This window comes from Tachypleus tridentatus, chromosome 13 (genome assembly GCF_004210375.1).
Source record: "Tachypleus tridentatus isolate NWPU-2018 chromosome 13, ASM421037v1, whole genome shotgun sequence".
NCBI lineage: Eukaryota > Metazoa > Arthropoda > Merostomata > Xiphosura > Limulidae > Tachypleus > Tachypleus tridentatus.
In genome coordinates this window covers 137371600-137505869 of record NC_134837.1, presented here as the reverse complement: position 1 = coordinate 137505869, position 134270 = coordinate 137371600, and the positions used below count along the sequence as shown (strand labels likewise).

General features: G+C 32.1%; 1 protein-coding gene across 1 annotated transcript; it reads right to left on the bottom strand.

Moving 5' to 3' along the window:
* Nucleotides 1-28978: 28978 nt before the first annotated feature.
* On the bottom strand, nt 28979-119408 carry LOC143237654 (uncharacterized). Its single transcript, XM_076477145.1, has 5 exons — nt 118938-119408; nt 116563-116763; nt 74128-74179; nt 55698-55963; nt 28979-37865 (listed from the first exon to the last, which is right to left on the bottom strand). Exons 1-5 carry the CDS (start codon nt 119226-119228, stop codon nt 36714-36716), a joined length of 1962 nt encoding a protein of 653 aa, XP_076333260.1. The 5' UTR covers nt 119229-119408; the 3' UTR covers nt 28979-36713.
* Nucleotides 119409-134270: the final 14862 nt, after the last annotated feature.

The window sequence follows — 134270 nt, the reverse complement described above, 5'->3', positions numbered from 1 at the left end:
TTTCTTTTAATATTATATATTAAAACAAGTTAAAGATATAAAAAGTTTGCTGTACCACAAAACTTGTTGGTTAGCCAAATATGCACCTAGAATTTTAAATAATTGTCCGTTTTTCGTCAAAGTCCACACAGACTGGGATAATTTCTTTAAAACACAACTGAGAAGACAGTTTATTTCTTCTCAACTCAGTTAATACAAACAGTCCATGATAATTTTATTTTAGGAATTTCCATATATGTTCTATACGTAGGAATGAATTTCATAATCGCGTAGTCTATATCTATCTATCTATTTAACTATTTCGAACTTCATTTTTGACGCGTATTTATAGTCTGACAAAGGCCTAGAAGTTTCTGTATACTAAAAGATATTATATTATAAAGACAACATGAAAATATTCAAGGTTTTAGTATTATATAATTTTTGTACATCATTGTATTTGTATCTTCAAGTATTATCTGAAACGTATGCATAATATGCAACTTATATACATTATTCATAACTGTTCTTGAAGCATTATTTGGAACTTATGGGATATTATGTAACTATTATATGACATTTATACCTATTTTTCATATATTACCATGAACGTGTTCGATATTATGCAACTTATACAAAATATTTATCGTTTTTTCCAAGTATTATCTAAAACTTATGGAATATTAGGTAAATTGTATAAATCACTGAAACTTCTTCTTGAAGTATTAAATTAAACCTATGGCACATTATGAAAATTATATAAGCTATTGATACTTATTCTTCAAGTATTATCTGAGACTTATAGAATGTTATTTAAGTTATATAAGTTATCAATGCTTATCGTTCAAGTATTATGTAGAACTAAAACCATCTTAAGGTAGCCTAACACCTCATCACCTAACTAGTGACCTGAATGAATGGATTAACGAGATTATCACCATTCCTATCTAATATTTAGCAAAACGACGGCAAAGGGAACAGGCTCGTATAAATCAAGTTCTTCAAGTATTACCTTAAATTTATGAATATTATGTAACTTATATAAATTATTGATACTTATTCTTCAAGTATTAACTAGAACGTATCAGACATTATTTAACTCACATAAATCAATGACATTTGTTGTTCAATATATTATTTAGAACTTACGGGATATTATGCAACTTATAAAAGTTATTAATATTTGTTTCTCAACTATTATCTGAAAGTAAGAAAATATTACGCTATTTCTAGAAATTATTTATTCTGGTTTTTGAGGGATTATTTGAAAATTTGGGATATTATGTAATAGCTATACATATTTTATATTTATTCATCAAATATTATTTAAAAATATAAAATATTATGCAATGTATATAAATTATAGATATCTGTTCTTTATATTCTATCGATATTTTACGGGATATTAAGTAACATATATAAATTACTGCTACTTGTTCTTCAAACATTATCTGGAATTTATGAGATATTATGTACAGTACTTGTTCTTCAGTTCTTATCTGGAGCTTAAAGGATATTTAGAAATTTATGTACATTATTGATACTTCAGCTATTGTTTATAATTTATGGAATGTTACATCTTCGAGTATTAAGCACTGACACTTTATCTTTAAGTATCATATGGAAGCTATGGAATATTCTGTAATGAATAAGCTAATGATACTTGCTCTTTAAGTATTAATGGAAACTATGTAATATTATACAATTTATATAAATCGCTGATATTTGTTCTTTGAAACGTATTTGAATTTATTGGATATTATGTAATTTATATAAATCATTGAAACATTTTTTTAAACTATGGGATGTCAGGAAATATTTATAAATCACTGGTACTTGTTCCCCAAGAATTATTTGACAGTTATGGAATATATGGTAACTGACATAAATATGATACTTAATATTCAATACTATTTAAAATTTATGAGGTTTTTTGTAACTTATATAAATTATTTGTATTTGTTATGCAAGTAATATATGAAATTTCTGAAATAGTATGCAATATCTATCAATTATGATTACCTGTTATTTGGGTATTTTCTAAAACGTAAGGGATATCATACAGTTTTTATAAATCAGTCGTAATTCCTCTTTTAGTATTATTTGGAGCTTATACAATTTAATGTAATGTATGGTATAAATTATTGACACTTGTCTTTCATATATTACTCAGAACTTACAAGGTAATATGTAACTTATAAGGATGATTAATACTTGTTCTTCAAGTATTATCTGATATTCATAGGATTTTATATAATTTATATAAATTATTGATACTTAAAGGATAAATGTTTAAATATTCTGAACTATCATGTAAGTTATACAAAACATTGTTACTTGTTGTTGTAATATTGTTTAGACGTTATGCATTGATTATTGTTTATTAAACTGTAATGTAGAACTTACTGGATATTAGACAATGTATATAAATCATGATACTTGTTCTTCAAGTATTATTTGAAACTTATGGACTATAAGGTAATTTACCTAAGTTATTGATGCTTATACTTCAAGTATTATGTTGAATTTATGAGATATTATGTAACTTTATAAAATCTGCTAATTCTTATTATTGAAATGATATCTAGAGCTTATGGTATACCATGCAATTCACATAACATCGTACACTCTGAGTTGAAAAAGTGAAACTTTGTACATTTATACAATAAAGCTCAGTGAATATATCAATTCACTGATATATTTATTTCTGTTATTGGTGTACCCCGCTGGGACAGAGTGAAGTTTACGGATTTACAACACTAAAATCAGGGGCTCGATTCATCTTGCTGGAGAGAGCAGATAACCCGATGTGGTTTTGCTATAAGAAAACACACACACAAACACACACTCTTATTGGTCATCAGATGATGAAAGCAGTATTTAAAAAAACACGAAAAATCTTAACATTTTATAAGTAGTCAAAAACCGTCAAAAATATCGTTTTAATACTCCGAAACAAACGATACTATAAATTCGTTTGCTATACTTCAAATAGATGTGTCTGAATGTTGACATGAAACAAAGAATAATTCTTATGAAAATATTATGAAAGAAAATTTTTGGCTGAAATTAGATGCTCGTAACACTCAGAAAAACGAACAAACAAAACAACGTATGTCCCTTAAAAAAAAATCTACTCAGAACTACACTTAACCAGTTATGAAAGAAAAGTTATTGAATACTTCACCTAGCGATCCTTTACAGTACCACTTATGACTTACAAGTCATAGCAAAGAAAATTCATTTAAAACTTGACGAGTTATTTGTTGAACTAATTTTCGCCAGATTACAACCTGATATGAAATTCGATTCAATTTTTGTGTGGTGTAATCGTATCGAGCATTATATATTAAAACTGTAAGTGTTCTTGACGGATTGTGACGATTGAACAAACATTACATTAGTCCTTAGTTTTAACAACCTATATCTATTACTCACTATTCAACATGTAACAAAAAATGGTTACAAAAAATGGTAAAAAAAATCAGTTTAAACTACTAATATATCAATATTACGTCAAACCACGATATTGTGGCATACAGATAAAATACCTTTAGAAAAATGTTACGTGCAGAAAACAGGACAGTGGCCTCAGATAGAGGAGGGTGGATTATTTTTACTGTGAGAGAATAAGGGAATACTCTCACTAGCTCGAGTTCTTTCTTTTTTTCAATACGTTAATTCTGTAAATGTTTAAAGTTTATCATTACTCCTATTTGTCTGCTTATAATATTGATATTTCTTGCTCAGTTATTACCAATTATCTATCAAATAAAATAATTTATTGTAGAAATATCCACGGAAGTTTCTTCAACTGGGCTATTTTCCTTTATTTACTTTCTTCTTGTTGATTTGGTTCACATGCATTATCACAGTGGTAAAAATTTGCGCCCAGAATCAAATATCTTTGCACTTTAACATTCACAGTGTGTACATTTCTCTGAAAGCGAAAAGTTATTAATCCCTGTAACAAAACAATACATCTCTCACTAAATACACATGAACATAAACATGTTATTTCAAGTTCTCACTTATTACTAGCTTCAACAAGTAATCTTTAAAGATCATTGTTTTCTTAACTTCTTTTTAAATTTCGCGTAAAGCTACACGAGGGCTATCTGCGCTAATCGCCCCTGATTTAGCAATGTAAGACTAGAGAGGAGGTAGCTAGCCATCACCACCTACCACCCACTCTTGGGTCATTATTTTACCAATGAATAGTGGGATTGCTTGTCACATTATATAACGCCCCCACGGCTAAAAAGGCGAGCATGTTTGGTGTGACGGGGGTTCGAACCAGCGACCGTCAAATTACGAGTTGAGTGCCTTAACCACCTGACCATTCCGGGCCCATTTTCTTAGAATAAAGCTTTATACTAGTATGCAACGTAATCACTCGTTTCTTGAGTTATTATTTTATTATGATATTTCTTTTATTTTTAACATTATGTTTGCTAAAATATTCATGCGTTATATTTTATAGTTCTTCAAAATTTAAATGAAGAATAAAATATTGTTTGTTTGTTTTTATGGAGTGAGGGTGACAAAAATGTTTAGTAAATTTAGCGAAAATTCATAAACTGTTACCAAAGGTATCAGTTGATACCAATAAGTTTTGATACAAATTAAAAGATAAAACGGTCCTGCTTCGTTATAAAGTGAAGTTTATATTTTGTAAAGTAATGGTGTAGTCAATACCGAAAATCTGAGATTTCAAATAATCAAAACTAGCTGAACCTCACATGCACATGTTATAAATGTGGGCAAAAACATTGCATAATCCAATAAAAGATATACTTTAATTTGGTAATTTTTGGAGCAGTTCATCTCTTAACTAGGCCTAAATCCGGATCAACAAGTGAAAATATTAAAAAGCATTATTCACAATTTACGAGACACTGTGATAATGTGATTAAACCAAATTCTTCAACTTTTATCAACCTTGTTACCACAAATTCTGATAATTTTGAAAGAACTGTTTCGTATTTGTTAATTTTTTGTTAATAAATTACCGTGTTTCTCCGATAATAAGACCTACCCATAAAATAAGACCTAGTGGGATTTTTGGGGATAGTTTTAATATAAGCCCTACCCTTAAAATAAGCCCTAGTTAAGAGTGGCAGAAAGAGGAAAGAAATAAAAAAAACATTAATTTATTAATTAGTTTAATAGTTAGTTAATTAGTTTGTTTAAGTATTAATCAGTTAGTTTAATAGTTTATTTTAAATGGTTAGTTTAATAGTTTTACTTTGTAACTTCATTTTTTAATATATCAAAATAAGACATCCCCCGAAAATAAGCCCTAGTGTCATATTTTGGAGTGAAAATTAATATAAGCCCTGTCTTATTTTCGGAGAAACACGGTAAATAGTTTCTCAGTTAAAATCCAGTTTTTGGGCTGTCTCTGTATTTTAGCTTTGGAAATTAGTAAAATAAAGAAATTAACAGACTATTCTAACAGACAGGCCGGCATTTTATAATATTTTGTCCGTATTACCTATCAGGTTTATGTGGAGGAAAACAGCAAAGCTTCCCTGATTGAACTCACACATTTCCAGTATGTGATTTTAATGATTCTGGAGGAAGTCTGATTGTATCCGTTTTTGTAAAGAGTACAACACTCTGAACGTGACACGTGAAGTTATTGAAAAACGAGACATTGCGATCATGTGGTAATATTAGCTTATCTTCTTCAACGCTCTTGGACCGGCATGGCCAGGTGGCTAATGTACTCGACTCTAGAGTCTCAGGTTCGAATCCCTGTCACACCAAATATTCTCACCCTTTCAGCCGTGGGGGCGTTATAATGTGACGATAAATCCCACTATTCGTTGATAAAAGAGTAGCCCAAGAGTTAGCGGTGGGTGGTGATGACTAGCTGCCTTCCCTCTAGTCTTACACTGCTAAATTAGGAACGTGTAGCTGCGCGAAACTCAAAAACAAACAAATAATCAACGCCCTTATCAACAAATAAAACTTCGAAAACACGGTAATACGGAGAAGCATCTTCAATTACGAATGTTTCCGTACTTTAATCATCAGCGTTAAAATCTTACAAAAAGTTAGTTCATAATATTCGAACTACAAAAAACAACATTAGCTACTGGAAAGCTATTTTAAGGCAATAAACTCAACCTGTTTAATAGGAGACGTTTTTTTATGGGTTGAAGTTACACAAGGAAGACAATGCCACATTTTAAAATTTAGGCATTATTTGTCTTTGTTAAAACTAGAAAATGATTTAAAAATTATATAGATAGATTCAAACGGGGGAAAAGTAGCTTGAGGAACTGAATTTACGGATAAATAAACAAAAACTCAAACCTTCTGATAGAGCATTATTCACTCAATTTAATATAAAAGCTATTTATGTCACTAGATTTTCTTTGTTTTCTAAGCTTGACATTTGGTTGTGTTTAAGTTTCGCGATGATTTTCAAGTTCAGATTTTCAGTCACATTGGTGAAATGATAAACGTTCATCTACAAATTTTCTTTCTAAAGTAAGAACACACTTTCCTTCTACAATATCAGTATTATTACATATTTATTTGTGTGCTTTTTTCAGCTTTATTCAGTTTTCATTTTTTTACCAGTAGTTTTCTTTGACACTAACAATAAGCAGAAGAGCTTTGGAGGTTTTGATTAGTTGTCTTGAGGTTCAAGAATTTTGGAATAAGTTCGTCGTTTTCACATACTGTTAAAAACTGAACATCAATGGAGACCTCGAGAATTTTGGGATTAATCTTTTCAAAAGTACGAAACAAACGTAACATATTACATCCATACCGCCATGTTTGGATATTTGCAACTGATTTATCAGGTGGGTAACACTAAATAATATACTTATATTTAAGTCTTTCTCTACAATGGTTTCTCTTAAAATGTTATTTATGAAATACATATATGCCGCACATACATTTTATAGTACATTTCATTATAGTTTTAACGTTTAATTAAATCTGTTCTTTCTAAACTTCAGTTTGAAAACAAAACTCGCTGAGTAGCTAATGTTAGTTTTGTAGTTCGAATATTATGAACTAACTTTTTTGAGATTTTAAATAAAGATTTTAATCAAAGACGTATTTTTATTAACTTTTTTGATATTTATTACAAATAAAACGTAAATAGTATTTATCCGTAAGGAGGAACTCTAAAGACTACATTTATGTTTGTGCATGTATATGCAAGTGCCTTCAGATTGAGTTTGAAATTGAAATCACTCCCAATTTTTATTCCCCTTTTTCAATCTGCAACTAAAACAAGCTAAGACAACTGTCGCCTGGGTTCTACACGTTTTCTTTGTTGTTGCTATTATTTTTGTTGCTCATTTTAGAAACAATATATAACAGGAAAATTTTGCACAAGTCGTGATGAAAAAAGCTTGTGACTTATTCTTTAATCCTAATTTATCCTTCTGTCACATTAGTGAAACATTACCTAACAGTATTTTTTGCGCAAGTAAGGGCCTCAAGAACTTGCAACAACTACAGCTTGAAATAAATTGGCTACTTTTGTTATATTTTGAGTGTATGAGGTAAAGTTATAACTTGATGGTCCATCACCAAGATGATTCACTTTGTTTAATATGTCCCCTGCTGGTACGGATTTATATCACTAAAATCAGGGTTTCGTTTCCCTTCGATGGACTCAGTAGATAGCCCGAAAATGAAATAGTAAAAATTGTAATGGAATGCGACGAAGATGGTCAACACATACAAAAATTATGATTATAAGAAGCCTTATAGAAATCATAAAACAAAAACACTTGAGTTCAAACCTTGTTCATCGATCATAACATATATGTAGGGGAAACTTTACAGCTTCTTGAAAAGACGGAGAAAATGAGCCGTGTAATATCTCTGTAGAACACCTACAATACAACGTGTAATATCTCTGTAGAACACCTACAATACAACGTGTAATATCTCTGTAGAACACCTACAATACAATGATATTGCTCCTTTTCTATTCATAGTGATATCACATTCTTTCTTCATATAAGCCATTTCAGGCAAGAAGAAAGAAAGAAGTTTTACGGTTGTAAAAATAACTCATTCAACATTATGCAAGGAGCTCAATTCTTCTTATATTATTTTCTATTCTTCAATATATTAGAACTTGCTAACTACCTGACAAATTGTGTTTAAGGAACTTTTAAGAAAATTACAATATATGTGAAAACCATTATACAGTATAAAACGATTGTGCAACATGTTGTAACACATGCTAGAAAGAAAAACAAATTTTGAATATATCGGAGCTTAAACAGAAGACACAAAACAGATATGAAAAATAGGATATTATAGTCATGGGTAGTAGTGTGATGAATATAGTATTGAGATCCAACCTACAGGGAATATCTAAGATTATAATACTAGTGTATGTTCTGGGAACATGGACCAACTCATAACAAAAGAAACAACATTAACTGCATAGCAGACTCGTAAAGGCAGCACGAAACATTAACTGCACAAATAAATTAAAAAATGAAAAGATGTACAAAATATGGAAAGATACCGAGTAGGCCGAACAAAAAAAAAAAGACTTAGTTTTTCTGACCATTGCTTAAGAAGAAATGAGTAGGTCAAGAAACTTCTGTTGTGGAGACAATAACTAAAGAAAAATATAAAAGAAGACAAACAGTTACAATATCATCATAATTACTGTTTGTAAAGATAATCAACTGTAACTGAAAGAGATGGTTAACACCACGAGCAACAAACAGAGTTGATTCTTCGCTTTAGCAAAACAAGATCAAACATGTTTGCAGGCAGTTCAGGACAACTTCTTACGTTTTAACTCATTACTTATTTCACTTTTTTCAAATTAGTAAACATTAATCCCGAATCAGGCATCTATGAGTATGGAGTACGCTACTAGTTAAAGCCTTCTTAGTCCCTATATCTATTACTAAGGGTAGGTAGTATAGATAAATTAAAACAAACTTCTGTCATATTTATCTAATCATGGTTCATTGTAAACCTACGAATCTCAGCAGTAAAAGTTTTAAAGATAATGGGTCAAAAGTATGCTTCGCATGGATTTAGAAAAAGTTTTTAGCATCTTTGTTTTCCCATGGCATAATTTTGTGCGAAATTCTATATAAGTTAAAAATATATTGTATTACAAAATCCACGTACAGACAAATAATATCACCAGTAAGAAGTGTAAGTAACACACACACACACACATATATATATATATATATACATATATATAATTGTATAGAAAGCGATTTTAAAACGTATTACATATATGTGTGAACTGAAATTCTCCGATTTACAGTGTAAACAAAAGTTAAATATTTGTTATACTGGCATGGTAAAAACATATATTTGTATTTAACACCGGTGAGCACACACACACAGTGAAACTGGTGCAGTGTTTTCAAATCAATTTAAACATATAATTTATAGTTCTATAAAATAAAAACAAAATAAATGTAAGTTTTACAATGGTGTAGGAAGACATGAAACCTATAATTGAAATGTATAACGAATATAAATACTTTAATTGTTTCTTAAAAACATTTCATAATTACTTGATTTTGAACCTTCATGTTTTAATTCTTTCAACTATCACATATAGAAATAGTTTTTGTAGAAATAACATAATCTGTAAAATGTTATTCTGCATATTTCACCCAACACTTGTTTGTTGAGACAAGTAAGGTGCACATATGAATAAACCTAAAGTCGTTGGAAATCCTGATATATGTAACACACCTATTGTTAAAACCTCTTACTAATCTTTTTATAAAATATAGTCAAGCTACCGTGTTAAATAACATATCCAAAATGGATAACTTAAAAACTCCTAGCAAATAGAATTTTGATATCGAACTCTTATAATAAATAGTAGTAAAACTGTTTTCTCTAAGAATGTTATTAACTTCTTGTTTTATTAAACTTTGTCGATTGTATATCATATGTAAACGTAGCTTCTGTCACGCTTTCACTTACAAAGTTAGTTATCTTGTAGCAATACAAGATAGTTACTATTAAGGCAGACAATGTTAACACAATGGACCCTTTAAAACCAATACGTTTTTATTACATGCAGACACCATTATTATGAAGATATTACAGAAGCTCAATATATCAGGAATATTTGTAAACTTACATTTCTTAAAAGCTTATAGCTTTGTCTTTCTTAAATTTAAATAATTTTCTTGTCATATAATAAGATTTTTGTCAGGTTAAATGCTTCGTTAAAACCAGTATTTTAGACTGTAATTTGAAAAAAACAACAACATTATTTTTCTTCTCTAATAAACTTTCAGATTTTGTATGGTTTAATAAGTTATTAACTGACTGATTTATAAATTCCGAAAGATAAAAAAAGATAACTTATCATATACTATTTCACGCTCTGTGTTGTTTTTCAGCAAACTCGTAACATAGAGTTAGATCCAGCACAGCCATATTTAACAAGCAGGCTAGATATGTCCTAGGAAATGGGTTTCTTATCTATGCACCATGTCAAGTAGGAATAAAATGAGCCCGGAATGTCATTCAGGCATAATGATATTAGGATGCCTGAAGCAGAATCTTGGATCAAAATGTATGTTTCTTGCTCTCTTGTGATTCCAAAAGTGATTTTTGAAAATATTTATAATCTAACTCACAATCTAACAGATCTACGGGAGGAATCTTAACAGGGTTTCCTTTGAGGTACGCTTGGAGTAGCTGTAGTAGTAATTGGGTAATAACACCCCTGTGAATTATAAGATGGCACTTTGATTCGCTAGATGTTTTAAAGTAGTTTTATTCTTAGTAAGATATGAATAATTACCAAACACAATATGGAAAAAAGTTAGTTTCTTCTTTTCAAACTGTATGCCTCATTCCAGTTGACAATCATGAAATAATAGTTTCGTTCCACACTTACAGTGTTCAGCTCATGTATATTGTAATTTAGTTAGATCTTTAATATTTTAACCGATTTTGGTTTATTTCACTCTAGTCTAAGTGGATCAAATTTGAAAAACCTTATGCTTTTTATTTTTATGTTCGATTTTATTGAAAATGCACATTAAGGAACATATTTTAAAACAAACTTGTTTTTGACCTTTTACATTTTTTTTATATTTTGAACAAATTATTTACTAAGGAACAGCAAGCCGCTTTACTGCATAAAAACTGTATTTTCTCAATACGGATATTTATTAGGTTATGTTGCTCAAATACATTTTCCTTCTACAAACAAATAGTTTGTTTCTAGTATTTTTATTCCGTTATTTTGTCGAATCAAACTCTCCTGTAATAAATAGCAATTCTCAGTAACGATACTTATGGGGTTTTCCTGTTTGTACACACTCTACCACTATAACAAACTGTATATTTTTAGTTAGGATATATAATAGTTCATTATTTTGAAAAAAGAACTCCCCTCTATAATAAACTGTACATTTTGAATAAAGTTATATAATAGGTTATTGTGTATATTTTCAGTAAATTATATTTATTGTGTTGCATTGTTAAAGAACACTCTCTGCCTTTAATAATTTGAATATTTTTGTAACGATATTTTTGAGATTGGGTTGTTCAAACACACTTTCCTTCTACAAGATCTGTATTATTGCAGGATATTTATTAGTTTATACTCTTCTTTTACAAGAACAATCTGTGTATTTCCTGTCATTACATTTATTGGGTTATGCTGTTCAAGCACACTCTCGTGTACTTTTTCAGTAAGATTATTTATGATTTTATTTTGTTCAATCACATTTTTCTTTTTAATGAACTCTAAATTTTCAATAAGGATTTGTTTGATTTTAATTAAGCGCAAAACTTCACAAGGAACTACCTGTGCTATGCCCACCACAGGTTTTAAACCCAGTTTCTAGCAGTGTGAGTCTGCAGACATGCGGCTGTGCTGCTGAAGGAATTCGGTAAGGATAATAATTGCGTTTTGTAATTAAATAAAAACTTTTACTGTAAACTCTTTATGTTCTGCGGAAATAAATATACTGGGCTACGGTCTTTTCCTTCAACAAACTGTGTATTTTCGATAAAGGTTATTTATTGAGTTGTGTTGCTGAAACAAACTTTTCCCTGTAATGCATCCCATATTTTCAGTTAACATATTCATTGTTTTAGGTTATTCAAACTGAATCCTTCAATAATATACTGCAAATATTCAGTAAGGATATTTATTGGTTTGAGTGTTTAAACACATTTTTCTTATATACCAAACTACATATTTTCAGTTATAATATTTATTAAATTACGCTGCTCAAACAAATTTCCTCTAAAATAAAATATTAGAATTTTTGAAGCTTATACATTAAACTCTGTTCTCTAAAATTATTGAGTTTTCTGTCAGCAGTATAGTCTATGCAATAAGTAAGAAATTTGGTATCAAAATATGCTTGATTTTCTGAGGAATGAATTCTTATAAACAGTTTTAAGCTAACAACTAAAGTTGCTGAAAACAGCTACCGTTCTTTGTAACGTCCACAATGACGTGTTTGCAGACTTATATCGACAGGAACTGGGTTTCGAAGCCCGTCGTAGGCAAAGTAGAGATATCAATTTGTGCTTTCTAAAAGACAACAACAATTATTCACAACGTATTTAGTGTCGATAGAACTTTAGCATATGCTTTTACTGCTTAAACCATGAACGCCTGTTTCATAACCTGTATTTGCTAAACTGACAATCAGTTGAAGATAAACTGAGAAACAAATCGAGAAAAAGCCAAATATTTTTGTCTCGAATCTATATAAGAATATGAATTTGAAACTTTTATATTCGTAAAATGTGCGAGTTAAAGAAAAGTATCTAATCTTTACTTTGATGCTTCATTCTTTGATTCAAAATTTATTTACATGAATTATGCAAGGGAAGATCGAAATTCATGAAATGGAAAATAATAATTCAAATACATGAAAGTTAATAATCAAAATAAAAAAGAACTGAGATATAACAAAAACGTAGTTTGATTTTAAAAAACATTAAATATATTAACAAAACATAGAGTATTCTTCTTCCGTTATGCCTGTAATTTACGAAGATGAAATTAAAGCAAAACAAAATGTTTATTGCATGAATACTCGACAACTAAGGCAATGAATTAGAATATTTATCAAAAGTAGTAAAGAGAGAAATGAAGCAAAATCTTGAACGCAAATAATAATAAAAGTAGTAAGGTAATTATTATTTGTACAAAGTGGTCAGTGGTTTGTTAAGACAAGTGATGATAACTTAATTCTTTTACGCAGCAACGACAACAAACAATTGAAACCAGGTTCTTCTCAGTACAAACTCAAACACGGAGTAATACTGTAACATATTGTTTTATTGTTATGAAAGTGTAAAAATACTACACTGAAATGCATTTTGGAAAATTTCTGTTTAATTTCCAGACACAGCAAAATTAGATTCTTTGCTTTTGTATTTATTTACTTAAATTTTAACGTAAAGAAATGTCAGTAAAATTAAAAAAAAACACTACAGGTTTAAGCACATAGTACACAATTCTGTGCATTGAAAAAGAGAGAGAAAGAGACCAAGTTCCACCATCACGGCTTAAAAATTAGTTATTTAATGCCGGAAGAAGATTTTGAATTAATTAGAAAAAATAGGAGAAGACTTTTTAAAAAGTTAATTTTTCTGCTCTAGCAGAAGTAACGCGAAGCTTAAAATGAGAGAAGATTTGGGGAAGGGAAGAGGGAAGTTAGATGGTGAGATGAAGGAGGGGGGACTTGTCGATATCTTGAACTACTGATGCTACATTCACCGTAAGGAGAGCGTCAGGTGGAAGTTAAAGAATTTTAATTAAAAACACTTAAGCTGAACTGGTTAAGTAGTTAGAATGACTGAGGCCTTTCATCAATGCCACCGATGTGTGAGCAAAGTCTACGTATTATACGTTGTGAAGCAAGAAGGGTGATAGTGATTCAACACATCAGCCACAGTAATAAAGGTTTATACTAAGATCAGAAAATTAAATTAAGCAAAAAAAGTATGTGGCTCTTCTGTTTCCATGGTTTGAGAATGCTTAGTTTTAGAACGTTTCCAGTCACTTCAAAAAAGTTGTTTCACGAAAAATACTAAAAATAAGACTTTTTATGTAAAGCTAAAGGGATCATGATGGATCCTCCTTTCAAACAAAAATTTTAAAATAATCTTTAAGGAATATTATTTCCATAAAAACATGTTATTTTCATTTTAGTTATACTTAAACTCTCAAGACACAACTATGCTACTCAAGCTTTGCTTGGAATGCTGTTCCGCAGTGATAAGAAATAGTATGAAAGGAAGAAGATTTTGGGTTCATGTAGCGAGAGAATTGGTTTCATTCCTAGTCATTTAGTGCTTATACCGGGATTTGTGTTGAATGTGATATTCAATGCCACGATATACATTTCTGCGTGTATCTAAAGACATACTACAAAATGGAGATTCTAACTTATAAAGTTTTGCTGTTCTAAATGTGATCTTTTCTGTATTTGAAGTGGCATAGATTTTGTGGAGATTTAAAGAGACGGTAAGGTTGTGGAGAATAAATGCAAGATATCAACGACTGGTTTGACTCTGACGAATCAGTCTCACCGCAGACCCCTTCAGGCTTTCAAAACGCGTGTAGAGGTTTTTTTTATCGACGTAAAGTGTCCGTAAGAGTTTGTTTGTTTGGGAATTTCGCACAAAGCTACTCGAGGGCTATCTGTGCTAGCCGTCCCTAATTTAGCAGTGTAAGACTAGAGGGAAAGCAGCTAGTCATCACCACCCACCGCCAACTCTTGGGCTACTCTTTTACCAACGAATAGTGGGATTGACCGTCACATTATACACCACCACGGCTGGGAGGGCGAGCATGTTTAGCGCGACGCGGGCGCGAACCCGCGACCCTCGGATTACGAGTCGCACGCCTTACGCGTTAGGCCATGCCGGGCCTATCCGTAAGAGACTCGAAGAGTTTGTTTTGTGGTCATGGAAAGCCTATGAGATCCTGTTAAAGAAAAACTTTCGAGTCTGGGTTGAACCAAGACTGAATGTCAGTACTTTTATGAATTAGTCTAGGTCTTGATTTCACAGAACGCTGTTCCTTATTTCGCAAGACAAATAAGTGGGCATGACAATTAGGGTTTATCAGAGTTTGGGGCAGCGTAACTTCAATGACAAAAATGATCTCGAGTTCCAGAGTCGCTCTTTGAGAATTATAAGATAGAGGAATAACATCCTGCTTATTTACGTGAAATGATACAAAAGGTCATTGATGACGATATTTTCTTTCTCAGTTACAACGCCTGCTTATACAGCGCTTAGCTGTTGGGGAATTTCTAAGGAAAGAAACAATAATCTACATGGGAAAATCACTCTATCTCCAGACTTGAATCGAATCGAGCATGTCTAAAAATTCCTTTATGGGAGAATTAAACTACATCAATATCTATGGTCGTGTAAGAAATCTGCAGTTGTCAATGTCTCTGTTTGTTTCTCTATTTCTTATTTTCTGGCCAATTCATAAAAGCACTAAATATTCATAAAATACTCCATTTTGACGGGAGTATCATCCTTTACGTATAGCTGTGTTTGAGAACGTATAAACTAAATAAAATATGAAGCCGTCACTTCAGTACTAATCATTTATTATTTGCTATACATATTTTGAAAAGTTATCCCTTTGTGAGCTTCAGATGGTTTGATGGTTAAGGCGTTCAATTTTGCGCCATGAGAGGTATTCGAGAGCTCGAGTCCTCATCACCGAACATGATCACCAAATTATAAGAATAAATTACCTCGCTTAAAAGCAATAGTATTGCTAAATCTTGTGTTAATATAAATCAGTATGAAAATGTTAATAACTTAGAGTGTTTGCGAATATATCAGTCAATCTAAATTTTAAGAATATTTCGTCCAAACTAAAAATTTTAGTTACCTTACTATTTTGTTTTCGATAATCATGAATATGTCATGTCTGATTTTGAACTGGAGGGGGGTGGTAGCTACTCAACAGCATCCATCGCCAACTATTGAATTTCAATAATAGAATAGAAATACTTAGCTGACAAATTAACAATGAACTAATGGCCCCAAGGTATGGAACCTTATTTTTGCTGCAACAGAACGCCAACTAAGAACGCTCAAATGTATATTTTAGTATGTTGATCAATGTCCAACCTAAAAAGTTTAATAAACTACACTTAAAGACTATGTAACTATATAATCGAATCTAAATATTATGGACTCTCCAAGGGCCTCCTGCTAGTACAGTGGTAAGCCTACAGATTTACAACGCTAAAATCAGGGGTTTGATTCCCGTCGGTGGGTTCAGCCGATAGCCCGATATGGCTTTGCTATAAGGAAAAACACACTTCCCAAGACTTGAGAAAGTCTTAAATAATTTTATCAATACCAAATTTGAGTAATAAAACCAATGTAAAAATGCTAGTCAAGCGAAGTTTTAAACGTATATCATCGCTAGTAACACCAAGTTTCATAAGTACCTCATCCTAATCTAACTCAGGTAATACCAAATTAAAAAAAAAAAAAAACCAAAGAAGTTAAGTTTCAGGACTATTTCGTCTAACCTATTAGCAGTGGTACCAAAACGTTTTAGGAATATATTATCTAGTATAATGTACTGGTAACATGAGCTATGTTAAAATAATATCAAAAATCTAAGCTTTAAGAATATTTCGTCCAAACTAGAAACGCTGGTAAATTAAATTTAAATAATATACATGTACCTTCTACATAGCCTAAAAGTAGTCTTTAAACAAATTCTGGAGAACACACCATCTATCATTAAAGTGGTAGTTGCGTCAGCCTTTATGAATGCGTCAGCCAGTGAAAATATATTAATAATTCGAAAGTTTAAGCTATATTAGCTAGTCTAAATATCCTAAAAACACCCAAGTTTTGACTATATACAAACTGAGTATGGTTTAATGATTTATTTTCAAGTGCATTCTTCTACTGTCTTAAAAATGTAAAAAAATTGACTTTTTAGGAAGCATTTAAAGGTAAAATATTTATTATTAATTACAACTAATTAGTTCTAGTCACGTTATTATACCATAGTGATAGTCACTATATCGGTTTTTGTGTTTTTTTACTTTTAATTCAGGTTACTCTTAACAATCTTGATACATTACAGTTTAAGAAACTGTCACACAATCGGAAACATCTTGATGCAGCTTGTTTTCAAAATGTTAATATCAATCTAAAAGTGCTTTACTAAATCCACACAGAGTTCCTTATTTGCCAATGTGTAATTAGTTCATGACCTGAACTAATACAAAATGTAACGCATGCTTCGAAAAAATTTTACCTGACAAGCTCAGTGACGATAATATGTATCGGTAGAAACGATACCTATGTTTACCTATCGTGTACATGTATGACAGTTCTGTGTTAAAAATAAATATTTGTTAAGAATTTATTGTGAATGTGGGAATGGCCCACAAATAATTTATTTTACAATATTATTAGATATCCGACTCCCTTTCCCATGGCGCCATCTTCAGGCGAAGATTGTTGAAAGTTTGGAAAAACATGACTTTACAGGACTGCCTTAGTAATTATATAGGAAATTATAAAAACGACATAAAAGTTGGGAAAAAGATGAACGAAAAAATATATTTGTATTGAACTGCTCGTTGACATTCACGACAAATTATCTGTTTCTGAAGCATGTATAAATATTCTTATAAGAATTTTGTAATCAAACATTTTTCTCTGTTATCTGTACTAAAGAAATGTAAGTAAAGACCTATTACTCTGCTTATCCATATCTTACTGTTATGTACACAATCACTAATGTAACACACCCTAGTGGCACATACTTTTGCGGACTCACACCGCTAGAAACCGGGTTTCGATACAATAACATAACACTAATATAATAACCACTGTAGGAAGTATCCTATCGTTGGCATGATAAATATATTTCGTTAATATTAAATTTTGATATCGTTTTCAAAACCCTTACGATGGATGTTACCTTCTATCAAAATAATAAGACAGTTTCAACAAACACTATCAGAGATCAACATCGTCATATCAGCAAAGTCACCATGATATTTATCTTACTTCAATGATTCGAAGTAACTTTTATTTATTGATACTTGAAGTCGTACATACAATTTATATTTGAAACACCTATATTAAAACGTGAATAAGTACTATAAATCTACCTCACCTGTTTCATTCCGTTTTTGAACTGAACTTAAAAGAAACACTAAAACATATGGTAAGGATTAAATATTGAACCTTACAATGTGTAAGATGTCGATTATTAAAGAAAAATAGAATTCAAAATCGCTATAGAAAGACGTGGGTGAAAGACATAGCTAGGGATACAAATAAATATAGTATTCAATCTAATTTTTAAATATATAGACAGATAAAGGTTTCTGACAGATAGAAAAAGAAACAGACAAACAATTGCGTTCATGAAACTAAAGATTTTCATGAACAGAAAAGCAGGACATCATTGGCATCAAACAACTAACAACATAATGTTATCATTTTGCATGCAAATTCTTCAGAATGAATAACTAGTTAACTCGTTGGCAATCTAAAAGTTTAGTGAAACTAAGCAGCAGTAATGAAGATATGTGTTTTGTGAGAAGAAAGAAATTAAAACACCTGGAAGGAAACATAACTTATATAGACACAGACATCATCACAATACACAAAACTGTTACTTTTTCATGTTAAGTCAGGTATTACAAAAAGAAAAGCATGTTTTTCACTCATTAATTTCATTTTGATAAGGATATACCAAAAGCTCAATACCTTAGTTGGTTAAAACTGAACAGTAATATAAAATAAATATCATTCATACATATATAATCAACAAATACAGACATTACAGACATGTTTCCAAGAAATGGTTACAAATTAGTTTTTTGCTTTTAAACGTATCACTATCGATTGATCTTTAATTTTCCATCTTATGACTGAAAGTAGAAATAAAGTTTATATGATACAATTGTGTTCTTAAATTAGTATATCCTGTTAAAAATGACCTACTAAGTATAGGGTGGTATAATACATTAACATAAACGTAATTGTATTGAATTACATATAAAACTTTTATTTTTCTATGGAATACATATTTGTATCATTCTTAACTTTTTTGAATTATGCAGCTTAACGTGCTTAAAAATCACAGTTAACTGAAATGAAAATATTTTAGTGAAATATTACTCTAGAAAAAATGCACAAAGATTGAATAACGCACCATGTGTATCATGAACGTATCTCAAGTTTACAGAAATGTTTACAAATTACTTGTAATTGTCTCATATATATACCTTTACGACACAAATAACTATAGAAGCAAATTACTTCATTACACTTTGTGAGTAACTTATTTGGTTACTTTATGAGAGAAAATCTAACACGGACAAAGATTCTAAGGAAACTAAGTCACTGGCTGATAAGGATCAGGTTTTGTGATGAAAGCAGCTCACTTTATCAGATTTCAAGATGAAGATTAGTTATTTGGTCACTTTCTGAGAGAAGTGACTTAATTGGGAGAAATTTACTTGATTAAACATTTGGACGGAAATAGCTTTCAACGTTACAACACGGCAGAACTAGCTTGTAGGGTTACATTATATGAATTGAATTTATTTTTTTTTAAGTTATTTGTAACTTGATTAAAATATTCCCTCAGTTCTTTCATCAAACTTCGTAAAAAACTGAGATTATCTAAAACATTTCACACCTTTAAATCCAAAATTTATTTTTACGTTTTTGCCTCAACTTTTCAGAGAACTATTGGAGAAACTTATGTCCGAACAAATTGTATGAAATTGGTCTAATTTAAAATCAGATTTCGGATAAAAATGATGCAATTATTTTAACTTCTTCATATTTGGTGGACGATGTACAAATAATCTAATTATATTCATCACAACATGTATTTCATTTATTCTTCTCTCTATCATTGAATCATTTATATTTTTTCTTGTTGATCACTTAAAGAAAACCTACTTTTTTACAAACGATAGGGGGCTTTCTTTATTATTTTTCTGACATCTTCAATATACATTTTAAATCATTTATTCACACCTTTATTTTCTATATATATTTCGAAATTTTATTATATTATTTATTTTAATATTGCCTTGTCTTCTTTTCTTCTAACTTTCAATTACAACAATTCTCTTTCTCATCACTTAATTTGAAATGTGCAAATATCAGGGATTAATAGTGTGTTAAAACGTCTATTTTCAATCATACTTTTGTACATAATATTGACATTTTCATTACTTTATTTAAAAAAAAATGTACAATACCGCCTATCAGTTAGAGCTTTCAAATAGTTTTTGTTTACATTCTTTCGTTCTCATATAAATTTATTTCAAACATATAATTTGTCAGTTTTATGTTAACAATTTTTAAACATTCTTCCGTACACTTCTTCTTTTCACTCTCCCGCTAGTACAGCGATATGTCTACGGATTTACAACCCTAAAATTAGGGGTTCGATTTCCCTCGGTGGGCTCAGCAGATAGCCCAAGGTGGCTTTGCTATGAGAAAAACAGCCTCACACAAACACGCACTTCCTTTCACCACTTTATTTCTAATGTATAAATATTATTTCTCAATCTATGTTAAAACAGTCAATCATTTATGCGTACATTATCTTGCTATCATAAGTCAATTGTTCGTGCTAGCGCTTGTCCATTTTTGTTTTACTTTATCTCAGCATCGCTTTCTTCTTTATAGGTACATATTTCTTCACTTAAATCTGCATTTTTAATGTACTACATTCTAACATGACACTTCTTTTGTAACATAGTTAGTAAGTTCAACATTTTCATTTTATTTCAATATATATGTTTTAGTCTCTTCTGTTGTTTCTTTCACTCACACTTTTGTGCTTCGATCTTTTGTGTTTCAACATGCATTTCTAAAGTTTATAATTTTCCTCCAAACTTTGGAGCGAATTTGTATTATATATTATCTCAATATTGATGCCATTTAGACTAGAAAAATATTGCGCAGTCTCGTTTCATATGAATGGCGGGAAAATCCCACCAGATTAACCCAAAGATGGATAGAGAAAGAAATCTTAATGCGCTGATTGTTGAAGTTTGTATGTATCTACCTTATTTCATTGTGGAACACCCTTACAGTACATCACTTACTAGTGCACAGCTGACATCTAGCAACTGAGGAATCTAGTCGTGCACGAGCGTTCCAGCTATGCAGGCGATAACGGTGTTGTTTTCAGTGAACGTCTTGCTCCTACGGGATGTATGTAAGCTAGAATCACGGCCAAGCCTTCTATTCCCTGGTATAATTGATCACAAGCTTAATTACCAGTTTCATTAATGGGGATCGAAAAATCCCGGGCTGCAGCTGGAGCTGGGATGAGTAAATGCATGCAAGCGGCACGTTGTTCATGGAGGGCTTGCAGCGTGCACGGAGAAACAGAGCACACAGTGCTTGTGTTATCTTGTGCGCGAGCTCTTTCCCGCGGTACACCATGCAAATTTTTAACGATAAAAAAAATTAGAGAGGAGAAAGAAAACACATTGGGAAATTTACATATTAATGTGTACAAGCTGATTCTGTTGCTTTGGGCGCTATCTCAAAGGCTTAGTTTTATACTGTGTAATTTAATTCTGAGGGCTAAGCTCGCATTCTTCACATTATCAACATAAGTAGTTTGAATTTTACCAGAGGGGCTTCATTAAGCAGAAGCTCGAAATGAAAGCCTACGCACATTCAGATAGAAGCAAAACAAAGTTGAGTTTTAAAACACGTGGAAAGTTTTTAAAAAAGGTATAGCAAGGGAATTAGTGAAAGTAATATTGACGTTCGCGAAAGTAAAACCTAATTAAAGTGCGTTCAATACGTATGTACACATATAAGTAAACATCGTACAGAAATTACCAAGCTAAAATAAAGAAAACCTTATTTGATTACGCACGCAGAGATGCTTGTTGAGACAAAAATCCAGAAAAGAATTAAATAAACTTCTTCAGTTTGAATTCTAGAATACATAAATTTAGAAAAATGTTTTACAAGTCCATAATTGTCCGTTAAATGCATGTATATTTGGTGATTCAATAGAAAAATATGTTTCTGTATAGCTACCTATGATCCAGCTCTAAACTTTTAGTACTTAAGCATATATTCTCAGCAAAATACGCACTAGCTAATTAGAACTAAAAGCTCATATATAATTAATTAAAGTTCATTACAGACACGCAAGACACAGTGAAAAATACATAGTATAACACTACCGAATGTATTTTAATTGTGTATTAAGAAAAGGCAATGAGTGATTTATTTCAACAGTTCAAGGGTAGAAAATATATATTATGGAACGTTTATCAGCATGAAATGGCTGAATTATGGGCAACAAGATGATCAAAAGATAGAAAACAAAAAGTATTGTAAAAACTGTTTGTTTATAGTTAAGTTTAAGGCTACTCAATGGGTATAGAGAAGCGGTTTCTATCGTTAACAATTGTAAAAATAGAGTAACTAAGTAATGGACAAAAAACGTTAATGGTGGGAAAATAAAATTATGTAAGAATGAATTACCTGAGTTATGAACAACAAAAACAGTAGAAGGCAGGGATAACCACATATTATGATAATGAAATAGCTGAGAGATGTACAGCAAAAACAGCAAAATGCAAGGATAACTGTATGTTATAAGATTGAAACAGCTGAGAGATGAACAACAAAAACAGTAAAATACAGATATAACTGTATATTATAAGAATGAAACAGCTGAGAGATGAACAATAAAAACAGTAAAATGCAAGGATATCTATATATTATAAGAATGAAATAGCTGTTATGAACAACGAAAACAGTAGAAGGCAGGGATAATTATATATTATAAGAATGAAATAAGTGGGTTTTGAACAAAACAATCTATAAATGATAAACAAAATTACAATAAAAATTAACTGCCTGTTTTAAAATATGATAAGAATATATTTTAAGAATAAAGTAGCTGTGTTACAGGCAAATGAAGTAAAAGATAGAAAATGGAATTAATCTGAGATGCAAATTGTAATTAGGTTATAGACAACAAGACAGGTAAAAACAGAAAAGACAGAAAAACAAAATTGTTGTGAGAATGAAGCAGCTAGTAATGGATAACTCGACCAATAAAGTCTAATGTTTGCTACTGCTAAAAGGACAAGAAGATTTTATTATCATAATTTTTTAAAGTTAAAAGAATATTATTCCTGAATACTGGAATGATGAATTTAGTAAATATTTCATTTATGTAGTAAGGGTTAATTGGGTTACTTGCTTCATAAAAGTCGACTGAAACAAATAATAGGGTTAAGTGTTATAAATGAAACATAATTTTAAAATGTAGTAAATACACGACATTGATATGGTGGACAGACTCATCTTAAATTAGCCCTGATTATCACTGAAGAGACAGAAAAGTTAAAGACGCTCTGTTAAAACAATGTTTAACGTGATGATAAATTGCCAAAAATACTTTTTACTCGCATGATTGCACTGTAAGTTAGATAAGTGGTCAGAACTGAATAAATATTTATAATTAAAAGGAAAATGAAACCATAAGGTGGGACATGTTACCTTAAATATGTATTATTACATTTTAAAACCACTTACGAACAGTTTATATTGTGGAAAATAACGTTAAAATAAGCTTGAATGAGCAAACAAATCCTGATAATGTAAACAATGCAGTAATCTTTCTCTAACGTCTTGAAGAGCAGCATCTTAACATCTCACGCAGTGAAACATTAGCTGTTGTACCACTTTCGGTAAACACTACACACATAACCTTTGCTGACTTTATTATACTTAAAGAAATGTTAAGATCACGGAAGCCTAATATTTTAAGGTTACTGAATAATTTCTCTTCGCTGATAATAATATTAAAGCTTAAATAAGAAACAACAAACTTGAATGGAATGAAGAGAATAATTATTGGATATAAAGAAACCGAATTTTTGTATTGTTTATTATCTATAAGTATTCAAATACCACAGTTTCCTCTCTACTGATTTTGGATTTGGAATTGCAAAATTAGTAAGACTTCCTATTTTCAGTCAAATAGGCTCTGTTGTGACAAATATTCGAATTTCGTAAGGAGAAGTTGTACTCATTGAGAGAAAATCATGATTATTACAGAAAAGGTAATATGGGGTACTTTTTCAAGTTAAAATTTAAAGACAACATATAACTTTCAACACATTTAAATTGACTTATCGTGAAATATTTATTTTTTTCTCTAACTGATGAATAAATTTGTATATCAAATAATTAAATCCATAAGAATAGTAGTCATGCACATGTATAACGTAACCGTACAAACACTTCATTCGTATAACACTACGCACTAATTATGAATTAGTTTATGCTTCATATCACGGTATAAATTAATTAGAAATGTTTGAATAGAGCTTATACTCTAATGAACCCGTAAAATACGAAATGTCGATGAATAACTAATGTCTCAAACACTGAGGTTGTTTATATGTACATAAAGATTACCTATATTAATATTGAGAGAGTTTAAAGTTCCTCACATTTCCAAATTTAATGTGTAGCCTGTAATTTTATTACCATTTTGCTCCGCATCTTAACTCAAAATATCGTTTTTGTTATGAGGTTATTTGTCTGTATATAGGAGTTACATGAGTATACAGGATATTTATTAGACATATACGAATCAAGGGTTTCCAATTTTTAAATCGAGACGGTACACAACATGGCAAGTTATTCTAACTAAATATTTTCTAGGCTCCTTTCACTCTCGAATTTTATTCTGTTATGCTTTATGCAGATGGTTTGATTTGGCCTTACGTTCTATTTCATCCTGTTTTTATTACACACTTTGTACAACAATGAAAATTAAAGAAATTACCGGTTGCAAGAACTAATGTACCAACTGTTAAAAATACAGAATTCAAAATCCTTTTAGATTTGTCTCTTTAATCACTAAAGAGAAAGGAGTTGTCCTATAAATTTGATAAATACTTCTACCTCGATGGAAAAAGTTTAACAGAACTTTTTGAGTAAGGCTAGGTAGTCCCATCTCAAGGGAGGGAATTTAGCAAGTTTGTTTTTTATGAAAAGTTAAATACTCAAGAAAAAGACTTAACAAAATTGTTATTGAGAATCATCTGCTCTCACCACAGGGAGTTTAATAATTTGTTATGGAGGAGTGTTTTAAAATATTGGTGTTGAGGTAAAAGATATTATTTTAAATATCTGTTAAGAATGAAAGTAAAAAAGCACTATAAAAAAGTTATCCGTACCCCAAAATGTTTCAAACTTTTGCAGCAACCAGCCTAAAATATACATATCAAATGTTCTTCCCATCTTTATATCTTTTTTAGTCGAGTTTTGATGTTTTCTTTTCTTGTTTTTTTTTCCAAATCCTAGCTTGCTACAATTAAAACTAACGTGGTTGACCTTTAGTGTGACTTTGTGATACATTCCTTTGAATACTACAGGGTGTTCGGAAAGTCACTGTGCAGTTTTGAAAGCAGTGATAACAGCATTCATTCAGTCCATTTCAAGCCAGCAACTGATAGCGGTGTTTAGAAACAAAATAAGAAGGATCCAAGTCTGTATTAATGCCAACAGTGGTCACTTTCAACATTGTTTATAATTGTCATTCATATTTGCCTCCTGTATTCTATATTGAAACATGTCTGTTAATAAATATATAAGTACACAGTGACTTTCCGAACACCCTGTACTATATTTTGATCCAAATGTGATCAAAATCAAATGAAAATGTTTCGAGTTAAACTGCTCAAACGCAATACACATATAAAGAAGTGAAAACAACATATGGTCAAATACATATAATATCTAACATCTTTAAAATATGAAATATGCGATCTAATGCATTCGATTGGTAATTGTATATACATGCTTTCTAAATGGTTTATTATAATTCTGAAGGAAGGGTACTATTATAAATTAACTTATCTTTCTAGATAAGATATACACCCGAACCTCTTTAAGTGTTGGAAAACACAGCACGAAACTTTGTTGAAGAGACAGAAGATTTACCTCAACATCTTTAAAGCTATATCCCAAGCAGCATTTGTGTTAGAATCTGTAAGAGAAACTGTAGATAAATACTCAACACTGTGTAATCTGCCAAAAATTAAAAGGAGACGTGAAAGTCTCTAAACGTGTGTACATATAAATTTGTCGTTGTTCCATAATAATGAATCCAAACTGTTATAGAAACCTTTTATATATTCTTTGGTAGATTGTTTAGGTAAAGTATTTTTGAGGAAATTTAGTTAAATGAACGGCAACCGCCTGATGTAGAAACACAAGTATAACACTCTTCTGATGTAGAAACACAAGTATAACACTCTTTTGCCTTTCATTCTCAGGTGTTTCTGCAACAGGCAGTCGATGTCATTCAGCTAAATTTCACATTTTACATAATTCAAAATTTGCTTTTAATTACTCATTTATATAAAATGAGTAACTGAAAGAACATTTCTCCATGTAAAGAACTTGACCTAGACATAAAAGACCTATCCTTTTAAGTTTGCTTCACACATAGCAAGGAAGAGAGTCGTCATCGTATAAAACTAAATTGTTATGTAATTAACAACACTGAAAACCTTCTTAATGAGAGTCAAATATCACAACTTCATTGGTCGAATCCTGTCTCTCTAAACTGTATGGCTTTGCCCCTATTGATGAATTGTTACCAAATTTGTTATGAAGGTTTGTTTGGTTCATGAGGGGATACATGCAAATTTACGGTTTCACATTTTATGTTATGCTATTTTAAGATAACATTTCACTAATCATGGATTTACATAATTTCCATCTGGAATATTAGTATCCCAGCTAGTTTTATTAATCGACATTTAGGCTCAAATACTACACCGTTCGTTGATTATTTCGAATTAAGCACAAAGTTAATCAGTGGGCTATTTTATTCTAACGGTGTGTCAGCAGACGTACCGCTGTGTTACTGGGGGACCTACTGACAGCAAACGATGAACTGCACTTTGCTAAGGTAATTCACTATATACAAAAACGAACAAAGTAGAGAATACCAGATCATCAGTACAAAAATATATTTTTATGGAAATGGAAAAGTTTTGTAATATCCGTCCACACTAAACTTCTTAATTAGTAAAGATAAAATAGCCTACTTGAAAACCAATGCCTTCCTGTAAACTATGATATTTAAAGTGAGGATGTATACATTTACAAATAACTTATTTTTCCAAAATTGGGGCCAGAGTGTGGTCTAGTACTTTTCTTCTTAAACTAGTGATCAGAGATTCTAGGTTTCGAGTCGTGGTGCCACCACAAATACTTCGCACTTTGTATTTGGTTGGGCAGTCTTGAATATCTCTCTTTGGTTAATTAAGAGAAAGTACTGTAAACTGGTTTCTTTCTTTTGTGGATTTCAAAATTAAGGACATGGCATAATGTGTTGTTCAGATGAAAATGCAAACAATAATTCTAAGTATGAATTTCCCTTGCCAGTAACTAACTCTTGGCGGTAACTTTTTCACATTATATTCCTATTTTCTTTTATCAAATACTAATTCTTCTCAGTAATTTTTTTTTTACTTTGAATTCCTCCTTTCTCTTGTCGAAACTAAATGTTGTTAAGAGTTTGAATTGTTAATTATATCTTTTCAATGACAAGTCATCGAGAACAACTGTTCCATTTTGGATTTCTTATTCCTATAGTCCATAACTTATTTTTGCCCATAAATTTCTAATTCTGATTTTCGATTTTACTTCGCAGTATATATTTTACTTATCCACATTATTATTTTAAATTCCTTCTTTTTCCCAGGAGGACCCGATTTTTTTATCACTAATGCTACTTATTTACTGCTTCGAGTTGCTTAGCGGTAAGTTTGAGATCTTATAACATTACAATCATCTTTCGAGTCACCAGCGTGGGAGACGATTCAGTTAATAGGCTATTTATGCTTTTCGGCTGAACTTTTTAACGTACATATGATATTTTCTAATACGCTAACTTCTAGTGCTGCGTGCCAGTTCAAAATCTTTTCATGAATCAGCTGTAAGATACAGTCAATGGAATTTTCAAGTTTACTTCACACAATTTGGGATTTTTTTTTGAAAAATATAAATATTTACTTTATTTTCAGTGTCCCTAAAATAATTTTCTTTAGCAATTTATGTTTTTGCAGTAAATGTTTGTTTTCGGTTTTAGATATTTAATAAGTTAACCTTGAAGTGCATCTCATGATATAGTGACAGTTATCATGTTTATGTTTGTTAAACCAAGTGGTCGAAGAAAATCATTATTTGTAGTCTAAGTGTGTTTGATAGACAGATGAAGATTGCCGATATCATTATAGATATCAAATATTGAGCATCTGACAATTCTGGGCAGTTATGCGATATAGAGTGAAAACGGAAACCAAAAACATGTAATAAATATATACTTTTACGATAATCTTATTATTTACCTCACTGAACTGGGAGAAACAACAGTCAACATTAAATTGGTTTGTAAAGCAAATTTGAAATGATAACGTTATTGTAGTTTGTTTTTAATGTAGGAGAATGGATATTACTTTATACAACTACAGTAAAACAATGTATAGTTTGAAACGATTCCGTTAAAGATATAATGACATATTGTATCTTCAGAAGGTTGCAGGAGATCGCTATTATACTTTAACTTACACAATTTACATATTTTCTACATGTGACAAATAATCATTGACGAAATAATATAAACCAATAAAAATAAAAACTAATATCAATGTGAATATCCGTTACGTTAGCATTGCTTTAAAACAGGAACGTTTATAAGTTTGTTTTTAAATAAGATAATTATGAGTTTATAATAAACATTATTTTTAGTCATATGCTAAGGACATATTGACTTTTTTATTTTACAGAACAATAGTGTCTTTTGTTTATAAAATAATGTTACAAGTGAGTAGATAATTTTTTCTTTGTTTCATTTTGCATTATTTAAGTTTAATTCAACTATAAGAAAGTGTAACTAATCAAGCTATAACAGGTTTGGGTTTCCAAAACTTTATTTAAGCAACACAATGACAGTGTACACACAGGTTAAAACTACGTAACCCTCCAGAAATAAAACTACTCCTCAATTATTAATTTTGTAAGCGCACCCATGATAAATACAAACATTTTTAAATACAAATGTCACGTTGGCAATCTTTTAAAAAACAACAACTGTGTAATAGCTTCTAGAGAGACTTTATTCATAAGTTATTGATACAGATAAGCAAAATATTTATTTTTTCATTGAAGAATAAAATAATGGTTTCAATGTCGATAAATAATAATCACAGTTAAATGGCAAAACTGTAAAACAAAATTCAGATTTAATATTCAAAAAACGTAACTGGCTTTACGAAGACTGAAAAAATACATGACAAGATGCTAGTTAAATTTAAAATCTTATGTACAATGACATTACTTTTTCAAAGTTTATTTCTCATTTACTGAAGCAGTCATTTCGTTTTCAAACACTGCCGTTAAATTACATACAACTTTTCCTGATATGCAGTTTCTTTAAACGGTTTTCACAGTTTATTATACATCTCACTGTGACAATGGATATACAGCATATCAAATCCTAGGACTAAACAACAAGACTGCTTGCACGCTAACAAATGAACAATCGTAAATCTAAAATTCTACAGCTCTGCTTGACATCACTACTTCATGAAAAATATAACCTCTCACCATTTTTCAGCTTTTTTCTCTACATTCTATACTTTCCGTCAAATATCTATCACAGCGCATTAAATGCATATGCATACTCTTGCGTTCATTAGTCTTGCTTCCAAATTTGTTGATAATGTTCAGAAGAAAACATTTAAGAGAAAAACTTAACCTAAGATAAACAATGGGAAGTTCAAAAGTATCTTTCAGAGTTTTTAAAACCACCCCATATTTCAAATATTTGTACAGCATTTGAGAACACACTATATTTTATTAAAGTTTTCAATTTTTTCTCTATAAACACGATTTAAACCCTATTTACAAATGTTAAAAATGTTGCAGTTACGTTTCGTAGCAACTTCCTTCCATTTCAAGTCTACCGCGTTCAAAACGTCACGAAATACCTCTTTTGGCAAATGAGTATTTGTCTTTAATTTGCAAATAAAAAATATTAAACAAATTACTTAGGTTAGCTTAACTTACATCAGAGCAAGCATGGAAGCACAAAGAGCAGCAAACTATATCGATTTCTTGCTGACGTCACTTTTTAATTAGAAGATATGCATAAACGTGCGCTTTGGCACGCTGGTGCCGTCGTCATAACGACGCTGAATTAAGAAATGACAGCCACTCATAGACTGGACTAATCAGGTGTACGTCTATATCATCCTCCCTTTCTCAATCTACTGAATAAAATCCAAGAACAGATGAGATAAGAGGACAGAACATCCAAACTCCTAAAAATTGCTAAGCTTAGATCGTTAAGTTACAGCCAGCTAATTCAAATATTACCGCCTTACAAGTAAAATGGAGAGTACAACAGAGACACTACAATAAAAGCAGCAACCACTAAAAATATTGTTAAACCTACCGAATTCCTAGTAAACGTTTTGGAAATTTTAGTTGTAAAACTTAATCGGTCATAAAACTTTAATTAAGGAAGATAGAACAATAGCATTTTTTCTCAACTAAATAGAAAAAACTAAACTAAAAGCTAACGATAGCGACAATTTGTAATTCTAATGGGGTCTAAAGAGTAAATCGTGCGCAAGCGCAATAGTATGTCATACGCTCTTTTTGCAAAGAGAATCGAGAGATGAAAGTAGCTCATTTGGTTTCCCTAAATTAACATTCAATAAAAGGATAAACTTAATGGAATATATGCGTTTTAATGTTTTCGACCAACCACTAGTTGTTGTTTTTTGTGTCAAGTGTAAAAATAGCATCAAACCTGTTGTTCAGACAACAAAAATTTAATGGATGCTCTGTAATCAGGTATATTTAGAAGTTGTTAGTAAAACATATCGTAGTTAAGGAGGTATGATAAGTGTCATTTAACAGCTTAACAAGTTATCTAGTATATAAATATTATACATACATATTGAGTAAGAGAGTGTTCACAAATAGCTGAGTTTTATCAGTAATTGTTTGTCTGCTGTTAAGTGCAAAGCTAAATGATACCTTATCTGTGCTGTGCCCACTATGAGGTATCGAAATCCAGTCTTCTTTTTCATAGGAATTAGGTCCATATTTTGGATCACGAAGGGTCAGATTCAGCATTGAATTATTCATTCCTCTCAGGAATTGTTATTTGGTGGCACTGTTACTGAAACCTAGGTAATAACCCTTGTTACGTTGATGCATTATTTACAATATGTTTTGTCCATTGTTTGCACTTTTAATTAACAAACCATTTTTGTGCTATATCCAATTCATGGGGTAATATTAACTTCTATATTCTCACTTTAGTGTTATAAGCCTCCAGACGTACCCCTGACTCATTTTGGGATGGGGTATTTTCTCAAAGAACCCTCACGAGCTACCCAGATGGGTTAACAGTCACACGTTAGTGCTGCTATCGTATTTTCATGTAAAATAATAAAGTAAGTAATGTTTTGTTTGTTTGTTTTGAATTTCGCACAAAGCTACTCGAGGGCTATCTGTGCTAGCCGTCCCTAATTTAGCAGTGTAAGACTAGAGGGAAGGCAGCTAGTCATCACCACCCACCGCCAACTCTTGGGCTACTCTTTTACCAACGAATAGTGGGATTGACTGTCACATTATAACGCCCCCACGGCTGAAAGGGCGAGCATGTTTGGCGCGACGGGGATGCGAATCCGCGACCCTCAGATTACTAATCGCACGCCCTAACCCACCTGGCCATGCCGGGCCGGTAAGTAATGGTAACGATAAAATAAAAACGATCACCTAACATATGTTATTTAGTAATGTCCACACGGAAAAGAATGTCAGTAGGTTGCTATATACATCACAATTAATTCTAAGTTGTTAAAACAATGGATAACAATTACATTTGATGATTTGAGATATAAACGGGCTCGTAATCAGTAACGTAATAAGTTTCTCTTATAGAAAATTGAACTTACAAAACAGTATCTGTATATGTCAAATAATTTTGGAAATTCGGAACAAAGACACGCATAATTTACGTGGTGAACACTGTCAGGCTTGTGTATTGTTTTATATGGTAAACTCTGTCAGGCGTGTGTATTGTGTCAGTTAATATGGATATAGCATACCATCCACATGAAATTCTACATCAAGTCCTTATTCGGTCGTTCGTGTCGCTGCTCGTACTGGATGTAATTAAATTATTTGTATTGTAATAATCTTTCACAAAGCAACAATAAATAAATTTGGCAGCTACTTCTTGCCTATTTTGAAACGAGGATCTGGTATGAACAGGTCACAGCTCTTGGTCTATATGCTTTTAAATGCTTATATATGGATGTAGCTCATTAGAAAATATATAATTCCTTATTTATACATGTTCTATATCAGAAACAGATTCGGCCGGTAACATTTTGTTTTCTTTTAACATCGACATAAATGCTTTATATATTGGTTTAGTATTAAAGCTGTTATAGCAAGTATTTTATAAAAAAAGTGGTTATTTCTTTTGTTCGTGGTATCTATATATATATTTAACTACTTCAGATTCGTTTGATTATCATTATAAAATCATCATAAATATTAGTATTTTTACTGACCATTATGTTAAGTTCTGAAATTTGAAAAGCACCTAATACTTACATAAATAATTATAATATTTTGCTAGTTCGAGCGCGGGACCTAAAAATGCAGAATTATCACATTCGAGTACTATTGTTATTGATATACGTATTCTACTTTTCTGAATATATTATGCATATTGCATTCGTTATGCACTCAGTTTATAAAGAAAAGTCGGATGACCGCTTCTTAAACATACTCAGCATTTATGCTTTGTTTTACTAGTTAAGAACGAAAATGTCGATCTAAATAAAATCTGTCTCACGCAATATTGACAATGTATAGCCTGAAGGTAATTCTTAAGGCGCTTATTCAAATGTTTAGTTTTAACAGCTTATCAAAACCTTTCTTTTCGTGTACTTAACTGTGGCCATTTTGTAATATATATTGATACTGAGTCTATTATGTTTCCATTTATAAGGAAATAAACGCAAGATACTATTGCGTATGCGCAGTCTTTTTCTTTATGTCTTGTTTTCAACTATTGTAGCAATTCCAAATGTTCTTTGTCTGCTGCTGGACTGTTGATTTAAACGATGAGTTCCAGCATAGATAAAATAAGACTAAAAGTCTGGAAAGTAATAGCAAAAACCAGAGTTTGCTTTAGTAATAAGACAGGAGCCTTAAAACAGTAATATAAAGAGCTTCCATGCACCCATCATTTAATGCTAAATAGTTATACACTCTATCTTGATTGATGCTAAGAAGAACAATAATATCTAATTCCTCTCTCTTTCAATCAACATTAGTCACAATGAATATTTTATCTTCTATTACTACGCACAAACTAATCAATATACACAAATATACATGCTTTTGAGCCAGAATCACTTAACATATACAAATAACTTGTAAAAGACAAATCTCATTATCACAGTTCTCGTAACAGATTAAATGAAATAATAATAATAAAGGTGTCACATATCTAAAAAGAGTAAATTAAAATTTATTTATTACTGTAACTTTACATCAAACCTTCTACAAACGGAATGGGTAAAGATAAAATGACCAAACACGTCGAATACTTAGCCAGCTCATAAGAAAAGGAAACGAGAATCGTTTATGTTAGGAGTGTGATACATGCAACAGCTGTAAACTAGCGACATCTGACAAAAACTACAACTTCTCACAGCACTGACCAAGTGGTGACATCTGACGAAAAACTGCAACTTCTTACAGCACTAGCTAGGTGGCATGCTTGAGGAATAAACCTTTCTAGTGTTAAACACTTTATAAATTGAAACATTGTACTTGCTACATTCTTGCTGAATTTTCTAAAAGTTCAAACTAGTATTCTACAGAATTGGCAATAATGACTTTAAAACTGTATAACTTGACAAGCTATCGAGTAAACTGGACATTAAATGGCGTTTCGATATATATACTCGTTCATCTTACCCGGATCTAATCACCTGCTCACTAATCAAGTTGTTCTATTTCAAAACAACGTTTAAAATATAGCAGCTAACTAGATATTTCGAACAACGATTTCCAATTGTATTTTAAATTTATGAATTATTCAGAATCTTTCAATATACACAAACCTTCTAAATACAAGACAAACATGATAGTTCAGTTGTTTGATTATAACGGTTGAAGCAAATAATATTTGACACATTTTATACACAAGTAATTCACCATATACATTGTTTTTCAATTTATATTCATAAAATTTGTGCTACAATCAAATTGACTTCGCAATGGTTGAATAAAAATTTTGGATGCATTTCTTCAAACAAGCTATAATTATCAATGAAGGCAGTTTTATAAGTAAAAAATATTTTCAAGAAATTTGAGATTGCTTAGGGGTTTAAGAACACACTAGTAAAACCCCGTTTAAGATCATAAAGTACGTTCAAATTGTTTTACAATTTTCTGAGTTGAACCATTACAATGAATATAAATAGAGTATTTTAAGAAATTAATGATTGCTATAATCAAGTGTTTACACAAATATTTTTAACAATCTCGCAGGATTTAGATAAAATATAATGAATAAAAACATAAGATAACTAATTTTATGGAATACACTGATAGATTTTGTACTTTATATTTTCCATATCATTTAAGTTATTGTCTATATTTGTCAAAGTGATACAAAAACAACATAAACGACAAAGTCAAAAAGTTAATAAAGGCACTGAGCTACGTAACTCGACGATTATCTCAGGAGTCATGTCTAAAATTCACAAGTCAAAAAGTTGCAAAATATCGAAAATGAAAAGTTTGTCTAAAATGAACTAAAAATTACGTTTTTCTTAATATTTGTTTTCATAAACGATAAGTTCTTATCAACTCACATTTTTGGTTATATTAAAATATGATAACGATATATTCCTAACTTTGTATCAACCCTATATTAGCAGATGTCTTTTCTACTAAGATATATATATATGTATTCTTTTATTACACTTTCTCTGTCTTATATGCACAACGCTAGTTAAAGCATAGTTGCTTGAAATGATAAATAGATTACTTTACAAAAAATAGAAGGTGTCTTTGTAAGTCTAATAAGAAAACATGTTTAAGTCATAAAATGTAAAACATATATATACACATAAACGTGTGTGTGCTCTTTGTGTATGGTCACAAAATCTATATAACAATATTATTGTTCCATAAGTTACAGTGCAAATAATCTACCTCAATATCATGAAAACACGAAAAAATGTATCGTATCTCAATGAATTGGTAATAACACTTACACAAAATTTGTATCAGTTTTGAAAAATTTCCATGTTTAGGGGTCTAGCTGAGCATGTTTATAAAACACGCACTACAATAAGTCAGTTTTATATTACAAAAATTTAGACATAGTGTATTACTTCATATATAAGATGTAAGTTGTTGTTGTTATTTTATTATTATAAATACTGGAACACTTCACTAGAAAAAGATGCCTTTGGAAACATCTAATAAGCAGGTCTAGGATAACTGTACTAATATAAAGAGTTGTCACAATCCCCAACTGCAATTGCAGTAATGATTATATACAAACACAATCACTAACACGTGTGTCTATAAGAAAGAAATAATATCTTAACGAAGTAAAACCTCGAGATAGTATGACAAAAGATTCAAGTTGAGCTGGTGTCGAGTTGAGGCACCGGGTTTTGGAGTGTCATATTCCTTCAGAGAGAAGAACCTAAATATCGCCCATGGTAATTGAGCATTTACGTTATTGTGACATTATCCATAAACAAAATACCTTTAATTTAACCTAGTTTATAAATATTAGGTGAAGTCTGTCAGAAACTCTGACCAATTAGCGCACACAACTTCATACAGAGAAATACTGATCAGTGTTAATTATTTCTGTGACTATCTCTGGAACCTCAATAGTCAACACTAACTTAAACACTGTCGAAAAAAATCAAAAGGCACCAACTCCTACATCACCTACGCCCTTTTATTAAGGTGAAATTGAAAGTAGTATCTCACTGACTGACAGATATAATTTACTGCTCTGATATTGAGCCAATATTTCTAAACAGTGGAAGTATTATCTTCCTTTCTAATCACAGAAACAAATAAATATATATCTTTCATTTAAACCAAAATATTTTCGTAGCTAATAAAGAGATTCAGTTCAAGATGGAAGAAGTTCTGAAACTGTGTTGAGCAGTAGGATTGCATATTATTTCGCAGTAAAATACAAATAATTGAATCCTGTTGATGACCAAGATTAAGAAAAAAATTAACTTTTACTTGCTTTCCCGCTTGAAGCTATTCAATAAAATTTGTAAATAGCTATACTTTTAACAGTTCAAGTTATATTCTCATTTCACAACCGCAGAACTTTAAGAAGTACCGTTCAACTATAAAACGGGAAACTATAATATTATCTAGACATAAATTTTTATTCGTCTTTTGCACATTCATCAGTTTATTTACTCTTCCCAATCATTTAAAAAGCATGAAGAGTTAAGTTCCAAACATTTCTGATATTATTTACTTTTTAACTAGAACGTCATTGGTCCTTTTATCGGCTAAACTGCCTTATTTGGCAAGTTCATTAAACGGCTTTATAAAAATAATTAATGCTGGTGCTTGTCTTTCAGGGTAATGGGGTGGTCTCCTCCAGTTATAGAAGGCATGGAAGCATAGTTCCTGATCTGATTTAAAGCAATTAGCTGGTTCGGAAAACTGTTGTGACTTGACTTTGCCTCTACAGAGCCAGCGTGAGATGCAGTTTTAGGAAAGTTGACGTGTTCATAAGGAAAGTAAGATCGAGAAGATCCAACCATTGGCATTTGGGCTCCAGAAGAGATGGGCAACATTCCAGGTTGTATCGGGGAAAAAGCAGAAGTGGTCTTGGTAGCTGATATTGAAAGTGATCCACCATCATAACTCACCTGTGAGGATCCTACTTGACCACAATGGGTAACCTCAGGATTATTTCGAATATTAACATTGGAAGTATGGATGTTCCCAGAAGCTGCTCTAACCATCATCTGGTTGTGGTCAAGCTCCCTCGATCCAGTATGGAGACGGGGGTGGTTATTTGGAATTGGCTGAAGACGTGTCTCCGAAACATGAGGGTATACTGAGTGGTTAGTGATCATAGATGAGGAGTCGTTGTCGTGATTGGGTGGGATGTTCTTGGACCAAAAGTTGTCCATGTGTACACGGCCTAAAGGATTGACTGTTGTTGGCTGTGGACTGCTCGCAAGTGTCAAATGTATTTTTTTTTCCATGCGGTCGGAGTGTTTCTGCATATGTTTGGCTAAGTAGCTTTCTTGGGTGTAGGACTTACCGCAATATTGACAAATATGAATCTTTAGATGTTTGGATTCCTTGTGTTTAGGAATGTGCTCCAGAAGGCTGGTCTCGTCAGTGAAACACTTGTAGCAGCTGTTACACTTGTAGGGTTTATCGGTCTGGTGACAGCGAGAATGGGACTGGAGATTGGAGAGCTGACTGAAAGCCTTGTTGCAGCCTGGATGACGACACTTGTACGGCTTGTCCCCGGTGTGGGTTCGAATGTGTTGCTGCAGGTGAGACAGTTGGGTGAATTTCCGCTGGCAGATCTCGCAGCGGTATGGCTTTATCCCCAGGTGAATCCGCGTGTGCTGGGACAGGTAGGAAGAGTTGGCAAAGGCCTTGGAGCATTGAGAACACTTGTAGGGTTTGGCTTCACGCATATGAATCTGAGTGTGTAGCTGCAAGTCTGCCTTGGAACCAAAGATCTGCAAAAGCACAGAGGAGACGAGAAAACATGGTCAGTGAGGAGTACCTCTTCAGGACACTTTTATTCCTCCTTTTGAGCTTTAGAATGGCCTGGCCTACCACACCATTCAAACTTAACTTAGAAAGTCAAAATTAAGACACAGGGTCATTTAAGTTGATACTATACGCTTTTTTTTCTTAGTCAAAAAAAGGAGACACTTTAGAACTAGTTTTTTATAAACATTCAAAGTTTTAAAACCAATATTTTTCAGACCAATTCAGTGCCATGCCATGGCCCCAAAGCAGGCTATGAAGATGCAGCTAAACACCATAAAAATATCAATGCTGTGGCGCCATTATGGTGTGGCGGGCTTTGCGCTCATTATGGATTTAAAAGTGTTCTGGGTTTGTGGTGTGTACAACAATATACTGCAGCAAGAAAATGAATAAGTCTAGTGAGATTGTTTTGTTTCGGAAAATATTAAATACATTAGTAGCAACAGAATAAAATTAAGATAAATATCCGAACTAAAAAGTGGTTAAATAGAAAAATAAATATTATTAAATAAATTATGTTTCATGTCACATAGCTTTATATGAGTTATTTGTAATCATCTGTAAGTACAATAAATCAATTAACAAGCAAGCAAAAACAAAAATTAAAAATATTGAACAATAAAATTCTAAGTTTGAAAAATTAATACAAATAATGACACAAGCAACCACTAAACAGTTACCTCACAGGTCATCTATTTCAATGTAGTTAAACAAGAAAAAATACTAAAAAAGTACAATTTCTTATTTAATCTTTTATATTACACACCATCATTTACCAACTTAATGTAGGCAACACTTCTTTTTCTAGTCTAGAAATATTAAAACCTGTCTTGGATAATTATTTTATTTTGTTAAGGATTGTTTTACTAAAAGTCATATGACGCATTGGAAGTAAATGTTTGTAGCCATTAAAAAAATAATTCAAAATTTCATATTTTGTACATTTACATTGTAGAATTTCCACCTCTCATACAATTCAATGTGAAATTAAATGGAAAGTTTGAAAACTCGCAAAATATTACATTACCGTGGCCAAGTTTCTAGAAATTTTGACGAGAAATGATGAGCACACTTAGTATAATATAGAATGGGAAAATATAAAAGAAAATTGAATTTTTCTTCAGATGCTAGTACATGAATAAAGTAATATATCTATTTTACAAGGTGCGTAGCATGGAGTTTTCCATTTCTTTGATAATGTTTTGTTTGTTTCTTTTCAATTTCGCGCAAAACTACACCAGAGCTATCTGTTTCTTATTTAGCAGTGTAAGGTTAGATGGAAGGCAGCCAGGCTTTAGGCATTACCACCCACTGCCAACACATGGACTATCTTTTAACAACGAATAGTGGGAATCAACGTTACATTATAACGCAACTACGGCTGAAAGGTCGAGCATGTTTGGTGTGACAGCAATTTGAGTCCTCGACTGTCATATTACGAGTCGAACGCACTAACCACCTGGTCACGCCAGGTCTGCCTGATTGATTGGTAGACTGCTTATTTGGAATTCACTACAAAGCTATCCGTGCTACCCCAACCAAAGAGACCTTAATGACTTGATCAGATATCTTGGTCTAACTAAGTCGAATGCTGAGATTTTGAAATATAGACTCAAGGAGTTGGATTTGTTAGATAAAAGTGTGCAAGTCGCAAGTCAGAGAAAGCGTCACCGATGGGCTCTGCTTCTGTCACGGTGTATCTGGTCTGTGCGAGGCAAATGGAATTGCCTATAACCAGAAGGAGTGGCGCCTCTTTATTGATAGTTCATCCAGAAGCCTCAAAGCTGTGCTGCTCCATAACGGGAATAAGTATCCATCTCTTCCTCTGGCTCATTCGGTGCACCTCAAAGAGGAATGCAACAGCGTCAAGACCTTGCTAGAAGCCTTGAATTATGATCAATATGGCCAGAAAGTTATCAAAGACTTCAAAATGGTGACATTCCTGATGAGTCTCCAAGGTGGCTTTACCAGTTTCCCTGTTATCCTTGCATTTAAAACAGTAGGTATGCCGCAGCGTACTACAACAAGAAGCACTGGCCACAACAGACCGAGTTCTCTGTGGGGAGGTACAATGTCAAGTGTAAGCCACTAGTGGACCTCCAGAAAGTGTTTTTCCCATCATTGCACGTAAAATTAGGTCTTATGAAACAATCTGTCACAGCCTCTGATAATGAGTCTGCCTTCGTGACTTTTTCCTCAAGTTGTCTGAGGCAAATGTCAAAGCTAGTGTCTTTGCTGGACCATAAATAAAGATCCTAGAGTGAACAGAATTCCACAAGAAGGTCAGTAGGAAGGAAAAATACTTGGAGCAGCTTTGTCGCAGTGATTCGGGTTTCTTGGGCAATCACAAGGCCGAAATTTATGTGAAACAAGTTGAGGATCTGGTGAAGAACTTCAGCAAAATGGGCTGCAGGTTGTCCCCGAAAGTCCATGCCCTTGACGCTCATCTTGATAAATTCAAGAAGATCATGGGAGCATACTCAAAGGAGCAAGGCGAGAGCTTCCACCAAGATATACTTTGAACGCCGCTAACAAGGAGCGTATAACGTAAACATGATGGGAGACTATATTTGGGGGCTGATAAGTGAAAGTGATTTACTTTACAGTCGCACATCTCGTAAAACTACTCACTTCTAAACATTTTTGTATAGCTTTAGTGTAAATACATGTAAATCTTGATTCATGTGTTATGTTTTATATTTTTATAATACTTGTAAGCTCATTCGTTTAACATTTCACTTGATTGTCTCTGTACTTATTAAGGATAAAACTAGCACATTTAAAATATAGAAATGGAAAGGTTTTTTATATTTTTTATGTAGAACTTTCACAGGATTATATTTCAGTCTTATGGAAAAAAAATTCAAACAAGTAAACTTTTTTGCATTAGCGGTGTTCTATTGTAAGCCTTATATTATTTTCGTGTACTATTCATATATTCACAAAACTGATTTACCATTTCCTACATTTCGACAACCATTTTTCTCATAGTAGCGTATAAATAGGTTAGCTAATGTTGAGCTAATTTGGATCTCATTGCAATTCTATCAGTTTTATCGTAGATAACACTATCAGAATTGAACTGTGACTTCTAGGTGGTGAATTCCAATATCCGTTGAAAAACTGGATTCGGAAGTCTCATCATATTTTCATTTTCATAAATTGTATTTTGACTGCTTTTAACGTTTTCTTCTAAAGAATGTTTACAAATATATGTGTATATATATATATATAGAAAGAGAGAGAAAAAGAGAGAGAGAGATATAAAATTAATACTAATAGAGTTAAGTAAGTTAAATGAAAACAAAATGAAAAGGAAGGATTAAAAGATTTAATATTTGTTTTAAGTTCATTAATAGAACTGCTCTGTTATCCTTTTATAGAACTGGAAGAAAGAAAATTTAGCTCCGAAAACATAACAAATATATTAATTGTTTGTACTTACAATAATTATATATTTTTAATAACTAGGTTTATAAACAAGTAATAGAAATGTCAATGAGAATAACTACTCTACTTGTATAGCAAATTTATATCTTTCCTATTATTAGAATATATTTATTGAAAACTACGCAAATCCAGATATTTTTACTTTAACTTACAATTATATAGATGATTTAATTTGCATAAATAATTCTGAAATAAATAACATTATCAACACTATTTATCTAGTAGAATTAGAGACTGAAAATACTTCAATATCTAATACAGAAATACATTATTTAGATTTAGAAATTAAAATAATTGATAAGGATTTTTGATAAAAAAATATTTTTGGCCTTTTCAATTTATGATTTACTCTCTTTTAATAGTGATGTATTATACCTTTCTGTTATTAGTGTTATAAGTACGCAATTATTCATATGTTATAAATTTTATAATAAATTACAATATTTTCTTAGTAATGTTGAAATACTGATACAAAATTTAATAGTTAATGGGTTTAATAAAGAAACTTTAAATAAAATTTTTAACTATTTTGTAACAAATATAAGAATATATTAAATAAATATAAAGAGATTTTACTAAAACATCCTAATAACCATATTTCGTTACGAATAAGGTTATTTAACAACTTAGCAATATTTTATGTGGATGTAAACCCTACCTCATATAAAGGCTTGTTTCGAGCATCATAGTTGCAGTAAACTTAATGGGTGGAGGTTGGAAGCTACACTACGTAATTTAGAAAACTGAATGGGACCCTTCACACTACTTTATGCAATAATGAGGACTGGAGGTAACATATACTTACTTACTTACTCCCAGTGATAGTACCCTATTTTTCTTATTCTTATTTTTTTTTTTTTTTCTTCTTTATTTTGAACTGTCTTCCCACAACTGTCTGCAAGCAGTGAAGGGTGATAGAGATGTGAAACGTTGTGAGCTTGAGCCCACACATCGCGCTCTCCTTATTTATATTTCTTTATCTCCAATTATATTTTTTGTTATTATTATTATTTTTACTATATTTTATTTCTTTATGTAAGTGGGTGGGTGTTTTTCTTATAGCAAAGCCACATCAGGCTGTATGCTGAGTCCATACTGGGGAATCGAACCCCTGATTTTAGCGTTATAAATCCGTAAAATTACTGCTGCACCATCGGGGGACCTTTATGTGAGACTGGCGAATGAAGGTTAAGACTGACAGACACGATGTGGGTCTTACTTCTTAGTCATCTCCAAACCCTAGGGTAAATTTTATATCACACATTATAGCTTGTACCCTGGATCCATTAAATTAGTGCAGCGTTTTTGTTTTTATTTTAAACTATTTTAGTATTGATAATCAGTAATTATTCGTCATTTAATATACCTGACCCAAATGGAAAACCTTCTTCATCTTCATACAACACACCAGGATAACATTCAGAAAATTTTAAGATTTTTTTAGTAAGAAAAACAATTACATAATCTTTATCGTATACTCTTTCATCAAATATACACGATTGTTGTTTTCAAACCTGATAGATTAAATTTGTTTTTTCTAAATTTAAAAATAATATTTCTACACAAAAAACGCATATAACGCAGTTTATGAATTTACTTTTCCTAGTCTGATGCTAAGTACAAAAGGTCTATTGTTAGATGGCCAGAAATAAAAATGTCGGAACATATAAACTTACTCACTAGCATCAAATCTGCTATAAAAGAGCACAGCATGCGTAATATCAATGTAGATGTAAGGATGAGTACCTCAAGATTAAGGCCAAAAGTATCAACGAAAGCTACTTTATTACCATAGAAACTTTACTAATTAAGCGGCTGAGATCCTAGATTAATGAAGCTCAATTATCTATGATACCAGTATGAGACTGTGACTTATCCGTTTATAGTTATTTCTTGTACTGAAATCAAATGTGTATGTGCTATCTGAGGTAGCCGTTACTAATTTAACAGCGTAAGACTAAAAGAAGGTAACTAGTCATCACCACCCTCCGCCAACTCTTGAACTACTCTTTTATCAAGGAATAGTTGGATTAACCGTCACTTTACAACGCCCCTACGGCTGAAAGTGCAAACATATTTGGTGCGAGGGGGATTCGAACCCGCGACCTTCAGATTAGAAGGCAAGCGCTCAAACCACCTTGCCATGTGGGGTAGTCGAGAATACTCCGTCTACTTAGACCATTTGCATCAAATATAGGAACTTATAATCATGAATTAGTGAATCTCTTGATATAATTTTGTATCAAAGTACTTAGAACAAATCTACTATAAAAGATAGTTTTATATTTTTTTGTAAAGTGTAGGATATAAATATTGAGGGAAACATTGTGCTAATATTACAGCTGGTAAAAAATGTAGTTTATGAAAATGAAAAATTAAATGATATTTCGGAAGCCAGTTTCTCACTAACTATTGGAATTTGTGAGCATGAAGCCACATATGTTTCATTGTGACATCTGCAACTAAACTGATAGAGTTTCAACATATTTCAGATTAGTTTCATTGTTAACTAATGCACTTTTATGCTACCTTGAAAAACAATAGCTCAAGACGTGTCCGAAGAAATTCAGATCTGTGTATTAAGAAAAGTATGGTTTTGGTGCAGAATCATGCAACTCTACACGGTAACAACAATTCGAGTGTGAAAGAATGTGACATGCGTAGTTAAAATATAAAAGTAAATAATCCACGTTACAACAATACAACCCAATGTAACAATGTAGTTTTTATATGAAAGAAACTTTGTTAATTAAGCGGTTAATTCTACAAATTAATGAAGATGAGTCATTTACCAGATTGATATTAAGTTTAACAGCAATGAAGACGGTAGAATGTTTGACCTAATTCAAATATACTTACAATTACTTTGTAGTACAAGTTCTGAATACGTGAAAGTCTTGGCATAGCTTTGCTTTGAATAATGTAAGACAGATCAGACGACATCGAAAGGTTTGGTGCAGTTAAAGTATAACTAGTATGTACTTGTTAATACAATCCTGAAAACAAGGCTTGGCTCAGTATAATCATAACTAACACTTGACTATGACGATGACCAAAGAAGGTCGAAACGTTGTTCGCTCCTCTTCATAAAGCTTTCTCTACACATACCAGCTGTTTTAACATATATAAGGATTATTATATAGTTTAATAATGAAGAGATATACAAAAACAAAGCATAACTAATGAATATTCTGCAATAAAATCTTCAAGACATCCAAAGGTTTGATCCCAGACCAAGAACAACTAACGACTAACCTGTAGTGTAACCTTAAAAAAAAATCAAACCTAGACCAAACACAACTAACTGCTTCTCTGTAATGAGTTTGACACAGAACAAGTATAATTGACGACTGCTAAATTAGACCTGCTTTGTAATACAGTCCTGAAAAAGCACACTCCAAAGAAATATAGTTTGACCAAATCCATTCATAAGTAACGACTACTCTGCAAAACATTTCTGAAGACGTTCAGAGGTTTGATCTAGTGAAATAAAAAGTAACGGGTACTCTTCAACACGGTCATGAAGACATCAAAATATTTGGCACAGACAAGAATAACTAGCGTCTATTGTAATACAGTCCTCAATATATATAAAGATTTGACTCAAATCATATATAAAAATAATTCTGCATGATATTTCTGACGACATCAAAAGGTTTCACGAAATGTATCACGGGGTTTGATAGAAAGCTTTTGTAAGTTTAATTAACTGTGTCCCATTCAGTTGTAATTGAGAAAAATAATACATTAATATACAGCGATTAATGTAGAAATGGTTACAAAATAATTTTGTTATTAATATAAAACACGGGGAAAATATGCGGATGATTTATTATACAATACAGTATTGTATTATAAAAAATATGGACACAAAAATCAACTTCATGAAAAAAGCAGCATGTATATAAGCTTGATAATGAAGAAAAAAAAGCTTCCAACCCAAATTTTTTTTTTATTTATATATACCTCAGATAATGAAATTTCGTTATTTATATATCACAATACAAATTTAATACGATAACCTTCTAAGCAGTATAAGTCTTATAAAAAATATGTTTTGCTTACCAACTATTTTCTCCACTTTTGGATAAGTAAATTAGTTTTTGAACATTTATAGTATTCATATTTGCTCGCAATTTTTACTTAACATGAAGCGAGAGAAATTACCAGCAAAATATAACCCAAGTAATACTCGATATCTTTGTTATTGTATTTATTCGATTCATACACACCGAATGTTAGTAAATTATATTAATCGTCAACAAATATTTGTTTTTGTGCTTTGTTTATTTCTTAAGCACAATGCTGTATTATTGGCTATTTGAGCTACTGAAACCTACTGCAGAAATCAAACCGAAAATTATTTCAAAGTAAATTAATAATTATTAGTTTTTGAAACGTATAGCTTAACTGGTAATGCAGATTTTAGATTCACTATGCATAGTCAATTAATTAAATGCAACCACAATGTATTATTACGCTCACACATTAAAATAATAATGATAAATAATTATAATTTAAAAAAAAGTCTTTATACTCTAAAATACCTTCAATCCTAAAAAAATACTCATGATTGTTGCATCCATTACAGCATCTACACTTTTGGTAATACTTCCCTTAGAGACGATAACACGACAATAGCAGAACTATCTTTAAACCATATCTACTCCCATATGCTAAAAGACTGACATTTCTTGAATATCTGATGGAAGTATGTATTTATCTTAGTTTAATATCTGATGGAAGTATGTATTTATCTTAGTTTAATATCTGATGGAAGTATGTATTTATCTTAGTTTAATATCTGATGGAAGTATGTATTTATCTTAGTTTAATATCTGATGGAAGTCGGTATTTATCTTAGTTTAATATCTGATGGAAGTAGGTATTTATCTTAGTTTAATATCTGATGGAAGTAGGTATTTATCTTAGTTTAATATCTGATGGAAGTATGTATTTATCTTAGTTTTCTAAACTCATCGTTTTATGCTCTATCAGGCAAGCCCTCTCTAGAGACCACTAGAACTATTCTATTTTAAGGTCACTGAACAATTCTTGATTCTGGCGCTCTAAAGATTGAATTGTTCTTGTTATTCATGGTTCACATAATTATATAAATCAAACATTCATATTACGTTGTACATAATGTTATAAAATTGCCTTGATGAGAATTTGAAAAATGCTACACTAAAATGTAGATCTTCAGGGTGGTCTCGTATGGTGAAGATACAACACCAATTATTTCTTCATAAAACATAATCATACCTACCTCAGTCTGATCTTTTTTCAAACTACAGATCACCAGCTTCACAAAACAATGGTTTGAGATTTTCTCTTTTTGCATCTATATTTATTGCACAAGTCATAACTGATATCTCAGTAATCTTCTGTTAGCTCAAAGTGTTATCGTCTGTTAGCCCACAGTTTATTCCCGATTTAATTTCATATTCTTCCTATAAATATCAAGAACTCACAGAATTAAAGAGAAAAATATTTTAAGATGAGATTAGTAGATCTTTTCTCACTGTAAATATCATATCAGACCATAAAATTCGTTTCACAAATTTCACTCTTGCGAAGGGAGGATTCTTTCTTAAAGATAATTAAAAATCCTACACAAGTGATAAAAAGGAAATTCGAATGTTGTAACAGCTTCAACATATGCTTCAATTTTATTTCTACAATTCAATGAGATTATTTTTTTCAAAATCGTAACAACCTTTTTCTGTATTAATGATTCTATGAAACATTTTAATGCCTCTCAGATTAACATCCTAAAATGTTTTTTATAACACTCAGTACAATAAAAATCTTCATAAAATAGTTAAGAATCCTACATATATATATTATATATATATAATTATAAGTTCATTTGTAACTTATTCTTACAGTTTAAATAGTGTTTCTTTGGCATTATAATTAAAATAACTATATTTCCTGAAGTGGATTCCAACCTTTCAATGACAAAAGAAAACTACGTCTAAAATTACGTCTTTCCTTTGTTTAGTTTCAAAAGCACAGGTGGCCTAGAAGGTAAATTATGTCACTTACACACTATAGTCAATTTTTAAGTTGCTTATTCCTCCAAATCTACAGAATGTTGATGATTTCTTTAGTAATTTCATTTCACTAATAATTAACGTTATATTATATTCATTCAAATAAACAGCATTTTAATGAAAGAGTTTGGCACGAATTTGAAGTTTTCAATGTCAATAGTGATTTGAGTACACCTGGTTAAATATTTAAGCACACCTGAAAGCAACAAAATCGTAGGATTCAGGTAAAGCTTTCTTTAATTTTAAAGTACTGACCAAAAATAAAGCGGACAGTCAGCAATACTATCTACCACAGATTAAATAGTCGGGCTATAAACATTTAATATTAAAACATTTTAGGCACTGAACCTTTACCACAGTAACAATGAAGGTTATAAACCATTACTGTAGAAACTATAAGCCCTTAGCCTTTAGCATAGAATCAATCAAACCTATATTAATAGACTACGAAAAAGCGAAAGCACTAAATCTTTACCGCAGAAACAACCTAGGCTGTTGGAGTCTACAGCAGTAACAATCGGAGCTTAAGAACACTGCAGAAACAGCCCAAGCTACAGGTGTTTACAGTAGTAACAACCGGAACTTACAGATACTACAGAAACAGCCTAAGCTACAGGTGTCTATCACAGTAACAACAGGGACTTAAGGACTCTAAAACTTACGCGAAGCTGCACGAGGGCTATCTGCGCTAGTCGTCTCTAATTTAGCGGTGTAAGACTAGAGGGAAGGCACCACCCTCCGCCAACTCTTGAACTACTCTTCTACCAACGAATAATGGGATTGACCGTCATCGGGTAAATTACTGTCGATCTGGTTCCTCCTCTCAAGAAAGATTCAAAATAGACAAATCCAAGTTTTTGTATGTCGCTGTCGCATGAAGGTTTTAATTTGTGCTTATTTCCATCTTGATTAGTGTAAATTTAACCACATAAGAGCCTAAAATATACATTTTGTGGTTGATTGACATTTGCTTTCATAAAATTATTTCAAATGTCTAAATCAATTTTTTCAATGTCAATCGGCCAAGAAATGGAGGAATGGGAATCCACTGAACAGTGTTTGGGAAAAAATAATGGAAGCACAGTATATCTCTGCACAGACGTAATTAACACATCAGTGACGTTTAAGTATATACAACTACTGTTTTCATCTAAAAAATATCAAAAAGTTACAAAGGAATATGATTGTGTATTCTTTCTTTACGTAATAAACTATTATCGTACGTCATGCAGAGTCACTTCTCCGAAATTATATGGGCAATACTGAAATATTTCGCATCGCAAAGGTTTTATCGGACAAAATGTAAATAGGTATGTATTAGATGGTTATCAGTTTGACTATATAGTTAAACAATACAAACAGCAAACGATGTAAACCTGCTTTGTGGATATTATAATATTGCTTTCATTAATTTCTATCAGGCCAGGTGGTCAAAGCACTCGACTCGTAATCTTAGGGTTCGAATCTACGTTATACCAAATGTGTTCGCCCTTTCAACTGTGGTGGTGTTATAAAGTGAGGGCCAATCCCACTATTCGTTGGTAAAAGAGTTAGCGGGGTTGGTGATGACTAAGTGCCTTCCTTTTAGTCTTACACTGCAAAATTAGGGACGGCTAGCCAAGATAGCCCTCGTCTATCTTTGCGTGAAATTCAAACCAAACAAATTTCTATTAACCGTTATATTTTCATAGACGTGTTGAGAAAAGAAGAACTGAAAATGATTGAATTATTTTATTCCGTAAAGTTAAACGCGCTTCTGTCGCAGAAGTCTCTGTTATGTGAACAAAGTAAAATATATCTGTGTCGCATTAGTGTATTATGTAAAACCAGTTTTACTTCGTTTTACTTCGAGTTAAAAGTGAGACATTTTGAATAACGTATATCCATGCCGCATTAGTTTGTAAGAAAATAAGATATTTTTGGGTCACAGTAATCTAAACAAAATAACAGATTGAGTTAAAAAATAAGATATTTTTGGTAAGATATGTTTGTATTGCAGCAGTCTATAATGTGATAAAAGGTTCAGTTTGAGTAAGATATGTTTATCTCGCAAGAGTCTCTAAAAAAGTAATTTATGTTGTGTCGCTGCATCGTGTAATATAAGGACAAAGCCGGGATAAGAAGTGATCACTGAAAGATATTTTTTCGCAGTAGTCTGTATTCTGGGAACAACTCCAGATTTATTAAAAAATTAACAAATATTAAGTTACATATATCGGCATCACAGTAATTTGTAATGTGAAAACATTACACTTTTTTAGTAATATAAAAGTTCATTTAGTTTTATTACAGTTTTTTAATATAGTGAACTCAATTATATTAGTATATAAAAATTTGATACGGTAAGATTTATATGCAGTTTCGGTGAAGAAAATTACTAAATAACATATTTTCTTAGATATGTTCCCTCCAAACAATATTACTGCCAGTGACATTTAACGTGTGCCACTATTAAATTACTTCAAGTACAGGGTGTTCGGAAAGTTACTGTGCGCTTATATATTTATTAACAGACAAAACTGCACAGTGATTTTCCGAACACCCTGTATATCTTACGATACTTTAAGCAATTTGCTTGCAAAACATAAAATTAATAATTTGAAAAGTAACATTACTCATAGTAGGCTTCCTGGAATGAAAATATCCTTGATGTTTCTTGAAAAATCACTTAGTCGAAATTAATCGAAACTACCTTCTTATTGCTGTTCATTTACTCTATGATGCCTTAATAAAGTTTTTCAAAAGGTAAAGAAAAAATTAAATAGCTTTTATATCAAACTTAATTTTAAAATGGAATAACATAGAATGTATTACTTAGTATCTTAACGATCCGAAAGCTATATCGTCTCTAAGCAACAAGAACTTGATAAGCTGGACAAAATGTCTTTTAGTAATTTAGTGATTGAAAGAAGGCATAGCATCAACATAATATAAAAATAAAATATGTAAACTATCATGGTAATATAAAAGGACCAAATAATTCTTTTCAACCTCACTTATCGTTTCCCCAAGGGTTGTTGTAAAATCCAATAATTAGCCATTTTTTGTTCCATGAAGAAAGTTGTTCATCCATAAACTAATATTCAAAAAATATTATTTGTAAAAACAATTAAAAATCAAGCTAGAGCCTGTCCTCAAGGAATGCTAATTCCACTTTCTCTCGTTGGATGAGATCTCGTTCAAAATCTAAGAAGAGTTCAAATGTATTTAAGCACCAACTTGAAAAGTGGTTCTAACAAAACACTTTCGAATCCGCTTTTTTATCATAAAGAAACTACCATAAAATTAACAGGCTACTAAAAGCTATTAAAATCCCTTTATCTCACAATGAACAGTCTAAGAAAACGTTTAAAAACACTATATCCTTTAATACACATAGCCTTCTCAAACTAACAGATCTGTTGAAAATAACAGTGATTTTAAAAAACGTACACATGAAGACTTCCCACATGTCTCTAACATTGTTCATCTTTCAGACAATCCTTGAAGCAGAACTCAGTCTCTTTAGTAAACATTTTAACTTCTGCTCAGATAATACTATATTAAGGTGCCCGAATTTAATATCTGACCTTCATGAATCCTCTAGAAAACTAAATTTTTGCGATTTGGTTTTCATAACAAACTCTTTCCTACCGAAAATCAACATACACCGAACTTTAGAGAAATGTTTTTAGGCACTTCCGCTGAACAGAGAACCAAATTTAAAGAGTTATATAAAAGCAGTAGACAATAATATAATATAGACCTTAAAATCTTCCAAGCAACGTCCTAATGCTATTAACCAAAAAAGAAAAAGAAGTGCTTTGAACAATCTGAAATTCGACAACAATATCATAATAAAGGCAGTGGAGCTATTGTTATTCATAACCAAGATAACTATATCACGGAAGCTAAACGACAATTAGGCGACACTAATTTCTATAAAAGAAACTCTCACATGATTTTACAACTCACTTTATTAAGACCATAACTGATAAGCTTAAATATCTCCTCCAAAACAATAAAATTAATAAAGAGACCTTTCAGTATTTCGTACCCTGACAAACTCTTCCTCTTACCCAAAATACACAAACCTAACAATCCTGGCCGTTAAAACAGATTAATGGCTATTGAAAAACTGTCCGTTTTTTTGACCAATACATAAAATGTATTTCCTTTACTTTCCCTTCTTATATAAAGGGTACTACCAACTTTCTTAACATCATAGAAGGTATTGATACTGATGGACACTTACCATCTAACAGTCTTCTTTGTACATCAATATTCCACATGATAAAGAACTATAAATCCTAAAATCTGCATTAAACCTTTCTAACTCATAAGAATCTCAAACAGTAACTGATCTTGCCAGATTGGTTTTAACTTCAGATTTACAACGAGCATTACATTCAGGTTAACAATACTGTAATGAGTGCCAAAATGGTTCCAAATTATGCCAATATTTTTATGGGTCACATTGAAAACCAGCTTTTACAACTAAGCTCTGCAAAAGCTTATACGTGGAAACATTACATAAATGACATATTTTTCATTTACACAGCCAGTCTTAAATCACTTAAAGAATTTTCCTCACATACAAATTCCTTTCACAAAACAATCAGTTTTACGTACCCACGTACACTGTTTTTTCTAAAAGGTGGAATTTTAAACAATAAACTGTACAAAAACTTTCAGACAGACCACAATAGTTTCACTATAAAAGCTGTCACCCTTCCTACACTAAACTACAAATTATCTGCAGTCACGCTCTGACAATAAAGAAAATATGCTCAGGTGAAACAGGCTAAAGAAAACACACTTAGGATCTAAAATAAACCATGTTACAAAGAGAATATAAAAACACTGAAATTGACAGACAAATTAAAAAGTCTGACAACACTCAGCACAAAACATCCTTCATCAGAGCAATACTAACTTTCACAAAAAATCACTTTAAACTCAAACACTTCACGAATTCCGAGAAAAAACATTTTCTATCCGAAAAAGTAAAACTCTTAAATACGAAAGGCGGAAGACATTTGAAACGTCGTCCTCCACACTTGTGTCTCCACAACAGGAAGTTGCCGTCCATTCTACAAAGTTTCATCATGAATATTCTGCCTAAACAATCTATACATGACTACAATTGCAAGTTGACATAGACAAATAATAGGAACAGTTGTCAACAAACAGGACAACAGATTAACTAGCCTAACAATCAGAACGGAACTAGTCACACCTTTCACAGCAAATATGATGATACCAATAGTCGTGCCAAAGCTAATGCTTAAATGAAACTGAATGTAATAGCAATTCATAGTTTACACAAACAAGAGAGCAAAACAAAAGACAAGCGGATAGGTACATAAAGATGTCGAGAAATCAAAACAGTATGTTGTGAGAAACAACACGAGGCGACAAACAAAACGAAGAAGACAGAACAGTTAATTATACTCGAAAAGAATTTTATGTTTTGTCATAACATTATATTTCATGTGTATAAATAAAATATATTTAGTATTTTAAAGCACCTATAGTTATGTTTAAACAAATCGGCTTCATGTAAGGATATCATTTAAATATATAAACTTATATCTAGTTTTAAGCTTAGAATTAAATTTCTAACCAGTCCGAGAAGAAATGTCAAAAAGAGTTTGCTGTAATTAAGGCTAGGTAAAGTAACATGAAAAAAAAAATTCAACAATGGACATAACATCTACGGAATAAAATGTGTAAAAAAATACGTGTAAAGAAACTAAAATATCAAAGGTAATATTCTGATACCTTTTATTTAGAAATAGGCTATACAATAAATGTTTCTCAGCATAAGCATAGCACGATGCTACGAACGCTCGTGTTCTACTACCGTATGAAACAATCCAAATACCAAACAAATAGTTTTAAGGTCAATTGTATAACATGTATGTATTTACCAAAGCAGCTAACAGATACATCAAAACTTTGATTAAATTCTTTATTTTGGATTGTGGGTGGAAGAGGACAAATACGTATCAGTCGTTACTTAATTTTATAATTTAATCACTTTTAGTATTAATCATAAACAAGTCTTTTCTTCCTTTGATACTTTTTGAAAAAAGTATGGTAAAATACTTTTTAGCATCATTCAAAAAGTGATTTTCAGCGCACACATTCTTTTAGCTTAGCTTTGTATTGAATGCTAGTTCTTTAATTTACGGATGTATTTATTACTGTATAGATTATATTATGTATATACATACAAAATTGGCCCAAATTACACTCAGTGCTAATTGAAATAAATAGTTGTTTGTTTTTTTTGAAAGAAAGAGAAAATGATTAATTGTAAATTGGCATGTTATTTAAAACTCTTTCTTCACTTTGTTGTAAGTAGTAATGAAACAAGCCAGCTAACACTAAGATACATTAAACACACAACTAGAGTTAGCCCTCTTACTAACAGCCTTATGCCGTTTGTATTTCCGTTCAGCTTACTTATACGTGAGAGAAGTGTATCGTTTTTTTAGACAGTTGATAAGCAAATTTTTTTTCAATATGTCTTCTTTTTTGAAAGAATTGAAAAAGTGAACGACAGGTCAATGGAGTAAGCTTTTTTCTCTAGACAATATTGTGTCCGTATATTACATGTAGCCCGGCGCGGCCAGGTGGTTAAGGCACTCGACTCGTAATCTGAGGGTTGCGGGTTAGAATCCCTGTTACACTAAACATGTTCGCCATTTAAGCCGTGGAGGCATTATAAGGTGACGGTCAACCTCACTATTCATTGGTGAAAGAGTGGCTTTGCACGAAATTCAAAACAGACCAAATCAAACAATTTTTACATACACAGTGTAAAAAATGCTTATCAGTACGAAGTTGCTTATCAGTATATTAGTTGAAATTTGGTAACACTTTTCGTTTACAATTAATGATATATAGCTAATCTATACTGCGATACATTATCTTCATCAAAGGCGTGCTTTACGGAACTTCACGGTTAAAGAAAGAATAACCGGTGTTACATTGCTCTAGCTTAGTGAAATTTTAACTACAGCTAACTGGTTTGATACAGTAATTTAAACTTTAGCTCTACCGTGTTTCTCCGAAAATAAGACAGGGCTTATATTAATTTTCACTCCAAAATATGACACTAGGGCTTATTTTCGGGGGATGTCTTATTTTGATATATTAAAAAAATGAAGTTACAAAGTAAAACTATTAAACTAACCATTTAAAATAAACTATTATTAAACTATTAAACTAACTGATTAATATTTAAACAAACTAATTAACTAACTATTAAACTAATTAATAAATTATTTTTTTTAATTTCTTTCCTCTTCCTGCCACTCTTAACTACGGCTTATTTTAAGGGTAGGGCTTATATTAAAACTATCCCCAAAAATCACACTAGGTCTTATTTTATGGGTAGGTCTTATTATCGGAGAAACACGGTAGTTAGATGGTTCAATATTGTTTATCCAAACTTAAAAGCTATCCAAGTCATTTAACACAGTTCAGTCGAACTTCATACCCAGCTGGTGGTTTAATATTATTCAGTTTGGTTTATGTTGAACTTCGAGAAAAAGCTACATAAGGGCTATCTGTGCAATAAGAGACGAGAGAGCAGGCACCTATTCATCACCACCCACCGCCAACTCTTGATCTATACTTTTGCTAACAAATATTGGGATTGATTGTCGAATTACGACGGTTTAAAGGTGAGCGTGTTTGGTGGGACAGGAATTGGAACCTATGACCCGAAGATTGCGAGTTGAATACCTTAACCATGTGACAATGCCAGGTCACACCTGCCAAATCTTATCTCCAGCTAACTGGTTTAATGCAGCTCAGTAGGACGTTAATTTTAGCACAACTGCAGGAGCCATACACAAATATATCGATATTTCAAAAAACCAATTCATTAGCAAGGACGGTTACAAATACACGAAAGTTTCTTCATTAATATTATGATCACTAAATTCGGGGAAGGATTAAAGAATTTTTCAAAATGTATGCACACACTCACAATCCTACATATTGTACAGCTTTATATGTATATGTGGTATAATTGTACAGCTTTATATGTATATGTGGTATAATTGTACTGCTTTATATGTATATATTATACCATTAGAACTTGACAGCAAAAAAAAAAATATCCCTTGGTATATCAACTTAAACGAAAACTATGTGCACATTACGTGCAGAAGGAAACTGATAACAAAAAGCTAAATTAATACGACAGCATAAGATAAGTAACTGGCCTATGTATTAGCTTAGTCATTTTATAATTGTTTATTCATATTTGTATCGTATATATTTCCTCACCTGCGGACACATTTTACACTGATACTTCCGCCCCGTACCATTGGTGGCACCATTAGCTGTATTCAGGCCTGGTGGACTCTTGCCTATAGCATTCATGGGTTGAGGAACCACTAACATAGGGTTGGAGGGCGTATGTGTGGAAATTGGTGGACTGCCACTGTTACTGTTGCTGTTGTTTCGGTGACCATGACTACCATACATGTTTTGCAGCTGATGAGGGGATTCCATTGTAGGTGATCTGGCCTCGTCCATTGCATTACCAGGGCCTGTGCATGTAAATATAAATATCATATTAATACTGGAGAAACATTAATAAAGTGATACAACCTTTTCTATGATTATGAAAAAAAAAAACACCAAAACATTTATTGTCACCTGCTTTTATACAAGCTCAGAAATTAAGTTCTATCAATGTTGCAATTATGAAGGTACAGGTTCTAAGAAGTGCGTTTTATGTTTCACTCGTTGCTGCAATGACGCAACGTGGAAAGAAGTAACAAAAAATAGTTTGTTGTGCAGGTTTGAAGTGTGTGTGAGTGTTCTATTTGACTTGTTGCTGTAATGTCACATATCAAGAAAACAAGAAACATACGAACTTTGTGAGGCGCGATTCAGTATGTGTTCTTATTTGTTGCCAAGCTATTCCATATGAAAAAATAAAAAAACGTGTTGTCTGATGTTTTGTAATACAGGTTTAGAAATTTGTATTTTCATTTGGATTTAAAAAATGTTGTTTGTTTATGGATATTGTGAAGTACGGGTTCTGCAATGTGTGTTCTGAATTTTTCTCAAAAAGGATGTATAAGCTAAATTCAATTTGTTGTTGAATATCGTGAAGTAGAAGCTTTAAGTTGTGCAGCTTAACTTTTCCCACACAGAACAAACAAGTTTCACGAATTATACCTGTCATCCATACAGTATATACATTTCTTCATTTTAGGTTTATTACCTATATATTTCATTGATGAAACTGCGAGATATACTTGTAAATTTTAATTGCGAGTGTGTGCTTTCTTATAGCAAAGCCACATCGAGCTATCTGCTGAGTCCACCGAGAGGAATCAAACCCCTTATTTTAGGATTGTAAATCCGAAGACTTACCGCTTTACCAGCGGAGGACTTTAATTATGATCACCTTGTATATAAATCACAGTATTATTCATGTTTGATATCTATACAAAGTGAAATGAAAATGTGGTTGTCACATACGTATGCGTAGGGTAGGTTTCATACTTGAGAAGGTAAATATAGGACAAAGTGATAAATGTTCAGTTTATTACCAGGTAGGTCTATGCTTAAGATTTTTTATTTAACTCTGTGTATAACTTAATTACTTAATTAATTAATATACTTGAATTTGTGTTGGAATATTAAAAGTTCAGGATTTCAATCCAATATCATGACACATGTAATAAACCAAATGTTACTACTGTATATGTGAAGAGTTTGCATCTTGTGCGAGATAATATGAATTACCTACGATAATATGAATTACCTAAGCATTTTACATATTTTGGATTTACAATATTTTAACACTCTCTTCTTCATCAAACATGTAGATTACAAAAGTAATTCACACATAGAAGTTTGACATTTAACGTGTTTGTCCTTAAAGTTATGCGGAAAGCAGATTTAAAACGCATAGCTGAATATCGCATACGCGCATGTGGTACATAAATTAATCAGCAAAACAATTTACAATTTAAAACTCTTAACAGGAAACGATATAAGATGTAAACCTAATACTATTATTAAAAATCTATAAAGCGTATATTCGTCCTTTATAGAATACTGAGCTCAACTCACTTACACATGTCAGAAAAAATATCTCCAGTAAAACATAGTTCTAAAATTAGCCCTGAGACTACAAAAATTTACATCTATCAATTACGTGCACAAAGCTTGCAACATCCCATTACCCAAAGACAGACTAACAACACTAGTATAGCAGAAACAAGAAGGATCTTAACTGCCAAGCTACACACCTTGATTAGTGCTCTAAAGAAAACAATGTCTCCATACAACATATACATGGCCTCCAAAACACCCTAAACCAGCCTCTGATAAAAAGTTAATTTTATGTACAAGCAAATCATTTCTTGTGTTCTTTATTTCAGCACTGAACACAAGATAGATAGAATGTTCGACGCCTATCTTATAAAAGTGGATTATCTCGGGGTACTCTCGTTTTCCTCGCACCGCAAATTCAAAGACATTTGGACTTATTGATATCAGCCGTGGCATTAGATTTACTGATGCTAGCTACCCCACGATCATGTGGCATTAGATTTACTGATGCTAGCTACCCCACGATTATGTGGCATTAGATTTACTGATGCTAGCTACCCCACGATCATGTGGCATTAGATTTACTGATGCTAGCTACCCAACGATCATGTAAAATTTGTGTTTTTTCTTTACGAAGTCACTTCATCGTCTTCGATCGTCTTTTTTTTTTTTTTTTTGCCTTGAAACCAGCCTGACGTTTCTCTTCATTTTGTCTGCCTCACTCACTCCTACAAAACTCTATTAGTTTAAGGTAGGCTTCCTCAATATAATTTAAAAACAAATGTGTATAACAATTAAAATTACTGTGAGCAAGTTTAAGGGGAATATTAATATCCCTGATCACCCCAGTTAAAGAAAATCTACTTTCCTTTAAAAACTAAATTCATGCCATGATTTTTCTTCTTTTTTTTTTGCCAAGTCCAAATCGGTGAAATACCTCAAAATATTTCCACTGTGACTGACCTTTCTCTGATAGGTAATATATAATTGTGGTAGATAACCTTTGTGACTTTGTCATAAATATAAATACCTACATATGTATTTTTCCAACACTTTGATCTAATGTGAAATAGTAACATCCTGTGATATAATTCTGTAGAACATATTTCTGGTCGAAAAATATATGTGTCTGGATTCAAAATGTTGTGAGTATATACTTCTCACCTTCTTAAAGTGTATTCCGGATACCGTCTTCTAAATGTCTATCTAACGTATTCAAAATGTTGTGAGTATATACTTCTCACCTTCTTAAAGTGTATTCCGGATACCGTCTTCTAAATGTCTATCTAACGTATTCAAAATGTTGTGAGTATATACTTCTCACCTTCTTAAAGTGTATTCCGGATACCGTCTTCTAAATGTCTATCTAACGTACACGTGATATACTGTTATTCTATAACTTGAAAAATTATGTAATTTTCCGACCAGCAACAAATAGAAAGTTACATAAAGTAGTTAAAAACAACAATTTCTTAATTAAGTTTCTGGAATACCCAAAAGATACTCTACCAATTCTGAAACAGTTAACTGTTGAATTGTGAATTGTTTTGGGAAACGAACAATCCAGTAATTCCTTATTGGTAACTTTGGAACTTAGAGGTTGAGTGTTCTATTTACTTAATTAACAAAGATCCCTCTAGATCCTTCAGCTAGTACTATTTGTTTAGGATACATGGAAGATATAATTTCCTTCTGCTTGTGCGTTCATATCTCACTGGAGAAAATAGTGTGATTACACATAAAGAACACAAGAACAAAGATTTGCTGACACGTGCACATAACAAAGTAAAGGGGAAAGGTCGAGAGATTAAAATTAGTGGTACAAACCTTGCAATACAGATACAGGTTGTTGAACTAATCTTTACAACTTGCGACTTTACAAAATAGTTTGTTCTACTAGTTGTTGAGCATTCAAATTATTTTTGAGCTCTCTTTGAAATAATAAATATACTGTAGTGTGAAGGATATAACGAATTTAAAGTATATTTATATCGCAAACAACCATAAATATTTTTTCTTTTTAGTTAACTGTGCAAATTAAATTTGAAGACTACAGAAACGTTTATCTATAGTCATTACTATCAATATTCAGATAAATTTTAAATGGATAAAACAATTCATAATCAGTTTCTGTTACATACAGAGAGCACATTCAGTGATGTCATTTTATTGTGTGTTTTAAATGAAAAATATTTATTCCTTATGAAAAACACCGCTAATTGTTTCCTTTTAAAATACAGTTTCCTTATTAATTGTCCCACGCTGGTACAGCAGTAAGTCTACGGATTTACAACACTAAAATAAAGGATTCATTTCCCCTCGCTGGAGTCAGCAAGTAGCTGTAGTTTTGTGTTTTCTTATAGCAGCGTCAAACCTTACTTTTAATATTTCATTTTTATTTATAATTTTGTAGCGTGTAAATTATAAATTCTACATAATTAATAAGGTTTAATACTGACAGTGATTAACATTATGACTTTTATGTTTTTTTAATAATTCATAAAAGGAAATTTCATATGACGCTTATCTATAGACAATTTTATTCCAAAAGAAATGGTGTAACGTATTTCACATATCATTTTACTCACAATTTTAGTTATTTTCATATACATACAAATAAAGATAAAAATTGAAATAACCAGTTTTATCGAATGAAGTGACATATGTCAGACACACGAATGATTCCTGTAGGTACAAATATACGTTCTTGGAAGTTTCAGGAAAGTGTTCCTTTTCTTATACCTTTGCAACCTGTTACGAGGAAATTCTACTAACTTAATCATTGATACAATAATTTGCCAGCATTGTATAAACCAAATTTCATTCCCTAAATCAGGCCCGGCATGGCCAAGTGTGTTAAGGCGTTCGACTCGTAATCCGAGGGTCGCGCGTTCAAATCCTAGTCGCACCAAACATGCCCGCCCTTTCAGGCGTGAGGGCATTATAAGGTGACGGCAAAAGAGTAGCCCAAGAGCTGGCGGTGGGTGGTGATGACTCCCTGCCTTCCCTCTAGTCTTACACTGCTAAATTAGGGATGGCTAGCGCAGATAGCTCTCCAGTAACTTTGTGTGAAATTCAAAACAAACAAACATTACCTAAATCAACTCTTTTGTTATTTCTATTACAGAGATCTTTACGAAGAGCACTCATAAAGACACAAATACAAATATACATGATTCACGAACTTTTATCGAAGGAGGTAAATAGTTTGATTAATGAAAATTATGAATAAACAGAAAAACTTGAAGTTCTGCAAAGTGGATAGTTTGTGCAAACAACTAACCTTGTCCAATAGTGAGACAGAGGTAATATTAAGAATTCACAATGCCAAAATTTGGGGTTCCATTCTTCGTAGTAGACACAGCAGATAGCTTAACAAACAAACTATCAATATTTTAAAACTCATCTAAACTAACATATATATATATTACATATAATTTGTTATTTTAACTCAAAAACAAGCCAAAATAAAAACAAATTAAACAAAATACGCTGAATCAACTGAAAAGATTCCAGGGTACAAGCTACAATGTGGGATTATAAAATGTACCCAAGGTTTTGGAGGTGGCTGCAGAAGTGGGACCCACATAGACGGTATATTCCTTACCATCCTACATTATCCAACCACAACGAATATTCAGTCTAATTAATGTATTATACAATAAAGCTGATAAAGTAACATTAAAACGACGTCCTCCGTCTACTGCTACTACTGTCTACATAATACAACGAAAGTGTTTATTCATGGTACTGAATGTCGTATTTCTGAGAAATGGTAAACTAATATTAAAATCACATACTTCCTTTACAGCCATTACTGCTTAACTAGTACAACGAAACTGTTTATTCAGCCTACTGCTTGTCTTACATCTAAGAACTGGTTGCCTAATATTAAAATCACGTCTTTCCTTTACAGCCATTATTGTATAAGCATTACAACAAAAATGTTTATCAGCATGCTAAATGTCTTAGAGCATAGAATAGGTAAGTTAATATTAAAAGTACCCGTCTTTTTTATCACAACAAAAATTGTACATTTCCTTCTTTGGCTTTTCCCTTTTCTGTGGTTTCTTAAAATTATTTTTCCTTGTGGTACACGATTTTTGTAAATACTCCACTGTCAAAGCAGTTGTGTAGTTATATTTCAGTGCAATATACTCGTTTTTTTTGTTAACTGATCTAGTCTTTTTCTTTCGTGAGAACAAACACTTACATCTACATTAACAATGATGCTTTTTTGATGTGCAGAAAATAGTTAAATTTAGGTAAGAATAATAAATAACTAAAAGATCAGTGTTTGGCTTTTGAATAAGTACGTGATGAATGCTTGTGGAGAGAATATTCATTGACCTGATGTTTGAACAAAAATGAAGCGATCTGAAATCTTATCACTTTCTAGTGTTTTATGCACATCGTAAATTGAAAAAATGTGAGGAGAAAGAAGTACCCAGTGAAAACGCATAATTATTGAAGAAATGAAAAAGGGGCGGTACATATTTCTCATTCTATATGTTTTATATGTAACTATGTGTTTTCTGTATATTATTCCCAACTAGTCATTGCACCATTTCTTATTCTACCTACCTTTATATGTAGGTAAGTCTTGTCTACAGGTAATTCCAAACTAATTATCGAACTATTTCTCTTTCTATTTTAAATGAAGCCTTGTCTTGTCAATATAAGACTGGTTCTCATTATATCTCTTTCATATGTATCTACATCTTGTCTTTATGTTTTTCCAAACTAACCATAGAACTAACTCTCATTCTATATATTGTTAACGTAGCTATATTTTATGTATATGTCTTACCAAACATTTGAACTATTTTTCATTCTGTCTATTTGAAATGTAGCTTTACCTATTTGTTTTTGCATCCTTTAAATTATTTCTCTTTCTTGAAACATTATAAATTTCTATCGACCATAAATTAAGATAAAAATTCAGTTTGATTGCTATCATTATTGGTTTTCCATAACAAACCCCTTGATATGAGTCATTGGACTTAAAGATAGAAACGCACGTGACAAGGAGAGTCTCGTATCGTATTTAGTTGCCAAACTGCAGGACCAGGTTAATACGGAGAAAATAAAGACAACATTTATAGATTTTTCTCAAGGGAGAAAAAAAAAATTCCTGTCTAAGAATAATAAACTTTCATCGTGATTACATAAATAATTTGTCTACTACACATTCTATTACAATACGCTACTCGCATTAGTTCGCAAATAAATACCAACTTTATATCAATTGTGAAAAACATCAGACAAATCTGTAAAATAGTCAAATATTCACCGTGTACAAACATTTCCCTAATCTTTCTACGACAATATTTCATATTGTGATGTCGTTTCTTTCAGAATAAACTATTATCCTTACATTTTTCTCCTGTCAAATAGATTGTTCTGATATTGATTTTGTCTTCTTTCAACAAGCAACTGTTTCAGTTGTTCAGTATACTGACAGTAAACGTTTCGAAGAAGATCAAAGCATAAAAGAAAAGATGCGTATATCTAGTTAAGTGAAGTTTCACACTCAATAAACAAGAATAAATATAGAATAATTGCTCTAACCTTCTCTTATAAAATCTAAAACATTGTGGAATGTAAAACGGCTAATTTGGGTTGAGAAAATTTTTTATATAGAGGAACAACGTTTCGACCTCCACATAAAAACTTTCTCAACCCAAACCAGCTGTTTTTACATATATATTTTTCTCTACAAGTGGGTTTTCTCGCCATCACTTATTATGGTATGTCATTAATATTATACATGTAGTTTCATAATGTTTGTTTCACATTGATATGCATGTTCATTTCGAGCAAGACAAATAATTGATCTTAACTTCCTATTACAGTAATCTAGGAACTTAGAGTGAAGCTAGAAAACCAACCCGGCCATAAGTATAACTAATTAACTACGTTAATCTTACGTTATTACTTATAAAGATTAGAGTGTCTTATATGTAAAAACGGTTCGTTTGGGTAGAGAAATTTTTTTACTTAGAGGAGCGAACAACTTTTCGACGGTCATCGTCAGGTTCACAAAGAAGTAAAGAGGTTACTGACCGAAAGCTGACCACATGTTTGAAAGGGGTTGTGTAACTGAGTGTCGGAATGTAGAGGGCGTGCATAGATGTTTGAATATATAATTATATACGGCATCCCCAAACCTCATAAACAAGATTGTCCATTACGACCAATAATGTCCCCATATCAATCCTTTAATTACAATCTAGGTAAATACATAGCATAGGCATTCTCCAAATATGTAACATCAGCCCGTTCATTTATCAAAGACTCTTTTAATTTCAAGCCTAATCTTAATCAATTTAATCATAAAGCCTTAATGGCCAGTTTCGATGTTATATCCCTCTTTACAGAAGTTCCAACCGCTGAAGCCTGCAAGATAGCCTTAGAACTCTATATCCGAGATCCTAACCTATCTATAGACATTCCCAGCAACCAATTAATAACCCTCATAGGCTTCACCACGATGAAGACAAACTTCATGTTCAACAACCACAACTATATACAAACAAATGGCCTAAGCATGGGCAACCCAGTATCACCAGTTCTAGCCAATATTTTTATGACACAAGTTGAAACACAAGCAATTAACACAGCATTACATCCACCACTATACTGGTACAGGTATGTAGATGACACGGTTGCGGGATTCAAATCTACAGAACACATACTTAATTTTTTCAATCACATTAACTCTATACATCCCAACATTAACTTCACATGTGAACAGAAAGAAAGCAATCAAATACTATTTCTTAACTTCAAAATTACAACAACAGATACACAATTTAAAAGAGAAATCTACCGAAAAATCACCCATACTGGAGTATACATTCCTTGGGACTCAAAACATGAAACAAATAAAACACTCAACATACTAAGAAACCAAATAAACACAGCCATAAAACTATGCTCATCAGATAAAATTAACGATGAATTAGACAAAATAAAACAATACTTCATCAACATCAATAAGTTTCCTCCACAAACCGTAGAAAACATTATACGCATACACTTAGACAGAAAGCAAAATTAACCAACAAAAGTAAATATATCTCACGAATCAAAAAAATAACGAAACCATATACTGCTGCATACCATATATTCCCGACATCAGCAAAAAAATAACCAACATTTAGCAAAAACTAGTAACAAAATATGACATTCCAGTTAATACCAAATTTATTCAAAAACCAGGCACAAAACTGAGGTCTATACTATGTAAAAACTACACTGACAAACACCACACCAACATTATTTATAAAATACAATGTGATAACTGCCACGACTTCTATATTGGAGAAACAAGTAGAAAAATGGAAACCAGATTCAAAGAACATAAAAAGTCACCTTCACATGTTTTTGAACACTGCAAGTAAAATAAACACAACACAACCATAGAAAACACTCAAATACTAAATAAAGAAACAAACTTAAACAAACGCAAAATTAAATAAGCCTTACTTATACAACAACTCAAGCCCAAAATAAACCAATATAAAGGAACACCTTTATACCTATATTAAAAAATTGTTTGTTTGTTTTTGAATTTCGCACTCGAGGGCTATCTGTGCTAGCCGAGCCTAATTTAGCAGTGTAAGACTAGAGGGAATGCAGCTAGTCATTACCACTTACCGCCAACTCTTGGGCTACTCTTTTACAAACGAATAGTGGGATTGACCGTCACATTATAACGCCCCACGGCTGAAAGGGCGAGCATGTTTGGCGCGACCGGGATGCGAACCCGTGACCCTCAGATTACGAGTCGCACGCCTTAACACGCTTGGCAATGCCGGGCATCCTATATTAAAAATAATATACTAAATAATAATAATAAAATAAATAATATAAAATTATATATTCAAACATCTAAGTACGCCCTCTACATTCCGACACTCAGTTACACAACCCCTTTCAAACATGTGGTCAGCTTCCGGTCAGTTACCTCTCTCTTTCTTTGTGAATCTGACGATGACCGAAGAAGGTCGTTGTTCGCTCCTCTACGTAAAAAAATTTTCTCAACCTACACTAGCTGTTTTTACAAATATATTTTTGTCTACAAGTGGGTTTTCTCGACATCACTGATTAGAGTGTCTTGTTTCATCAGATGGGTGCCATGGTTGTTAACGATATTTTCGTAAAAAATACTTATTACAAAATAGATGTGACAACTTTTATGTTGTATGATATTAAGCGTAGTGTCATGTATTTTTTTCATAACATAAGGAAAATTTTAAACTTATGTTCAAGATTGCACTATAAAATTACTTCAAACAACATCTCAAAGCTTACGTTACACATTATCATACATTTATTTCGAATGAGATAAATTGTATTTACAATTATTTTTCCCATTACCATACATATTATTTTCGACTAACACAAAATATTTTAACTTATGTTTAATATTATCACAAAATTCCACTTCGACTAAAACAAACAGAATATTAGAGGTTATCACACGTAGTCATTTCGAATGATACGGATTTTATTTCACAAATTATATTCCAGGTTATCCGACATACTCTCTTCGAATATATTCCAGGTAATTAATTATATATAATAACTTCCCAAATGACATCAGTAATGTTTCTCAGTTTTACAAAAAGTAAACCACACATTATGTCACTGTGTTTAGTTTTCGTTCTTTTCATGTGAACAAAATCCCGTATGCACCTTTTCATGTACTAAGGAAAGCTTTGACTTTATTATAAATTTTATGAGCTCAAAACGATATATGCGCCCAAAGGCAAACTATGTCTTAGACATATTATTTTTGTCAATAATTTATATAATAATAAAAATACCGAACACAAAACAACAAGAGGAGCTTTATCTTTTAATGATAATTTATATATATGACAAAAATGTTGGACACAAAACACCAAGGGGGCTTTACCCGTGAATGACAATTTATGTATGAAGGAAGTAACGGACACAGAACAGAAAGAGGGGCTATATTCGTGAATAAAAAATTATACATAAACAAAATATCGGACATCGATGAATTAAATTTCGAGGAGTAAACAACACAAATGTGCTTGTACTCACCATGAGCGGGATGGGATGTGTAACGGGACTGTAAGATCAAGCTCCTCAACTTGAAGAGCGATATAACTGGGGTAGCGCAAGCAAGGCCAGGCGGCCGTTGTCGAATGTCCATCTCCTCCTAACACGTGAAAGTTTAGATTACTTCCTGTCCAGAATTTCATGGCGCACGGACACGAGAAACACGTCTGCAGAGTTGCATAGTTCTCATCCAGTGTTGAATGACAAAATATCCTGAAGAGTTGTGAGTGGTAAATCGATTATCCCCCCACCGTATCTTATCTACTTGAAGCAGCAGCCGCCGATCTGCAGCTGTCCACACCAGCCTCTCACTCTACAACACAGTGCTCCAGTGATTCCCAGTCTCTGCACATCTAACTAGCTGGTATAACCCTTTCATGCACGCTTCGTTGTGTCGTACCACGCCACTAGAGAGAAAGACTCGTACACGACACGTACCATGAGCCACTGTTTCTAACAGCAGTTATAGTACTTCCTCACAACACCATATTGCTGGTACTTCCGATGTATTTATATAGTAGAGACGATCGAAATCTGAAGTTAACAATGACGAATATATCTCTCAATGTATATAAATACACACACACCCTTGCATTCGTTATATATACGTATGTATTAACAACATACGTTTATTCATGTACAATATGTGAACTTCGACTCTCAAAATCAGAAAGAGGTAACATACACTTGTCAAGAATAGCGTGTGAGAAACGTTTTAGCTTACTGTTAATATTTGTAGTACACACAAATATAGTTTTAAAATACGACATAAACATCAGTGAGAAGTTTACGTAACAGGAATAATTATAAACCACCACTGTACACACCCTTACTTTACATGACTAACAAACCACCATTTTAGCTTTGGTTGGAACTTACTCTGATTTCTAAAATTTATACAAGTAATCACGACCTAAGTGATAATACCGTGGTTCCTCCAACTTGTTCTTTTAAATATATTACAAGATGATTTTAAAATTTTACACAAAAGTTCTAAAAGAAAAGCATTTTAAGTCTAAGTATTCAGTACCCATTCTCTTGTGTATGTGTACAGCTGTTCAGATGATCCTATATAATAATTTGTATTGACATACATTATTTACGCATTCACGCTTAAGCTGAATCAAGATTAAGGACAGAGTTCCCCGCTGGTAAGTCTACAGATTCACAATGGGATTCGATTCCCTTCAGTGGACACAGCAGATAGCACAATGTAGCTTTACTATAAAAAAAACACAAACACTAGTTTGCCAATCACTGACCTTTATTTATATAAATTAAAGAAACACATATTTTGATGCATTAAATAATATATGTCTCATCCTCCAGGAACAACAAAAGTAATGAACAGAAGATTGGTTCATGTAACTTAAGTAATGTAACAAAAAGTAATCGAAACAATTATAATTAACAGCAGTACAATTAAAAACTTCCTTTACTGGAAACAGTATTCGTAAACAAGCATAAACAGAGGATTTTTTTATCTTTTTGAATCTTAATTTATCACAATAAATTAACGACTTGAATTATAATAATTATTATACTATTATAATAATAATTATATTATTATGTTATTATAATAACAAATCTTCATTCCTTAAGTATATTTAATTTCGAACTAAAATAATAAACAATCATTGTTAATTAGAGCTCAGTATCGTATTTAATTATTTCGTTGCAAAACAAACAATATCAAAAACATGTGATTGATTCTTATAACATGAGTTATACTAACATATATAGCTTGGCATGATCAGATGGCGCTCGACTCGTAATCCTACGGTCGCGGGTTCGAATCCTCGCCATATCAAACATGCTCACCATGGGGGCATTATACTGTGGCGGTCCCTCCCACTGTTTGTTGGTAAAAGAATAGCCCAAGAGTTAGCACCTAACCTCTAGTCTTACACTGCTAGACCCTCAGCGGCTCAGCGGTATGTCTGTGGACTTACAACGCTAAAATCAGCGGTTCGATTCCCCTCGGTGGGCTCAGCAGATAGCCTGATGTGACTTTGCTCTAAAAAAAATCAAAATAACAACAAACACACTCCTAAATTAGAGAGGGATGGATAGAAAAATTTTAAATAAACCCAACTAACATGTAACGTTAGTAAGAAATGGTAGAATATTAATCATGAACATTTGTAAACTATTCAGTAGAAATAATTTAAGTAGCCTTTTTTTTTTCTTTCTTCTTATTCTATTATTTATTTAAGTTTCTGTCCTTATTTTCACGGAAAACTACTCGAGGACTATCTATGTTAGCTGTCTCTCATTTTGAAGTCATAAAATAGAGGGAAGGCAATACCATCCACTTTAGTATTTTGGTTATTACTTACCAGCAAATAGGATTCATTGTCATATTATAGCACTCTCTACGGCAGCGAGCATGTTCAAGGACGAGATTCGAAGTCGTGACATTCAAATTGCTTAAAAAATGTTTAGACCAGATTTTACTTTTTTATTTTTATGGGGCAGCACATCGTTTGATATTAACAAAGTAGCAATCCAATATCTTAACAAAGAATGAGGTTGTTTTCGATTCTATGCCAAGTTATCATACCCACTGATTCAGCAGTAAGCCTAAGAGCGAAAAATCACAAATAGTCCATTGTGTACCTTTGTGCTTAACAACAAACAACTGTTAAAACTTTGGACGTGTATGTTAATTATTTTGTGATATTTCCAGGACTTCAATACTGTATTGTTAATCACCCAATTGTGTCATATCTAAAACGTTCAAGTTATGATACTGATTTTTAGCGTTCGATAAAGGACTTAGTCACTTTCGAATTTACAGAAGCAATTTTTCTAGTCGCATGCAATTTGTTAATTGCGCTTTTTTAATATTTATTTTCTGTAGATAACTTGATACAAACTGTAAACTGAGCGACATAAAAAGCTTGTTACACGTTCATTAGTTTCAGTCCAAAATACGTTATTGCCGTTTCTTCTCTCTCTCTCTCTTAAAAAGTTTAAATGCTGAATCAAACATGTACCAGTCGATGGTCATACCTTATAGGTGAGCTTCCCAAACAATTATATATTCTGTGAGTGAGATGTTTGTGTGTGTGTAAATAAAATAGATATATAACGATATATTGAAATATTCATGAGAAACTAATGAAACTAAATCAAATCTAGGATAAATAATTGTGCATAAGCAGAAGAGACTGATTTACTTCTAGGATAAATAATTGTGAAACTAAACATTTTTCGCTGAAACTAGGGACAAGTAAACAATAATAAAGCTTTAAAATCAAAACTGTTTTATGCTATGCTCTGACATTTGTTCGGTAAACGTGCAGTTTAATTAGAGGCGGCCATGATGGTTGATAAGAGATCGTGCACAAACCAGGCAACAATCGTGCGTGCGTGTATTCGCTATTAATTAAGCACAAGTTTTCTTTTGTACTCCCCACCATATACACACAACAGCATTCCAGCGTTTTCTCTTCTAATGATAAGCAAAATATGAAACCTAAGGATACGTGCTTATCTACTTAAGTTTACGAAGTGTTACGTAAATAGTGCAAACATTCATATGTAAACTTTTGGCAGATCATAAGGTATCAAAAGGGTTGGCGTTAACTCAGCCAGTGAATAAGATAGTTTGCTGTCTAAATGTCAAGCAGCACAGTGTACTATCTTCTGACCCCTAGTAGTAACTTAAAAGCAAGGAAGAATAACTTGAGAATTGAAGAGAGACATTTTATCTTGTCTTAAAATTAATCGTAGCGTTCTTACTGATGAGCCAAGAGAAGCAACCATGACGTAATATTAACACCAACCACAATATTAATACTAACAGGTAAGGGCTTCCATTTTTATTCGATAGTCGGTTTTGTGTAAGAAACTGGTAAACCCATTTCGCTGGAACGGTTACGTGATAATGTTTCTTAAGGTAATCAATGTGTTATACCAGGCAGTGCGAACATACAATACTTCGTTAAGTTTAAAATATTAAAAAGTACGTTGAAATTCCTACAGCTGACTAGCCGTTCATTGGTATAACTATAAAATTATGCAAATGTTAGTGAACTAAGCAAAATTTAGTTGTGGTTTGTTTTTTTGTTTTGTTTTGTTTGGTATATTTAGATATATATATATTTATATAAAATACTAAGCACAAGACCAGAAAGCGCTTGGAAAGTCAGCAGAGGAAAACAGATGTAATTGTTTATAAAATGTTGACTTCGTAAAAAGAAAATTAATGTTAATGAGAACAGACAAACTTGGATGTGAGTTTTCATAAAATGTCTAATCCACAAAAAAAAGGATGGAACGACAGTAAACAAACTCAGCTGTGATTTTTAAAAATAAAATATCGAGTGCCTAACTAGAAAGCAGTTGAAATATTAGTATAAAAATATAAAAATGCTGGATTGACCTTCCATTAACCATCAAGTTCGTAACCAGAAAAATGGTTAAGATTAGAGTAGATGAACTAACATGTGATTTTTTATGAGACGTCAAATCCATTACTAGAAAATGGTTGAACTGTATGTAAGAAAATTTGGTTGCGGTTTTTTAGTGTCAGTGTGTAAACTATTTTATTTTTGTTTTGTTTTTTGCTATTAAATCCATAACTAGAACATGGTTTAAATGTCATTACACAAACTATGGCGTAATATGTTTCACAAAAGATTGCAGACAATCTTAACTTTCATTATTTTATATAGTTTTTAAGAGATCTTTATTTCATAGATAAATGTACACAGATAACTCAATTCGTCATCAGAAAACTCAGGCATGATTTTTTTAAAACAAACTTTCGAGTCATTAACCAGAGAATGGTTGAACTTTTAGAAGACACATTCCGTTTTTGTTGGTTTTTTTATAAATAATCGAATTCACAAGAACAATAAGAACACAAATGCAGAAGTGAAGACAAGCTTAATTCTTGTTACTGTTTAATGAAATATTGAGTTCATAACTAAATTGAATTACCAGTATACAAACATGAGTGTAACTGTTAATTTATAAACTAATAAGTAACTAGAAAATGTTCGTAATATCAAAATATCAGTTGCCATTGTTTATAAAGTATTGAATTCATAACTAGAAAACAGTCTAACTGTCAGAAAACAAACTCAATTGTGATTTGTTTATGAAATACAACGTCTCTAAGTGGAAAATGATCGTAATGTTAGAAGCCAAATTCTATTATCAGTTTTAGAAAATATTGAATCTAAAACTATAAAATGGTTGAAATATCAGCAAATAAATAAGTTTTGTTCTTGTATAAAATATTGATTCTGTAATTAGATAATTCATGAATAGCTAGTAGACAAATTTAACTCATAACTATAAAATAGTTGAAATATCAGTAAACCAACTCAACTCTGATATGTTTCATAAAATATTAAGTTCATTCTAGAAAACGACTATCAATAGACAAACTATGTTTTGGATGTCTGTGAAGTGTTTACTATGACTAGAAAATAATTTAAATGTCAGTAGCGAAACTCAGCTCTGATTTTTTAATGTTCGTGGATAAAACTCGTTGCTATTGCCTGCACAATATCAAATCCATAACTAGTAAATAGTTAAAAGTCAGTACAAAAACTTAACTGTCATGCATTAGAAAATATCTGCTTAATTAATAGAAAACAGATTAAATTTTAATGGACAAACTCGGATGTGATTATTACTTAATTATAAAATATGAAACAGTTAAAATGTTAATGGACAAAGTAACCTAGATTAGTTCAGGTGTGATTGTTAATATTATTTTATAAAATATCGAGTCCGTAACTAAGAAACTAGGAATCCATCGTTGTAATGTTTTTCATCATGACGTTTAACATTGAGAAAACACAACAATGTCTATAAAACTCAAGAAATATGAATGAGTTTTTCTTATCTATGTATAATCAACCACATTCTACCAAAACCTTTGTTTATTTTGTTTCACGTAAAGCTACTCTAGAGATATCAGTTGTAACCGTCTCTAATTTGGCAGTGATGGACTAGAAAGAACACAACTAGTCAATACCACCCACCCTAACTCATAGATTGTCATTTATCAACAAAAAAGTAGAATTGACTATAGCATCATAACACCCCCACGGCTGAAATAGCAAGCAGATTTGATGACGGGTATTTGAGCCTTAAATCAACAGGTTACGAATCGTGACCTCCAATCACCTCATCTTTACCAGAACTGCTACGAAAAGATCCTAACTTTAATATATGTGTGTTAAATGACTTTTACATTTTCGCACGACAAGAGATTTGATCACACATTTCTTGGGAATTTTAAAATTTGTATTTTTTGTCAAAAATCAAAGACCATTTCAAGAATCTCTCTCTCACACACTCATATACAAACATACACATACACACATATTAAAAAGTTCGTTGACGATAAACAAATATTCACCATGATCTATTGTTAATTATCATCATTCAGTTGTAATATACGTTAATGAACAAAAGAGCAACAACTTGGTTTTAATTATTCTTCGGTGTGATGACATGATCAATTTAATGTGCTTATTATCATCATACTAATATCGTGGTCAGTGCACTAAGGTCATTTATTATTATAATAACGTCATGGTCGAAGTTTGGTTCTGCTAGTTGGCGAGTGCAGGTATGAATAGTTTTAAGCATAGCGCACCTGGTTCCCAAGGAAAGGAAAGCCACGAACACCAAATATGATGCTAGACACGGGCACAGCGACACTGAAATCTGTCATACATTGATTGCTTACTCTATCTGCCAAGAAAACTTCAAAACTGTCAAAAACGTTCATGAACAAACAAATACACATATACGTTCTCATGAAACATGAATTCATACAGAATGAGGATCTTGATCATTATAATAGTACAGCCATTAGTTGGCAATAAAATTAAGAAAGTAATGTTATTTTCATGATGATATATATAATGGAAAACATATTAGTGACAGAATAAGGTATAAACATACCATATAGTAGGTTCTCTTTCATGTGAATATGCAGTATGTTTTTAGCTTTATTTCTATTTTAATCACTTTGGTCAGAGTTTTCTTGTGTTATACATTTCACGTTTCTTATTAATGCCCTTAATGTTTTTGACACATTATATCTATTATTTTATAGATCTTGAGTTGTTATAATACTAAGTTTTTGACACATTGTATCTATTACTTCATAGATCTTGAGTTCGTGTCGTTTTGAGAAGACATATACGATGAATCACGTGTCAAACACATTCTTCCCAATTTCGTCACATGGATGTTCCTGCTCAGTTAGTTGCATCTGTACGAAGAAGTTCAAAAACAGCTGCTACAGCTTCATTATAGGAAAGTAAATCGATAACATCGAATGTATAAATAAAGTAAAGTACCAGAGGAGCCGGGAATTACAAAAGTCGTAGTGACAATTGGAAATTTTGTTTGATAAGAAAAAGTTGTGTTATAACATAAAATGTATAAATTGTCTTGTAATTCACTACTATTTGTAATTCACTACTATGTGCTAAAAGTCAATAGAAAAATTTGGGAATATGAAATTCGCTTGAACAATTATAGTCAAAAGTTATGGAGGTCAACTTACCTTTATGGTCCAGTGGAGAGCTGTGCTGATTCGAAGGGTGCATTATTTTGTGCTGAAGGGAAAAAAATAGATTTTTTTTTAAATAATGAAATTTACATTACTGTTTCACAAGTAAGCAAATGGAAATTTCATGTAAAAAACAAGCTGGGCAGATAGATTCATAAACTTATCTTGTTTTTAGTATAGTTTTCCTTATATAGAATGATACAACTTTTAACTTCTAATAGAGATTAAACACCAACTTTTTATACACGTACAAGTTTAGATTTGTTGTTTGGATAATCTAAGAAAACAATTTTGTATTAAGAAAAGTTATGATTTTTGGTTGTTTCTTATAGGGGGAAAAAAAAACATCAATTCTCCAGTTCCGGCGAGATTTATTTGTTTCCATGTAGAAATTGTTTGATTTCACCTAAGAGTTGGCAGGTATAGAAAGAAACAGAAGTAAATGGAAATTGTTTGGTCCTCTGATGTTACAGTTTAACACATCACAATCCATTTCAGTTCTAAATGTCGTGAATTAAAACCTTGAGGTATGCGGAACGTTTTTGTTGTTTTGAGTATAAAAAATATAAATGAAACATAAAGAGTTAATAGATTAATAACAATGCAGAAAAGATCGACCTGTTACTGTTTTGTTAAAAATTGAAAAAATATTGTTTTATAATAATTCTTCAAAAATATTTAATATATCACGCAAAAAATAATGAAGAGGTAACGGTTATTGAAATAAAAAAGGTTTGTTTATCTGCAAGAAGAGGTAATTATTTTAGATTATTACAAATTTGTATAAAAGGTCTTCATCCGGATCACATAAGCTAAGCAATGACAGAATGAGTAAAATGATAGCTATTTCTAAACGTTTAAAATAAATATAATACAGTCCTAAAAAATAAAGACCTTGCATCGTCACTTATTGCTGACGGTTAAATGCTGTAGAAAAATTCAGGTTTTGTTTCTTTGAAAATATCTTACATAAATGATTGAGTACACTTGTTTTGTGCAAATGGTATAGAGACATTCTACACTACACTTTATAATGTTATCAAAAGAGTATTGTTATTTAATTTCTGTATTGCATACTGGTGTAGAGAAGACAATTTGAGATTATAGGGTCCTTTATTTCAAATATTAAGAAGTATTGCTTTCGCAATTTTATATATTTTGTTGTTATTTCGCTAATAATTAATAGGAAACGATAGGCTAAAAAGGGTTAATACATTTTTTCTCCTTGTTTATTTTTGCCACATATACTTGTGAATATAGGAGATGAGATCTAAATAAGCTATTCAAACATAACTACGATACGCTAGAGTACAGACCAGACTTAACACTTCATGTGAGCTGTCAATTAAAATATTTTAAGTGAATAGAAGGTCGATAAACAATGTTTAAACATACCTTCTTTATCTCTTAGAAAGCTCTCAAAAAACAGTTTGTATATCATATGGCTGAGGTAATTAGATTTATAAAGGATTGACAACATTCTTAAACTGAAAATATGGTGTACTAATTTCAGATTTCTCTTTCTTTCTCAGAAAAAAAGTTATTGTTTAATATCGAGTTGAACAGAGAAAGCAGAAAGTTAAAACATCTATTGAATATTGTGCTGCAACTAAATTAAAGTTGAAGACAGACTGATTTCACACTCAAATATTCCGAGAAAAGATAACATGTTTCAGAAATTCGAGCACAATTTGAAATAAGAAAATTAATTGTTAACTCTACGAGAGATAGATGGCGACACAATCATTGAATAATGATGCATTGGAATTTTACGTTGTACAATCAGCCTACTGTGAAATCATTTCAGTCACTTATGATAATTATGTTTGAAAACATCGTAAAAACAAAGCTGTGTTATAGATCTTAATAAACGCTTCAGTTCAGGAGTCTATTGTCGTTGTATTTTGGTCACAGCAGTCTAAGAGTTCTTATGATTATTTAAGAAGCTACTTTTTTCGTCCCATAAAAAAAGTCATTGGATTTTTTTTTTCAAGATGATTAGAACGATTTGTTTGTTGTGAAGTACAAAGTTACACAATGAGATATTTTTTCCTCTGCTCATTCTGAGTATCAAAACCTGATTTTTAGTATAATAAGTCCATTTAGTTACTGATGAGAGGAAAGAAGGGAGATGAGTGGAGCGAAAAACAATCATTTTAACTACGTTTTATCCATACAAAGAAAGTTTGAAATTTAACATCAATCAATGTAACATCTAACGAAAAGTAAATCAAAGTCCATTAAAAGCCTAAACAACCTTAAAATAAAAACCTTATTCTACATATTTTAGCTTACTAGTTTGTAAGCCAATGAAAAGGCATAAGTCGAAATATGTGGAGTGAATTATGACATTTAATTCTAAGAACCTGTGTGTAAAAGCAAAGATAGTATGTTAAAACATGACATCACTCTAAATCTGCTATATCCAATATGAATGAGGCCTCTTACCCAAATCGAAGGCTCATCAGGCCAGCTGAAAAACGACAGATATCACCAATTTTCATGAACAATAACTTTTCTGGAGTGAACCAGATCAGGCAAACGAGTTTCTATTATTATCAGTTTTATTTCAGCAATTTATAAATCGCATTATTAGCATAAGAGTTAATAACATATCAGTAATTATTTAATATAATTTTTTTAAATACCGATTGGTTATTTATTTAAATTATTGTCATCTTATTTTTTAATTAACTTTACAAAGATAAAGTGAACCACCAATCTATTTTTTTTCTTTGTTTTAGAGAGGGACAAATAACTGTAGCATTATGGGAGAAAAAATACATTAATAATTCTAAGAGCACACGAATAATAGAAAATAAAATATAAATGTTCAGATTGAATGATTGGACAACTTACTGAAATAGCCTTTTATAAGGAAAAGTAATTTCCACGAATTATTAAAAAAGTATGTTTCCACAGGGGCTCCTATAGGATATTTATTTATTTATCCATTTGATCTATTAACACTCTGTGGTTAACCTTCAGCTCTAGAATATTACTTAATGAATATGAAAATTGGTAAGTCTTGTAGTTAGCATTAAGCCATAATATGCCATTTCTGTAATACTGAGTGTGGCAAGACTAAAACTTTAGTGTGTTACCTAATTAATTGTCCGTGTGTTAAGTCTTAAGTTTTAGTATTTTTAGTCAGTGTGGTATGTCATAAGTTTTAGTATTTTTAGTCAGTGTGGTATGTCTTAAGTTTTAGTATTTTTAGTCAGTGTGGTATGTCTTAAGTTTTAGTATTTTTAGTCAGTGTGGTATGTCATAAGTTTTAGTATTTTTAGTCAGTGTGGTATGTCTTAAGTTTTAGTATTTTTAGTCAGTGTGGTATGTCTTAAGTTTTAGTATTTTTAGTCAGTGTGGTATGTCTTAAGTTTTAGTATTTTTAGTCAGTGTGGTATGTCTTAAGTTTTAGTACTTTTAGTCAGTGTGATATGTCTACGTCTTAAGTTCCGATACATTGTTTGTTTAATTGATTTTTAATTGATCAATACTTAGTGTAGTAAACCTTGAAGCCTAATATATTATTTAATGAGTGCTCAGTATTTTTTTAAATGAATAATCTAAGTAGCAAACTCTCCGACTTAGTATGTAATTTGGTAAATACTCAGTTTATTAAACTTTGAACCTTGATAATATATGTAATATATAGCAAAAAATCTTAGAATATAATTTGATAAATTCTCAACGTGATAAACTTTCTATACTTGGTAAGGGGAAATGTATTAAATATTCTTTGCATCTTAAAATTATATGTTTGAAAAATTTATACCAAATTATGTCCGTTTTTAACTGTTTGCACGAAGTTTATGAAAAGAGCATTAAATGAGCCTCGGATGTCAATTTTGTGAAAAAAAAATCTTTAAAAAGCCTTGCAATTGTCTCTTGCTAAACATTTGAGACACCACAATCACCTTGGTTCCGACAGACGTCTTTGAAGCGTACTTAAAAAGTGTATATGTATATATAGCTGCAACTGAGCATAAATTTCCTAACGATTATGAGTATAATAGAAAGCGTCTTAAATCAATGCGTACAGTTGCAACACTAAAGGCAGAACATTATTTCCTTATTGATAAACGGTTGATTAGAAGAGGGATAGAAATGAATAACTAGCTGTAGAAATTACAAAATGTTTTAGAAGTATCATAATAGTTTTTTTTTGTTAAAGGTAAAGCAACACAATGGAATATTTGTTCTCTTTTCACCACGGATATTGAAACCCTATTTTTAGTATTATAAGCCCTCAAATTTGATGCTAAGCCATCGATATCGTTATAACTAGTTTGAACAAATGTTATAATGATAAAACTTGCTGAGAAGTTAAGAACCATAACAACAAAAGAAACTAATAAAGAAAAATAATTATTTATACAGTCGGTCTTTCTCACCCTGTTTTCCGACCTGTCTGGTTGTCTGTAAGCGAGATTATTTGCTAGATCTTTTTGTTGGAATTTAGTCTATATAAATAATCAATGCTTTGGAAGTTAAAACATACATAAAAGGCATACTACGAAATACTAACAAGGAAATTGAAATAATAGTACTGAACAATTATGAAATATTACACATAGACTGATATATCTCTTCAGAAATGTATAAATGGAAATTAACTTTCCAACTACGTTATCCTAGTGACAGTTCAACGTACCCTCTAATTTCTTCTCGTGAGAATGTAACATTTCCACTACTTTATCCTACTGACAATGTAACAGTTGTACTACTTTATCATAATGACAGCATGATATTTTCAATTTTTTTTTTGGTAACACTTTTATATTTCACTGCTTTATTTTAATTACAGTGATTGTCAACAGTAGCTTATATGAATGACAATGTAATCGTTAGAAAAAGGAAAAGCAGCCTAGAAGTGGAGGGGGAACTAGCACTGTTTATTAACTACTGTTGTTAGAAACATAAGGTATAAAACTCAGTATAAAACTCCATATAAGACATTCAGTTATATAAAGAAACAATCTGCTTACTGATGTTTTAACGATTTTTAGACAGGGGACCTTTCTAAGGCACAAGATATGAGCAATATCATGTTACCTCATAGTACTTGAGCATTAAGACTAGATTAACATGAAGTCTACTTTTCAAAAGGTTTACTTTTAATACAACTCTGTTTTGAAACATGCTAAAGATGACAAAAATCTTAAGATAGATGTATTTTTATGGTAAAATTTGTTTTCACAACGTCAACATTTTGTGTACATTCAATGTAATGTATAATCTTCTTGTTCTTCCTCTACAAGTGTGCATTTTCTGTGCACGTTCTTTAAGAAAACTTAATAGTAACAAAATTTCAACTCAACTCAAATAAAACTTTTTAATCTGCTTTGAGTTCATTGCTTTTAGAATTTATTTATTTGTTGCTCAGCACAAAGTTACACAATAGGCTATCCGTACTGGGCCCATCATAAATATGGAAACCTTGTCTTTAGCTTTCAGACTTATTACTGAGCCACTGAGTGGCAGAGTTTAGAAAGTGTTATAAAACTGACTTCACATGGGATGTATCTGAAAAGATTCTTACCTTGAACTACAAGTAGACTACAAAATTTTCCGTAATGTAAAAAGGTCTTAAAATGGTTCCATCAAATTAACATGTAGTACAATACTGTGTAACTCGACTTAGAATGTTGCATATTACAACACTTGCGCCTTCCCTGATATAATCCCATGTTCAATAAAATGATGGCTAATAGCACTTACGTGTCCCTTGCTGTACTTCTCTTGATGTCACTCCGTTGGGTGACGGTTGGCATCACTGCTATTTGAACTAACAATCTCTAATTTAGAAGTTATAGACTAGAGGAAAGATAGTTAGTTATCACTGCAAATTCTTGGGCTACTCTTTAAACAACAAATAGTTCCATTGACCGTCTTATTATAAAACCCAGAAGCTGAAAGAGCGAACATGTTTTGTGACAGGGATTCGAATCCCGCGACGCTTTTATTGCGAGTGGAGTGCCCTAACCACCAAGTCATTTGAGGCTACTTTAAGAACAGATAAATTACAGGTGCCATTGAATTAGAGTTTGACCATCTGATATTGATACTAAACCTCTGAAACAATCACTTTAGTTCAAATAAAATGACGGGTAGGTATAAGAAAAAAATATATAGTTTTATAGTAAGAGAAAACCTTAGAAGTTTCAATGCAAAATTTCTGTGACAACTGGGATGAAACCTGCGCGCAACTTACTGTGAAATTAAAGAAAATAAACACAATATCTCTTTCTCTTTAGTATGGTTTTTCATTTTGTAATTCTTTGTGTATGATTTTCAAATAACTAACTCGATTATCTAATATGTCAATAATGCATCTATATCGTTGAACAATATTCTTATTCATATATACAGTTTCATAGCTTCAGGATTTAAAGTGGACAGACACATATGTAAAAGCAATAAAACATAAATTTTATTATTACAATTACTTTTATAAGGCAAAGCATTGTTGCCAAATAAAATCAACCACTGAGCTTCCCATTTTGTTTACTTTTATGCAAATCAATCATCTGATGATCTATGATATGATCTGACGTTAAATGAATTATTATATAATAATGAAATCCAAATTAATACATTTGTACGTCTTGCACATACAGAGAACTGTCAACGAATAAAACCGGAAAAGCATACTAAACTGTCGTAACTTGATTATATATTCCTCGTAGTGCCGTTAGCATAAGGTATAAACCACTTTTTGACCATGGTGTAATTACCAAGACACCGACACAATCACTTACAACTCCAATAGATGACAACTGCCAGATGATTTGTGCCTTGCAGTCGAAACTTAATCATATTTGCAGGACATACTGTTAAAAACAGACTAAAAGGAGGTAACCACCTCATGAAGAACGTTATACAGACAACATAAAACAAAATACAACTCATCTGTAACTGTTCCAAGAAGCTATTTTATTTTTGTAAAATATTCGTAGGAATTTGTCCTCAAACAATTGAAAAGATCTGTATAAATCTCATAGAGTATATTCAGTTTTTTATCTTCAATATAAATAGATAAAACCTCGTGGTTAATACTTCTACAGTTGCAGAATTATCATTAGATAAACTCACCATGTAGATAAATTTTTGTTTCTCGACTTCAAGTATTCATTAATGTAGAATAAACAAAGAACTCACCCAGTTGTAAGGGATTCAATACGATGCTGTTAATAAGAAAATGTTTTACACAAACACATTGAAACTGTCTCAACCCTGAAGCTGAGCGAATGGATTGATACGTTATTTATCAATTATGTTAGTGAACTATTGATAGTTGAATAAATTTATATGCTATTGTTTGTATGTAGTGTAATTATTCAAATTTTTCTTTACGCGTTTCAACGCTGACTGTGTAATTACAACTTTTATATTAGGTTTAGACGAAAACCATTTTATTTTTGCACAGTGTTTATATAAAACTTGTCCTTAAACAAAATCAATAAATTTATACAAATTTCGTACATTATATTAAATTTTCGTCCTGAGTTTTTATACATTTATTGATCAATATTTTCATCTACTAGAATCATGTGAAATGTGAACATTTTCATGTGCTATTAAACATTCTTAAGTTTTTATCAATCTTTCGCAGAATCTAAAATGACAAATTGATTTCGATAAATGAAACAGGTAAACAAACAAGTTGCTAGTATGAATCACTCTCTCAATTACTTCTATTGTTTACAGGTTTGAGCTTACTCGTTACAATAATATAACTCAAGAATAATGAAAGCATAACAAATTTTAATATACTTACGTTCCTAGACTGGTTACGAATAGCTAGTGTCGACGAACATGAAATTCAGTATTTATAAATCACAATCTCTGCCTCTCCTTACTCTGTCATATCTCATCGTCACACGTCCAAATAATTTTAAATGAACTTAAATTAAAAAAAAAAAAACTCAAATTTTGCAAAAATTTATTAGTGTTTTTTTATTAATACTTGAACTTGAGCTTAAAATTATAGTGTTTCTGTTATGCTTAGCACTTGTACTGGGTCTGAAGACGAGTTTACAAACGTCAGTTTTTTATTTGTAAGTAATTTATGATAATTTGCAGCATTCTCTGAAACAAAATCCATGCAATGCTGGTCAAAATAACCTACTTTTTTAGTATCACAGTTTAAACTATTTCATCATTGAAGGTTTTGGTCACATAAATGTTTTTTATATACATAAATTTCAGCCAAAATGTAGTTAGTTTTTATCTACTTTAGCAAAATAAAATTCATTTTTAATATATCATATTGTTGTCATATCATTTGCAAAAGTTAATTCAGCTTGTTATTAAAATGATTTAGCATAACCACCACGTAACGAATAACAGATATTGTTTACCTAATAACCGGCCCATCGTACTATTTACAATGGATGGCCGAGGCTGCTAGTCTAATAATCGTCGATATGTTACTATTTATTAACGGGAAGCCTAGGCTGTTCATTTAAAAACCGTTGTTACGTTATTATGTATAACGGACACCGAGGCTGCTCATCAATAGCTGGCGTTATGTTACTACTTATAACAGACGGCCGAGGCTGTTCGTTTATTAACCAGTGATATGTTACTACTTACATAACAGGCGGTGATGCTACCTATCTAATAACCGCCTATAGATCTGTATATAAAATTAGGCGCAGTGATTGTTGAAAGCGTAAAACAGGAGTATTGCCCGAAATGTTTCATCAAAAAAGTTTATATTAAATAAATATATGTTGCCTTCAGTAGTAGATACTTCTAGTACCCATGTTTGCTGTGTGTTCTTCGTTTTATAAATGTAGCAGTTACTCTGTGTGTCTATAAAGATAACAGACATTTCTCTTTGTTTCAAATATTGCCTAGTAACAACTACTGACACTTCTGTTTCTTAACATAGTAAATACTACATGTATATGCTTGTGTCCGTAATAATAACCGTCACTTCTGTTTTTCAAACTTAGCAAATACTGAGTTACTCTATGGTAATAGCTGTCATTTCTCTGTTTACAAAACATAGGATGAACCTTGTTTGTGCGTCAATTGTTAATAAATATTAATAATAACTGATAATTCTCTGTTTTGTAAACATGTATGTCATATGATAGCCGATATTATTTCTATGTTTAATAAACACTGAAGATTCAACGTACGCCGAAGATAATCACTATTATTTATTTGTTTTCTAACGATAGTAGGTAATTTAATGAAGGGAAAACACAACCAGTATCCATTGAAAATTCTTGATTTCCTTAACATTTCACCTTATGGCTTTAATTAATAAGAAGTAACCGTCGAACGCAACACTAGTTTTGAATTCCTACAATATCACAAACTATTTATCGCAGATTAACTTGTGTGTGCGCGCTATAAGAGTGACAGTATGTGGTAGAGTACTGCAAACTGGGTGCCTTCCTCTAAGACACTAGCTGAAATTAAGGATGTCAGCAGATAGAGTTAATAGTTTTAACGTAAAAGCAAATTGCAAATAGAATGTAAATCAAATAGATGGAAACATTACGTTATATGACGGCCTGTTTTTAACACGTGTATGTTGTGCCTTTTAAATAATGTGAAAAGTATTACATTCTATGAGCCCATTTACAAGGCAAAAGGAGTATATACCGAGTTCAAACCAGAACTCATCAGTATGACTGGTAAAAAAAATAGCATCCATGTGTCTTCTCTGATACCTGTCATAAAGGATATAAAAGGCTTCAAGTTCACCTGTTGGTAAATAAATAATTTCTAAATAAAAGTAATATATCAAGCTAGTAACTCAGCTACAGCCACAACGTGATTAATAAAAATAATATATCAAGCTAGTAACTCAGCTACAGCCACAACGTGATTAATAAAAGTGATATATCAAGCTAGTAACTCAGCTACAGCCACAACGTGATTAATAAAAGTAATATATCAAGCTAGTAACTCAGCTACAGCCACAACGTGGTTAATAAAAATAATATATCAAGCTAGTAACTCAGCTACAGCCACAACGTGATTAATAAAAGTAATATATCAAGCTAGTAACTCAGCTACAGCCACAACGTGATTAATAAAAGTAATATATCAAGCTAGTAACTCAGCTACAGCCACAACGTGATTAATAAAAGTAATATATCAAGCTAGTAACTCAGCTACAGCCACAACGTGATTAATAAAAATAATATATCAAGCTAGTAACTCAGCTACAGCCACAACGTGATTAATAAAAGTAATATATCAAGCTAGTAACTCAGCTACAGCCACAACGTGATTAATAAAAGTAATATATCAAGCTAGTAACTCAGCTACAGCCACAACGTGGTTAATAAAAATAATATATCAAGCTAGTAACTCAGCTACAGCCACAACGTGATTAATAAAAGTAATATATCAAGCTAGTAACTCAGCTACAGCCACAACGTGATTAATAAAAATAATATATCAAGCTAGTAACTCAGCTACAGCCACAACGTGATTAATAAAAGTAATATATCAAGCTAGTAACTCAGCTACAGCCACAACGTGATTAATAAAAGTAATATATCAAGCTAGTAACTCAGCTACAGCCACAACGTGGTTAATAAAAATAATATATCAAGCTAGTAACTCAGCTACAGCCACAACGTGATTAATAAAAGTAATATATCAAGCTAGTAACTCAGCTACAGCCACAACGTGATTAATAAAAGTAATATATCAAGCTAGTAACTCAGCTACAGCCACAACGTGATTAATAAAAGTAATATATCAAGCTAGTAACTCAGCTACAGCCACAACGTGATTAATAAAAGTAATATATCAAGCTAGTAACTCAGCTACAGCCACAACGTGATTAATAAAAGTAATATATCAAGCTAGTAACTCAGCTACAGCCACAACGTGATTAATAAAAGTAATATATCAAGCTAGTAACTCAGCTACAGCCACAACGTGATTAATAAAAATAATATATCAAGCTAGTAACTCAGCTACAGCCACAACGTGATTAATAAAAGTAATATATCAAGCTAGTAACTCAGCTACAGCCACAACGTGATTAATAAAAGTAATATATCAAGCTAGTAACTCAGCTACAGCCACAACGTGGTTAATAAAAATAATATATCAAGCTAGTAACTCAGCTACAGCCACAACGTGATTAATAAAAGTAATATATCAAGCTAGTAACTCAGCTACAGCCACAACGTGATTAATAAAAATAATATATCAAGCTAGTAACTCAGCTACAGCCACAACGTGATTAATAAAAGTAATATATCAAGCTAGTAACTCAGCTACAGCCACAACGTGATTAATAAAAGTAATATATCAAGCTAGTAACTCAGCTACAGCCACAACGTGGTTAATAAAAATAATATATCAAGCTAGTAACTCAGCTACAGCCACAATGTGATTAATAAAAGTAATATATCAAGCTAGTAACTCAGCTACAGCCACAACGTGATTAATAAAAGTAATATATCAAGCTAGTAACTCAGCTACAGCCACAACGTGATTAATAAAAGTAATATATCAAGCTAGTAACTCAGCTACAGCCACAACGTGATTAATAAAAGTAATATATCAAGCTAGTAACTCAGCTACAGCCACAACGTGATTAATAAAAGTAATATATCAAGCTAGTAATTCAGCTACAGCCACAACGTGATTAATAAAAGTAATATATCAAGCTAGTAACTCAGCTACAGCCACAACGTGATTAATAAAAGTAATATATCAAGCTAGTAACTCAGCTACAGCCACAACGTGATTAATAAAAGTAATATATCAAGCTAGTAATTCAGCTACAGCCACAACGTGATTAATAAAAGTAATATATCAAGCTAGTAACTCAGCTACAGCCACAACGTGATTAATAAAAGTGATATATCAAGCTAGTAACTCAGCTACAGCCACAACGTGATTAATAAAAGTAATATATCAAGCTAGCAATTCAGCTACAGCCACAACGTGATTAATAAAAGTAATATATCAAGCTAGTAACTCAGCTGCAGCCACAACGTGATTAATAAAAGTAATATATCAAGCTAGTAACTCAGCTACAGCCACAACGTGATTAATAAAAGTAATATATCAAGCTAGTAACTCAGCTACAGCCACAACGTGATTAATAAAAGTAATATATCAAGCTAGTAACTCAGCTACAGCCACAACGTGATTAATAAAAGTAATATATCAAGCTAGTAACTCAGCTACAGCCACAACGTGATTAATAAAAGTAATATATCAAGCTAGTAACTCAGCTACAGCCACAACGTGATTAATAAAAGTAATATATCAAGCTAGTAACTCAGCTACAGCCACAACGTGATTAATAAAAGTAATATATCAAGCTAGTAACTCAGCTACAGCCACAACGTGATTAATAAAAGTAATATATCAAGCTAGTAACTCAGCTACAGCCACAATGTGATTTATTTCTATTATTTGAACAATTTTATTTTCACTTCCATATTCTATACTAATTTCAAAAGCAAAAATTACTTAACTGATAAAATCCACATTAACTTGTCTTCCTTGTGTTTGAACTACTTAACTCAACTTTATATTTAATCCATATAAAAATAAATATAATTATAAATAAATGTTAAAAATTACAATTTTTATTTACTGATTATGATGACTACAATATCCAGTAATGAAATTTTGTCTGTGTGTGTGTTTTACTCTTTTAGATGTTTTAACTGGCTATCAAATACTCACCTATTAATTTTTGTGTATATCTTCGTATTTTTTATTGCGGCTGTTTGACCTGGTACAAGGTATCTCAACAGTTTTTGAGTATATGTTCGAACTGTGTTTCTTCTAATTGGCTCACCTGATATATCTCACACAAAAACAGGTTAAGTTTGTTTATATATATATATGTGTGTGTATGTTACTCTTTGGTTGATCTGATACAATAGTTTACAACAATAACGCTAGGCATTGTTCTGCGTATCATGATTTTAGTTACTTAAACTGATGCAGTATGTAATGTTAAAATTATTTAGATATTGTGATGTTTTTCTCCCTGTTGTTGTCGTGATAAAGTATTTAGCAATAAAACTGGTCAAGTTTGTATGTACATATTTGTATGTTTTCACTGTTTAACTTGATATATTATATGGCACTAAAGTTAGTTACGTTTGCAGTTATGCGCTTCTATAATTCTCGTTGATTTACTTCACTTGGTATCTAGTGATAAGATTGAAATAAGTTTGTGTGAAATGGTGTATCATTATCATTGGTTTACCTAATACACCACTTTAGATTTCCCGTGTATGGGTTTTTAGTTCTGGATTTGGTTGGTTGACGTGATGCTTTGTCTAATGTAAAACTAGTTTTTGTGTATTTTTTTTAGTGGGTGAGTTTCATAAGATATCTAATGCTAAAGCTAGCTGGGCTATGGGTATGTGTTGTATTCTTTTTGTTTTGGATTATTAGCATGGTGCAATACCTAGTGCTTAAACTATTGAGATTTAAATGTATGAGTGTGTATTTTTCTCGTTCGTTGATCTGATACAGTATCTACTTCTAAATCTATTCACGTTTGTATGTATATGAATGATCTTTTTCCTTTGATTAATATAACTTAAAATCAACTACTAAAGATAGTTAAATTTAATTTTTGTGTGTATTTTGTGTTCATGAGCTAATTAATTACTTAACGCTAAAACTAGTTAATCATTGTCTAATACTAAAATAATCATGGGCTTATTTATGTGTTCGTTTGTTTTTTTCTATTGATTGGCTGATCTGATACAAAATCTAGCATAAGAACAAGATGGGTTTGTCTGTTTATGTTTTTCACTGGTTTATATGATACAGTATCTTTCACTAGAACTAGCTAGGTTTGTATGTGTGTGTATTTTTAATTAGATCTGATACAATATCCAGTATAAAATTAGTTACTTTTTTGTGTTTCCTTTATTGATTGATTAATCTAATAAAGAATTAGATTCTAAAGCTAGTTATGTTTGTGAGTATTTGTCTGAATTTTATTTTCGTTGATTGACCCGATACGGTATCTGCAATATATTAAAACTAGTTAGGTTTGTATATTTTGTTGTTGTTTACAATACGATACATTATCAAAAACTAAAACTATTAAAGTTTGTATGTCTTCTCAAGGGATGAATTGATACAGGAAAAAGCATTAAAGTTTGTCAGGCTTGTGTGTATGTTTTTGTACTTTTAGCTGTCGTTGGTTGAAATCATACAATATCTGACACTATAACAAGTTAACTTGTATGTGTACGTTTCTCTTCGATTTACCTAATACACTGAAAAGCACCGATGCTTTTCTTTGATTTACCTGATACAGTAAATTGCAAAAAGGTTTCTCTTCAATGCAGTAAAGGCTTTCCTTTGGCTCACCCAATACAGTAAACAGCACAAAGGTTTGTTTGCTTGAGTTTCTCTTTTTGTGTAGAAAGCTGACCTGATACACTATTTAGCATTGAAACTAATTAGATTTGTTTCTGTAACTTTCTTTTTGTATGTTGATTGTTTGACCTCACTGAGTATAAACTAATCAGATTTGTACTTTTTGTTTTGGTTAATGCTATATATATATATATAGCATTAAAATAAGTTATGTTTTTGTACACGTGTCTATAAGTTTCTGGAAGGACTTCGCACACTACCTAAGGCCAAAACCTATGATTGAGTCACACACTACCTAAGGCCAAAACCTATGATTGAGTCACACACTACCTAAGGCCAAAACCTATGATTGAGTGTACTTTTCTCTTTGGTTGAAATGATACAGTATCTAGTAATAATAGTTTTATTTTTGTGTTTGTGATTTATTTATACTTGGTAAGATGAACAAACTATACTATCTTATATTTAAACGTGTTTAGTTTGTATTTATATGCGTTTGGGTTTGTTTCTTTTTATTGGACTTACTTCACTATCACTAGAGTTAACACTAATTTTTGGTCAGTATGTGCAGTGTATGCGTATATGTATTGTTAAATACCACAAAAATTGTATTTGTTTTCCTACTTTGATCGGCTGAACTGTCAGCTTTATCTTGTGATATACCTAAACGTTATTGACTTGTGTATACGTATTTTTTACTTTTGATTGATTGAATTAATTAAGTAATAAGTAAGACTTTTCATGTCAGAGTTTGTCTAAAAATATTACAGTAACAAGTGTTAGAAGTAATTTTTATTTTAGTGTTTATATTCTCTCTTTTTTTTGGTTGTTTCACTGAATAAAATATCTGGTGTCAAAACTAACTTGTTATGGATATGTGTTTCTTAGCATTTGTATCATATCTCTTGGTTTATGTCTGAATACGCTAGAAATACTATAGTGTCAAACTGTTGTCACGTATTATAATTTTTTTGGACGTCTTCGATTTATTATTATGTATACTATTTATTAAGATTTCAAATAGGTGGAAATTTTAATTTTAACTTAGAAGTTAATTGAATTTCGATATGTATCAAATTTATGATACTTGCAAAGAAAATTGATACACACAGTTTCTTTTCTCAACACAAATATATTTTAATATACACGTAAAAATAAAATTTATAATAACGGTTATTACATATAGTTAATACAAATAAATATTTATGCACACGCATTTCACAAATTCATAAACAATATTCAGTCTTCCATCTCCTCTGGAACTTAATACTTTATCGACGGTCCAAGTCCATGAGGCGCAACTTATTTTTGTGTTGATACACATATGGTTCACTTGATGGAAATGCTAGCTAGCTCTGTTGTTCTTCGGTCTAACGCGGTTCACAAGCTTACTTCTCAGAGAAGAAAATAGATATTGTAACAGATTTACCATTTTGCATTTATTTTAAAGCCTAATTTCTGTATAGATTTCTTTCTTGACTGTGTATTACGCAAGTCCTGCCTGTTATTGAAATTTGTAGAACGCTCTTGTATGTATTAATCAACAATGTATTAGGTGTATATAATACTAGTGATTAACAGTATTGTTGCACTCGAAATTTGGGGAATGTTCTAGAGTCTCGCGTGATTTATATATAAAAACTGACTCGTCGACAGGCAAAGTAATATTGATGGTCAGCTTCAGTCAGTGTGCTATAACTCTAGAAAAATTTAATTGTGATTAACCCCTGTTAATCGGAAAAATACAGAACTTGACCAGGAAGGTTTATAGATTTTGAACATTACAAACCATTCAATTTCAATGAATTACTTCGGACATGGAATTTCTACGAGGACATTAAAGATCCTCGCCGGTAAAAGTCAACCTAATGAGACCAATCAAACTAACCAGTTTCAGCGAGGTATGATAATATTATTCAGAATTAATTTTCTCGTCATAGATCTAAATCGTTAATAAAATATAAAATTCTAAACTAGGTATAAGATTCAGCATTGTCTGTAGGTTTGTAAAACTCTTTTAATGTAAACTATCATTGTTATTATAAAGTGAATTATATTTTGTTTGTATATTAAAATATATGTGCATTTAAGAAAATTCTGTGTATTAATCTTGTTGCCATATTTACAGTTAATTATTTTCTAATTTCGAATACATATTTTCGGTTATTTGAGACAGTAATACGATAACATACGTAACGTAATAGGAGAGTCGTCTGAAATATAGTAAAATACGTAACATAATAATGTGGGAGCTCGCCCGGTACCTGAATCGAAACAAAATCTGATATAAACTAGAATTAAAACTTAACTTGATTTGCATTTATTAGTACCAACAAGATTTGACCAATCTCATTATCAAGGTTTCTTTTAATCACCCTCCGTCTAACAACTAGAAAAATATAATAAAATTAAATTGCTTAAAACTTCCAAAATGAGAAAAAATGAACTAAAAACTGTATTGCTGAAGTATTAGTTGATGACAATTTACTCTATGTAAAATCTGTATCTATTTAACCAGATAAAGAATACTTTAGTGTCTCCTTTAGCTATTCAGAGTCGAGTGAAAAAGATAAGTTAGGAACTCAATTAATTGAAACAAATCAAGCTTGAACGAGCTCATATCGAAGCCAAGAAAAATTAGGCTGAAAAAAATGGGAATTAGAATAAACTTCGATCGAACAAGGCAAAATGACAACTTTGAACTCAATCGATGTATTAAAGTACCACCATTTAATGAAAATGAAGTTGATAAGTATTTCAAACATTTTGAGATAGTTGTCCAAATCATAGGATGACCCACTGATAAACTGTCATTATTATTGCAGCGTGTTTTAACTGTTAAAGCAAGAAAGGCTTATGCTTCTCTCCCTCGAGAAGATGGCACAAATTATGATCAGGTTAAACAGCTGTTCTCAAAGCATACGAGTTAGTACTGGAGATTTGTCTCTAAAAGTTTCGAGGTTATTGCGACCAAGAAACTAAAGTTATATGGTATTCTCCCAAGAAAAGGAAGTTAATTTTATTAAATGAGGGTAACTGTATGAATACTGCAACAGTCTCGACAAATTAAGACCATTAAGTTTAATTGAGGAATTTAAACGCTGTACAAGTGACAACCTCAAACTTATTTGGATGAAAAGAATATTTAATCATTACAGGAAGCAGCTGCTCTTTCAGATTATTACACTTTAACTATAAAACCACTTTTCATATAAAGAAATTCTTGCCACCTCAGCCTAACTCTGTACTTGTTAATCAACTAAAGTTGAGGATTCTTTTAAAAAATCTAGCTTCTATAATTAGAAATCTTCAGACAGTCAGGATAAAACTTTATCAAACCCATCCTAGTTTGTCTGTTATTTATGTTCGATTGTTAAAGTTTCAAAAGGAAAAAGGAAAAGGAGGTAATACCTAGTGCGTTCATGTCCACATATGGACATAATTTAACCAGATCTCTGATGCTGTTGATTTAGCCACTGATAAAAAGGCTGACATAGTTAGGGAGAAATTTAGAACTATGCGTCTGTTGGTTCTGTGACTCTGACAAATGACATTGTTAATTCCTTACATATACGTATCTTACATGATACTGGGCTGGCTCAGTCAATGTTCTTAGCAGAAGTATTGCTCTTAAATTCGAGACTTGTCACTGATGAGTCTGTTATTTATTTGACATCAAACCTAGTTTTGGGACCAGTTGTGGTTGAAATAAGACCTACTTTGCCAGTTAACGGTGTATGTATCACAATTGTTGGGAAACGATTTGACCGGAGAAAAGTTGTTGAAAAACTCAAAACGGTTAGCAAGCAGATCGCTGTTTTATCTAAGGATAATGTTATTGTTGAAGAGAATTCAGAAGTGCTTCCTTTGTGTGCTGTGAAGCTAACTCAGGCAAAGAAATTAAGCTAAAAAGAAACGATAAACACATGATCAGAGAACGACATTATAGATTTATCACAGACATAGATCTTGTGAATAATTGTCCTACTGACAAGTCTTTAGTGAGTGGCAATGATGGACCAATTACATAAGTTCCGTTTGCTAAACAGCCTGACCCGTGAGCAAGAAAGAGATCCATAGATCTCTTCACTATTTAAATATGCTATCCTCAAAGATGAACATAAGCATAAGTGTTGGAAATATTGAAAGTTGCCTACGAACGTCCCATGGGAGGTCATTTAAGCGTGAAGAGGACATATGACGAAATTATAAGACATTTCTTTTGAACAAAAAATAGACAAGATGTTTCTCACTTTTGTATAAGTTGTTATACGTAAGTTGGATAAAACCAAGAAAATCTCCGTTACTCCTTTAAAACCTATGTCACCAATCAAAGAACATCTCAGTTATGTAAATATTGATTGCGTTAAGCTAAAAATTTTATTATCATAAGCTTATTTGTCATAATTTTTGACAGTTGTTTCAATGTGTATATATGTATGTATGTAATATATTAGTTAAAAATTGTCTAACGCCAATTTTTAATTCTGTAAGGAGAGAGGTGCAACGGATCTATCGTTATACATTTATTTTAGTGTCTATACTTGTTTCTGTATAGTTTTCTCTTTTTGCACATGACGTATTTTCTTAACTGTGTATTGTGCAAGTCTCGCCTGTTGTCGAAATTTGTAGTACGTTCTTGTGTGTAAGAATCGACAATGTGCTAGATGTATATATAATACTAGTTATTGACAGTATTGTTGCAAGCGAACTTTAGTGAGTGTTCAAGTCTCGTGTGATTGATATATAAAAACCGACGCGCCGAGAGGCAAAGAACAATGTCGGTCTGTTACAGCCCACTGACTATTGGCCTAAAAAGATATAATTGTGATTAATAAAATGAGGAAAATATAGAATTTGACCAGAAACGTTTATAGATTTTGAACATTACAAACTGTTAAACTTCAGTGAAGTACTTCGAACGTTAGAATTTCCACGAAGACATCTTTGTCAGCTTTGTGAGGCCAATCAAATTAGCTAGTTTCAGCGAGATGTGACAATATCAACTCAGAACTAATTTGCTCATCGTGGACCTGGATCGTCGATAAAATATTTAATTCGAGACCAGATATAAGATTCAGTATTGTCTGTAGTTAGTTCATGTTTTCGTTTGAATTTCGAGCAAAGCTACCCAACTCTTGGACTATTCTTTTACTAACGAATAGTGGAATTGACCGTCACATTACAACAATCCCACTGCTGAAAGGGCGAGTATGTTTGGTGTGATGGGGATGTGAACCCATGACCCTCGGATTACGAGTCTAGTGCCTTAACCACCTGGTCATGCTGGGCCGTGTAGGTCTTGTATGTAAACAATCATTTGTAATAACCATTATTAAAAGACGTTATTATAAACTTTATTGTTTTTGTGTATGTACACTAAAATATATTTGTGTTAAAAACGAAAATTGTGTATATCAATCTTGTTGGCAAATACCATAAATTTGATATATATTAATAGTTAATTAACTTTTAAATTCATATTCAAATTTCTGGCTATTTGATATAGTAATACGTTAACATACCTAGAGTAATAAGTCGGAGATTCATCCAAAATAAAGTGTAATATGAAACAATATCTAATGTCCTAGATAAGCCTAGAAATTAAAAAAATCAATCTTTCAAATTTAAAGACTACATTTTAAAAGTGTGTTGTTGTTTTTTTACAAAAGTAACTGCTGTCTTTGCTAAAAAAATCTTGTAAAATTACATATTCGCTTCACGCTATGATGTGGTGATAATAACACTTGACACTATTTAAGACCAACTAATTACATTCGGCACAGAAGCTCGGAACAAATATCAATCTACTTCAGTACTTGGCAAATGTATTTTATTAACTCAATTACTGAGAATGAATCACGAGCCTATAACTCTGTTATTTTTCAAAGTTATAGTTGAGTTAATAAGTATTCAATAAAAGTGGGCGAATATAAAATACATAAAGGTACTTTACAGCGTGAAACTGATACACTTGATTCGTTGCAAGATGTGTATGATCAAAGCACTATCGGTTGTCGTATATTTGAAAATAGCAAAGAGTTGTAAATAGTAACAAAAATAGACGAATGTATTTGGATGAGGTCCAGATCTTGTCATGGTTACCTACCTGTCATTTTTACTTTTTCATTTAATATCGTACTTCAAGTTGTATAGTATCTCTCAAACCGTTACTAAAATATCTTCTGCAGAAACATAATTTTTATATCCATCAATATTGTTCCTAATTCAAATTTAGTTACACACCTCAAAAATAAAGTACTATTTTAACACATTTTCTATCACAGGTATTATAGGATATTTGTTTACCGCATTTTTAAATAATTCCATCGGACCACACGTATAAACACTCAGATTACAGAATTCAACTCCCACCGCAGCTTCTACTATCCCCTACTTCCACTAACCTAGCTCTTTAACCTTTCTTACTAACTCAAACAAAACTCTGCCACATTATCACACATATAGTTTTAGAAGTACTATACATCTACAAAAACTTAATCTACCAGTATATTACAAACTTAGACTTACCATACATCCACAAATACTTAAGTCACCGATATACTACACACCTGGAACCTACCATACACCTACAAATACTTAAGTTACCCACATACTACAAACCTGGATCCTACCAAACACTTTTAAACACTTAATCTACTAGTATACTACAAACTTTGGACATAAAATACGATTGAAGTGTTCAATCATTTATCAGCATAACACAAAGCTTCAACAGACCATCTACCTACAAACAATTAATTTTGCAGTATAATACAAGTCTTGGACCGATCATGCATCTACAAATTACAAACCATGCATTAAATAAACATTTACAAAAACTTAACTAAAAAAAATTGGACCTACCAGTATATTTACCAGTATAATAAAAACACTGAATCTGTTATACAACCACTTAATCTACTAATATACTACAAATCCTTCATCTACTCTTCATCTACAAACAAGTAATCTACAAGCGTTGGGCCTACAATAAATTTACACTTTACTATATATATATATATATACACACAAGTGTTTGTTTTTGAATTTCGCACAAAGCTACTCGAGGGCTATCTGTGCTAGCCGTCAATAATTTAGCAGTGTAAGACTTGAGGGAAGGCAGCTAGTCATCACCACCCACCGCCAACTCTTGGGCTACTCTTTTACCAACAAATAGTGGGATTAACCGTACCTTTATAACGTTCCCACGGCTGAAAGGGCGAGCATGTTCGTCGCGACGGGGATGCGAACCCGCGACCCTCAGATTAGGAGTCGCAAGCCGTAACACGCTTGGCCATGCCGGGCCATATACCAGTGTCTTTATCAACTGAATCTTGCCTAACAATTACAAAATGTATCAATTAAAACAGGTGGAGAGACAGTATATTGTCAGTGGTATGCTACAGTTGGTAAAGTACAAAACTTGGAAACTATAATAGTGTTTATCGCTTATCCGGAAACTACAGATTTTTGACCAGGAAAGTTTATAGATTTCGAGCATTACAAACCGTTTAACTTCAATGAATCAACTTCGGACGCTAGTGTTTCTACGAGGACATAACATACCTTCATAGGTAAAAACCTCATGTGTACTCATTTAAGAAGCTTTCTAATTTCCCGTTAAGTGTACTGTACTGATATCAACTCGAAATTAATCCGCTCATCGTGAACCGTCCAGAAAGAACCCTTATTATTTTTTGCGAGTTCGTAAAACATTTGTATATGAACCTTTATTTGTTACAACTATTTGTGATACTCGTTATTGTAACTTGTATTACTGCTTGCATATGAAAATATAATTGTGTTAAGAAAGGAAATTGTGTGTATCAGTTGTTTTGGCAAGTATCATAAATTTTATAAATATCGACATTCAATTAACTTCTAAATTGAAATAAATATTTCAAACTATTTGGCGGCTTGTCAATAAATTATGATACATAACACTACAATCATTTAATATACCTGTACATTACAAACTCAAAACCTCCCAAACACTTACAAGGAGCTAATGTACCTGTATACTACAAAACTGGGCCTACCACTTAATCTACCAATAATTTACAAATCTTGATTATATGATATGCATTTACACACTTAATCTACCAGTATTCTAGAAAATTTGAACTTACGATTCTTATAATAACACCTAATCTACAGTATACTACAAACCTTATTTCTATAATTTACTCACAAATCTTTAATCTATCAGTAGACTTCAAGCCTTAGCTATACAATTCCTTAATCTATCAAATACTATAAACCTCGAGTCTGTTACTCCACTATAAAAAACAGTAATTCACAACACACCATAGACAACTATATTTCTAGAAATGTATCAAACCTTTTCAAACTCTGAATATACCATACTTCTCAAACCTTTAAGGTATCACTGCACTTTAACCTATAGTTGTAGTAAAAGTATCTGTTTTGCGAAACTGCAACAAATCTTAAATCTATCAAATGCCTGAATCAATCTCTCGGTCTACCATACGTCTACAAACCCTGCTTCTACCAATGTACTGTAAACCTTGTACCTACCATTTGGTGACGAATCGTGAATGATCAACGCGTAATCTAGCTTATTCCAACGAAATCTTAACCTACCATTGTACTACAAACCCTATAACTTATCATACTACTACAAACCTTTAGTCTACCAACTACTACAAACCTTTAGTCTACCAACTACTACAAACCTTTAGTCTACCAACTACTACGAACCTTGGACTTATACACGTACAAAACCAGTGTACTACAAATGTTGGATACATGCCAAAAGTTCTAATGAGTTTTCACAACCTTTCCTTTGTTTAATAGTGATATCTGTCTAATTGTTACAATATTTCAAATATACATTTTATACTGCACTCTTTTTAACTCATTTCCAAAACTTTTACATCAAATTTTAGTTGATTTCTAATAACTCAATTTTCCTATTTTTATCATTCCGTAACTCTCATAGGTTTTTACTGAACTTCAAATATGCAGTGTTTTCTAATCATAGGTTTAAGAATACATCAGTGATACCAGTTTACCACATACTTGTAGAAACCAGTATCTAATTACACTACCAAGGCTAACAAGTACCTCAGTTCTATTAAACTAAGAAGAAGCATATACATACAAAAATGTATGAAATAAATACAAAGAAAATAAAATCAGAGAAATTCTAATAAAACTTATTAAAAGTTTTAGTTAAAAATATGGTCATCCAAGACTTAGCACTACTTTATGCGGTTTAAAGTAGTACTTTAAACCACATATAAAAGCACGACAGTCACAGTAAACTATCACTTTGCTGATGTCGTGTTAATTAGCGCCTCTACCATATTGGGGCAGGAATGCTAACTTCAAGAAGTGAGTTTTATCTTACTTACACCTAAATGGTAATACCTTATTTTCATTTTTATTTATTTATTTTTAACTCATGTTTATCTTTTTCTTATTGTAGTTTGGGAGATCAGTCACCTTCCCACAACTGTCTGTAGACAGTGAAGGGTGATATAGATGTAGGATGTTGTGGGCTTGAGCACCCACATCTCGCTTTACTAGTTTCTAATTTTCTTATGTGAGACTAGAGAATTGGAGTTTAAGACTGATAGACGATGTTTAACCACCGTAATGTGGGTCTTACTTCCGTAGTCACCTCCAAAACGTAGAATACATTTTGTAATCCCACGTTGTAGATTGTATCCTTGGATTCCTTAATTTTTTAATGTGCAGCGTATTTAAAAAAATACATTTTAATATGTTTTGGTTTGTGACTTCAATATTTTATGGTTATATATCGAACTTTGCTGAACTCCTGTACCTCATTCTAAACAATTATAATTTATTTTTTCTATCGCACTGGTATCATTCAAATTTGCACCCACTTACACCAGTATATTTTCTGCTGCATCTTTAACAGCTCAGTCCTTAATTTTTATTCTATTAACCAAATTGTACCATTCTCTGTAATATATTCATATTAATCTCTCATTACTCACACTTCTAAGATTCCATCCAAGTCTTAACTTGTTACAGTCTAGCCTGTACCAACTCTAATTTCTAATTTCTAGCAGTCTATCTCCATCACATTCCAGCTAAACATGCACCACAATCTCAGAAAACGAATTCATACAGCATTCTAACAATATATTTCTATTATATATTTACCAAAGTAGCGTGCACTCCTAGCACCATATGTTGTATCACACTACAACCCCTTAATCTATAACATTTTATCAAAAATGTATCTCTACCAACCCAAGCTGTATCTCACTCCTAACATTTTGTGTTCTACCACTCTTCTACCTGCCTCATCTGTACCATGGTTTTAGATATTTATCTTCTGTTACACTTTCACCAGCTTGCCTTTATAAAATTTCTAGCAATATGCACTCTGCGTATGCTGCTACATTTTTACAAATCTAAATTAGAAATCTAGCATCCTATATTTGCCACACTCATATCAACTATACCTTTATGTTGCTCCTTTTCATATTTGTTATTTTTTACTTAATTTATATTTCTACTGTTTAAACCTCGATGCTAATATCTTCTATGCTACCATATTACACAACACCAACTACATTTGCAAAATGTACAAAACAACTATGAACTATTATTAACAAAATATATTCTTCACTGGAATATAAAATAACCAATATATCCGTAGCTTCATGGGGTTTAACAAAACAATGCATTTTGCAGTGTTCAATCTCAATAATTACTAAAGTATAATATTGAAACTCAAGTAAAAAGTAAATAGTTAAGACTTAAAAATGAGAAAATGAAAGAAATGTTATGATAAATGTTCAATTTAATGTTACATATCTCAAGTAAAGATAAAGAGCATAAGAGTAGTTCACTTACTTCATGCTCCATTGAATAAAAAAGCATACAAGATATTGACTGCTGCTTGTGAATTTTTCATATTGAAGTTGTTTTAGTTTGTGCTACTCTTAAAATGTGCTTATTAACAAAACAAATCATGCCTGAAACATACTGCTTTTAACCTGTTCCTGAACGCTTGAGAAACTCAAAAAATCCAGCCTGAAAGATTTAGATTTAAACTGATTTTCAGTAAAGCACAATTAATAATTATTTGAGAGATTGTTTTTCGAAACGTCGTCCTCTACGCTTGTGTCTCCACAACAGGCAGTTGCCGTTCATTCTGCAAAGATTCATAATTAATAGTGTATTGACAGAGTGGCTTTTAAAACAATATCTTGACTCTTAGTGAACTCCTATAGATTATTCTGCACTTCTGTGAATTAAAATGTAAAGTACAAAACAGTCTGATAATTCCATGTTAAGAACTACGATAGAAAAATACATTAATACCTATCTATCTATTTATCCATCAGACCTTTATCTAATAACCTTTAGCTACTTATCTACCAAGTGATGTAAATACTTTTCGTAGTTGTCTGTCTATCAGTATCTGACAGCCTGAGGCGTAGGGGTAAAGCTATATGATGCGCGTCTTAAATCCAAGTGTAATAAACACGTGTAAATCAAAGCGATGGAAAAGGGAAATGTGAGTGGGTGGATGTGGTGGAGCGACAACTGGTTCAGAGTGTTTATAAATGAAGTAACATCAGCAGCATATCAGGCATGACACACATGGTGGAAAGAATTAAACGATCATTGTTCAGCCTCTGTATCAGTCAATGTTAAAAGAATGTTGTTTTATTTTATCATCCACTCTTTCTGTGTCTTTGTCATGTTACCTTCCTTTTGGATGTAAGGTATCGTCAAAGTATTTTGCATAATGTAAGTAAAAATGAAATTTCATCTGTAATCATGTTTCTAATTTTCTATTACATACACATTGAGGATACACACTGCTATTATACATTTAATACAAACATTCTGTCTTGTGAATTTTAAAGGAAACGTTTTCAGTATACAACAATTGCTTTTCTGAGCAGAAACATTAGTTATGCTAGGACTTACGAATTCGTCAAGACAATTATATACAGTGGTACCTCGGTTCTCGAACTTAATCCGTTCCAGAAAGCTGTCCATAAACCGAATCAATTTTTCCCATAAGAAATACTGTAAATTAAATTAATCCGTTACATACCTCCAAAAATTACGCATTATGAAGCATTTTAAGTAAAATATTACTTATTTATACCTGTATAATAATACTTACATGCATAAAGTCAACCACAAAAACTATAAACACAATAAAAAACAATAAATGAAAATTTAACTGCACTTTACCTGTGCTGAGGAGAGCTGATGGCGTAAGTGAAAGGTGGTGAGAAACGTGGAGAGTTATTATTGTTTGAAAGGGGAGTCACCTTCCATTAAAACATCAGGTAACTCTCCTTCTGGGGTTCTTTCTCTTTTCTGTCTCTTTACACCGCTACAACCTGCTTGAGACTCACTGGACCTATTTGTCACTAAAAACATGTCTAATGAGGTTTGTTTCTTCCCGCATTTTAAAATGTTTCTGAAGTAAGACATGACATTGTCATTGAAAAGGTTTATGCTGTGGTTTGCTACAGCTTTGTCAAGGTGAAATTTTTCCACAAAACTTTGTAACTCTCCCCATTTTCCATACATTTTTTTGATTAGTTAACTAGGAACATTCTTCCTTTCCTCCTCCTCATCTGAAGACACTTCCTCAGTTGCCTTCTGTTGCTGCTCCTTCTGAAGGTCTTGGAGTTCTTCTGTGGTGAGCTCAGTGTTGTGGTCTTCCACCAACTCTTCCACATCATCACCACTCACATTCAAGCCCATACACTTGCCTAGTGAGACAATATCCTCGACAACAAGCTCAGCCTTAAAGCCTTCAAAGTCTCTATCTGCTACTGAGTCTGGCCACAATTTTTTCCAAGCTGAGTTCATGGTCCTCAAAGACACTTCGATCCAGGCTTTGTCTATGATTCTCCATTGCTTGAGGACACAGAAGTCACTTCAAAGCACCTTTGAAACAGTGCTTTGGTGTACAGTTTATTAAAGTTCGATATGACCTGCTGGTCCATGGGCTAAATGAGAGGAGTCGTGTTAGGGGGCAAAAGCTTCACCGTAATGAAACAGTACTCCTCCACCAACACGTCCTCCAAGCCTGGTGGGTGAGCAGGTACATTGTCCATCACAAAAAGAGCCTTGAGTGGCAACTGTTTTTCCGTGAGGTAATTCTTTACACTTGGGGCAAACACTTCATGGACCCACTCCATAAAAAATTGCCTGGTTACCCATGCTTTACTATTAGCCCTCCACATGACATTTAGTTTACTTTTCAAGACATTGTTTTTCTTAAAAACCCTCGGGTTCTCAGAAAGGTACACAAGCAAAGGCTTAAGTTTTAAGCCCCCACTTGCATTACTACATAACAATAGAGTTAGCCTGTGTTTCATTGGCTTGTGTCCTAGCAGTGACTTCTCTTCCTTGGTGATGCAGGTTCTCTTTAGCATTTTCCTCCAAAAGACTACCATACACCTACAAATACTTAAGTTACCCACATACTACAAACCTGGATCCTACCAAACACTTTTAAACACTTAATCTACTAGTATACTACAAACTTTGGACATAAAATACGATTGAAGTGTTCAATCATTTATCAGCATAACACAAAGCTTCAACAGACCATCTACCTACAAACAATTAATTTTGCAGTATAATACAAGTCTTGGACCGATCATGCATCTACAAATTACAAACCATGCATTAAATAAACATTTACAAAAACTTAACTAAAAAAAATTGGACCTACCAGTATATTTACCAGTATAATAAAAACACTGAATCTGTTATACAACCACTTAATCTACTAATATACTACAAATCCTTCATCTACTCTTCATCTACAAACAAGTAATCTACAAGCGTTGGGCCTACAATAAATTTACACTTTACTATATATATATATATATACACACAAGTGTTTGTTTTTGAATTTCGCACAAAGCTACTCGAGGGCTATCTGTGCTAGCCGTCAATAATTTAGCAGTGTAAGACTTGAGGGAAGGCAGCTAGTCATCACCACCCACCGCCAACTCTTGGGCTACTCTTTTACCAACAAATAGTGGGATTAACCGTACCTTTATAACGTTCCCACGGCTGAAAGGGCGAGCATGTTCGTCGCGACGGGGATGCGAACCCGCGACCCTCAGATTAGGAGTCGCAAGCCGTAACACGCTTGGCCATGCCGGGCCATATACCAGTGTCTTTATCAACTGAATCTTGCCTAACAATTACAAAATGTATCAATTAAAACAGGTGGAGAGACAGTATATTGTCAGTGGTATGCTACAGTTGGTAAAGTACAAAACTCGGAAACTATAATAGTGTTTATCGCTTATCCGGAAACTACAGATTTTTGACCAGGAAAGTTTATAGATTTCGAGCATTACAAACCGTTTAACTTCAATGAATCAACTTCGGACGCTAGTGTTTCTACGAGGACATAACATACCTTCATAGGTAAAAACCTCATGTGTACTCATTTAAGAAGCTTTCTAATTTCCCGTTAAGTGTACTGTACTGATATCAACTCGAAATTAATCCGCTCATCGTGAACCGTCCAGAAAGAACCCTTATTATTTTTTGCGAGTTCGTAAAACATTTGTATATGAACCTTTATTTGTTACAACTATTTGTGATACTCGTTATTGTAACTTGTATTACTGCTTGCATATGAAAATATAATTGTGTTAAGAAAGGAAATTGTGTGTATCAGTTGTTTTGGCAAGTATCATAAATTTTATAAATATCGACATTCAATTAACTTCTAAATTGAAATAAATATTTCAAACTATTTGGCGGCTTGTCAATAAATTATGATACATAACACTACAATCATTTAATATACCTGTACATTACAAACTCAAAACCTCCCAAACACTTACAAGGAGCTAATGTACCTGTATACTACAAAAACTGGGCCTACCACTTAATCTACCAATAATTTACAAATCTTGATTATATGATATGCATTTACACACTTAATCTACCAGTATTCTAGAAAATTTGAACTTACGATTCTTATAATAACACCTAATCTACAGTATACTACAAACCTTATTTCTATAATTTACTCACAAATCTTTAATCTATCAGTAGACTTCAAGCCTTAGCTATACAATTCCTTAATCTATCAAATACTATAAACCTCGAGTCTGTTACTCCACTATAAAAACAGTAATTCACAACACACCATAGACAACTATATTTCTAGAAATGTATCAAACCTTTTCAAACTCTGAATATACCATACTTCTCAAACCTTTAAGGTATCACTGCACTTTAACCTATAGTTGTAGTAAAAGTATCTGTTTTGCGAAACTGCAACAAATCTTAAATCTATCAAATGCCTGAATCAATCTCTCGGTCTACCATACGTCTACAAACCCTGCTTCTACCAATGTACTGTAAACCTTGTACCTACCATTTGGTGACGAATCGTGAATGATCAACGCGTAATCTAGCTTATTCCAACGAAATCTTAACCTACCATTGTACTACAAACCCTATAACTTATCATACTACTACAAACCTTTAGTCTACCAACTACTACAAACCTTTAGTCTACCAACTACTACAAACCTTTAGTCTACCAACTACTACGAACCTTGGACTTATACACGTACAAAACCAGTGTACTACAAATGTTGGATACATGCCAAAAGTTCTAATGAGTTTTCACAACCTTTCCTTTGTTTAATAGTGATATCTGTCTAATTGTTACAATATTTCAAATATACATTTTATACTGCACTCTTTTTAACTCATTTCCAAAACTTTTACATCAAATTTTAGTTGATTTCTAATAACTCAATTTTCCTATTTTTATCATTCCGTAACTCTCATAGGTTTTTACTGAACTTCAAATATGCAGTGTTTTCTAATCATAGGTTTAAGAATACATCAGTGATACCAGTTTACCACATACTTGTAGAAACCAGTATCTAATTACACTACCAAGGCTAACAAGTACCTCAGTTCTATTAAACTAAGAAGAAGCATATACATACAAAAATGTATGAAATAAATACAAAGAAAATAAAATCAGAGAAATTCTAATAAAACTTATTAAAAGTTTTAGTTAAAAATATGGTCATCCAAGACTTAGCACTACTTTTATGCGGTTTAAAGTAGTACTTTAAACCACATATAAAAGCACGACAGTCACAGTAAACTATCACTTTGCTGATGTCGTGTTAATTAGCGCCTCTACCATATTGGGGCAGGAATGCTAACTTCAAGAAGTGAGTTTTATCTTACTTACACCTAAATGGTAATACCTTATTTTCATTTTTATTTATTTATTTTTAACTCATGTTTATCTTTTCTTATTGTAGTTTGGGAGATCAGTCACCTTCCCACAACTGTCTGTAGACAGTGAAGGGTGATATAGATGTAGGATGTTGTGGGCTTGAGCACCCACATCTCGCTTTACTAGTTTCTAATTTTCTTATGTGAGACTAGAGAATTGGAGTTTAAGACTGATAGACGATGTATAACCACCGTAATGTGGGTCTTACTTCCGTAGTCACCTCCAAAACGTAGAATACATTTTGTAATCCCACGTTGTAGATTGTATCCTTGGATTCCTTAATTTTTAATGTGCAGCGTATTTAAAAAAATACATTTTAATATGTTTTGGTTTGTGACTTCAATATTTTATGGTTATATATCGAACTTTGCTGAACTCCTGTACCTCATTCTAAACAATTATAATTTATTTTTTCTATCGCACTGGTATCATTCAAATTTGCACCCACTTACACCAGTATATTTTCTGCTGCATCTTTAACAGCTCAGTCCTTAATTTTTATTCTATTAACCAAATTGTACCATTCTCTGTAATATATTCATATTAATCTCTCATTACTCACACTTCTAAGATTCCATCCAAGTCTTAACTTGTTACAGTCTAGCCTGTACCAACTCTAATTTCTAATTTCTAGCAGTCTATCTCCATCACATTCCAGCTAAACATGCACCACAATCTCAGAAAACGAATTCATACAGCATTCTAACAATATATTTCTATTATATATTTACCAAAGTAGCGTGCACTCCTAGCACCATATGTTGTATCACACTACAACCCCTTAATCTATAACATTTTATCAAAAATGTATCTCTACCAACCCAAGCTGTATCTCACTCCTAACATTTTGTGTTCTACCACTCTTCTACCTGCCTCATCTGTACCATGGTTTTAGATATTTATCTTCTGTTACACTTTCACCAGCTTGCCTTTATAAAATTTCTAGCAATATGCACTCTGCGTATGCTGCTACATTTTTACAAATCTAAATTAGAAATCTAGCATCCTATATTTGCCACACTCATATCAACTATACCTTTATGTTGCTCCTTTTCATATTTGTTATTTTTACTTAATTTATATTTCTACTGTTTAAACCTCGATGCTAATATCTTCTATGCTACCATATTACACAACACCAACTACATTTGCAAAATGTACAAAACAACTATGAACTATTATTAACAAAATATATTCTTCACTGGAATATAAAATAACCAATATATCCGTAGCTTCATGGGGTTTAACAAAACAATGCATTTTGCAGTGTTCAATCTCAATAATTACTAAAGTATAATATTGAAACTCAAGTAAAAAGTAAATAGTTAAGACTTAAAAATGAGAAAATGAAAGAAATGTTATGATAAATGTTCAATTTAATGTTACATATCTCAAGTAAAGATAAAGAGCATAAGAGTAGTTCACTTACTTCATGCTCCATTGAATAAAAAAGCATACAAGATATTGACTGCTGCTTGTGAATTTTTCATATTGAAGTTGTTTTAGTTTGTGCTACTCTTAAAATGTGCTTATTAACAAAACAAATCATGCCTGAAACATACTGCTTTTAACCTGTTCCTGAACGCTTGAGAAACTCAAAAAATCCAGCCTGAAAGATTTAGATTTAAACTGATTTTCAGTAAAGCACAATTAATAATTATTTGAGAGATTGTTTTTCGAAACGTCGTCCTCTACGCTTGTGTCTCCACAACAGGCAGTTGCCGTTCATTCTGCAAAGATTCATAATTAATAGTGTATTGACAGAGTGGCTTTTAAAACAATATCTTGACTCTTAGTGAACTCCTATAGATTATTCTGCACTTCTGTGAATTAAAATGTAAAGTACAAAAACAGTCTGATAATTCCATGTTAAGAACTACGATAGAAAAAATACATTAATACCTATCTATCTATTTATCCATCAGACCTTTATCTAATAACCTTTAGCTACTTATCTACCAAGTGATGTAAATACTTTTCGTAGTTGTCTGTCTATCAGTATCTGACAGCCTGAGGCGTAGGGGTAAAGCTATATGATGCGCGTCTTAAATCCAAGTGTAATAAACACGTGTAAATCAAAGCGATGGAAAAGGGAAATGTGAGTGGGTGGATGTGGTGGAGCGACAACTGGTTCAGAGTGTTTATAAATGAAGTAACATCAGCAGCATATCAGGCATGACACACATGGTGGAAAGAATTAAACGATCATTGTTCAGCCTCTGTATCAGTCAATGTTAAAAGAATGTTGTTTTATTTTATCATCCACTCTTTCTGTGTCTTTGTCATGTTACCTTCCTTTTGGATGTAAGGTATCGTCAAAGTATTTTGCATAATGTAAGTAAAAATGAAATTTCATCTGTAATCATGTTTCTAATTTTCTATTACATACACATTGAGGATACACACTGCTATTATACATTTAATACAAACATTCTGTCTTGTGAATTTTAAAGGAAACGTTTTCAGTATACAACAATTGCTTTTCTGAGCAGAAACATTAGTTATGCTAGGACTTACGAATTCGTCAAGACAATTATATACAGTGGTACCTCGGTTCTCGAACTTAATCCGTTCCAGAAAGCTGTCCATAAACCGAATCAATTTTTCCCATAAGAAATACTGTAAATTAAATTAATCCGTTACATACCTCCAAAAATTACGCATTATGAAGCATTTTAAGTAAAAATATTACTTATTTATACCTGTATAATAATACTTACATGCATAAAGTCAACCACAAAAACTATAAACACAATAAAAAACAATAAATGAAAATTTAACTGCACTTTACCTGTGCTGAGGAGAGCTGATGGCGTAAGTGAAAGGTGGTGAGAAACGTGGAGAGTTATTATTGTTTGAAAGGGGAGTCACCTTCCATTAAAACATCAGGTAACTCTCCTTCTGGGGTTCTTTCTCTTTCTGTCTCTTTACACCGCTACAACCTGCTTGAGACTCACTGGACCTATTTGTCACTAAAAACATGTCTAATGAGGTTTGTTTCTTCCCGCATTTTAAAATGTTTCTGAAGTAAGACATGACATTGTCATTGAAAAGGTTTATGCTGTGGTTTGCTACAGCTTTGTCAAGGTGAAATTTTTCCACAAAACTTTGTAACTCTCCCCATTTTCCATACATTTTTTTGATTAGTTAACTAGGAACATTCTTCCTTTCCTCCTCCTCATCTGAAGACACTTCCTCAGTTGCCTCTGTTGCTGCTCCTTCTGAAGGTCTTGGAGTTCTTCTGTGGTGAGCTCAGTGTTGTGGTCTTCCACCAACTCTTCCACATCATCACCACTCACATTCAAGCCCATACACTTGCCTAGTGAGACAATATCCTCGACAACAAGCTCAGCCTTAAAGCCTTCAAAGTCTCTATCTGCTACTGAGTCTGGCCACAATTTTTTTCCAAGCTGAGTTCATGGTCCTCAAAGACACTTCGATCCAGGCTTTGTCTATGATTCTCCATTGCTTGAGGACACAGAAGTCACTTCAAAGCACCTTTGAAACAGTGCTTTGGTGTACAGTTTATTAAAGTTCGATATGACCTGCTGGTCCATGGGCTAAATGAGAGGAGTCGTGTTAGGGGGCAAAAGCTTCACCGTAATGAAACAGTACTCCTCCACCAACACGTCCTCCAAGCCTGGTGGGTGAGCAGGTACATTGTCCATCACAAAAAGAGCCTTGAGTGGCAACTGTTTTTCCGTGAGGTAATTCTTTACACTTGGGGCAAACACTTCATGGACCCACTCCATAAAAAATTGCCTGGTTACCCATGCTTTACTATTAGCCCTCCACATGACATTTAGTTTACTTTTCAAGACATTGTTTTTCTTAAAAACCCTCGGGTTCTCAGAAAGGTACACAAGCAAAGGCTTAAGTTTTAAGCCCCCCACTTGCATTACTACATAACAATAGAGTTAGCCTGTGTTTCATTGGCTTGTGTCCTAGCAGTGACTTCTCTTCCTTGGTGATGCAGGTTCTCTTTAGCATTTTCCTCCAAAAGAGGCCTGTCTCATCACAGTTGAACACTTGTTGGGGAATAAAACCCTCATCTTCTACATATTCCTTAAATTTCCTAACAAATTTATCAGCAGCGTCTTTGTTAGAACTGGCACCCTCCCCATGTCTCATCACACTATGTATGCCACTTCTCTTACTAAAGTTTTCAAATCATCCCCTACTAGCCTTAAAGGCATCACTTGTATCAGCACTCGTTCCAGGGGTGTTTTGCAGGAGGTCAGCATGCAACTGCTTTGCTTTCTCACAAATGATGGTCTCAGAAATGCTATCACAAGCTAACTGTTTTTCGTTTACCCAAATCAACAACAGTTTTTCTACCGCTTCCATTTTTGTAATCTTTGTTTCGTAAGAGCTGTCACTCCTGTTGCAACATCAACTCCTTTGATGACCTCTTTATTTTTCACTATGGTGCAGACTGTAGACTTTGCCATACCAAACTGTGTAGAAAGGTCAGACACGCAAGCACCACTCTCATACTTCGCTATGAGATCTTTTGTCACCTCTATTGTGGCTCTAACAACTTTTCTTTTTGGTTTGCTGCTTTCATTATTTTTCTTTGACCCCATGGTGGCTTATTTAATCAGAATATTTATAAAAACAAGAAAAAGAAAAACGAGAACGTTCACAGCAGATTTTAGCGGGAGTGTGGACTGAGCGACAGGTGCGGGTAAAATGTTTTGGGCAAGCTTGACGTGGGCCGAAAGTGGTTGAATTGTCGTTCGGGTCATCAGTCGGTTTATTTCGGGGGTTTGGGCCACGACAGCTTGGTTCGGGAACCAAGTTTATATTCGACAACCAAGACATTTTTTTTTCTCAAACAATATGTTCGAAAACCGAATTGTTCGAGAAGGGAGTCGTTCGAGAACCGAGGTACCACTGTATTTAAAAAACGGCTGGTATGGGTAGAGAACATTGTTCGCTCCTTTATTAGTGCTTTCACTATCCATACCAGTCGTTTTTAAATATATAACATTTTCTACAAGTGGGTTTTTTCGTCATCACGGATTATTAATTCGTCAAGAAAGCTCACGAACTTTTTCTTGTTTAGAGGAATTATTGTTACTAAATTTACAACAAAAAAGGAATGAGAACTTTCTTATCTTAAAAAGTTTTATTCTGAAACATATTTTCTTTATTTTAAAAGTGCAGAAACTGAGAAACTCTTGATGCATTTTGGCAATTCAGTGTGGAGTTTATTGGATGTTTGAATATTAATAAATATTTGTGCCCGAAGAAAGATAAGATGGGTAATAACTTAGGAATGGAGAACTCCAGAAAAATAGTAATCATTTTATGAGAAAGGTGCAACTAGATAAGCTGACTAGATAAGAAGTTACATGTACCGCACTATTCTATGACAATACGTTTCACCTCTGCAACAGCACGTAGAATAGAAAAATGGAAATATTACTGCACTTTTCTCACAATTTACCGATCGTGTACCAATTATTCTAATAAATACAATAAATGCTACTCCATTCAGCCTTGAACATTTTACTTATTATCGCAGCTATTCAATATGAGATATTAGACAAATACAGTATTAAAAGCAAATCTATCCAACACTGACCATTTTACCGATTCTAGAAGCTATTAAGTCTGACGTAATATGCAAATAAAGGACTACTCTATTTATTCCTGAACATTTTACCGATTCTCGTAGCTATTAAATTTGGCACTTAAATAGAAACAGTAGGAATCGAAACTCTATTCAGACACATTAAACATTTATAGGCCAAATGCCCATGGTAACTTCAATGTGAACGAAGGATTTTTTCTCAGTCGTCGTAGAGATAATTTTTTAGTTTTACTAAAAATCAGTATTTTAAAATACAAATTAAAGATAACTAAAAGTAAATCAAAATATCATCTAACGTTTTGAATAATGCAGTATTTGATAAAAAAAAAAGTATTTTGTGGCATGTAGACGGTTGTGCAGTTTCCACCTTCATTACTCTCCACACTAGACGAACAAAAACTACCATGTTGCTAATGGTAACAGATAGTTAGCAACTAGTACATAGTTTAGCTTGTAAGCCACACCAAGTCGAAGAAGAATCGATAAAATTCCTCTTGTCATCTTCCGTTAACGGTAGAAAACAGCAAAGAGACAGCATGGCGGGAATAATCACGAGGCTACAACCGCTACTATTGTTAAATCTGCTTTAAACAACCCACAAATGTGATAACTGTTTAATTTAGCTATCTTTTTTACATGAATAAAAAACACATAATCTGTTTATGTACTGTTTAAAGCAGTTATATTCCATCTCCACTACCACAAGTTGAAATTTAGCGTCTATATTATGTTCTTTTCACTGACGTTATTACGAACGGCGTGATAGTTAATAAAACTTCTTTTATTGCCATTTAAGATACTACTAAAAAGTGTTTCAACCAGTACTTGCTTGACATAAATACATAGCAAAACACCAATTAGGCATTTAGTGTTATAACACCTAAGAAATCTTAACCAAATATTGTATCACGACTTGTCATGGTTTATTTATTTTCAAAATAATTAACCAGACATGAGTGAAGTCTGTTATGACATTAACTATTTTAATAACTAATATCTCTATATACACATAAAAAATCGTCTTTTGGCTATTTTCTCGGATTTTATCAACACATTTTAACTTGATATAGAAATAATCGTAATAGTTTCTCATAAATGTCAATTTTTTTTTACTTTGAGGATAAAACCAAAAGCGGTATTCGAGCTATTTTTTTCTCACAATGGTTACGTGAGAAAATTTAGTGATTTGTACTGTTTTAACTAAACTAATAAACTGGATGAAAAGACGAAAAAAAACTTTTCATCTTTGAGAAGGACGATTTTTTCGACTTTCATGTCTCAATAATGAGCAGATTAATTATGTCCGTCATCCATCTAATTTTTACCACATTTCTCGTTGTCTTTTTAATTGTTAGAACTAAAATTATACTCATAAACAGAACAGATCAGTTAAATCTTTTACATATCTTTTTTACACCTAAAAAATCTCACTACTTTCTTCAAAATTAACAAACTTGTTCACATATTTAATTGTAGAAGCCCAGTGATTTCCACATTTTTTATTATTAATAAATTAATAAGGTACTAACAAATTCTCAACAAGAAAAGTTTACATAATTTGTTTTTCTTGTGTAGGTATTCATACTATAAAAATCGTTAATCTATTTTACCTAGAGAAACTATATTAGATATTTGCATTTTATTTATAACTATCAAGGTTATATTAATTGTCAAGTACAGTAGACTAATTAAATTATCAAATTGCTGCACGAGGTGTAAGAATATTTTATAACGTTGAACAATATAAGAGGTGTCAGAGTATTTTATTGTTTTATAATGACCAAATGTACAAGACGTGTTAGAGTATCAGATTGAATCTTGAGCGTATTTTATAACAACAAAGAGTACAAGATATATCAAAATACACTACAATTACGAAGTCTACACGAACTGAGAGAGCATCTCATAACGAATTTTTATAAATAAAAAACTTGGTATAATCTACATCGAAAATATCAAGCGTAAAACGTTTATTACTAAAATTATCAAAAATGGTACTTCAGAACAATAACAGTTCAATGTAACACTATGGTAGATCAATTATATGATTAAGCGTGCTGACGAAATGGACACACGTACATGCTTCTAAAGCAACTGAAATACTTAATGTAATGGTTAATAGTAATGATATTTTGAAAGGAGTGTTTTTCATTGATGATCTGAATAATCAATTTTGTCAAATTAATAGTTATTGACAACTTAGAAGTAAAATAAATAATTCTAATTAAGTCTTTGGAAAATATGCACAGGATGATTTTAAGCGGATCGTCTACTTTCGTGTTAGTATTTCTTCATTAGTCTGTCAACGTCAAGTAACTGAGGAAAAAAACAGTACCTAGTCATGTTAATTTCTTAGTTTCTGTATTTCCGACATCAGATAGTGCAGAAAACTACATACAAAATCATGATAATATTTTGTTAATCTTATTTGAAAGTTAGATAATAAATTAAACTACAGTATATAATAACCTTAATGTATTCTAACTGGTATATGAACGTTAAGTAACAGAGTAAACTGTAATCATCAGTCATATTAATGTATTCCTACTATTTCGTCAAAGTTATGCAGTCACAGTAATGTATTCTTACTGTTCTGTGAACGTCAAGTAATAGAGTAAATTACGCTACCCACTCATGTTAATATCAGGTCATCCTATAAGTAACGTCCAAAAATTTAATACAGAAAGTGTATCATCATTTCTGTCTTTGTAGAAGGTTTTAATGACTGAAATATGATCATGATAGTATGACGTATATAAAAGTGTTAAGACAAATAAAAATAAATTTACCCAACTCCACTTTTTCAAATCATTCATCAAATAAACCAGGTGTTTATGGTGCGTAGTCTCTCAATGAAAGAAAATGTCGAAGGTGGTTTCAGAATATCAGATCAGGTGACTACAGCTTAAGTGATGCGCCACGTTCAGGTCGTCCTGTTGAGTTTAATAATTACTTGCTGTTGGCTGAACTACTTGATGAAAATTGTGCTGTAACAGTTGAAAAACTAGCACAGAAGCTTAATTCAACTCATTCAACAGTTCACCTTCATCCGCAATAGCTTGGAAATGTGTCAGAACTTGGATTTGACAAAAGCCAATCTCAGAGCAAGAGTGGACATTTTCACTTCTCTGCACTCCCGTGAACATAGTTCAAAGTTTTTGCACAGATTAGTGACAGGAGATGAAAAATGGATTTATTATAAAAATGTTATCCGCAGACAATGGCTCAGTGCAGGTAAACTGGCTAAAGCACAGCCGAAAATGAACCTCCACCATAGAAAAGTCTTGTTAAGCATTTGGTGGAATCCACTTCGATTGCTGCCACTCAATGTAATGATTACATCAGACTTTTTATTGTCAAGTTAGAGCGCTGAACTGAAAGAAAAGAGGCCTGCTTTGATCATTCTTAAAGGTATTGTAATACACCACGATAATGCAGTATGCCCCATACAGTAAAAACCACATTTGCAAAGATTGAAAAGCTAAACCGGGAAAAACTTCCACATGCTTCTTGATGGAAAAGAGCTTTGAACACATGAAAATTTCAAAATTACCCTTTCTATATTCTTTTCCTCCAAACTCCAAGAATTTTATAGAAGTGGGATTCAGAAGCTTGTGAATCGTTGGCAGGAAGTAATTAATAGTAATGGAACATTTATTACTAATTAAATAACATTAAAAGCGTTTGAAATCCCTTCTATTTTTCTGAACCTAAAATCTATCTTTACTTAAGAGATAACCTGGTATATTCTTACTATTCTATAAACATTGAGTACTCAGATTAATATATTTTTATTCCGTTAAGTAACGGAGTAAACTGTAGTTCTCAGTCACAGTAATGTATCGTTTACGATTCCGTAAGTGTTAAACAAAGGAATAAACTAGTGTACACGTGATAGTAATGGTTTCTTACTGTTTAGTGAACGTTATGTAACAAAATAAACTACTGTGCAAAGTTACAATAAGGTTTTCGTACTGATTTGTTAATGTTACGTAATAACGTAGATTACCGTTCTGTCAATGGCGTGTAAATGAGTAAATTCCTGTTCTGTCAACGACACGTAACTGAGTAAACTATAGTTGTAGTTTTATAGCGTTTTCCGTCGACTTTAGATAACGAAGTACACTTCAGTACAAAAATCACAATAATGTTTCCTCATAACTTTTTCAGTGTTAAATATCGGGGTTAATAATACATAATTTTATAATCTCTTACATTTAAGAATTTGTAAAAATTGACACACGTTAAGTTTTATATCATACTAACTTTTAACTTATGTTTTTATTAGAAATAGAAAGTACACGATACATATATATAATATACACACAAATGCAGTATCATAATAACTTAACGATGGCACCAACGAATGGAAAAGGAAGAATTATTTTGAATTTTAATCTCATTCTAATGTTGTTTTTGTTTTGTATTAAAATTATTATTGTTTTATAGTGTTGATTTCAATCGCAGATGGACAATTAATGTATTTCATAATATTAGGTATATTGATTTATATATATAGTGTATAGGTAATTATAGTTTGTTTGTTTGTTTTTTTAATTTCGCACAAAGCTACTCGAGGGCTATCTGTGCTAGCCGTCCCTAATTTAGCAGTGTAAGACTAGAGGGAAGGCAGCTAGTCATCACCACCCACAGCCAACTCTTGGGCTACTCTTTTACCAACGAATAGTGGGATTGACCGTAACTTTATAACGCCCCCACGGCTGAAAGGGCGAGCATGTTTGGCGCAACGGGGATGCGAACCCGCAATTCTCTCAGATTACGAGTCGCACGCCTTAAGACGCTTGGTCATGCCGGGCCGAGGAAATTATAGTCTTCAATATTGTTTCCATAAGCCCGAAATATTTTAATATTATATTGAGGGTTAATCATTATAGCGCAGTTTCTGAAAGCCAGTTTATAAAAGGTTATTTTACAGATATGATAACTAATTGTTTTTACTTTACAAATTTGATCTCGATATAACTCAACGATTTACAAATTTTTAACAAACATGATGAAAGCTGAGGTCATACAAAAAATATTTTATGACATAGCTCTCTCGTATGTAGAACTAATTTCATTGTCGGAAATAAAAGATTTTTTCTGTAATTTTTATAATTAATACCAAATAAAATCACCAGAAAAAAGTATATGATGAAACTTCTGTATTATGAGGTTTTCTGTACTATTAGTTATAAAATATGACTTTTAATAAACAATTTAACTTAGACTTAACGCAACATTTTGCGGGATGTTCAAATCCTCTAGAGCAATATTTGTTTCTAAAAAGATAACTCTCCCAATGATTTGGTAACAGTTTTTAGTTAATAAAGTTTCATCACATTAAAATAGCTACTGATTTTAGTCAGCGTAAAGCTAACTTATAACAGATGAAACACTTGAAAGAAAGAATTTCTTTTTTGTTTATCTACACTCTAGGTTTAGAAAAATATTTGTGAAGCATTTCGATACATACAATCGGGTACGGATAAATGGATTTAGCCAAACGTGTGAAACAAAATATACCCTGTAACTGAAAATAATCTCTTCCCAGGAATATTCTCTAATTAGATCGTCAACATTTCGATATTGTTATCGAATACGTTCAGGAAGTATCTGCAACATTTGTATAAATCCACGAATTTCTCTACCTGCTATTATTAGTATAAGCAAGTTCTTTAGAACTGAATGAAATAATGATCATCTCACAAGAAAAACTTTATGTTACTAGTTCAACACCTTTGTTGTACATTTATAACGCTAGAAAAAAAAAGTCTTTGGTAAGTGACTTGAGCAATTTGTAATTAACATGTCTGAACAATAGACCATATTGTCAACATACTACATATGCGTTTAGAACCGATTCACAGATAATAAATTAAAACGTTTAGTAAATCACTAGTGCTAAGATTGTTGATAAATGAGAAAGGATGTGAGAACTAACAGCTGGTCCGAAAGTGTGTTTTTCTTTCTTTTTTTTATTTTTTGAATCTTTATTGTTAACGTTCTTGCAGCTAAATCGAAATGCACGAAAGTACTAAATAAGATATTTGTTTTGAGTTATATAAAGTGTTATCATAAAAAATACTTTGGATACAAATACGATTATCTAAAAGTACTATACATTATTGTAGTTATTATTATCTGGACGATACGTACACTATTAATAAAAATTAAAAACACAGCAAACCTCAACTCCGTTCCACGTATAAGGTACTTCATGAGCTGTGGAATGGGCGGGAACATTTACATGAGCATGATCGGTCATCATGGGCGTCCAGTGGGTAAGACCTGATGAAGAAAAAACTGGACGCACGGGAGTAGCAGAACTGATAGTTGACTTAGAATGAGAGTCAGGTGCTGATGATGGAGGCCACGTAAGGGAAGGTTTCTGAAAGATGAATAAATTACATAGTCACACAAGAGAGGTAAGGAATTAACATAAAAGCTAAAGAAATAATGCAGAAAGAAAGGATAAAGAAAATATAGAAAAAAATGAGAAAAAAATAGAATAGTTGGGAAAATAAGAATAAAGAAATACATTGTTAAACATAATAAAGAAATACATTGTTAGACATAATAAAGAAATACATTGTTAGACATAATAAAGAAATACATTGTTAAACATAATAAAGAAATACATTGTTAGACATAATAAAGAAATACATTGTTAGACATAATAAAGAAATACATTGTTAAACATAATAAAGAAATACATTGTTAGACATAATAAAGAAATACATTGTTAGACATAATAAAGAAATACATTGTTAAACATAATAAAGAAATACATTGTTAGACATAATAAAGAAATACATTGTTAGACATAATAAAGAAATACATTGTTAGACATAATAAAGAAATACATTGTTAGACATAATAAAGAAATACATTGTTAGACACGAAAGGATAAGAAACTACAAAGGAAAAGGGAATATTTTTGACAAGAAACTAAAAAAATAGCGTCTACTCGTAAAATGATATAGAAATAGTTAGATAATAAAAGACAGAGAAATAACATTCGTATATAAGAAAGGCTGAATAAATACTTTTGATCATTTAAATATATTAGATTGAACTAGAAAAATATTTAAATCTCTAAGATTTTCCGCGACCAATAAACCCTAATTAACGTACAATGTAGTCTAACTTTAGGATTTATGTCACATTTTGCGGGATGCTCAGATCTCTACAGTAATATTTGTTTCTTGATGAGAAATCTTCCAATGATTTAGTAACAGTTTACATTTCTGTGAACACGTTCTTGAGATTATAGAATTAACTAAGTTTTCGATATGCTAAGATGTTCTCAATGTAACTTTTACTAAAACAAAGACTGTTTCTTAAAATTAAACCACTGTCAAAACAAAACTTTTGTTTGAAGCTTTCGTGAAAATATACACACACAATGCAGGAAACGAATCGTAATTAAAAACACAAAATGTTGCATTTGTTAATGTAAGTTATGAAACTAAAGTTATCTTTGACATTTGTTTTGTAGTCCGTTATTCAACTAATTTATAAACAATATACAATTTCTCTTTCCAGAATATGCTGCATGAGTGAAGTATTATGTTAATGAAGAATCTTTAATTTATTCTTCAACCTTTCGGTTTATGCCTACATTAAATTGGGAGCTGCTGTAGCTCGTCAATGAAAATTATTCAGTTAGAGCTAATACTCTTTTATGGACTTAACCCTAAGTTAATTTCAAAGATAGAAGTTTACACTACATATGAATTTCAAATACGCAAGTTAATAATAAAACTGATAATTTTTGTACAAATACTCAGATTTCATTCTCAGTATAGTATATATAGAATTTGGAGAAAAAATCAAAACCATCTACATATATGATATTCTAGGATTATGGATTATTACTCAGTATCAGATAACTGTCAGGGATTACAATAAAAATACTGCTTTTTATGAGAGCTATGTTCAAATCAATATGAGTAGTCAATACAATTCTCGATGTAATCCTACTATAAACATACCTATATATATTCGAACTGTCTGTTACAAGCTCTCAACGAGTACAGCCTTAATGATGTCTGTGGTCCATAAACATTATTAACCTCCTCAGTTGTACTACCAAACTCTGACATAAGATACGTTGAAATATCATTTACAAACTAAGTACAGAAGACTTAATTATTGGAAAGCCATTTCTATTTATTTTCCCTTGCAGGAGGGTATGCCGATTAAGATTATTGTTAGTGAAAACCAGTAACTAAAGTAAGAAAAGAAAAACTATGTATTTAAAATTTCATACAAAAATGTATGACATTAATAAAAGTCGCAACTTTTTAAACCTCATTATTTAAACTGGAAATCATGTGATCTGATTTGGAACATTCTGAAATTTATTTATTTTTCGAATTTTAAAGTTTATCAAAGAAAAAATCATTCATATGTTAAATACGAATTTTAAAAACTCGTTGAAATACTTTCAATAAGGCTATCTCTTTTACACGTCCGATTCTCTCTGTCACTGACGAATTAAAACTGCACAAGTATTATTACTTAAGAATTAAAAGTTTATAAGAGAGAAAATCCAATTACCGAATACATGGCGGATGACGATCCTCGTATCATCCCGAATCTGGACACCGAATCAAAGTTTTTACTGTGAAAGTAATTAGATTGGCCACCATAAAAACTCCCGGAACAGTTTATCGAGCCTGACAAGTTGGGAGCCGGGGATCCCAGCCCGCTGGACGGTGGGTATCCGTACTCGTCCACACCGTTCTCTTGTTTGATAAAAGGAGCAAAAGGTGAAGCAGGCGAAGATCTATGGCACCGCGGAAAAGTCACATCGGGTTGAAGCAGTTCGAGACAAGATTGCATGTGCATGGAGAGGGAAACGTGGCCTACAAACCAAAGTACGGGCAGGTCTTCTTTATTCTGATCCGGTATAGGTAACAGACTGATATCACTAGCTTCTTCTCGCCACTGTCTCAAGAAGCAGTCTGTTGTGCAGCTCCAGACGTCTTAAAGACACAGAACGGATCAGATCGCAGCGCGCAGGCTACAACTATCCAGTCACACCTCCTGGGGAACAGACACACAGAGCAAACGCAATTCTTTACTTAGATTTCTGAGGGCAGTCTGAGTAGCCGCGCAGCCAACTCAAGACCCGCCTGCATGCCCGCGCTCAGCGGATTCCTGTGATCTCGACCAGTCACCAATTGGGCCCAGCTCACATTTAAACAGCCTGACTAGCTGAACGCTCAGCGGAAATCTCCGATTTTTAAATTTTTTCTTCTTCTTTACAATGGAGACACTTGACTGAGATGAACGCAGCGTTTCTCGTGTTCACTATTATTAGTATGTGTAACTCGCTACCCTTTGGACTATGCATTAACAGCTCATTCCCATCAAATAAAATATTTTCAGAAAAAAAAAAAGCAATTCCACCTAAGACAAAAAGTCGGATATACAGAATGCGCGAAACATTGTAATACTATGGTTACCAATCACAGTGCTCAGCAATCGACTCAAAATCAATAAACTATCAGTTTAGATGATACAACTTTGCGCAAGAATTGTTATTTCCTTCACTGTATTGCTGTCATATTGTCTAGATAGATAAATTTCACTACCAACTAGCTGACTAATTATCCCTCAGCGTTTGTACTACATTAGTGAAGTTCAATAAAACCAAAGTAAATTTATACTTTATTGAACCAGCACGATGTCCATCAGTTTTAAACAAAATATTTAATTTAAATATATTAATTATGAAATTTTTTCTTTTTTTTTGCAATTTAAAAACAGTTTCTTCTATATGTAGCTCATGTAATCTTCCTTTATCAAACATTTTATAATAGTCAGGTAACAGACGTTTCGTAGAAAAAAAACTGGCAATAGCATTCAGCTAATATTTTAAATTAGCAAATGTAGATAATATGTGAAACGTCATAACTTATTTAAATAAAAATGTTATTATTTACTCATCTATACCATGTTGCTTGTGCAAAGTTCTAACATGAAATCAAGTTACAGGTGTGAACTCCGATTCATCTGCATCGAGATAACCAGATTAAGCTGATTAAACATTGAAATAACAGCAGAAAATCATCTGTTTCACTTAATTTTCACATGAGAAAAAAGTATAATAATTAGAAATGAAAGATAATATATATGTATATAACTAATATAGTAACCTTAATGTGTTTTTTTATAAATAAAAGCCTCGAAATCCCAGAAGAATAAAAATGAGAGAAAAAGAGCGTTCGAAAGATACATTGATAAAGGTACGAAAGTAAAGAAATTTGAAAATAAAGACGGAAGGTTATTAATTGAACAAAAGAAGTTAAAACATTTCACACCTGTGAAAGGGAAGTTCGAAAATAAAGATAAAGCCTTTGACCTTAAAAAAGAAGAACAAGTATAAATATATAGTTTTCATCCTGAAAAATGAAGACAAGTTAAAGATAACAAGAACAAGTGAAAAATTAAAATGAACAAATATCAAAAGCATAACAAAATATGAGAACTGAAAATTCTTTGTTTTTTGATTACGCCAAAAGGTTTATCAACACTAACCATTCCCAATCTTCAAAGTGATGATAGATTGAAGGGAAGACAACTGGCTAATCAATACCACCAACCACCAGCTTTTGTTTTATCACACAGAATAGAGAGATTTAGTTCCATTCTTATAACACACCTATACAACTTTGCTTTGGCAGAAACGAGACGCGAACCATGGAATCTGAGTTCCACAATCTAGTGTGTTAACCACAGATCACTGATTAACACAAATAAAAGCTGTATATAATCATACAAGTTTAGTACTAGGGTTATACATCGAAAGAATACAAAAAACAACAAAAAAGAAGAAGGAAATGGAACAAAGAAACGTGATCAACACAATAGCAAAAACGTACTGAAAGAACGTAACGATTACAAAGTATTGAAATATATACCGAATAACGTGGATAATAAATCAAATATAAATTCCAGAAATGGAAGTACCAACGGTTTATCTATACCTTTGATTTGAACAAGATTGGCTCTTACTTGTATAGAGCATCTATAGCTGTGAGTACCAACCGTTTTCAGCTGTGTCACTTCTAGAACCTTAAACTTTCGATATGCAGCCTGAAATGTTAACTATTAATTTTCACCGGACTGAAAGTTAGTGTGGACAGTATATTAGAAATAGATTATAATTAAACAGACATATACGTTGAAATATATAGTACAACGTAATTAGATTATACCGAGTTCACAGCTGCTTCTTCCTCACAAAAATTCGCATCCCCCTCGCGCAAAACATGTTCGCCATTTCAGCCGTGGGGGCGTTATAAAGTGACGATCAATCCCACTATTCTTTGATAAAAGAGTAGCCCAAGAGTTAGCGGTGGATGGTGATGACTAGCTGCCTTCCCTCTAGTCTTACACTGCTAAATTAGGGATGGCTAGCACAGATAGCCCTAGAGTAGCTTTGTGCGAAATTCAAAAACAAACAAACAAACAATCCACACAAAAAACTATTTAACGAAAAATGTACTATTTCTCACACCGTAAAACCTACGACCATTCATTATTAGGAAAACATACTTTCAGAATAATATATATAAACATCCCAAGGTTATAGGAGATACAATGGCGTATCCTAAAATTAAGATACAGAGTAAAGTTTGTGTGATTATTCTGTGTAAATGTTTTATTTATTGTATGACCAGAAATAGTTTAATACTTATATATCGCTCTACTGTTGTGACTATCTTTATATACGTAAGAATTCAAATATTCGTAATACTAAAACAAACAAAGTACTCCGCAATTATTTGTTGTAAAAAAGAGCAAATGAAGAGAAAAAAGAGAGGTTTTTTTAAGGATGAAAACAAAAACAGATCATAAGAGAAGATAAAAGAATTAATGAATAAGCAAAGTCTAGATAAAAAGAGTACAGAACAATAAATAATCAAAAGTTTACAAACCATTGTATAACTTGAGGAAAAACGTAAGATACCTACTGTTCTGACAATCTTTTATCATCACTAAAATCCTGCAACGTTTATTTTGCAAAAGGTAAAAACTCCTTCCTTTTAAGGTTCATAATTTTTCCAGTGCCGTATTTCCTACTGCCAGTTTAAAGAACCCAATTAGAAATAAATTAACTTGAGATGCATCCAACGACTTAACTGGTATGTCTTCGTATGAAATAGTCTGAATACTTCAACTGCCTGGATTATGCGACGTTTAAATTGGATGCCGGGATAACTAACTGTCTTAGTGTCGCGGGTTCAAAATCCCGTCCTACCAAACATACTCGCTTTTTTAGCCTTAGGGGCGTTATAATGTTACGGTAAATCCCGCTATTCGTTGGTAAAAGAGTAGCTCAGAAGTTGGCGGTGGGTGTTGATGACTGGATGCCTTCTCTCTAGTCTTATACTACTAAATTAGGATCGGCTAGTGCAGAAAATCCTCGTTTAGCTTTGCGCGAAATTCCAAACAAATTAAACGTTTAAACGAATATGTTATGGAAATAGCTTGTGTAATTTTTCCAGAAAAAAATCCCTTTAATTTTGTCGTATGTTGTGTTCGTAAATTCCTTCGTTTTAGTAGACGCTGTACTTTTATTACCACCACTTGCGAGTGACTTCTTTTCATGCTCCTCTCCAGATGGTTTTGGTTACCCCAAGATGATCCATACTTAATTTTTTCAGTCTCATTAAAAACAGAAATATCACCGCTTGGAAATTTTAAAGCCACATATCTGTGACCTGAGTGCAAGAATATTTTGTTTCTGAGAAGATAAGTCGCATACTTTCCAAATAGCGATGAATGATTCAGTATCATAACACCACTTACGAAACTTCAAACAATACAAAAATGTATACTGGCTTTGCTTGTCACATGATTTTCTAACTTATGTATTCAAAATTATTTTATTATAACTTACTCAACCTTACTCAGTTAGTGGTAAACTGTAAGGATGATTCTTAGATAAAATGTTAAGATAGAAAAATGAAAAGTAGGAAGAAGAAAAAAATAGTTATAATAATGGTTGTAATATAAATTGATAAGATAGATGAATTAATAATGCAGAAAAAAAGAAAGCAAAGCATTGGGAGAATTGGAAAAGCTAGAAGCTAGAATAATCAATAGTAAAAAGAAATAGAAATGTTTAAAGACGTCTGTTAAATTTTTATAGAGAAATCGTCTTAAATAACAGCTTGAGAAAAGGTAATGTTAGATGAATTGATTGTGGATGGAAGGAGAAACGACTAAACATGGTAGTTAGATAAAAGCAAAAGAAAATGATACTAGAAGAGAAAGAAGAATTGATTACAAATGGAAAAAAATGACAAAAAGACAGAAAATGAACTGTTAGAAAAAAGAGAATGTTTAGAAATGATAGTTTGACATAAAGATAAAGTAATTAATTTAAAATAAAAAATGTCGAGAAGTTAAAATAACAGAAAACGATAATATATATGAAGTAGAAACAAAGTGAAAAAGAAATATCTATAGAATTAATATTTTCTTTGTTTTGTTTAATTTCGTGTAAAGATACTCGAATGCTATCTGCATTTTATAAAACGACAGAATAGAGGGAAGGCAGCTTTTCAACAACATCCATCACTACCTTCTTTATTGATATTTTACCAAAGAAGGCTTATAAGGGAAATATTTTAGTGATAGGATTCGAACTCGTAAACTACAAATTGGAAGCTGATAGATCTAACCACCAAGATGCGACGAGTCGTAAAAATAACATAAGAACACACTAACTTAAAGAAAGATAAATGTCTCTAAGACAAAAGCAAGAACTATAATATTGAATACTAAGAGAAAGAAAAGGTTTAGAAATCGATGATAGGTAAAAGGAAGAAAGAAGAATTAACAGTAAAAAAGAAAAAAACGAAATTACTTTTAGGAAGAAATTCAATCAATGATCTAAAGAAGGAAGATAAGAGTAAATAATATAACTTTAGACAAAAGAAGAAGATGAAAAATAAATAGTTAAGAGAAATTGAAACGTGTGTCGATCACTAAAGACCAAAGAGAAAGATAGTACATGAGTGATGAATGAAGATAAAGTAGTACATGAGTGATGAATGAAGATAAAGTAGTACATGAGTGGTGAATGAAGATGAAGTAGTACACGAGTGGTGAATGAAGATCAAGTAGTACACGAGTGGTGAATGAAGATCAAGTAGTAACATTAGTGGTTAATGAATATCAAGTAGTAACATTAGTGGTTAATGAATATCAAGTAGTAACATTAGTGGTTAATGAATATCAAGTAGTAACATTAGTGGTTAATGAAGATCAAGTAGTAACATTAGTGGTTAATGAAGATCAAGTAGTAACATTAGTGGTTAATGAATATCAAGTAGTAACATTAGTGGTTAATGAATATCAAGTAGTAACATTAGTGGTTAATGAAGATCAAGTAGTATAATGAGTGGTGAATGATGATCGGGAAAATATTCCAGATATATTTCGGAGACAAAGATAAAAAGCTCAGCCGAGTGAGTAAAAGAGAGAGAGAGAAAAGTCTAGAGATGCATCATCATGGAAAGAAAGTGGTATAATAATAAATAGTAAAAAAAGTAATATCTGGAGACGACAATAACACAAAAACGTGCGACTAAAAGTTACAAACTGACAAAAAGAGAATAAAAGAGTGAATAACTGATATGTGTGTGTAGTACAAGAGACAGAAAATGAATATTGAAAAAAAAACTTTATAACAAATAATGTTTTGAAATGTAAAATAAAATAATAAGAGAGAAATATAAAAATTTATAAATACTTGAAAAAGAAGAAGATGGAGATAAAGAGAAAAAATAGGAGAATGAATAACAAACCGATAATAGGCCGATAGGTGTTTTAAAAATATATATATATAATAGTGCAATGTTATAGATAGCTGTAAGATATCTATGTATAACATTGCTGTTATAGTTGTTTGTAGTTAAACACAAAAAAAAAAAGGCTTCCCTACGCTCTGGCCACTACAGGTAACGAAACTCGGTTTCTAGGGTTTTAAGTTCGCATACATGCCGCTGGGTGACTGGCGGACGACAAGAAAAAAGAAAATAAAAGAATCAATAGAAAAAGCAACATAATTTAAAAATGGCTATTTGACAAAACCAAAAAATGAGAGAGAAATATAAAAACGTATGAATGTTTGAAAACAAAATTCACCAACGATGAATTCCGAAAACCCGATTGAGCATTCCAAGAAGAATCTCTGTAATGTGGATTTTCTTTCGTCCATGGCCTTGTGGAGGAATGGCATGTTTATTTTGGCGTATCACTAAATATTTTGTTTATTAACATTCAGTCGGTACAAAGATTATTTTCTTTACGATATAATGTTGTCATCACTTCAGCCGACATGCAAGCATAGATTATCTTGGCGTTTTGTCATTTATCTTGATGTTTAACTTGCAATCATAATTGTGGCATGCAACAATCATCCATACCTTGAAAATACTTTATGCTTTATGCCATTTTTGAATAAAGTAACTTGTGTCTTCAAGTTGTAACCACCCCTTTCCTTGCTTTATTGCTAATGTTCAACACTGAAATTACATGTTCTTTCGAAACTCTAATCTTTCATACCTGTGGAATAAAATAAATACGTACCAAAACGTACTAGAAAATAACTCCGTTTTAGGCTTCACCTACGCCGAATTTACTTCTATTCAGTAAGAGGGTTAATGGTTTCAACTTTGGTAGTTGCAGAAAATGGAGATTACCGGTAACACAAATATCATATTTTTAAATTGTTACAGTATATCGTAAAACAGCAGAAAGCGACTACAAAATTAATAATGTTCAAACTGATTTGTCTTGATACCAGCCTTTACGTCTATGTATTTCAAATATTGATCAAAGATATGAGAAAAGTAATCAGACTTCACTGGAGTATGTCTTGGTTATCACATTATTCTTAATTAGTCTTTGTAGTCAGTAATACATTTGAGATTTCTCTTTCATTTACCACATGCCATTGGTACAAAATATTTTTGTTTTCAGTCCATAACACTTAAAGAGGCTAGACCAATGAAATACTGAACAAAAGCCTAGAGGTCAAACCAGCTTCATTCCTGTATTGAAAGAAAGGATCTTGATCAATAATTTATGACTAAGAAAATATCGGAAGAGCTTTTTGTACATATCCGTAACTAGTAATTGGTTTTATCTAATAAAATGAAACGTTTGCAGTCAACCTTTATTTAAGCCCTTCTGTTAGGAATAAGCGTTTTACATTATTATGTAATGTATATATAAAAATAATTTTGGATGTGCATTTTGCTGCCAGTATTCAATACATATTTCAGTACAGTATTTACTAATGACATACCTGCAGTGACTTGCAGCAATGAACCTTTCATTAGAAATTTGCAACGGACAAATTAAAGAAAACACTTAAAGAAAAGCATTTTCAGTCAAGCGTAATTTAAACAATTTCGCTAGGCTAGCGAAGCTTAATTACTGCTATGAATAACTGAAACACATATTACTCACATAGTATATTTTAATCATCTCATTCATGTGATTCTATCATATAGCTACCTCTTTTTATAGACCTGTCATCTCAGCATATCGATTTCGACTATAACTTCATTCAAAGTCTTGTTTTTGTGTTTTACTTCCATTAAATTCAACTAAGTTAAGCATTAAAACTTACTTCAACCCGCATTCCGCTGTGGTGTTTAAATACCCCTTGTGATTCATAGAAACCCCCAACCTACTATCCAAACTTCTCTGTTATGACCAGTTACTTCTATAAAATCCTTAAGGAGGTCTTTAATGGAATTCAAACCCCGTCGGATATACGTTCGTAAAATTTGATCATGCGTGTCACGTTAGATCTTTCTGGCTGTTGAGTGGGTGCATGAACAAAATTTCAAACATATAAGTCCTAAAATCCTGAAGGGATTATAAAATTGATCCCCAGAGACCTTGAAAATTTATTTCTAATCCCTCTCCATGCCTGGGTGGCCATATATTACATAAGCCTTTCTAGAAAATTCCCATACGTAGGATAGTACGTCATTTAGATAAGGTCATGTCTGGGTTACTCTGAGTCCACCTGTTAATTTTTAACTTGCTTGTTTTAAAACTGTGTAAAGAGTTCACAGAAAAACAAAAAACATTAGAAACTAAAAAGTAATAGAGGGTAATAATTAGAACATAATTTTTACTAAAAATCACAGTTTCTAGTGGTTAACATAATAAAACTATTCTACTCATAACAACAGTACTTTAATCGGTAAATTGTAAATATTTAAGATTAATATCGCAGTTGTAGGCCTTATAGACATGAATACGTACATAACAACAATGATGCAGTTGCATATATTTACGAAACTACCAATACTGTCAAATTATGACCGTTCATGGCTTTGTCTTTAAAACAATATGAACAAATATGTACTAAACACTAAGATAACTGTCAGCCATAAATGTTGTATAAAAGATTACACATAAAAAGACCCGTTTTACGTGTGACATTAAAACATTATAATACCAATAATACATGTATATATCATATACACAAACACACAAATACAATAAATATTACGCCTCCATGACTAACATAACTATGTACAGTTGACACATAGTTAAAAGAAGTATGCTGAACTCATGTTATTTGTCGTTCATTGTCCCCAGTGCACTTAAAGTTGTGAATTTGACACGGGAAGCTCCTGGATATCTAAGCAAAGAAAGAAACGCGTTTTAACAATAAACTAACATATATGCAACATACTTTGGTCAACTGTATCTAGATGACTTGAGTAAAGTCAATAAGTAATTGATGGTTTATTAGAAATAACTGTTTTGTTCTAGCTTACACTGTTATACCGTTTTGAGCACAAGTGTAATAAATTATTGATTTTCTCACTAGCATATGTGTAACATAGGCTCTCTTTAGAGCAGCACACCACAAAAATAAAGAGAACCAATGAGTGATAACCATATTTAAACAGGGAGGAAGTTTAAGAACCAGACAAAATGTCCGTATATCTACACTTTCTACTCTTTTTCCAAAATTTTACTTTGTTAATAACGTCAAAGTTTAAGAATTGTATTAATGATAGACCCAAGTCAAAAAAATCAACCATATTGCTTATTTGTAGAAATTATAGGTATTGTTATAACTGGCCTGGCCTGGCATGGCCTAGCGCGTAAGGCGTGCGACTCGTGATCCGAGGGTCGCGGGTTCGCGCCAAACATGCTCGCCCTCCCAGCCGTGGGGGCGTTATAATGTTACGGTCAATCCCACTATTCGTTGGTAAAAGAGTAGCCCAAGAGTTGGCGGTGGGTGGTGATGACTAGCTGCCTTCCCTCTAGTCTTACACTGCTAAATTAAGGACGGCTAGCACGGATAGCCCTCGAGTAGCTTTGTGCGAAATTCCAAAACAAACAAACAGATTGTTATAACTCTAATGTCAACAAACAAACAGATTGTTATAACTCTAATGTCAACAGAACTCCAACGTCCATCAAATACCTGCTTCACCGTTTATAATTTCACTATAGATCGATAGGCTTTACAGAACTACATCCGTATGAAGAAATGATTTTTATTAAAAAGAGTGACAAATACTGTCTTTTGAAGGATGGTTTTTTCTTATTTCACGGATGAATATTGTTTTTTTTTAATTTCGCGAAAATCTACACGAGGGCTATCTGCGCTAGCCGTCCTAATTTAACATTATATGACCACCCATCGCCAACTCTTGGTTACTCTTTTACCAACGAAACGGGATTGGCCGTCACATTATAAAGTTCCCCAACTGAGAGGCGAGTATGTTTATTGGGACGGGGATTCAAACCCACGACCCTCATCGACCACCAGGTCATGCCGGGCTAACGATACACTAGAAGGAAAGCAACTTTGCAACACTTACCTTTTCTAAAAGTCTTATTCTGAATGGTTATGTCCCTGGAAGTGTTGGGCTATACTAGTGAACTGCTCCGTCTTCCAAATTATCATCATTAATGCAGGAAAGAATTATTATTCTACTACAAATTCCTCTGTTATAATATACCGTTCACTCTATAATGTATGATTAATGAAATCTGGCAATATATATGGAAGAAGAAAGTTTTAATTTTTTTTTATAATTCTTTCTAAGGTTGTTCTCCCTTAGGTAACATGTATTTTGCAAAACAAGGGAAATATTTATGAATACAGGTTTGATTAAGATGTTTCACCAAATAGTACAGCCCATTTACTGAAAAAGGAGCTTTTCACTAGCACTTATTTGTTTCATTTTTAAAATTTTCTGAATATTAATAATATTTATTTGTTTAATTTTAGGAAAAAAATAAATATTGTAGAAACGTTATTAACACCTTCAATGTTAAGATTTTCTAAGATTCCTATTTAAACGTGTAGAAACGATTCTCTCTAAAACAGAATAATAGTGTGTCCAATTATTTTCTTTACTTTAACAATACATTGATTATGTTATTATAGAAGATTTTGCAACTTCTTTACGTTAAACGTGTTTGAAGACCGTGAATCTTAACAATATCCCTGCAACATAGTTTCCATTTCACTTGGCTACGTCGTAAGATTGTCATGTCCAAAACACATCACTCTTATCTCGGTGTTTCCATAATCCATGGTTTAGTGTTCGAAGACGACAATTTTTTACTGCTAGTTTCAAAACACGTTACATTTAAATCCGTAGGCACTACATCCAGTTATATGGTTGGTATGTCCTCGTATTGAACTGCATAAATACACGTTTCATTTTCTATTTAGTTCAGGTATGGAACAGTTAAACAGTAGGTATGACTAAAAGCCTTATTATGGTAAACCAACACTATCAGTTGTTCTCGTTTCCATCTTGTTACAAGATCACCACTTTGCTCAAAAACTACAACTAAGATATGACTTGTTGCAAATATATCTCTGGGTGATCTTGATGCTTTTTAGTTGATAAATATTCTTTTCTTGATAACGAGAAACCCACTTGAAAAAAAATATATCTCAGAACGGCTGGTGTTGGTATTAATACTTTTACTTAGAAGGAGAGAACAACCTATCGACCTTCCTAGGTCATCTTCAGACTAAGAAAGAGAGAGTGTTTGAATGTGACCGTTGACAGACACATGTCTTACGGACGAAAGTATAAACGGGTACAAAACTGTATGGGACGTTCAAGTTGGATGTTAGGTTATTAAATACTATAGGTATAAAGGTGTTCCTTTATATTCGTTTAATTTTGGTTTTAGTTACTGTGTAAGTAGAGCTTCTTTGATTTTGCGTTTGTTTATATTTCTTTTCCTACTTAATATCTGAGTGTTTTTTATGGTTATGTTGTGTTTATTTGATTTGCAGTGTTAATAAACGTGTGACGGTGCTTTTTTTTGTTCATTGAATCTAGTTTCCGTTTTTCTGCTTATTTCTCCAATATAGAAGTCGTGGCAGTTTTTGCATTTTATTTTACAAATTATATTGGTGTTGTGTTTGTCAGTTTAGTTTTTTACATAGTATGGACTTTAGTTTCGTACCTGGTTTTTGAATAAATTTGGTATTTATTGGAATGTTGGGTTTTGTTATGCGGTTTTTTTCCAAATGTTGGTTATTTTTTGGTTGATGTCGGGAACATATGGTACGCAGCACCATAAGGTTTTGTAGTTTGTTGTATTTCGGGATTTATTTTTGTTTGTTTATTGTTGATCTAGACGTGTGTGTATAATTCTTTCAATTTTTTTGTGATGAAATTTGTTGATGTTAACGAAGTGTTGTTTTATTTTGCTGATTTCATCATTAATTTCTTTCGTTCCGTGTGCCTAGACTCAGGGAATGTATAATCCAATATGGGCGATTTTTCTGTGGATTTCTCTTTTGAATTATATATCAGTTCTAGCGATTTTGAGGTAAAGAAATGCTATTTGGTTAGTTTGTTTCCTGAACTTTATGTTGAGGTGTATCGAGTTAACGTGCTTGAAAAAACTAAGTGTGTGTTCTGTAGATGTGAATCCAGCAATTGTATCATCAACATACCTGTACCAGTATAGTGGTGGGTGTAAGGCTGAATTGATCACTTGAGATTCAATCTGTGTCATAAAAATGTTGGCCAGAACTGGTGACACGGGATTCTCCATACTTAGAACCATGAATTTGTAGGTAGTTTTTGTTATTGAACATAAAGTTAGTTTTGATGGTAGTGAATTCTATAAGGGTTGCTAATTGGTTGCTTGGAGTGTGTATAACTGGGTTGGGGTCTTGGATATAAAGTTCTAAATCTATCTTGCAGGCTTCAGTTGTTGGAACTTCTGTGAAGAGGGAGATTACATCAAAACTGGTTATTAAGGCTTTATGATTTAGTTGATTAAGAATATATTTAAAGTTAAAAGAATCTTTGAAGAAGGAGCCGGTTGACGTTACATATTTAGAAAATGCCCACGCTATAAATTTGCCAAGGTTGTAGGTAAATGATTCATAAGTCGACATTATGGGTCATAATGGACATCAGGTTTGTGGGGTTTGGGAGTGCCGTATAGTTGTGATGTGCGTGAGTCGGTCTTTCGTAGGTAAGAATAAATGTTTTCTGAGATTGTTTTGTTGTTGTTTTTTTCATTTGTGTTTTGTTTAACTGGTTTTCATGTGTTTCTGTTTGATTTGTATTTAGTGGTTTAAATTTGTTTGTATCTAACAAGATGTTCAATTTTTCAATGTATTCATTTGTGTTCATCATAACTATAACTTTATCTACTTTTAGAATTTTGTTGTTGTTTTCTTGTTTTAAGTTGTTTATGGAATTAATATCTTTTTGTGTGAGGTTTGGTTTTAGATTTCTTTTCTGTGAAATTATTTTGATAGTTTTGTGTGAAAATTCTTTGAAAACATTTGTTTAAGATACTGTTTTGAGGTGTTTCAGGGAAATAGATGTTATTAGTTCTACCTGGAAAGATAGGTTGTTGGTTGTCGTGTGAAATTGTTGTGGAAGTTGTCGTCTTCCTGCTGGTTGTTTTGTTGGTGTTTTTAGTTTGTCAAAAGTGGATCACCAGTCTTCTAGCTAGGTCTTCCAGGCAGGCTTTCATTTCGATAGATGGAATATTTCTAGGTGTTACGGCGAAGTTGACTCCTTTGTTGAGTAGATGTATTTTTTCACTGCTTAATTTTTGGTCGGATCTGTTAATTATGAGGATTGTTGGTGGTTCATGGTGTTGGCGTCTTATTTTGTTATTGATACCTTAATTTATCTTGTTTCTTGTTGTGGCGGACCTTCTTTTCCTTGTCGTCCTTACTATTGAGTTGATTGATTTACGTTGTATGAGTCCATAAATATCTGGTTGAAGGCAGCAGGCCAGTTGATACTCTAGATTAATTTTTGTTTTTTTAGGTCATTTAGTTCTTTATATTTCGAGCTTAACATAGCTTTTAGTAGGGTTTTTTTTTTCCTGTGAATTATGGATAATGTTTGTAAACTAGGTAAAATTCTTCGACAGTTTTTATCTTCACAAAGTTTATCCTTTCTGCACTGTTGGATAAAACAAATATCATTTATTCTATTGATACATTTTTGATTTAAGTTTCTTAGTTGCTTTACGATCTCACAACACTAACATAATTTATAAAATACAATGCAACAACTGTCACGACTCCTATATTGGAAAAACAATCAGAAAAATGGAAACTAGTTTCAAAGAAAAAAAACACCTTCACACCTTTTTGAACATTGCAAATCAAATAAGCACATCATAATCATAGAAAAACCCAGATATTAAGTAGGGAAACAAATATAAAGAAATGCAAAATCAAAGAAGCCCTACTTCTAAAGAAACTAAACCCAAAATTAAACCAATATAAAGGAACACTTTTACACCTATATTAATTATTAACCTGACATCCACCTGCAACGCCCCCTACAATCCGGTACCCGTTTATACTTTCGTCCATAAGACACGTGTCTGTCAACGGTCACATTCAAACACTCTCTCGTTCTTAACTTGAAGATGACCTAGGAAGGTCGAAACGTTGTTCGCTCCTTATCAGTAAACTTGTTAATACTCATACCAGCAGTTCTGAGATAAAAATGGAAAATCTAACCAACGTTATTGTACAGTGCAATTTTAAATTCTTTTGTTTTCCAATATCATTAAATACAAGAGCTCTCTCCGTCTTCAAAATTCCAGATTCACGATCTCAATGATCCGAGAGTATGAATATTTTGTTAAAGAAAGAACTGTTACGTAATTTTAATTAAAGCCGATCTATCGGATGAACGCTATATCAGCCGCAATTGTCAAGTGAGTGACTTGGTGATTTGCATACTTAAAATATTTTCAGAATAACGTATTCAACAATGTGAGGTTTTTCTTATGTGAAGAAATGTATTGTTTGATACCTTTATAAGTATTTGGCAGTATTTACTTATACCATCTGGTCGCAACTGGTATCTTTACGAGACCGATAGAGTACAACAAGAATCTAACACTTTACGGTGCCTTGTGAATGGGAATCATTTAAACGTTTCAGTTGTACTCATGTATAAAATAAGTTCTGTTAGTAAGTTTGTTTGTTTTTTAAATTAGTAGCAGCAATAATGAAGAGCTGGCTAACAAGTTAGCTGTTTTTCTCATACTATCAAATCTTTGTCAAGTATTGCTACTAAACTAAATAGATATTGAAATATATTAAAAAAAGAAACTTCATTAGAGTGACTTAAGAAAATAAAATCATAATCCGAATGAATTCTACGGAGAAGAGTGTAACAATTGGTACCAGAGTTGAATAATAGAAGAGTGTAACAATTTGGTACCAGAGTTGAATAATAGAAGAGTGTAACAATTTGGTACCAGAGCTGAATAATAGAAAAGTGTAACAATTTGGTACCAGAGTTGAATAATAGAAGAGTGTAACAATTTGGTACCAGAGTTGAATAATATTTATTG

Bases quoted from the DNA above. Each gene is read 5' to 3' on its own strand.
- LOC143237654 (XM_076477145.1), bottom strand. From the start codon at position 119,228: ATGCACATGCAATCTTGTCTCGAACTGCTTCAACCCGATGTGACTTTT. The intron at 116,764-118,937 runs GTAATTGGATTT...TTCATCTTTCAG, and splicing joins CGTCATCCGCCATGTATTCG to AAACCTTCCCTTACGTGGCC. The intron at 55,964-74,127 runs GTAAGTTGACCT...TTACATGCACAG, and splicing joins CTCTCCACTGGACCATAAAG to GCCCTGGTAATGCAATGGAC.